At 33.5% G+C, this 113,146-nt stretch overlaps 6 protein-coding genes, 1 long non-coding RNA gene, 1 other non-coding gene and 2 pseudogenes across 16 annotated transcripts; 7 read left to right on the plus strand and 3 right to left on the minus strand.

Annotated features, from left to right (window-relative positions):
* The first annotated feature begins 391 nt into the window (after positions 1 to 391).
* On the plus strand, positions 392 to 1,357 carry LOC132281991 (agamous-like MADS-box protein FUL-L). The gene has a single exon (XM_059783635.1). The coding sequence runs from the start codon at positions 392 to 394 to the stop codon at positions 1,355 to 1,357; it is 966 nt and encodes a 321-aa protein (XP_059639618.1).
* A 194-nt stretch (positions 1,358 to 1,551) lies between these two features.
* Positions 1,552 to 7,201, minus strand: LOC132285584 (short-chain dehydrogenase RED1-like; annotated as a pseudogene).
* A 14,623-nt stretch (positions 7,202 to 21,824) lies between these two features.
* Positions 21,825 to 22,790, plus strand: LOC132281992 (MADS-box transcription factor 56-like). Its single transcript, XM_059783636.1, has one exon. The coding sequence runs from the start codon at positions 21,825 to 21,827 to the stop codon at positions 22,788 to 22,790; it is 966 nt and encodes a 321-aa protein (XP_059639619.1).
* Positions 22,791 to 22,984: 194 nt separating this feature from the next.
* On the minus strand, positions 22,985 to 28,008 carry LOC132285355 (short-chain dehydrogenase RED1-like; annotated as a pseudogene).
* Positions 28,009 to 44,839: 16,831 nt separating this feature from the next.
* Positions 44,840 to 48,739, minus strand: LOC132285211 (uncharacterized). 4 transcript variants are annotated; one of them, XR_009472474.1, is made up of 7 exons: positions 48,169 to 48,724; positions 47,967 to 48,059; positions 46,613 to 46,685; positions 46,360 to 46,446; positions 46,178 to 46,234; positions 45,380 to 45,465; positions 44,840 to 45,041 (listed from the first exon to the last, which is right to left on the minus strand). It is a non-coding gene; the product is annotated as an uncharacterized LOC132285211 (long non-coding RNA). The 4 variants fall into 4 exon arrangements; XR_009472473.1 differs by having other exon boundaries at positions 46,360 to 46,685; positions 48,169 to 48,730; XR_009472472.1 differs by having other exon boundaries at positions 46,360 to 48,059; positions 48,169 to 48,739.
* A 16,475-nt stretch (positions 48,740 to 65,214) lies between these two features.
* On the plus strand, positions 65,215 to 66,810 carry LOC132286787 (alkane hydroxylase MAH1-like). The gene has a single exon (XM_059789176.1). It carries the CDS (start codon positions 65,224 to 65,226, stop codon positions 66,745 to 66,747), a length of 1,524 nt encoding a protein of 507 aa, XP_059645159.1. The 5' UTR covers positions 65,215 to 65,223; the 3' UTR covers positions 66,748 to 66,810.
* A 3,974-nt stretch (positions 66,811 to 70,784) lies between these two features.
* Positions 70,785 to 84,635, plus strand: LOC132282616 (snRNA-activating protein complex subunit). Of its 3 annotated transcripts, none has more exons than XM_059784352.1 (12): positions 70,785 to 71,095; positions 71,202 to 71,257; positions 74,949 to 75,015; positions 75,088 to 75,143; positions 75,777 to 75,884; positions 78,481 to 78,670; positions 79,193 to 79,281; positions 79,500 to 79,578; positions 81,506 to 81,601; positions 83,253 to 83,378; positions 83,458 to 83,709; positions 84,334 to 84,486. In XM_059784352.1, exons 1-12 carry the CDS (start codon positions 70,958 to 70,960, stop codon positions 84,349 to 84,351), a joined length of 1,275 nt encoding a protein of 424 aa, XP_059640335.1. In that variant the 5' UTR covers positions 70,785 to 70,957; the 3' UTR covers positions 84,352 to 84,486. The 3 variants fall into 3 exon arrangements, with proteins under 3 accessions (XP_059640335.1, XP_059640334.1, XP_059640333.1); XM_059784350.1 differs by having other exon boundaries at positions 70,786 to 71,095; positions 84,323 to 84,635; XM_059784351.1 differs by lacking the exon at positions 81,506 to 81,601 and having other exon boundaries at positions 84,323 to 84,635.
* Positions 84,636 to 88,358: 3,723 nt separating this feature from the next.
* Positions 88,359 to 103,430, plus strand: LOC132283428 (DNA-directed RNA polymerase II subunit 4). 2 transcript variants are annotated; one of them, XM_059785371.1, is made up of 7 exons: positions 88,359 to 88,590; positions 89,017 to 89,085; positions 89,816 to 89,924; positions 90,930 to 91,007; positions 91,966 to 91,999; positions 92,089 to 92,157; positions 103,153 to 103,430. In XM_059785371.1, the coding sequence occupies exons 2-7, from the start codon at positions 89,037 to 89,039 to the stop codon at positions 103,228 to 103,230; spliced, it is 417 nt and encodes a 138-aa protein (XP_059641354.1). In that variant the 5' UTR covers positions 88,359 to 88,590; positions 89,017 to 89,036; the 3' UTR covers positions 103,231 to 103,430. The 2 variants fall into 2 exon arrangements, with proteins under 2 accessions (XP_059641354.1, XP_059641353.1); XM_059785370.1 differs by having other exon boundaries at positions 89,036 to 89,085.
* A 4,122-nt stretch (positions 103,431 to 107,552) lies between these two features.
* Positions 107,553 to 111,555, plus strand: LOC132286498 (uncharacterized). 3 transcript variants are annotated; one of them, XM_059788845.1, is made up of 4 exons: positions 107,553 to 107,678; positions 107,809 to 107,896; positions 108,768 to 108,995; positions 111,070 to 111,217. In XM_059788845.1, exons 2-4 carry the CDS (start codon positions 107,879 to 107,881, stop codon positions 111,163 to 111,165), a joined length of 342 nt encoding a protein of 113 aa, XP_059644828.1. In that variant the 5' UTR covers positions 107,553 to 107,678; positions 107,809 to 107,878; the 3' UTR covers positions 111,166 to 111,217. The 3 variants fall into 3 exon arrangements, with proteins under 3 accessions (XP_059644828.1, XP_059644830.1, XP_059644829.1); XM_059788847.1 differs by lacking the exons at positions 107,553 to 107,678; positions 111,070 to 111,217 and adding an exon at positions 111,246 to 111,555 and having other exon boundaries at positions 107,685 to 107,896; XM_059788846.1 differs by lacking the exon at positions 107,553 to 107,678 and having other exon boundaries at positions 107,685 to 107,896; positions 108,771 to 108,995; positions 111,070 to 111,219.
* Positions 111,556 to 111,999: 444 nt separating this feature from the next.
* Positions 112,000 to 112,195, plus strand: LOC132287228 (U2 spliceosomal RNA). Its single transcript, XR_009472960.1, has one exon. It is a non-coding gene; the product is annotated as a U2 spliceosomal RNA (small nuclear RNA).
* Positions 112,196 to 113,146: the final 951 nt, after the last annotated feature.

Genomic DNA, 113,146 nt, shown 5'->3' on the forward strand with positions numbered 1-113,146 from the left:
GAGAGAAAGAGAGGCGGTGTGAGAGAAAGATCAGAGCAAACGGAAGAGAAATTCAAGATTTCCTCTTATGCAGAGACGGCACAGCGGTGGTGTTGGTCGACGGAATTCACTCAAAACTTTGCTTTGCTATATCGGCGTACGAGGACTCTGCTGGTGGCGGCGAGCAAACCTCTGTAAACAAAGAGATTGGCTTAACTTCTGTAGAACATCATCCATAAGAGCGTCTTCCAGACCGAGAGAGAGAGAGAGGCGGTGCAAAGGCGCAGAGAGAAGCCAATATTGAAAGGTACGCGGCGGTGTCTGTGGCCCAGAAATTAATGATTGAGTTTCATATACATTTGTTTAGCCATTAAAGATTTATTTAGTCTAACTGAGATGGTATAATTTTCAGATGGCTCCTAAACCAAAAAAGGAACTTATAAAGAAGAAACTGATAAGAAACGAAAAAGATCGATATATTAGTTTTCGGAAGAGGAGAAATTGTTTGGAAAAAAAGGCCTTTGAATTATCCACTCTATGTGGTGTTGATGTTTGTATAGTTATTTACGGTCCCAAACCGAAGGATCACCGTCTGATTGACGATCAACAGCCCTACATGTGGCCTAAAGATCTTGATGCAATCCGACACATATTCACATCATATGAAGAACAATCTCTTGAAGATCGTAACAAGTGGACACTTGATTTGTCTCACTTCATGGAAGAAGACAATCCAAACAAGCAGAAGGAGGCGGCGGCTGATGATCATGAAACTGATTATCAGGGTACTAGTGCTTCTTCAGTACTTGCAAAAGCGGAGGACAAGAAAAATAATGACGATCACGATGAAGAGACCACCAAGAATATCAAGTACCCTACTTGGGATCATCGGTTTAACAATCTATCCAAGGAACAATTGAGAAACTTGGGTACTAAATTGGAGGAAAATCTTGACGCCTTCAAAACTAGACTTCAGGAATTGAAGTCTAATCACCAAAACGAAAACTATTCTGGTTATTTCATGCCGTCATCGGATCATATTATTGACAACCCAATTTCTTTCTTCAGTGATCTCGACGTGCCCGTTCCGTTGGATCTCTCAATGCCTGCAAATTCAATGGCTGCTTCTTCTTCTGGTAGCAATGTCACAAACACTACTCCAACTTTTTATGATCCAAATTTGTTGACGATGATGAATGAAGATCCAAATTTGATGATGATGATGAATGATGAAGATTGGATTGGATTTGATGCCACATACAATACTGCTACTGATCCTGTATTTGATGATCGAATGTTTGATATGGTAGAGAACGTGATTATGGACGATCCTATGCCTCCAATGTGCTACTATGTTGGTCCAGACATGGAATACTAAAGTTGGTCACTTTCTGGTGTTGGTACATGGTGTACTTTGGGTTAGGCATATGTTGTTGTATCTAGTATATTCAAATGTGTACGTTAATTAGCTCACTTTAATTGTTTTTTAGTTTTTCGGAAAGTCATTCTTTAATTGTTGATATATTAATAATGTGACAATTGTAGCTGCATGGATTATGAATTAATACTTGGTGGCACTAAAACATGAATTCTTTGTTCAATACTGTCATGATAAATGGAATCAAGTTACATATATGGTTGAGAAGCTGTCATAAATAAATTGTAAAACTTTAACAATTCATTGCCTGATAATGGAATCTCTGATAAATAGTGGAAGATGGTACAAGATCGCCATTATGGTGGAGTAACCGGCCAATGTGAACCAAGCCGGTGGATTCTTCTTCAGCACTGCAGCTACAGTCTTCTTTGCGAACTCTTCTGAAGGGGTAGCATTTGAGCCTTGTGAGACGTAGGCAGTATCTCGGATTGCTGTTGCAAATTTCTTGTATAACTTCCATTCAGGCATTCGATTATAGTACCAATTAACTTCCATTCAGTGCTATAGCAGAATTTGCTATGTTTGACTTAATAGCTCCAGGTACAACATTAATAACATCAATCCCAAAAGGTCTGAGCTCCAATCTGCATTCAGTGATGGATATAAACACCATGTCAAATCCCACAAACATAATGTGACCTGTCCCAGTTAATAAACAACATTTGGAGAGATATCAGAAAACAGCAATGCTAGTTTGGCGGCACTGATTTGGTTCTCCCAAACATAACATAAGGGTATAACCTGGCTTTAAATCAATTCATATTCTTTGTGCTGGTCCTAATATTCAAGTTTTAGGCCGACTGTCAAGCACACTTTAAATCAATAATAATCATAATTTTTGAATATCAAATAAGTTGACTCCATCCATATTCTGTTCCCCACTCATTTCGTATTACTATTTATCGATAAAACTTACAGAAGCCCGCATTTGCATACTTCCTAGGACAAAACTATTTGATCATTCAGACTCATCTCTGTCCCCAAATTTATTTGTTAGTTGGTTCCAACTAACATTTGATATACTAACTATAAATTGAACAAAATTTTGACTAGGACAAAATTCAGGAAATGGTCATTCACCTCATCGTAATCGAGGAATATACTAATTAACGCCTGGGTAACTGAATTGGATTAATCGTGCAGAGCGTCACAAAATGTATTCCGAGAAACACAATTATCCAATGAAGTCAAGACAAAGAAGAGCTCAATGGCACCCTAGAAGCCAAGAAAGTTTTTTCTATCACCCTTACTCTACGAAGGGGCACATTTTATTTTTTATTATTATTTTTTTTTTAAATCTACATATAAGAACAGATGGTATAAAAATATGTTTGCCTACGTTGTCCAAAACCCAAGGTATCTTTGAAACAATGTCGCACAGCTTTGGATGAAGTATTACAGCTTATGCACCCTGGACTGTGTTACTTATACATTAAATTTTTAATTCCCTTTTTTCATTCCTCTCTTCTATTGGGGGTGGGATAAGTAGGGGAAGCTGTGGGAAGGATGGTGGGTATCTGCATCTTAAGCAGATAAAAATTGGATTAACCATATGGAGATGGTTTAGGACCTCAGGTTAGGAGGGGAAGAGTTATAATCAACCAAACAAATTAAATTTCTGGGAAATAGCTAGCTTTATCTTGTTCATATTCACGTAAGTCTATTGATTTTGAGTGTTCTGATTAAAGGTTGAAAAATGACATTCTTTCCTTTTCTCTCCTTCCACTTTACCCAAACATAATTAAAAGGTTTTTCATCAGCTACCCAACCAAACCTTCTTCCTCCTACAGGTGACTTCACCTAGCTTTATCTTCTCCTTGATTAAAGAAAAAGAAAAGAAAAGAAAAGTTACTAATAATGTATGTGTGAGAGGGAGTGACATTATACATAGCAAAATAGATAATAATAATAATAATGAGAGAGAGAGAGAGATTTTAAGAACCACCAACCATTCTCCAAAATTTTTTTTTTTTTGACAAATGCCACCAATCATTCTCCATGACTGGCTTTGGAAAAACCAGTCCTATAGAATTTTTAAACCAGAGCTAAAATCGGACATTACTGAGAAAGAGCAACTTCATCATGGAAATGTGTGTGTGTGTGTATAAAATCACTACAGATTATTGACTTTATGGCTCTATAGGATGAAGCTTAGTCAAAATAAAAACATGTAACACAGAGAACACTAATCATATTTTATTACTCACTTAAGTAGGTCATAAATCATAATTACTCCAACAGTAAGAGTGAGAGTGATAAATTTATATCCAAACCCTCTTTTGCTCATCTAGTCTCTCATTCATGGTAAGCGCTAAAGTACTGTTGGTAGGACTGCTCTCTTTCTGAATCCTGGTTTTATATTTATTTATTCTGCTTGTGAGTGTTGGTTTGAGTGGGAGGTTGTCCCTCTGTTCTTCTGTATTGGTTTTCCTTTTGAAAGTTTTTTAATTTTAGCTTTCCTATTACCCAACTTCTGGAAGTGGGCTTTTTAATTGTATTGTTTCTGAAAGGTTTACCTCTCTGTTTGTTGTTTGGTTAGCTGTTTGTTTATAGAAGTTTGCTTAGGGAAAGAAAAAGAAATGGATTAACAATCTAATACTAACATGGGCAATATAGCACAAACCTCAGTGTATCAGTTAGGGAAGGCAGGGCAGCTTTAGATGCAGTGTAAGCACCAGCCTATGGTCCAGGGCTCAAAGCGGAAACACTTCCAATGTGGACAATCTTTCCCTTCTTCTTAGATATCATGTAAGGAACCACAGCTTGAATCAACCTCATGGAACCTACATATGTACAAACAATAGCATTATAAATATGAAATAGATTTGTTATCATGCAATCAGCAATAAATAGAACCTTCTCAAAGTGGACAAAGAAATAGGGGAAAATTATGCATGACAATTGGGATAAACACGTCACAGTCTGCCTCAAGTAATTATGAAAGTGTTGTGTATTTGATCAAAACGTAACTCCAAATAATAGGATTTGGTTAAAGACAAAAGAATAATCACGTGTTACTATTATCTTGAGATTACAGAATGTGGTAAGGTAAGGCCTGCTTCCAAGTGGCTGCATCATGTGAACAATGTACGCGACATATATCATCAAATCTCCATTTTTTAAATTACTATACAAGGAAGTTAGCATGTTATGAAATTATCATAAAAAGCTTAGTTAAGATGCAATAGATTTACAGGTGGTATTAACATATTGCAATTTACATAAAAAAAAAAAAAATAAAAAAAGAAGAGAAATCCACAGCAGTATCAATTTGCAAGCTTAGTTATGAACAAAATGTAAGTGCCTCAAAACCATTTATTTTGATTCACTACGTACCTGATGCACTGGATCCATCATGTCGGAGGCCATGTATGTTTCTTATCAAAGCATGAGATCTAAAATCTAAATCTTACATCAGTTCTATGCAGAATGAAGAATTTCATGGAATAAGCTTCAAGGTTGATGATTTTTGCTTTATATGGTGCACTTTGAATAGAGTGGTGGTAGACATAGGTTCTCAACCAATAACACCATAAAGACTGATATCAAGGTTTGAATTATTTCAATAGAAAACAAAATCATAGGCCTTTATCTTGATGGGGGATGCTATCGTGCTTTGATTATGATTCAAGTACTAAAAACTCAGAGATTGAACGAGTTTTTAACAGCCAGCCTCTTTCCACACCAAGTTGTATCAAAGAAGAATTAAGCTAAATTTGGTAGCAACTATGAGACACAATATCCACAACATATCATTTTTAGCAGCAAGCACAGTAAAAGTGTGGGTTTTATCAGATAGTTTCCATATTTACTTTTCCCTAATGCCAAAGCCAACCAAAATTTGATGCATCTCCAACAGTATTATGGAATGGTAAAATTTTGAGAAATTCTCAGTCAATTGTGATGAAAAATAAGGTTTCGGCGAGTGTTACTTAAGGACCCCAATCATGGTACTACAACATAGGTCTTTCACAAAATATACCAGGTCAGAGATGATCTGTTAAACCCAGTGGCGCACAGTGGGATATTCATCTAATCTAACAGGCACCTAGAGAACTGAAAAACCAACTTGGAGCCTGAGCTTTTGAGGCTCAAGTATCTGGAGAGAGGTGTTCTCTCCAAAACTATAATGCGTTTCAGGCCTAACTAGTTCAGCTGTGATTTTTGTGGATTTTTAGGCATCTTGCCTTAAGCATGCCGGCCTAGTTTCCAACATAAGTGTGCCCCAAGGAAAACCCTTATTTGAGGCATTTGTTGCATGGTAGTGGATCATTTCTTCAGCAAATGGTGTCTTAACCACATCAATGACATACTTCTTAAGTTGGTAAGAGATTCCATTTTGTTACAAATTGGTTGTGATCAACAGTCGGAGACAAAGTGACCTAATTGAGAGTAATTAGGATTGACTTTTAATTATTGAGGGTGTTGCACTAGTACTACAATGTACTTTGAATATGCAGTATCGACAAATAGTAATTAAAATATGGGCAGGTCTGACAAGACTTCAGTAAGAATTCATATATGTTGGTAGTATCATTCTTCCATTATGCTTCAGCCTTGTACATTTTTTAAACCCTTTTAGCTTTGATTTAATAGATTCAGAATCATCCCTTCATAACTCTATTTTAAATCCAATTTGCCACTTGTTTTGCTAATCAGCTCTATTGTTAAACTTAACACAACGTGAATCAGCTTCTCCATAACAAAATACAAAGAAATACTATTGGCTAAAAGCCAATCCAAGGTACAAGTCGATTGTGGCTAAAATTTCACTTCTCTCCCATTAGTTATCATGCAATTTATCGCTCCATAATCAATGTCCATGCTCCACTGTCCACCAACACATCAATTGGTTCCGCTTCGACTCAGAAACCCCCCTCCACACTATTGATTAAATATACTCTATAATTTTATCTTCCCATCTTAAATCTAATCTCATTTCCTGGTACACCCAATTAATGTCCTAGCCTTAGCTTTACTAACTTGAAAACTTTCTTGTGAGTTCCATACTAGTTAAAACATTCTTGTTTTCTAATCAACATAATTTTGACTTGACTTCAATAATAATTGAAGTAACTAATAATACTTGTGAAACGATAAAAATTAATCACAACCCGGGTATTCAATCATTTTTATTTTTATTTTTTTTCCTCAATCCTTTGCAGCATAACAATACAATAGATTCAATGAAGCTACTAAAATAGGTAAAAACAGATATCAAGACAAAAAGGGAAATTAAATGAACAAATAGTAAACGTAACTGTGTTGAATTATGTTGACATCAAATGAACAAATAACAAACATAACTGTGTTAAATTATGTTGAAATCGAATGAACAAATACTAAAACTGTGTTGATTGAGAAGTATACCCCAAACACTTGTATTGAAGGTATGCTCAACTGCAGATAAGGGGATTTCAGCAAGAGGGCCAACGGAAAGTACACCGGCATTGTTGACCACAATATCGATTTGACCTAGTTTTTCGAGCACATTGTCGATTACGTTTCGGACACTTTCATCGGACAACACGTCCAGTTCTTGAAGAAAGAACCTAGAATCGTGCTCCAGGTCCGCCATGGACGACAGTGACCGACTGGTCGCCACCACGACGCAGTTCTCAGTGGCGAAAGCGCGTGCCAGCGCGTGGCCTATGCTGCCGGCGGATCAGCCCGTTATCAGCACCACCTGTTGTTTATCGTAGAACTCCATTGGACTCTGTGGATGTGCTTTCAGAGCTTATGGGTTTTGGAAGGCAATCTGAAAATAATACTTTATTGTTAAGTGTGATTTTTCAAATTCATGTTTATAGCCCAAAAGAAAAGATATTTTGCAAATAAATCTAAATTGTGGTCATAAGAAAAGGTCAATCGGCCCCTCAAATTGCTTTCAAGCATTTATTTATGGTATTTATTGATCCTGTTTGAAAATAAATACTACAATTTGTGTCGCATGAAATTCATAAAATAATAATAATAAATCAGTTTAAACCTTTTTATCCTTACTTTTGAAGTCCAAATTTTGTAAACTCCACAATATGAGTTTCTAAGAGAGAAAAAAATAATCCATTTAGGTGATAGTGGGAGGTATTTGATGTAGTAAGGCTGCTAATTAAGAATTGTAGTTTGGCAGTATTCCGTGTACTTTTTAAAGTGAACGATGAGGATTTAAATTTTCGTAAAATCATGGCTCAATGTGTTTGTTACAAAAATAAATAAATAAATAAAAATCCATTTACACATGTAAACTCTTAATAATAACAAAAAGGAAAAATAATAATAATATTAATATCAACTATTTCACATAGGTTAAAGTTGAATCTTACATTCTTACCCATGCATTTCTCAAAAGATATCATTTCATTAAATATTAAAATCTTTAATAAAATATGATTGAAGTGTTTAGAGAATCTAATTTTTATTGTAATGGATTTTTTATATTTGTTTTTATGGACAATAGTTGCATTCTCATCCATTTTGTTTTTTTTTCTATATATATATATATATATATATATATATATATATATATATATATATATTGAGTAGATGAATTTTACTAATGGGTTAATGCGGTCCAATCACAAAATTAATAAATAAAAATAATAACTTTAGCGGTTTGGCCAGTTACTCGGAATTCTATATTATTCCATTTCCTGATGTTAGCAATGTACAGTGGTCAAATATGATCATTTTCTTCTCGGGATCTTTTGCTTTTTTTTTTTAATCATGTGAGAGTTAGAATTAATTTCTGTTTATATACTTTTATCCATGTGGGGAGGAAAATAGCGTCTCTATTCAGCTAAAAAATTTATTTTGTACACTGCGATGTGTTTTCCTTATTTATTATTTTCTCCATTTTGTAATTATAAGCAATGTGTGCATTTGTGATAAGAAAAAAACACCCACGGATAAAGATCACATACTAACCGGTGAGGCAGCAAACTTAGTGTACTTGTTTAATAAAAAAGATAATTTAGAAATATTAAAAAAAATAATACATTTATTTTTAAAATAAGACATATATTTTGGAACATCTCAAAATAGAAACATGGATAAAAGTTTTGAGAAGAGATATACATTTTATTAGTATTTTTAATTATCACTTGTTTAATGACAAATTTACCCCTTATAACCTTGGTGTGAAATTGAGGAAACTGAAAGCTGGAAGTCAAGTCAGTCAACTATGAACTGTTGGGTGGCTGCTATTAAAGTGTGTTTGTGTAAAGAAAATGATATTTTTGGTCATAAATTCCAAAAGCTCCAATTAGTTTAATGACAAATTCACCACATGGAGGAGAGACTTACGCTGGGATTCAAAAATCAATACATGGACCACGTTTTCACTGCCCCATTACTTTTTTTTTTTTAATCTTGTTTTGACTTTTAAGTAACCAGGAGGACCATTTCCACGTTAAAAACACCCACTCACGAGCAGTTAAAAACACCATATAAATCAGCTCTGTCTCTCACACGCGCGCGCGCGCACACTGACACAGAATGAGGCTTGTTGTTAGGGCTCTCCTTTAAGTGCTTGAAACCACCTCTGAGACTTCTCATAATCAAATCAGAGTTAACAAGAAATCAAAGCCACTGTAAGTCTCTCCACAAATATATATATATATATATATATATATATATATATATATATATTTCTTTGTTGGTTACTCGCTATGCATATATGTGGGATATTTAATTAATCACTTCAATGGGATTGCCCTAAAGATGTTTCGGAGCAAAGCACTAGCAAGCAACGCCTTCAAGGTCACCAATAAACTTTAAGGGACTGCGTGCTCAAATCAATCCATCGCCTCTCACAACATCGCCTCTAACACTATCAATAAACTCTACGAGAGGCGCTGGTCAAATAGCTAATTTATCAACTCTCACAGCAACGCCTCCAATAACGCCACCAATAAACTCTGGAGGAGGTGGTCAAACCAACTCATCCGCTCTCAAAGCAAAGCCCCCAACGCCACCCATAAACTCTAGGGGAGGCGGTCAAACCAACTCATTTGCTCTCAAAGCAAGACCTCCAACGCCACCTACAAACTCCAGGAGAGGTGGTAAAACCAATTAATCAGATCTCACAACAAATAAATTTATAAGAAGGTAGTCAAACCAGCTCATAAAACACATTGGTAGAGGTATTTGATGTATTAAGACCAGTAAGAATTATAAATTGATATACCTCATGTACTTCTTAAAGTGAATGGTAATAATTTAAATCTTTGTAATGTCAAATAACTGTGTGAGTCTGTTGTTAAAAAAAAATAAATTAATTAATTAAAATAACAATAATTTCAAGAAACTTATATTGATTATTAGTGCGTTTTAGACAGAGATTGAATTTATGGTGTATGACATCTTTTAATATATGTAGACGTGAATTTACTTCGGTTGTGATTTAAGCATTTAATTGCCCCCGTTATTTTTTCAATTGTTGTCCTTAACGCCTCTAAGTGCAAGCGCAGTGAATGTAAACAAAGTCTAAAACTCTCTACTTTTAACAAAATTATCCTTTCAAATGCCCAATTTACCCCTTATATATATATATATATAAAAGTTTCTCGTGAATCGACACACCTAATAAAGCATTACGTACTAGAGCGTGAATTTGTTTCTATTTCATCACTTTTTGCTAGTGGTATTGAACTAAATGAAAAATGTCGAACAATGACAGCCATTGTATGAAAACCCACCACCACAGTCACAGTCAAGATGCAAGTAACTCAGGTAAGGCCCACTTGAGTTCATTCAACAAAAGTAGGAGATTGTATCATTTATTCGTAACAGAATAAGGAAATACTAGGAATATATATACTTCTTAAGGCATAGTATCAGAGTTAGACATGTAAATGGGGGATTCAAACCAAATTAGTGTTGATTGGATCCGAATCTGATAAAGATATACTCATTATAATTGAACGAAGATTTTGTGAATAAATTCATATTTGATTTATTAATAAAAGAATATCCGATCCGGTTCGATAATTCGGTCCGATTCGATATGGGTGAGTGTGTACTTCTTTTTTTTTTTTTTAATTTGTAAAAAAAAAAAAAAAAAACTAATGTCAAAAGAGAATAAATTAAATAAATAGATAAAGATAAATAAAATATAAGAAAAAGATAATTAAATCTTTTACTCATTGTTAAAGAATAAAAACTTGGGAATAAGAAAAATAGAAAAAGGAGAGGAGAAAATAATGATAAGAATTTTTGATAATATAAAAAATATTTTGTATCATAAAATTATATTTATATGTTTTCATATATTAAATAATATATTATTTCGGATCGGATTGTTATCGAATTGGATCTACCATAATTCATATCCGATTTATTTAGCAAATGAATTATTGGATTCAAATCATTAACGAGTCATCGGATCAAATCTTCAATTCATATATATTTGAGTTATCGGATCTTATTTGAATCGAATTCGGATCAAATTCAATCCATTAACAGATCTAATCATAGCCAACTAAAAAAACCTTGTTCCTTTTTAGCCTTGATAGTCTCTTCCCACTGGGAAGTCATTGTGAAGCCATTCCGAAGGATAAAAGATAAAACCACATATCTTTTTTCGAAAGATTACTTTTCATATATAGGGTAGGCAATCGCTTGTAAAACATCATTCAGTTCAATGCAAATGGTAAATGGTCACAGAATTTGGATCCGCTCTTATGCACCAAATGTGGAAAGGTGGAGACCGTCCAATGCACCAAATTTTTTTTCAAATTTTACCAATTTCAATTTCAAAATTCCAATTTCATGCAGCTAAACACACCTTAAGGAAAAAAAAATTGATTTTTTGGCTCCGTTTGTTTAGACGTAAAATATTCTTTTTGGAAAATATTTTTTCTTTTCAGGTAAAATATTTTTTAATTTTTACTTTGTCGGTGTTTGGCAAAGGTCTTCGTCGAGATTGAGGTCGAGTTTATCAGGTTGGGCATGTAAAGTAACTTGCCGAAAATTTATAAATAAATTATTTTTGTTAAGTTTTAATATTTTTTGTCGTCGTAAATATTTTATGACAACCAAACATCAAAAAATAAAAATATTTTTTTAAAAATATTTTACGTCCAAACAAATGAAACTCATGTTTAATAAATTGTTTTCTTTTTCCTTATTATTCAACCTTTTTTTTTTTCATTTTTTTACTTTATCTTGCTATGTGCATAAAAGACAATATCCAAAATAAAAGTAACCCTTGACGTCAACTAATTGGAACACCCAGAACTTGGAAACTTTTTTATTTATATTTGAATAAAAATAATATTTGGAAAGGTTGACTGATTTATATTTGATTGTGCTTCATAAAGTCATTAGAATTGGTTCAACTAAATTGAAACTAGTAGATTTTATTGTATTGTTAATTATTTAGTTAACACTGTCTGACTTGTACACACCTAGATCTAGGAATGTCAATTTTTACCGTCCCGCCGGAGCCCCACCCCGTCCCGCTCCGTTAATAACGAATATGAGAACACTTTTTATACCGTTGGGGCGGGCATGGATACAAATTTTGTACCCGTCGCGGGTCACGGGACAGGTAAGGGTTCAGTATACATATCTTAGGGGCCTCGCCTCGCCCCGCCCCGCTAAGCATGTAACTATATATATATAATAGTAATAACTTATTTTAGCGGCTTACTTAGTTACCCATCTCTTACAATCTTAATTTGGGATGTAAATTTGGTATTAAATTTGCTTTTATTTTGGTTATTGTGAAAGTTGGAGCTTAGAACTTCTTGTAATTTGGTTGTATTAAACTTTTATTTTTGTTTATTATGTTATCTGAATTATATTATGTGTATGTTATTTTTTTTTATTTTTGATGGGATACATAATTTTTATTTATGTTGTGCCATTCTAAGGCTTTCTAAATTTAAATAGCAAGAGCTTAAGTTCCAAAAAGTGGAAAAAAAAAATTTTGTTAGCGTGGCGGGCACGGGGGCACAGTATTCCCCAACAGGGCGGGACTGGACATGAAAATCCAACCCGTCTCGGATCTCGAGGCGGGCATGAACTTGACAAAAATTAAAAGGGGCGGGGCAAGATTTAGAGAAACTCGCTCCAAACCCGCCCTGTTGCCATCCCTACCTAGACCTAGTCCATACAAAAAGACAATATCCAAGTAGTTAACTGTTGAACCTAGCTATGAGTTTCATGGATTTTGACTTTTTTTAAATAAATAAAATAAATTCATGAATGTTTGACCCATACAAATTATAAAATAAATAAAATAAACATTCTTAAACAAATTAAATTAAAAATATTCCAATATTAGGTGTGTCAACTATCTAGTCAGTCACACGCCTTCTTTTGTACATGCAGTATACATCTTAATAACACAGGCATGTAAATATACTTCAATATTGATTTTTATATTTTTGTATATATAATAGCTTTCCCGGGTAAAAACATTAACAACGGGAGGGCCATGACTTGATCGACATGGAGTTGAAGAAGAAAATAAGTGGTACATATATATGTACAAATTAATGTTGTCCATCTTCAGATGAGTCTAATCCAATATTGAGTTGACCACCGTGACACGGTTAATGGTGTGTTGTCCAGAATATATGATAATGATAGTTGTATCATACTGAACTGAAAATATTTAGTTGAGGATATATTATGTACATCACAAGAATTATAAATTACAGATTGTATGGGATGCATCCACATGGCACACCCAAACACTTACCCTGTCAAGCTCCACCCTAGCAAGTTTCACTCCTGCTTGAGATCCGCGCGCAAGTCGAGCCTGGGTGCTACCGCATGCCTTGAGGATAATCCTCGCATAGGATCACTCAACATTCTCACTAGCGTCTTGGTACGAGTTCAGGGGTTTCACAGACTACATACCCACCTAACCTATAAGTCCATCTGGTGAGGCGAGAAACCCGGTTTGTAGCACTAATAATCACATTAATGATTCCCAACTATCTTCGTTTTTGAAGAGATTTGCATTTAATGTGACAATGCCCATCCTCAAGCTAAAAGACCAAAACGACCCTATTAGACCCAATAGGTCGGTCATGATGACTACCCTACTAAGGTAGGCCTAAGCTCAGAGCCTTACCCTCGAGAGCCAAGCCAATGGATAGACTATAAATAAAGGCCCCCATGCATAGCAAAAGGATCGGTACTTTGGCTAATCTCCATCTCCTCTGTATAAGGCTTGTGTTCATCTTTCATCACATTCTATATTTAGATATCACCCTTATTACTTGTAATAATCATTGTAATAAAGAACTCTTACACATATTAGACACTAAAAGTGTATGAAGGAGTTAAAACATAATTAAGTACAGATTTCTAAGCAAATGTGCATGCATATGTGCATGGGCGGAGCTTTTAATAGGCTATAGCCCCGTCCAATTTTTTTTTATAAAAAAATTAGTACTACTATTCTTATCAGCCTAGTCCGTATGTAATCAATTTTTAATACTACTCTTTCTCTTCTTATCAGCCCAATCTATAGTACTACTCTTCCTTATCCTATCAGTTCAATTCATATGTGATATGTAATAAATTTTTACTGCTTTTCAGCCACTTACTTTCAACACGCGCTAGTATTTTTCCTCATATGATTTGGCCTGTTTGGGAGTTTAGCAAGGAAATTACAGAGACTTGACCTGGAGTTCAATTTTTCATCTTTTTGAACAAAAATGGATAAAAAATCAGTGAAGAGAATATGTAGAAAAGAAGAATCTCTCCGAGATCAGGAAACTCTATTTACAAGTGATTTTTAATTTTTATCCCTTGAAAACTTGATTGATATATAAGAATATCATCGGTTTATATATATATATATATATAACATGTTTTTATCATAAGAATTATTGTGTTAATCTTCAAATTTTCTTATTATCTTTAGCCCCCTTACTTTGCAATCCTAACTCCGCCCCTCCATACATGAGTGTGTAACGTGACTCTTAGTATGAATAAGTATGTGTGGAAGATTGTTTATGTATGGCCAATTTTGAATCTGAGTCATTTTCATATAATTTAGTGTTGTTTTATTAATATGGTTGCAAGGAATCTGTAATGAGTCATACCAAGTATATTTTGTTGGGGGTGGGTGAACGTGGAAGTTAGGCCATGACACTCTAACTTTGTTGTTTAGTGATTTCGTTGACCCGTAACTAGGGATGGCAACGGGGGCAAGTTTGGACGGGTGTACCTTTTCCTGCCCCCGCAACCGTTTAAAAACCCCGCTCCCGTTCCCGCCCAAAACCATAAAATGGGGAGACTTTCCACCCCATTCCCGCCCACGTTTAACATTTTTATCCCCACGGGTACCCACTCCGTCCCGTTTAAGATCATAATTTATTTATTATTGAAATAGATTTACTTTTTTTTTTTCCTCTATCTTTAGTTCTTCACCATTGCAACTTTTCTTCTAATAAAATTCATTTGTTACTTTAATATTGTTATATAGAGTACTTAATATATATACTGTGAAATATATATACTAATGAAATAAGAGTACTTAAGTAATTTGCCTATCTAAACGAGGCGGGATAGGGCGACCTCCCCCCGCCCCCGCACCAAACCCGCTCGAGTTTTTATTACATCAAATCATCCCCGCCCAAATAAGCTAAATGGTCTCCCAAAACCACCAAAAATGGGGTAGGGTGGGGCGGGTTCCCGCAGGGAGGGTCAAATTGCCATCCTTATTTGTAAAGGTAATACTATTAGGGATTATTACATATAAATGGTGCTAATAACCTATATTTACCATTTAATGGAGTCAAAGTCTCATAATTTCGAAAAAATAAAGTTGACCAAAATGCTGACATAGACATGAAAAAATACTATTTACCCTCACTGAGGTACCACTTTTAGGCACCTAGGGCATGGAGATACCACTTTTGTTTTGGGCATAGAGGTACCACTTTTATCACATAGGTACCACTTTTTTGTGCAGTACAAAAAGTGATACCTGATGACAAAAAATGGTACCTCAGTGAGGGTAAACAATGTTTTTTCATATTTTCATTAGCGCCATTTATATGTAATAATTTCATACTATTATTCAAATCAATTTTTGGGAGTTGAGAGTGCTAAAAATAAATAAATAAATAATAATAATAATAATAATAATAATAATAATAATAATAATAATAATAGATGATGTCATTTTATTTATTTATATGTAAGAAAGTGAAGTGACAAAATGGTGTCATGATCGAGTATTTGATTTTCAATATCCTGCGGTTGAGAGGACGCTTTGATGGTGAAATATTGGAGGCCCTCTTTTGACAAAATAAATGTCCATTTCTATTGGGTTGTTTCAGAATAAATATTCTTTTAAAAAATTAAAATACAAAAATTGAAACTTTCTCAAACTAGAATTCGCTAATTCAGCATAACCCGGTCTCTGGTTGAACTTGATAGCCTTGCTGCTTGTTCCTTTGAATTTTGAACTTGACTTCATCGTTAACAATCCAAGACCAATTCCAAACCCATTTTAATGATAATGTTTTATGCAGCTCAAATCAAATCAGAGTCTAAATTAATCAACCGAGTCCAGCCTCTAATATTCGTGTGTTTTTTTTTTTTTTTTTTGAAAGGTAAATTGAATTTATAGATAATAATGGTGCGACCCGAGCGTGTGCACAAAATAATGCACAACACTTTAGGTTTAGAAATAATGTCAAGTGGGCACCATATTTTAAAATTTATAAAACCACTAAACACTTATACTATGGAGTATGAAGTGAGCAAGGATCGTCCCAAGAGATCTAAACAATTATAGGTTTTCCAGAATTGAATTCTACTTTAGTGCTTATGTGATTGCCAAAGGGTTTTGTTTGTGATAAAAACTAATTTTAAACTAAATGATTGCAATAAAGAAATAGAGTTTAAGAGAGTGGAAAGAGACTTAGGGTGTAGGATTCACCACTAAGCACATTCCCTAACTCACTCACTTTTAACTAATTGGGGAAATAATACTATGTAATCTATATGTGGCTAACAAGTGCAATGAAAAGTGTAAACCATCAATTTCAAGCATGAATCAACTACCTAATGACAATTAAACTAAGTGTAGTGCAATTCACCCATTCAAAGCATGATTTATCAATCCAAGTTTCAAATTTAACACACATTAATCTAGAAGATAATGCAATTGTGACAAAAAGTATGGAATTCAAACATAAGTATGGATGGTCTACTTACCTAATAATTGAATTGCAATTAAATTAATTAAACTAATTAAACATGAATTTAAAACTAATTAGACAACAAATTAACCTAAACATGTAGTACCATCCATCAAATGGAAACATTTTTCATCAATTTGAAACATAATTACAACTAAGCAATACCATGCATAGCCATCACAAGAATCAATTAACAAAGATTCATGTGTAAAATTTGTTTATCAATCAACCACACATAAGACAATATGAGATTAATACAGATAATCAATTGGAAGAATTTAATTCATAATATTCAAGACTATACACTAATTACATAAATTAATCCCCAAAAAGTATGAAAAGAGAGAGAGAATAGGTTACATGCTTAGGGTTTATCCAACCCTAAGTAGAAGAATCAGCCACTCATGGTTGATGGAGTCGAAGACAGGACAATCCCCATCATCTGCTTCATCTTCTCTGAACTTTTTTTCCAAACCCTAGCCTGTTCTTGCTTTTTCTCTTTTTTCGCGTGTTTTTCCAGAGAGAAAATACGATACTACGATACAGAAAAAAAAATAAAAAAAATAAAACTTCCTTCCTTTTCTCTAATAATCTTTACCTAAATAAAAACTAAAACTAACCCTAATCTAATGGCTCACTGGGCCTTAAGTAACAATCTTATTAAAGCCCAACAGTTCCCAAAATGAGCCCAAAAATTAAATAAAAACTGTAATGTTGCTAAGTCCTGGGGGATCGATCCCCCACCCTGGGGATCGATCCCCCCAGAGTTGACAAATTCCTTTAAGCCTTATTCAGCTCCATTTTTGCCCCGGGCTATTTGGTTTGCTTCTCCATCTTTGGGAACATCATCAAAGGCCCGAAATTGACCGTTTTGCGCCATTGTCTGAAAATCTTTGCTTAACTCCAAAAAGGCTTAATTGGACCGTTTTTAACTCATTTTAACTTTATTGCCCTGAAATACACATAAACATAAATTATGACTAAAACATAAAATTAAGATAGATGCAAAGACTGAAATACCTTAGCTTAGGTGCTGAAATGTGCAACATTTAAGCACTTATCAAATAAGACTGTACAGCCCCAAAAAGAAGGCTCAAGAAAAGCCCAAAGGAAAAATACAAAGCAATCCAAAGGAGACAAGCCCAAAGGCGACAACCCAAACACAAATGGGAACAATCCGGTCAGCGCATGGAGGAAACCTCCACAGTTAGATGTCCGGCGGCTTTGCTGGTGGATGCAAAACAGAGCTCTACAGATTCCATTCTTCAACAATCTGTCTGCCAGCGGTAGAGTCCTTGATAGAGGTAGATTGGAGTTTAGCTCTTACTGAGTCCAATGTGAGATGAAGGAGTGAGTTCTGAGTCAATTTTCTCTCCGTGAAGATCCTCCGATTAAGCTCCACCCAAACATTGTAGACCAAGAAAGCCAATGCCAATCTCAAGATTGAGCTACTATGAGAAGAATATTAGTGTGTTGAAAAACCTACGCTGACGCGGACTTCCCTCTCAATAATAATTAATTAATTTGGTGCACTTTTAAGTAATTAAGCAGTTGAAAATAAATCAGCTTATACACACACACATTGTGCATGTATGTTAAGTAATTAAGCGGTTGAAAATAAATCAGCTCACACATTGTGCATGTACCCTATGTTAAGTAATTAAGCAGTTGAAAATAAATCAGCTTATATACACATTGTGCATGTACCCTGTGTTATTGTCTTCAGCTTGAAACCACATTCGAGAGTTCTTTGAATCAAATGAAAGTTAACAAGAAATCAAAACCACTGTAAGTCCCCCCCCTCCCCCTCCCCCCCCCCCCCCCCCCCCCACACACACACACACACACACTTGCTGATTACTCACCATGCATGCATAGGATATTAATTAATACTTCAATGGGTGTGGCGCTAAACAGGAAGATATTTCAGCGCAAAGCACTAAGTTGGGTCTCACAACTAGCAACGTGTTCCAGGTCACCAATAAACTCCGGGAGAGGTGGTCAGATAGCTAGCTCATCGACTCTCACCGGAACGCCTCCAGAGCCACTAATAAACTCCAAAGAAAGTGGCCAATCGGACTCATCGGATCTCACAGCAACACCTCCAAAACCACCAATAAACTTCGGTAGAGGTGGTCAAACCAACTCATCCACTCTCAGGAGGTGGTCAGACTAACTCAACGACTCCCAAAGCAACACCTCCCATAAACCTTGGGGGAGGTGGTAAAACCAACTAATGGCCATCAGTAAATTTCTAAGGAGGCCGCGGTGTAATACCCCGATATTTTAAAGGATTTATTAATTAGAATTAATTACTTTTATTTTATTTTTAAATGATATATTTGATTTAATTTGAATTAATTGCGTTTATTTTAATTTTTAATTGATTTGTTTTATTGAGTGCTTAGATTAATTGTTTTATTTTATTTATATTTCGTGAATTATTGATACAATGATTGTTGTGTGTGTGCTTAATTATTGATTGAATTGTTGGCGTGTTAATTTTATTAGTATGATGTGACTTAGTTGTACATTCTTGTTTGTTTATATGCTTTATGTAATTAGTTATTTTAATTTAAGTGTTTATTTAATTATTTTATTTATTTAAATTAATTGGATTGGGCTTAAGGGAAATTGGACCAAAGGATATGGTCTTGGGCTTGAACGAAGCTTTATTGGGTTAATTAATAAAGCCCATGGTTTTGTGAATTAAAATAATAATTTTTGTATAATTATAACTATATATTTAATTATATATAAATATAATTAATTAGTTAGTGTTATAGAAGGATATATATATAGATATATATATTTATGGATATATATAGGATATATGATTTAATTAACCAATAGTTAATTATGGAAGATATATATATATATATATATATATATATATATATATATATATAGGTAATATAATATATGTTTTTATATATATTATATTATTTAAAAGATAATTATTATTATTTTTAGTTGGTAATCCTGGTAGGAATAAGATTAGGGTAATTACCTGGTATGGTGTACTATTCTCATCCTCATCATTCCCAGTGACATTTATATAGACATTCCAAACAGTGCGGCAGTGTTGTTTGCAGAAACATTCTCTGGACAATTTTGAAAATTTGTCTGTGCAAATTGGGATTGCTTTTGATGATAGATATAAAGAGAGGTCCGATAATAATTATAACAATTTTGTTTATTTTTATTTGAAGACTTTGTTGTGTCTTTGTGGAATCTTCTCTTTTTCTATGGTGTGAATTGTGATGTCCATCTGTACCTGCTTTCTCTATTTTGGAGAAATATTTTTATTTTTTCACCTCGAGTACATATTTGTCAATAAGATGGGCAATTAGGGAAGGGTTGATAAGCAATTAAGCATTTACATCTATTTTGGTCTTATTTTATTTTATTTTTTATTTTTTGTTTTTATTATCGGCCGGTTTTAATGTTTTAAGTGCATTGGGCTTTGATCTAGTTTGTATCTTTTTTTAGTTGGGCTTAAATACCAATCTTAGGGTTGCGGGTCTATGTTGGCTCCCTTCCCTACTCTGTACATATTAAACTCACATTTATACCATTGTTAATTTCAGGATAATTACTAAATAAAATAAAAAAAAAATCCTCAATTCTCTTATCATTAAATAAGATGTAGATGAGGCATTACATTGATCTAGTTGGTAGAGTGCCGAGCGTGTCATCATGTTCCAGTCCTCTTTTCTCTTAATTTGTTGGAAAAAAAAAAAAAAGAAAAAAAGAAAAAAAAAGATACACATTCTAGTCCTCTCTTTCCCTAATTGATCGGGATAAAAAAAGAAAAAACATACATATGTGTGGATATAATTATGAATAAATACTTATTAGTCATATGGATAAATAAGAAACTTAAAATTAATTATTGAGAATATATAATTAAAACTAATCAGAACACATTTGACCTTTTTGACGTTGAGCTTAATTCTTCTACTATTTTATTTTTGTTAACAATGCACTTTTAAAGTTCCTTTACACGAGTTATATCTTTTAGAATATTTATTCTTTATTTTAAAAAATATTAATTATCCCAAAAAAAAATATTAAAATTATATTACTTACTCCCCAAAAAATATATATGTGAATAAATAGGAATTGGAGGTTGAGTTTAGTCTTGTGTTTGAAATTTTAGTTCTAAAATTTGAAGTAAATTAATTCCAGTGAAAAGTAAAGCAAATAAGGAAGTTAATAATGTAAATTTAGTACTTGGGACTAACCGTCCTAAAACAGGAGTATCTCAAACATAATCTTTTAGATTTTGTATTATTTTCGTATGTATGCCGTAAAGAAATCTACAATTAATTAGTGCCCAAGTAAAGGTTTCTATATATGTATATATGTATCACTCCACACCCAGTAAGCATTATTGAAAATAGAGAGAGAGAGAGAGAGAGAGAGATCGCAGAGTTGAGACCCAACCCCTCTCACTATAAATTAATGATAAGAGAATTTATAGTGAGAGAGATCGCAGTAAGCATTATTGAAGAAGGTTTAGTTCTTCACCTATTGCATTCTGAGATATTTTTAGAGAGAGACAGACAGAAAGAGGGGCGGTGTAGAGAGAGAGATCAGAGCAACGCGGAAGAGAAAATAGAGAGACAGATCGCAGAAAGAGTTAATCTACTATTAATTAGTGCCCAAGTAAAGGTTTCTATGTATGTGTGTGTATATATATATGTATCACTCCATACCCAGTAAGCATTCTTGAAAATAGAGAGAGAGATCGCAGAGTTGAGACCCAACCCTCTCATTATAAATTAGTTCTTCACCCATTGCATTATTGCAAATAGAGAGAGATATTTTTAGAGAGAGAGAGAGAAAGAGAGGCGGTGTGAGAGAAAGATCAGAGCAAACGGAAGAGAAATTCAAGATTTCCTCTTAAGCAGAGACGGCACAGCGGTGGTGTTGGTCGACGGAATTCACTCAAAACTTTGCTTTGCTATATCGGCGTACGAGGACTCTGCTGGTGGCGGCGAGCAAACCTCTGTAAACAAAGAGATTGGCTTAACTTCTGTAGAACATCATCCATAAGAGCGTCTTCCAGACCGAGAGAGAGAGAGAGGCGGTGCAAAGGCGCAGAGAGAAGCCAATATTGAAAGGTACGCGGCGGTGTCTGTGGCCCAGAAATTAATGATTGAGTTTCATATACATTTGTTTAGCCATTAAAGATTTATTTAGTCTAACTGAGATGGTATAATTTTCAGATGGCTCCTAAACCAAAAAAGGAACTTATAAAGAAGAAACTGATAAGAAACGAAAAAGATCGATATATTAGTTTTCGGAAGAGGAGAAATTGTTTGGAAAAAAAGGCCTTTGAATTATCCACTCTATGTGGTGTTGATGTTTGTATAGTTATTTGCGGTCCCAAACCGAAGGATCACCGTCCGATTGACGATCAACAGCCTTACATGTGGCCTAAAGATCTTGATGCAATCCGACACATGTTTACATCATACGAAGAACAATCTCTTGAAGATCGTAACAAGTGGACACTTGATTTGTCTCACTTCATGGAAGAAGACAATCCAAACAAGAAGAAGGAGGCGGCGGCTGATGATCATGAAACTGATTATCAGGGTACTAGTGCTTCTTCAGTACTTGCAAAAGCGGAGGACAAGAAAAATAATGACGAACATGATGAAGAGACCACCAAGAATATCAAGTACCCTACTTGGGATCATCGGTTTAACAATCTATCCAAGGAACAATTGAGAAACTTGGATACTAAATTGGAGGAAAATCTTGACGCCTTCAAAACTAGACTTCAGGAATTGAAGTCTAATCACCAAAACGAAAACTATTCTGGTTATTTCATGCCGTCATCGGATCATATTATTGACAACCCAATTTCTTTCTTCAGTGATCTCGACGTGCCCGTTCCGTTGGATCTCTCAATGCCTGCAAATTCAATGGCTGCTTCTTCTTCTGGTAGCAATGTCACAAACACTACTCCAACTTTTTATGATCCAAATTTGTTGATGATGATGAATGAAGATCCAAATTTGATGATGATGATGAATGATGAAGACTGGATTGGATTTCATGCCACATACAATACTGCTACTGATCCTGTATTTGATGATCGAATGTTTGATATGGTAGAGAATGTGATTATGGACGATCCTATGCCTCCAATGTGCTACTATGTTGGTCCAGACATGGAATACTAAAGTTGGTCACTTTCTGGTGTTGGTACATGGTATACTTTGGGTTAGGCATATGTTGTTGTATCTAGTATATTCAAATGTGTACGTTAATTAGCTCACTTTAATTGTTTTTTAGTTTTTCGGAAAGTCATTCTTTAATTGTTGATATATTAATAATGTGACAATTGTAGCTGCATGGATTATGAATTAATACTTGGTGGCACTAAAACATGAATTCTTTGTTCAATACTGTCATGATAAATGGAATCAAGTTACATATATGGTTGAGAAGCTGTCATAAATAAATTGTAAAACTTTAACAATTCATTGCCTGATAATGGAATCTCTGATAAATAGTGGAAGATGGTACAAGATCGCCATTATGGTGGAGTAACCGGCCAACGTGAACCAAGCCGGTGGATTCTTCTTCAGCACTGCAGCTACAGTCTTCTTCGCGAACTCTTCTGAAGGGGTAGCATTTGAGCCTTGTGAGACGTAGGCAGTATCTCGGATTGCTGTTGCAAATTTCTTGTATAACTTCCATTCAGGCATTCGATTATAGTACCAATTAACTTCCATTCAGTGCTATAGCAGAATTTGCTATGTTTGACTTAATAGCTCCAGGTACAACATTAATAACATCAATCCCAAAAGGTCTGAGCTCCAATCTGCATTCAGTGATGGATATATGGAATGAAAATCTAACATCAAGAAACTTTTTATATGAAATTAAACACCATGTCAAATCCCACAAACATAATGTGACCTGTCCCAGTGAATAAACAACATTTGGAGAGATATCAGAAAACAGCAATGCTAGTTTGGCGGCACTGATTTGGTTCTCCCAAACAAAACATAAGGGTATAACCTGCTTTAAATCAATTCATATTCTTCGTGCTGGTCCTAATATTCAAGTTTTAGGCCGACTGTCAAGCACACTTTAAATCAATAATAATCATAATTTTTGAATATCAAATAAGTTGACTCCATCGATATTCTGTTCCCCACTCATTTCGTATTACTATTTATCGATAAAACTTACAGAAGCCCGCATTTGTTGCATACTTCCTAGGACAAAACTATTTGATCATTCAGACTCATCTCTGTCCCCAAATTTATTTGTTAGTTGGTTCCAACTAACATTTGATATACTAACTATAAATTGAACAAAATTTTGACTAGGACAAAATTCAGGAAATGGTCATTCACCTCATCGTAATCGAGGAATATACTAATTAACGCCTGGGTAACTGAATTGGATTAATCGTGCAGAGCGTCACAAAATGTATTCCGAGAAACACAATTATCCAATGAAGTCAAGACAAAGAAGAGCTCAATGGCACCCTAGAAGCCAAGAAAGTTTTTTCTATCACCCTTACTCTACTAAGGGGCACATTTTATTTTTTATTATTATTATTTTTTTAAATCTACATATAAGAACAGATGGTATAAAAATATGTTTGCCACGTTGTCCAAAACCCAAGGTATCTTTGAAACAATGTCGCACAGCTTTGGATGAAGTATTACAGCTTATGCACCCTGGACTGTGTTACTTATACATTAAATTTTTAATTCCCTTTTTTCATTCCTCTCTTCTATTGGGGGTGGGATAAGTAGGGGAAGCTGTGGGAAGGATGGTGGGTATCTGCATCTTAAGCAGATAAAAATTGGATTAACCATATGGAGATGGTTTAGGACCTCAGGTTAGGAGGGGAAGAGTTATAATCAACCAAACAAATTAAATTTCTGGGAAATAGCTAGCTTTATCTTGTTCATATTCATGTAAGTCTATTGATTTTGAGTGTTCTGATTAAAGGTTGAAAAATGACATTCTTTCCTTTTCTCTCCTTCCACTTTACCCAAACATAATTAAAAGGTTTTTCATCAGCTACCCAACCAAACCTTCTTCCTCCTACAGGTGACTTTACCTAGCTTTATCTTCTCCTTGATTAAAGAAAAAGAAAAGAAAAGAAAAGTTACTAATAATGTATGTGTGAGAGGGAGTGACATTATACATAGCAAAATAGATAATAATAATAATAATGAGAGAGAGAGAGAGAGATTTTAAGAACCACCAACCATTCTCCAAAATTTTTTTTTTTTGACAAATGCCACCAATCATTATCCATGACTGGCATTGGAAAAACCAGTCCTATAGAATTTTTAAACCAGAGCTAAAATCGGACATTACTGTGAAAGAGCAACTTCATCATGGAAATGTGTGTGTGTGTGTGTGTGTGCGCGCGTGTATAAAATCACTACAGATTATTGACTTTATGGCTCTATAGGATGAAGCTTAGTCAAAATAAAAACATGTAACACAGAGAACACTAATCATATTTTATTACTCACTTAAGTAGGTCATAAATCATAATTACTCCAACAGTAAGAGTGAGAGTGATAAATTTATATCCAAACCCTCTTTTGCTCATCTAGTCTCTCATTCATGGTAAGCGCTAAAGTACTGTTGGTAGGACTGCTCTCTTTCTGAATCCTGGTTTTATATTTATTTATTCTGCTTGTGAGTGTTGGTTTGAGTGGGAGGTTGTCCCTCTGTTCTTCTGTATTGGTTTTCCTTTTGAAAGTTTTTTAATTTTAGCTTTCCTATTACCCAACTTCTGGAAGTGGGCTTTTTAATTGTATTGTTTCTGAAAGGTTTACCTCTCTGTTTGTTGTTTGGTTAGCTGTTTGTTTATAGAAGTTTGCTTAGGGAAAGAAAAAGAAATGGATTAACAATCTAATACTAACATGGGCAATATAGCACAAACCTCAGTGTACCAGTTAGGGAAGGCAGGGCAGCTTTAGATGCAGTGTAAGCACCAGCCTATGGTCCAGGGCTCAAAGCGGAAACACTTCCAATGTGGACAATCTTTCCCTTCTTCTTAGATATCATGTAAGGAACCACAGCTTGAATCAACCTCATGGAACCTACATATGTACAAACAATAGCATTATAAATATGAAATAGATTTGTTATCATGCAATCAGCAATAAATAGAACCTTCTCAAAGTGGACAAAGAAATAGGGGAAAATTATGCATGACAATTGGGATAAACACGTCACAGTCTGCCTCAAGTAATTATGAAAGTGTTGTGTATTTGATCAAAATGTAACTCCAAATAATAGGATTTGGTTAAAGACAAAAGAATAATCACGTGTCACTATTATCTTGAGATTACAGAATGTGGTAAGGTAAGGCCTGCTTCCAAGTGGCTGCATCATGTGAACAATGTACGCGACATATATCATCAAATCTCCATTTTTTAAATTACTATACAAGGAAGTTAGCATGTTATGAAATTATCATAAAAAGCTTAGTTAAGATGCAATAGATTTACAGGTGGTATTAACATATTGCAATTTACATAAAAAAATAAAAATAAAAAAAGAAGAGAAATCCACAGCAGTATCAATTTGCAAGCTTAGTTATGAACAAAATGTAAGTGCCTCAAAACCATTTATTTTGATTCACTACGTACCTGATGCACTGGATCCATCATGTCGGAGGCCATGTATGTTTCTTATCAAAGCATGAGATCTAAAATCTAAATCTTACATCAGTTCTATGCAGAATGAAGAATTTCATGGAATAAGCTTCAAGGTTGATGATTTTTGCTTTGCCTAGTTTCCAACATAAGTGTGCCCCAAGGAAAACCCTTATTTGAGGCATTTGTTGCATGGTAGTGGAGCATTTCTTCAGCAAATGGTGTCTTAACCACATCAATGACATACTTCTTAAGTTGGTAAGAGATTCCATTTTGTTACAAATTGGTTGTGATCAACAGTCGGAGACAAAGTGACCTAATTGAGAGTAATTAGGATTGACTTTTAATTATTGAGGGTGTTGCACTAGTACTACAATGTACTTTGAATATGCAGTATCGACAAATAGTAATTAAAATATGGGCAGGTCTGACAAGACTTCAGTAAGAATTCATATATGTTGGTAGTATCATTCTTCCATTATGCTTCAGCCTTGTACATTTTTTAAACCCTTTTAGCTTTGATTTAATAGATTCAGAATCATCCCTTCATAACTCTATTTTAAATCCAATTTGCCACTTGTTTTGCTAATCAGCTCTATTGTTAAACTTAACACAACGTGAATCAGCTTCTCCATAACAAAATACAAAGAAATACTATTGGCTAAAAGCCAATCCAAGGTACAAGTCGATTGTGGCTAAAATTTCACTTCTCTCCCATTAGTTATCATGCAATTTATCGCTCCATAATCAATGTCCATGCTCCACTGTCCACCAACACATCAATTGGTTCCGCTTCGACTCAGAAACCCCCCTCCACACTATTGATTAAATATACTCTATAATTTTATCTTCCCATCTTAAATCTAATCTCATTTCCTGGTACACCCAATTAATGTCCTAGCCTTAGCTTTACTAACTTGAAAACTTTCTTGTGAGTTCCATACTAGTTAAAACATTCTTGTTTTCTAATCAACATAATTTTGACTTGACTTCAATAATAATTGAAGTAACTAATAATACTTGTGAAACGATAAAAATTAATCACAACCCGGGTATTGAATGACTATTCCTCAATCATTTTTATTTTTATTTTTTTTCCTCAATCCTTTGCAGCATAACAATACAATAGATTCAATGAAGCTACTAAAATAGGTAAAAACAGATATCAAGACAAAAAGGGAAATTAAATGAACAAATAGTAAACGTAACTGTGTTGAATTATGTTGACATCAAATGAACAAATAACAAACATAACTGTGTTAAATTATGTTGGAATCGAATGAACAAATACTAAAACTGTGTTGATTGAGAAGTATACCCCAAACACTTGTATTGAAGGTATGCTCAACTGCAGATAAGGGGATTTCAGCAAGAGGGCCAACGGAAAGTACACCGGCATTGTTGACCACAATATCGATTTGACCTAGTTTTTCGAGCACATTGTCGATTACGTTTCGGACACTTTCATCGGACAACACGTCCAGTTCTTGAAGAAAGAACCTAGAATCGTGCTCCAGGTCCGCCATGGACGACAGTGACCGACTGGTCGCCACCACGACGCAGTTCTCAGTGGCGAAAGCGCGTGCCAGCGCGTGGCCTATGCTGCCGGCGGATCAGCCCGTTATCAGCACCACCTGTTGTTTATCGTAGAACTCCATTGGACTCTGTGGATGTGCTTTCAGAGCTTATGGGTTTTGGAAGGTAATCTGAAAATAATACTTTATTGTTAAGTGTGATTTTTCAAATTCATGTTTATAGCCCAAAAGAAAAGATATTTTGCAAATAAATCTAAATTGTGGTCATAAGAAAAGGTCAATCGGCCCCTCAAATTGCTTTCAAGCATTTATTTATGGTATTTATTGATCCTGTTTGAAAATAAATACTACAATTTGTGTCGCTTGAAATTCATAAAATAATAATAATAATAATAAATCGGTTTAAACCTTTTTATCCTTACTTTTGAAGTCCAAATTTTGTAAACTCCACAATATGAGTTTCTAAGAGAGAAAAAAATAATCCATTTACGTGATAGTGGGAGGTATTTGATGTATTAAGGCCACTAATTAACAATTGTAGTTTGGCAATATTCCGTGTAATTTTTAAAGTGATGTTTAAATTTTCGTAAAATCATGGCTCAATGTGTTTGTTACAAAAATAAATAAATAAATAAAAATCCATTTACACATGTAAACTCTTAATAATAACAAAAAGGGAAAAAAAAAATATTAATATTAACTAATTCACATGGGTTAAAGTTGAATCTTACATTCTTACACATGCATTTCTCAAAAGATATCATTTCATTAAATATTAAAATCTTTAATAAAATATGATTGGAGTGTTTAGAGAATCTAATTTTTATTGTAATGGATTTTTTATATTTATTTTTATGGACAATAGTTGCATTCTCATTCATTTTGTTTTTTTTCTATATATATATATATATATTGAGTAGATAAATTTTACTAATGGGTTAATGCGGTCCAATCACAAAATTAATAAATAAAAATAATAACTTTAGCGGCTTGGCCAGTTACTCGGGATTCTCGATTATTCTATTTCCTGATGTTAGCAACGTACAGTAGTCAAATAGGATCATTTTCTTACCGGAATCTTTTGCTTTTTTTTTTTCTTTTTTTTTTTTCATGTGGGAGTTAGACTTAATTTCTGTTTATATACTTTTACCCATGTGGGGAGGAAAAAAGCGTCTCTATTCAGCTACAAAATTTATTTTGTACACTGCGGGGTGTTTTCCTTATTTATTGTTTTCTCCAATTTGTAATTATAAGCAATGTGTGCATTTGTGATGAGAAAAAAACACCAGCGGATAAAGATCACATACTCACCGATGAGGCAGCAAATCTAGTGTACTTGTTTAATAAAAAAAATAATTTAGAAATATTACAAAAAATAATACATTTATTTTTAAAATAAGACATATATTTTGGAATATCCCAAAATAGAAACGTGAATAAAAGTTTTGAGAAGGAGATATACATTTTATAAGTATTTTTAATTCTCACTTGTTAAATGACAAATTTATCCTTATAACCTTGCTGTGAAATTGAGGAAACTGAAGCTGGAAGTCAAGTCAGTCAACTATGTACTGTTGGGTAGATGCTGTTAAAGCGTGTTTGTGTAAAGAAAATGATATTTTGGTCATAAATTCTAAAAGCTCCAATTAGTTTAATGACGAATTCACCACATGGAGGAGAGACTTGACGCTGGGATTCAACAATCAATACATGGACCACGTTTTCACTGCCCCATTACTTTTTTTTTTAATCTTGTTTTGACTTTTAAGTAACCAGGAGGACCACTTCCACGTTAAAAACACCTACTCACGAGCAGTTAAAAACACCATATAAATCAGCTCGCGCGCGCGCGCGCACACACACATGCATTGACACAGAGTGAGGCATTTCAAGAGAGAGAAGTAGTGCGAGCGTGATAATTGTGAAAGTAGCCCTTGCTACAGTCTTCAGCTTGTTAGTAGGTGTAATACTCCTAATTTTAAAAAGATACTTTCGGTATATTTTTATTTGTTTTAATTATATTTGTAATTATTTAATTGATTATATGACTAATTGTTTATGTGTTTAATTGAATTAGGTATTACTTGATTATTTGATTATGTGTCTATGTATTATTTGTATTTGTCTATGTGTTAATTGTTTAATTAGATTATGCGCTTAAATGGTGTTTTGATTAATTGTAAATTAAATGTTTTCTTTTCTTTTATTATTTTATTTTATTTTTGTTTTATGGTTATGGTTAGTAGTAATTGGCCAACCAATTGGGTCCCATGAACTACTTGGATAGGAAGTTGGATGTGTATGGATTATTACCCATGGATAGTTGTGTCTGTATACATATAGATTTATATTATATACATATATAAAAAGAAAAGTAATTTATTAATTACTTTTATTGTAACTTTTGTAGTAATATTTAATCTGATGTATATGTTTTATATTTAAATAATAAAAATATACGTAGATTTGATACGTGTTATACTTTAAGTTACTTTATAATATTATGATAACGTAAGTATTATTGGATAATCCATTAATAAATAATGAAATGTGTATAATTTATTTATTTAATAAAGATATATATAAATTATATACGTAACATATTTTACTTGGATTTTTAATATATATAAAAGGGAAAGTAATTGATTAATTACTTTTTTGGTAACCTGGGTAGTAATATTTTATCTGATGTATATATTTTATATTTAAATAATAAAAATATACATGAATTTGATACGTATTATGTTTTAAGTTACTTTATAATATTATGGTAACTTAAGTATTATTGGATAATCCATTAATAAATAAGGGAATGTGTATAATTTATTTATTTAATAAAGATATACATAAATTATGTAACGTAACATATTTTACTTACCTTTTTAATATTTTATTTTTTATTTTTTTTAAGTTGACTTGCATTGGGAAAAGGGTTAGGATTATTTTATTTAGCCTATAAATATATAGTTATAGGTTGTAAAAAAGGGTTAGAAATATTCATGTGATATATGCTAGAGAGAGAAAGAGAAAGAGTTAGAGAAGGAAGAATGAGAAAAACTATGTAGAAAGAAGATCAAGGAAGAAGAAGTTTAACTTTCGATTCGAAAGTTTAAGGCAAGTTCTTCTTCTATCTCTTTCCCTTTGATTCGTGTTTCTGTACATGCTTAAGAAATTCCAGGATTTGTTAAACACATAAAATTAAATAATTATGCATGTTTAATTGGATTAGAACATAGGTATTATGAAATTGGTTCATATCTGTTCTTGTGTTATGAATTGATAAATGCATGATTTTAATTTGATTTCTAGTGTGAATTTTTACATGTTTGAATTATATATTTTTCATATTTGTGGAATGATGGAACGTAAAAACATGCCTAGGATTCTTGAACATTAAATAGGGACTAGGTTTGAGTTTAAATAAATTTAAATAGACTCAATCATAATGATGTTTGCTATTTGAATGTTTTAAACAAACGAATGGATTTAATCTTTTAAAATGTTTTAGCAAATAAGATTAAATGTGTAGGATGAATTGGATATAGAGAATACTTATTTGACGGTATAATAAAATATCATCATGTATAAGATTCAGTTTGTGTAGGACATATGATATAGGAAGTTTAAATAAATAATAAGTCATTCCTATTTTATGATAATTTGATATCATATTATCATAGTTATTTCTAGATTATTTGATGCATTTCCTTAATCGTCACATCAATTGTTGGATTATGTGGTTTAATGCATCGGTATGGGACAGTGGCATTTTAGGGATGGATTAACTTATCAGTTAAGTCCTACCTATTTTATATAAGGGAATTGATTAACTAAAATGTTAAGTCCTACTTATATTCAAGTCAGGTCAGCTGAACAAGTTAAATGACTTATGGAGGATTAATTTATTATATAAGGGAATGGATTAACTAAAATATTAAGTCCTACTTATATTCAAATCAGGTCAGCTGAACAAGTTGAATGACTTATGGAGGATTAATTTATACTGAATAGGATGGTTACTAGATTTTATATATATAAGTATGGTGCCATGATATGAGCTTGAGCCTCAGAATCAGTGGTTAGGGTGCGTATATCACCAGGGATGTGTAGCTAGATATAATGTAGTTGTGTACCCTGGTAGGTCTAAGTACTCATGCCCACTATATGTGCGTTTTACATATTGCCTACTATTCAGGTTGAAACAACCCTATAGTCTAGTGAGGTTCCTTTAGTGTGTGTATATATATATACGGATTACTAGTTACTGTTGGATTGACTAGGATGTATACGTGTATTGGATCTCTGTTTTGACTGTAGTAGAGTAGAACTTGTTTGTGGGCCTGACCCACCATTATTTTTCAGGTGTTCGTCAGGAGTAGAGGTTGTTCGTGCAAAACGGGGATCAGTCTACTTCATTCTTCCGATGCTACATAGGAGTTCCTTTATAATTTAGTTTCCTGATTTAGACAGTTATTACTGTCATTTGTTTAGTTTGGATTTTCTAGGGGTCCACACAGTATGAATTCCCGAGTTGTATTTTGGAGGATCAGTTGTATCAGAAGAGTTTATTAATTAATGGAAATATATTCTGAGGTTTATTATTAGATTATCATTTTAGTTTCTTGTCAGCATTTTATTTATTCTTTTGTACTCTGTGTTCGTTTATTATCAATTTATTTTGATATCCCCGGGTATTCGGGCGTGGGCGTGGGCTTGGCCAACCCGCATTCGAAAATCCGGGGGTATCACATAGGGCTCTCTTTTAAGTGCTTAAAACCATCTCTGAGACTTCTCATAATCAAATCAGAGTTAACAAGAAATCAAAGCCACTGTAAGTTTATTTACCGAAAACAAAAAAAAAAGCCACTGTAAGTCTCTCCACAAATATATATATATATATATATATATATATATATATATATATATATATTTCTTTGTTGGTTACTCACTATGCATATATGTGGGATATTTAATTAATTACTTCAATGGGGTTGCCCTAAACAGGAAGATGTTTCAGAGCAAAGCAGTAAGTTGGCTCTCACAACAAGCAACGCCTTCAAGGTCACCACTAAACTTTAAGGGACTACGTGCTCAAATCAATCCATTGCCTCTCACAACATCGCCTCTAACACTATCTATAAACTCTACGAGAGGCGGTGGTCAGATAGCTAATTCATCAACTCTCACAGCAACGCCTCCAACAACGCCACCAATAAATCCCGAAGGAGGTGGTCAAACCCAGGGGTGGCTCAATCTAATTTGGAGTCTTAGGCGAAAAATAAAAAGTGGTCTTTTTAATCATATAAATAAAATTAATCACAACTAAAAAACAAAATATACAAGCATATATACACACAAATTTATAATAACAAAAGCTAATAAAATTAAAAAATAATTAAAGAAAAAGAACCATTGAACCTGATTTAGAAAAAAAAAAAATTAAAAAATAATTAAACAAAAAGAACCATTGAACCTGATTTAGGAAACCCAAATCCAATATTTTTATAAATTTTTCAATAAAACTGTAAACTTGTTGAAAAGAGAGTAGGATGAGAAGACTTGTTGAAAAGAAGAAGGTAAAACATATGGAAAGTTTTCGCCATTTTTTCAAACAAAAACGTATAATATTTTACTGTTGGTGTAACTTACCCTAAAAATATTTTTAGTGCTGGTGTAAAAAAGTGATGAGAGAGACAGAAAGAGGGATATTTTTTTTTTTTATGATACAAATTTTTGGGCCTAATATTAAATTTTTATATTGGTTAGGTGAGAGTAGAAAAAGAGAGCGAAAAAAAGTCATATAATGATGTAAATCTTAGAGGACCAATATTAAATTTATGTATCAATTGGAGTTCAACGGAACCAGGAAAGAGAGAGAAAAGTGGAAAAAAAAATTTTATTTTAGGATATAAATACTTGAGGCCTAATATAAATCGGAATGAATGAGGGGAGAGAGAAAAGAGAAAAAATAAGTTATTTTAGTATATAAATATTTGACAACTAATATAAAATCGAAACGAGTGTGGAATGACCAAAAAAAAAAGTAATTTTTGGATATAAATCTTTGAGGTCTAATATAAATATTTTATATTTAAGAGTTTAACAATATTAGGAAATAATTATAGTATAACTTAATATAAGGAAATTTTAAAATTTTGGGGTTTTCCTATTGGCTGGGGCCTCAAGCCGACCCTGGTCAAACCAACTCGATCATCCCGCTCTCAAAGCAAACTCCAAGAGAGACGGTCAAACCAACTCATTTGCTCTCTAAGCAAAGCCTCCAACGCCAACTACAAAACCCGGGAGAGGTGGTAAAACCAATTAATCAGATCTCACAACAAATAAATTTATAGGGGGTAGTCAAACCAACTCATAAAACACGTTAGTGGATTTTAACATTTTGGAGTCTTCTTATTGGTTGGGGCCTCAAGTCCGCCATGGTCAAACCAACTCGATCATCCGCTCTCAAAGCAAAGCCCCCAACGCCACCCATAAACTCCGGGGGAGGCAGTAAAACCAACTCATTTGCTCTCCAAGCAAAGCCTCCAACGCCAACTACAAACCTCGGGAGAGGTGATAAAACCAATTAATCAGATCTCACAACAAATAAATTTATAGGGAGGTAGTCAAACCAACTCATGAAACACTTTAGTGGAAGTATATGATGTATCAAGCCCAGTAAGAATTATATATAAATTGGTGTATCTCGTGCAATTCTTAAAATGGATTGTGAGAATTCAAATCTTTGTAATGTCAAGTGGCTGCATGAGTTTGTTGTCATAAAAAAAAATAAAAAATAATAATAATAATAATAAAAATAAAAAACAATAATTTCAAGAACTTGTATTAATTATTAGTGTGTTTTAGAAAGAGATCGAATTTATGGTGTATGACATCTTTTAATATATATAGACGTGAATTTACTTCGGTTTAAGCATTTACTTGAACCCATTATTTTTTCAAGAACTTGTATTAATTATTTGTGTGTTTAAGAGAGAGTTCGAATTTATGGTGTATGACATCTTTTAATATATATAGACGTGAATTTACTTCGGTTTAAGCATTTACTTGACCCCGTTATTTTTTCAATTGTTGTCCTTAACCCCTCCAAGGGCATGTGTAGTGAATGTAACTTATTTTTAATTTCTTTCTTTGCCTAGTGCCAATAAAACTCTCTAACCCTTTAACAAAATTATCCTTTCAAACCAAAAGGTCAGGTGGCCCAATGATACCAAGATCCAACTTTTCAAAAGAAGATTATGAATTTGAGCCTCTACAGTGGAGACATGTGTGTGAATTTGCTTTATCATTCAAAAAAAAATAAAAATAAAAAATATCCTTTCAAATGCCGAATATACCCTTTTATATATATATATATATATATATATATATATATATCAAGGTTTCTCATGAATCGACAGCACAGCCAATAAAGCATTATGTACTAGAGCATGGATTTTTCGTGATGGACTGGAAACGTAAGTGGTGGTTTTGAAATATGGGGTCTCTAGTGGTATTGAACTAAATGAAAAATGTCAACAATGACAGCCATTGTATGCAAACCCACCACCACAATCACATTCAAGATGCAAGTAACTCAGGTAAGGTTCACTTGAGTTCATTCAACGAAAAAGTAGGAGATAGTATCATTTATTCGTAACAAAATAAGGAAATACAAAGAATATATATAGTTCTTAAAGCATGGCATCACAGTTAGACCTGCAATAGGGTTGGATTCGAACTTAATTAGTGTTGATTCGATTCGAATTCAATAAGGATATACTAGATTCGATAATTTGATAAATATTTAGTGAATAAATTTATATCCAATTTGTTAATTAACGGATATCCGATCTGATTCGATAATTCGGTCCGATCCAATATGGGTGAATGTGTACTTTTTTTTTTTTTTTTTTTTTTGTAAAAAAAAACTAATGTCAAAAGAGAATTTAAAAAATAAATAGATAGAGATAAATAAAATATAAAAAAAGAAAATTAAAACTTTTACTCATTGTTAAAGAATAAAAACTTGGGAATAAGAAAAAATAGAAAAAGTAAAGATGGGGAGGAGAAAGTAAAAAAAAAAAAAAAAACTAATGGCAAAAGAGAATAAAATAAATAAATAGACAAAGATAAATAAAATAAAATAAAATAAAAAGAAAATTAAATCTTTTACTCATTGTTATAAGAAAAAATAGAAAAAGTAAAGATGGAGAGGAGAAAATAATGATAAGAATTTTTGATAATATAAAAAATATTATATATCATAAAATTATATTATATATTTTCATATATTATATAATATATTATTTCGGCTTGAATTGTTATCGGATCGGATCTACCATAATCCATATCCGATTTGTTTAGCTAACGGATTATCGGATTTGAATCGTTAACGAGTTATCGGATTAAATCTTCAATCTATATTTGAGTTTATCGAATTTGATTTGGATTGAATTCGGATCAAAATCCAATCCATTGAGAGGTCTAATCACAGCCAATTAAGAAACCTTATTCTTTTTTAGCCTTAATAGTCTCTTCCCACATAGAAGTCACTGTGAAGCCATTCCCAGAGATAAAAGACAAAATCACCGTATCAAGTGATAAATGGCCATGGAATTTGGATCCGCTCTTGTGCACCGGATGAGAAAAGGTGGAGACCATTCAATACACTAAAATTTTCTCAAATTTTACTAATTTTAATTTCAAAACTTCAATTTTATTCAACCGAACACACCTTAATTAAGGAGAAATAATTTGATTTTATATTTGATAAATTATTTTCTTTTTCCTTATTATTCAACTATTTTTAAAAAAATTTATTTAATTTATCTTGCTATATGCATAAGATGATGTAAATTTTAGGGGAGGTCAAGAATTCATGATTTTTTTTGGTAGATTTTATATTGTTAATTATTTAGTTGACACTGTCATTATACACACCTAGTCCATACAAAAAGACAATATCCAAGTAGTTAAGTGTTGAACGTAGCTTTGAGCCTTTGACCATGAGTCATGGATTTTGATTGTTTTAAATAAATAAACCTGCGAATGGTTGGGTTTAAATCTTTGTAGGGTGAAATGGATGAATGTGTTTCAATATATATATTTAATTCCATTTTTCTTTCCTCTCTTCTATTGGGGGTGGGAGAGGTTGGGGAAGCGGTGTAAAAGGATGGTGGGTATATGGAGATGGTTTAGGACCCCCTGTTAGGAGATGAAGAGTTGTTTGTCATAAGTCCTAAAGAGGCGGACCAAAATTTACAAGGCCGAGATAATTTAAAATAAATTTTAAAAACTAAAATCATTTTTGTTGGGCGAGAGATGATTTATAAGTTAAAAGTAACTTGCATGAAACTCAACTTTTTACACTTTTTATGCGGAGAAATATAATAATATATATTTTTTTGTTCACGTAATGTCTATTTGATTGGTAATTTACTGATTGTGGTGGACCCTTGTCAATCTATGTTATAGGGTTTACTAATTTTTTATTTTTTTCTTTGCAATGACTTTCAATGGATAAGTTTTTATGGATTGCTGTTTGATTTTAACGTGTGCGCCTTCCGTTGCTGTTTGATTTTAACGTGTGCGCCTTCCGTGGCAATGTATGTTGATTCCCTTTAGGCTATTTTGAGAGAAGTTTTTTTAATAATTGTATAGTACATATGGAACGAAAGGTTATATATATCCTATAGCGAATTATAAAATGCTTGTTAGAGATTATAATCATCCGAAAAAAAAATGGTATTTGCATTCAATGGCTTTTGTCATTATGTCAATTGCAAGAAAAATATTTTTTATATCAAATACTACCTATAGCAATCATTGTGCGGTGGAATTAAAAATTTTTAAAACCCCATTTGACTTTCACCCGTTAACAAATAATCTTTATGATTTTATTTTTATTCTTTTTTTTTGCAAAAACACCCCATGAGGGGTATTTTAACGGTTGTCTGATTGAGAAGTTATGTATTAGATGAAAATACCCTTAAATAGTTAAACGAAGCCAACCAGACCCAACTCTGCCCAAATCGTCATTCCTGATTTTTCCGACTAAACACCGGCGGCAACTCCATCATCGCCATCCAAAGACTCGCTGCCACAAGCAGCCTCCATGAAAAAAAAAAAAAAACACACCCATGAGAAATTGATTTACAGAACATAATACTTCATCGGAGTAAAATGACACAACTACGGCAAACTAAATCGAACATAATCTGAACTTGAATTTTGAACCACTCCTGACAGATTTTCTAGTGTTCCCTCTAACAAGAACTAATCGGACCAGTTACAATCTCCATCTATCTAGCGAAACAAACTCAGAGAGGCCATATTTTCAAAAATTAACTGGAACAAACGTGGAGTAGTTATTCTTACTATTCTTACACCTTTTCTCTGAAACATTGTGTATTAGTATAATCGCATCATTGTTACAATGAGAGGCTCATTGCATTAGATTAAGAGGATTGCTACAGTTACCAATTGGGAACAATAGAGAATTTAAACTCCTGTCGGACCCAAAATTTTTAGGCTTAGCCCTCTCCCAGTCATGCAAACCAAATTGATTAATATCACTCACATTGCAATTGTTGGTAGTGGTCTGATCCCCAAACTCAAATTCATAAAATACTAAATAATGACCTTACAATATACGAGTATATGTATGGATTGGACAGTAATTTTTTACAGTCAATTTCACACACATAAACCCAGCAAAGACAGGCTAATTGCAGCGATAGAAATAGCAAAGATAGAGTTTGGTGACAAATCCGGAGAGCTCTACGCCGGTGTACGTCAGTTCCGGTGACGACAACAAGCTCCGACAGCACTCTAGCAAGACGACCCACCACAACAATTGGATCTTAAGCCACCTGAATTTGCTCGAATCCTGTCCAGTGTGCCGAAAGCGTCCTCTGGATAGAGCGAAGACACCCATTTTCTGAGTTTTCCGTACCGGCTATGGTGGTGGTCATGGCCATTTTAGTGGTCGGCGAGGGTAGTTTCCGGGGACTGAAGGATGGTTGGAGAAGACGACATGGTAAAGACGAGGCGCGTGAGAGCGCGTTGATGGTGGTGGTGACCAATTGGCTGTGAGTGGATGAAATATCTGACATGTGAGGGAGTTTCCGATGGTATGGTGCTGCCCAATCTGCGCTGGAGCTGATACTTGCTGGTCCATATTGGATCTTGGTGCTTCCCATTTGGCGACTATGAGATGTGAACAGAAAAGGCTATGGCTGTAAGCAGAGTCCAACGCGAGGGAGCGTGTAATTAAGGGTAATTTCATCTGAAAATTTGCCTCAAAAAATAACTCGGAGGGAGATTAGTTAAAATAACCCCTCGTGATAATTGAGAGAGATTTTTTGCTAAAAAAGTTTGTAAGATAGGTTATTTGCTAACAGGTAAAAGTTGAGGGAATTTTTTTTTTAACAATTTGCCCTTGTAAAAATACTTATATATATGTATATGTGTGTACATAATTATTAATAAATACTTATTAGTTACATTAATAAATAAGAAACTTAAAGTAAATTGATTCTATGTGTAGACCAGAGTGTTTAAAGAAGAAAATTAATAATGTAAATTAGTGATTGGGACGAAATAACCAACACACCAATGTGTCCTAATTTTCTTAAAAGTACTAAAATAGTGTATCTAATATAATCTTTTAGCATCTTAGAGTATTTTGTATAGTTTTCATAAAAAAAGTCAAAAAAAAATTTAAGCATATATTATATTATTGAATGAATTAATATGCAAGTAAATATCTCCTCTACTCTCCACTTTAGGGTCTCTAATCTCACCCCAAGATGCATTAGGATTTTCCTATAATGGAAACCAAACCCTCACTATAAAATAGTTCTTTCCAACCCATTGCATTCTTTAAATCTAGAGTGAGAACAGGGTGCATGATTCAGAGATATATATTGTTAGAGAGAAAGAAGGGCGGTGTGCTGGTGTTGATCCTCCGCGCATTGAGAAGCCAACATTGAATCTTAGGTAACCAATTAAATTTCATAACTATATATATATATATAATATATTTAGGGATTTTTATTGGACTCATATCCACCATAAAGGCTCAAAGCATGAAAGTTTCGAAAAAAATTGACCGCTGTTTACTATAATTTATTGCCTAAAATTACCTTTACTTTTGAACCAAATTACCTTACTCTCCCCTAACCCTTTTACCCCCAAAACATCACCATCCCACCAAACCAAACATACGCTCCCTCTCCAAAAATGGACTTACCGGCGAGAGGCGGCGATGACGGAGTAAAGCGGCGAGCAAGGAACAGAAATTGGCAAGAATCTGACAGACGGCGAGCACTGTTCTGCGGTAATGAGCAAGGATCGGAACTGGCGGTGCAGTGGAAAGTTGGGCGCGACGCTGAACGGACGTGCTTGCGGCAAACACGGATGACGGCGGAGCGGTTGTGACTCGTCTTCGAATCGGCGAACAAGAATTCTGGTGGCGGTAGGCTCGGTGACTGTTCCTGCAATCAAGCCTGGCCGCCGTCGCCGCAAGACTTTTACCCCCAAAACATCACCATCCCACCAAACCAAACATACGCTCCCTCTCCAAAAATGGACTTACCGGCGAGAGGAGGCAATGACGGAGTAAAGCGGCGAGCAAGGAACAGAAACTGGCAAGAATCTGACAGACGGCGAGCACTGTTCTGCGGTAATGAGCAAGGATCGGAACTGGCGGTGCAGTGGAAAGGTGGGCGCGACGCTGAACGGACGTGCTTGCGGCAAACACGGATGACGGCGGAGCGGTTGTGACTCGTCTTCGAATCGGCGAACAAGAATTCTGGTGGCGGTAGGCTCGGTGACTGTTCCTGCAATCAAGCCTGGCCGCCGTCGCCGCAAGACTTTTACCCCCAAAACATCACCATCCCACCAAACCAAACATACGCTCCCTCTCCAAAAATGGACTTACCGGCGAGAGGCGGCAATGACGGAGTAAAGCGGCGAGCAAGGAACAGAAACTGGCAAGAATCTGACAGACGGCGAGCACTGTTCTGCGGTAATGAGCAAGGATCGGAACTGGCGGTGCAGTGGAAAGGTGGGCGCGACGCTGAACGGACGTGCTTGCGGCAAACACGGATGACGGCGGAGCGGTTGTGACTCGTCTTCGAATCGGCGAACAAGAATTCTGGTGGCGGTAGGCTCGGTGACTGTTCCTGCAATCAAGCCTGGCCGCCGTCGCCGCAAGACTTGTATGTGCTTCGCCGCGGTCACTGCAGCTCGTCCGTTAGGTTTTGAAAGAGACGGGGGCTGTTTGGCTACTGGAATTGCGTAGCCCAAACCAGTTTTACTTAAACCCATACTTGTGTGGGTGAATAAAAGAAAAAGGGGGCAGTAAGGTAATTTGCTTCAAAATAATATTGAAACTCAATGTCCACGTCACAATTGGGTCAACTTTAATTTGATGGTGAATATGAATCCATAATGCTATTTGTAAAAATTCCTATATTTTTATTTGTTTAAAAATTTCCTATATTTTTATTTGTTTGGCCTTAAAAGATAAAATTGCGATATATATATATGGTATCAAATCTAACTGTCATTGTATAATTTCAGATGGCTCCGAAGCTAACGAAGGAATTTATAAACAAAAAAAAGACTCGATATCTAAAAGAGGAATTTACAAGAAACGAAACAAAGACAAGAAAGTGTTTAGAAAAGATGGCTTTTGAATTATTTACTTTCTGTGATGTTGATGTTTGTCTCATTATTTACGGTCCCAAACTGAAGTACTACCATCCGATTGATCATTGTGATGATCGACAGCCCTACATGTGGCCTAAAAATTTTGATGTAATTTGGTAAACAACAATATGAGGGCATAAAGATCTTGATGTAATCTCATAAACAACAATCTGATGAAAATCGTAAGAAGTGAACTCTTAATTTGTCTCACTTCTTAGAAGAAGACAATCCAAAGAAAAAGAAGGCAGATGAACTGATCATATAGTACTTGTAAAAGTAGAGGACAAGAAAAGTGATGATGAATGAAACCACCAAGAATATCAAACACCCTACTTGGGATGATCAGTACTTCAACAATATCTCATATGAACAATTAAGAGAATTTGGTACCAAATTGGAGAAAAAGCTTGAAGCCGTGAAAACTAGACTTCAATCCTTGAAGTCTAATTACCAAAACTTGGAAAATATCTTTCTTGCTACACAAGGAACACAAGAAAATTATTCTATTTACTTCATGTCATTGGACCCTATAATTCATCATGAGCAGCGGCCAATTTCTTTCTTCAGTAATGTCGATGTGCCGGGTCATTACCCACCGTTGGATCTCTCAATGTCAAATTCGATGATGAAGGTGAACATGGACGATAAACACCCCATTGGACTTGGTGTTGCTTCTTCTGATAGTAATAATATGATCACATACAGTGTTACTCCTCCTACAAACAGTGGTCCAATTTTTCCGGGGAGGTTTGGGGTAGTGGAGAATAATAATGTGGTTACAAACAATTCTAGGGCTCAGATGTGCTACTACACTCCAACCATGCAACCCATGTTACCATCAACATCAAATTTGATGAAGATGAATATTGATGAAGATTGCAATCTTGGACTTGGGGTTGATTTCGGCAGCAATGTCACATGCAATACCGGTCTTATTTATGATGATCCTATGTTTGGTATAGTGGAGAATGCGATCATGGATGACCTTCCCATGCCGCCTCTGGTGTGCTACTATGGTGGTCCGATGATGTTCTCAAGTGTTCCATCTTATATGCCTGCTAGCTTTTGATCAGATTAAGTTGGTGATTTTCGGATGTGTAACAAGAAATTTATTTTAATTAAGGTAATATATATGACATGAATTTTTAGTTTTTGGTGTTGGAGATATAATTTGGGTTATGAATTGTTATCTATATTGATCCTATGTTATAATATTAGACAGTTACCTTTAATTTTTCATATTAGACAATTATATGTATTTGCATGAATTTTAAATTTCTCTGCTTATTGCTTAGAATTTCTACGTGGATTCTTTTATATGCTGAGATTTAAAGGTTGTTTCTTTTTAGTACTTTAAAAATAACTTTCTTAAGGGATATTTTGAGAGAATTGTCTGGTACACGTAAGATATGGGATTGTATACTAATTCCGTAGTGAATTATGGAATGTTCTTAAATGTACAATACTATTATCGTCGAAAAAATAAAAATAAAAAGATATTTACATTAAATGGCATTTGTCATTATGTCAATTGTAAGAAGAAAAAAAAATTTATGTCAAATACTACCTATATAGGCTATAGCGATCATTGTTTGGTGGAAGCATGTAAAAGACTTGAGTAAGTATGGAAATTAAGGAACTTTTCCCGATATTTTGGTTGACACAAAATAAGTCATAGCAAATTTATTACAGAATATTATTATGTTGTGTTTGGAAATATCAAATTGGTGTTTGAATTTAGTTACTCAAATTCACAAATATGGCATTATGTTAATTTGTTGTTTTTTATTTCTTTATTTAATAACCTTATAGGGCTTAAGTACATTGTACTTCGATTCTTAATTTGTATCTAATTTAATTGGGTTTAAATGGCAATCTTGAGGTTGCGGTTCCATCTTGGGTCCCTTTCCTACTCGGTATACATTAAGCCCACATCTATACAACCGTTAATTTCAGAAAAATAATAAAATAAAAAATCCTTAATTCTCTTATATAAATAAATACGAGTTTATATATAGTGTGTGTGTGTGTGTGTATAAGTATTAATAAATGCCTATTAGGTATAAGGATAAATAAGAAACTTAAAAATAAAATAATTCCTCCTTTAAAACGACGGAAAATGGAATCTCCTTGTACATGATTTTATTCTTTATTTAAAAATTTATTAATTAACCAAAAAAAAAAAAATTGTAGGTTAGTAATTGCATTGGGACCAAGTAACCAACCCGGTGTGTGTCCTAATTTTCTTAAAAAGTAGTAAAATAGTATATCTAACACAATCTTTTAGCATCTAAAAGTATTTTGATTTTCATAAAAGAACTCAAAAAGAAATTTAAGCATATAATGTATCTAACACAATCTTTGTATTTAAGCATATACTGTATTATTGAATGACTTAGTATGCAAGAAAATATCTTCTCTACTTCACACCTTATGATTTTTAATCTCACTCCAAGACTCATTAGGATTTTAGAATTTCTCTACAACGGAGGACCAACCTTCACTATAAAATAGCTCTTCTCATCCATTGCATTCTTCAAATGTAGAGTAAGAGCACAGTAATTTAGAGAGAGATATATTTTGAGAAAGAGATATATTTCATGACGGCATCGGACCCTATTGTTGAGCACCCAATTTCTTTCTTCATCGATTTCGACGTGCCAGTTCCGTTCAATCTCTCAATGCCTGCAAATTCGATGATGATGGTGAACATGGACGATAATGGACTTGGTGGTGCTTCTTCTTCTTCTGGTAGCAATGTCACATACACTACTCCAATTTTTTATGATCCAAATTTGATGGTGATGAATGATGAAGATTGTATTAAATTTGATGTCACATACAATAATACTGCTACTGATCCTGTATGATGATCCAACGTTAGATATGCTGGATAATGTGATTTTGGACGATCCTATGATGGTCCGACAACCATGCAATTGACGTCACCGTACATGGAATACCCTTCCATTGTTCCTTTTATGTAAAATTGGTCACTTTCTGATTTTGGTACATGTGTGTATGTTAATTAGCTCTCAATTGGATTGTTTTTTTGTTTTTCGGATGGTCATTCTTTAATTGTTAATATATTAGTAATGTGACAATTGTAGGTGTATTGATTATGAATTAATTTTAAAATTTTCCGGATACTTGGTGGCACTTCTGCATGAATTCTTTGTTCAATACCGTCTTGATTTAGATGAGATACACAGTGACTGGTAAATTTTTATTTATTTTTGTATGATGCTCCAAATTTAAAGTACTATAATCAGTTCAGCTAAAGGACAAGTACATTCAATCCGAACTTTTCAATGTTCTAATAGCTCAACAAGATTTGTAAAGAAACAATATCAGCTGCGCATATTAAAGAATATATAGTGTATAAGTAGTTTCATTTCTACAACATAGAAACGGTTTCATTCAAGTTTTACCATACATTTTCATATTATTCTTCCGAACAAAAACAACACAGAAATGAGCTAAAATATTTCCCAATGCTTCATGCTGCTTTATGTTCTACCATCACCCTTTTTGCCTGCAATAATAATAAAATATTAGACCATGAAACTCTAATATTAGAACATGAACTAGAACATTACTTTGTTTCCAAGCATAAACTAGAACATAACTCTAAACTGTTTCAAAGCATTTATGTCATCTACAGTTTTTGTTGCCATTGTGTTTCCATATGTTTTTCTAAAAAATTCCTGTTTCCAAGTCAACCAAGATTGCCACTCCAAAATATGAAAACAAGAACTCACATCGGTTTCCCTCCTCTATTTCACTTCAGAGTAAATAAGTCAAACTTTCCACCCAACTTACAGTAAACAAGAAACTTTCCTCCCAACGGAAAATTGAATGAGAAAAATTGACCTGACAGATGATGATAAATGACATGCTTCTTTTTCTTCCTCTGCTTCTGTTTCCTCTCTCTTGAAAAGGTTTCAAAACATCAGGTCCTGTAGGGATGATTGAAAAAATTATATTAAACCCGAGGTTATGTTTTTTCCACAATAACATAATCTGAGCATAAAGTTTTCTATCTCCATAACATCATCATTTCTATATTCCAAATGGATTGAAACGACAAAGCTATCTATGCTAAAATAGATAATCAATAAATTTAAGGATTTAAAAAATAACTACATCTAATCACAATGTTTCTGATTCAGTAAAATTTAGTCCAGAGGGGTCCATATCATTGAAGAAGCTTTAATAGAGCACTGGGGGCCAATGTGAACATCACTGGGATCCTAATATAGCATATAATTGCCCACTTGGATCTCAATGCAAGTATAGTAATATGCATTATTCAAGCTCTGCTTGAAAAATTAATGAGTTGTACAAGACACCTCTGGTTAATTCTTTACTTTGTGTCCAACATATCTCACAACCTTTTCTTCCTTACTATAACAATAGCCCCACATTTTATGCCCCAATATCATGATACCAGCTACCAAAATGCTTTCTGTAACAACCATGAATATTGCAACACCCACTGCCAAACGAGCTGCTTGAGGTTGCCCCGCACCCAATTCATTTGAAACTCTTACGCTAAGGTTTATTTTAAAAAGTTTATTTTAACAACAACAACAACAACAACAACAACTCTGTATTAAATAAAACAGTAGAAATTTGTATCAGGAAAAAGAAGGGTACCATACAACTCACCTTACTGCACCACTGAGTCCAAGGGGTATCATGAAAACCATAGCACATGTATTAAGGCTGATACATGTACATTAATCGATTAGTACTGATATTGTGTTACAGACATTTTGTTTCTTTTAATTTCCTACCAAGCATGTGTTTGTGTATGTGTGTGTGTTTGTGTGAAATTATGTAAATATTACCTGATGGACAAAACTGATGTTCCAAGGTTTGGATTCAGAAGGAGACCAGACAAGAGAACCATCATTTCAAATGACCAGTTCTCCAAGCTGTTTGTTATAAGTAACAAGATATGAAACAGGTTAAATTAGGGTACTAACATTTCGAGCAAACAAAACATATATGGATATATATTAATTAGTTGTTATATAGTATATAAGAGTGAAATTAAGATATAAATATATATAGAGAGAGAGACAGAGAGCTAAGAATTACCAGACCATAATAGCTGAAGAACTTGCAAGTCTTACAAACTTTGGAACATCATGGAAGGCCTTGTTGGAGAAGCCTATCCAAGTTTTGTTGCAGGAAGGAGATAAGTAGACATAAAGAGCCAGTAATAGCACATTGATTCAATAAGATATAGCATTAGCCAAAGCAGTGCCTCAATTTCCAAGGCCAGATTTAAAGACCATAATCCAACAAATGAGTATGTGGAGTAGTGTTGTGATTCCTGAGCTTAACATCATTAGGACGACATTATTTTGGGTTTGGAGGAATCAAACATGACATTACGGGAGGGCGAAAGCAAAAATGCTAGGTATCATGAAACATCTCTCCTAATTATTCATAATACAGAGGTTAAAAAGTTGTTTGATTTGATATGCTGTTTTGTTTCCACCCTTCCTGTTCACTTTCTGCAACCTTTTCATCCACTTTTTCTCAAATACCAAACAGTGCCTCTCTCTTCTGTTCACACATAATCTCTCTGACACTATTGGAGGACCCCTAAAAGAGGTTGACCCCATGAGTCACAAACCATACTACTACTATCAAATTCTTAATGGGGCAACCCTACATAGTATTGAGTTTTCATGAAGCTGTATCATTTATATATATATATATATATATATATATATATATATATATATAATTTGATTGGACACTACCTTTACATTGACCGTCACATTCGAGTTGTCTAAATTTTAAGAGTTGAAATGAGAAGTTTATTCAGTTGAGTTGAGTTATACATACATATATGTAGTAGTACACTAGCAATAGAAATGTAGTTCAATTACTTCCAGGGGAGGTTAAGGGGGTTGCGGGTAGAGACGACTTTGATACGCTTGCTAAATTATTGCACATAAGTGTTAAAATTGATTTGGATTCAGGTTAATGGTCCAAATTACACCCTTAATGTCATTCCTCCTATCTGTTATTTAGATAAAGACCAAAACATAACCCCAAGACCATCATTTTTGTATGCACAATAACATGAAAAATTCTAAAGGCTTATCCAAATGTATTATACATATATAAATACACACACACATATTGGCTGACCTGGAGGAAAATTATACACAGAGAAACAAACAAACAGACAAACAAAAACAAGAGAAATCCTGAAAAATTCTTCATGTCCTAAAATCTTTACCAAACAAGATTACTGGAAGCTTATCTTTGAGTTTTCCCTCCAAACCTATCTCACTCTATAGACATGATGACACAGGAAAGAGAGTAAAATTAAATAGATTGATCAAATAAGCAAATATTCAACTTTGCAATGTACATATATAACTTCATTGCATAGACTATAGAGGAATTTTTACACCCAAGCATCAGTACTTACTCTTGGTGTGCAATTGATAAAAATTCCATAAAAGGCTTGATCCAATTTCCTTCCTTTTATCAGCAACCAAGAGGCTGGATCCAATTTACTGATCTGGGATCGAAATTTTTGAAAACCATGATCAACGTCAAATTCCACATATATCACCAAAATCAACCAAACTTGGACCATAATTTATCAAAAAAGTAGACAAAAGGCGAACCTCCTTCTCGATGAGCTCGGTGAGAATTTCTCGGCCTGAACAGTTGATACATCGCAACGGTAGTCGCGCCACACCAGAACACGGCCTTTGATGTCAAGAAGGAAGAGAGCATAGGCCGCCCCTGCCATGGATTCTAGGGTTTCCGATTGCGAGATCAAATCAGCGTTGGGAGAGACTATGAAATCTGGTGATGGAGTGGATTTGCTAAATTCAATTGAATTGGATTGGGGATAAAATGATGATGATATTCTAGGGTTTGAGATCTGGTCATTCTTCGGCATTGAAGAAGCGATAAAAGTGGTGTATATGAAACTGTGAATTGCTTTGAGATGTTTTGCGACTTCGTAAATATGTGCGCGAAGGAGAGGAGACACAGAGATAGTGGAGGAGAGAGAAGGAGTGAACTGGTATAGCGCGAAGGAGAGGAGACAGAGAGAGAGTGTGGAGGAGAGAGGAGGAGCGAACTGGTATATAAGGGAGTCTCAGTGAGTGAGTGAGTTGACATACTAGTGAGGGAGTGAATTAAGCTGGTACAGAGTGAGGGACAGTCGATACGTGATTTAAAATGGTGACAGACACGACTGCAATTTTCTGTGACGGAATTCCGTCATACAATTATTATTATTATTTTTCAAACAAAAGCTATATTCAATTGTCAACTAAGATTAAAAAATTAAAATTAAATTAAAAAATTAAGTGATTTGTGACAATTAATAAATATTGTTACAAATAATTAGTCATTTGTGAGACATGAAAAGAAACTGCTACAAATAACTAATCATCTGTGATATATAAAAATAAACTGTCATTTATAACATATTATAGTAGTTGTTATAAATAATTGATAAATTATGACCGATTATAATAGCTCTTACAAATAATTGGTCAGTTGTGACGGATAAATAAAATTTGTTACAAATAATTAGTCATTTGTGACTGATGACTGGAACTGGTATAAATAATTTGTGACACTTTTTACAAAGAGTAACAGAAAGTCTTTTTTTTTTGTGACAGTTTCGCAAATACCCGTCACAAATACCCTTACTTGTTGTAGTGATTTTAGAATTGACATCAATTCTCAATAAACAGTTTTCGGAACTTGGGAGCAGATAAATCAATTCTCAATAAAAAGTTTTCTGAACTTGGGAGCAGATAAATTTTCAATACCTTTTTTCCAGAACAAAAGTGTATGATTTTGCAGCGAATAGAGCCCCAACAAAACAAGGGAAGGCCCAAAAGAGGCTCATGGAAAAGGGCCAGTGGGGTCAAACAAAAACAACCCGGCCCAAAGGCCCAGCAGGAAGAAACAAAAATTCAAACTGCAAAACGCTTCACAGCCAACGGTAAACCATATACTAGTTCAAATTCTTTGTCTCTGTGTGTGTGTGTGTGTGTGAATTGTGTAACTCACCATCATTGAAAAGCGTTTGGCTCAAGAGACACTGTTCAATTGGTTACATGAAAATTTTCAATTAGTCAATTATTCATTCAGGTTTTTTTATTTTATTTTATTTTATTTTATCGGGGTGTTTGGACACCACTTAATTCACCGGACCTATTTGCACCTAAAAGATACCTAACCCAAGTCTTTTTTAAGTTAAGCCAATCCTTTATGATTAATTATTTAGCTAGTTCTTGAGCAATTATTTGTTTCAATGGTTTAATTTTTCATTGTTAATAATGAAGAGGTAAGAAATTAATTGATAATTTGTTAGAACATCCACATCAAACAGAATTTGCAATCACACACCTGAAGACGTAAACTCGTGGACATGGACACATGGTGAGTAATTTAGAAAATGAAGCACATCGATGCAGTTGAGGTTTGGTCTATCACCAAACCCGTGGACACGTAGAGAAAGCGACTCTGTAACTAATACGATAAATGTTAGTGGGCTTTTATTTATTCAACAAACTAAAAATGTTTAAAACGTATGGCATAGGTAACTTCAATTGAAGTTTTATTAGAGGAGAGTTGGAATTATATATATTTTTTCTTCTCCCGTTTTAGATTTTTACTGGATTCTCTTATATATTACTGGATTCTCTTATATAAGAGCAGACTCGGAACATTATGTAAGAGAGAATGTCCATTAATAACAAAGATAAAAATTTCAAATCATTAAGTGAGGACAATAGTGGAGTTTTTCTGTAATTTCATTTGAAACAGTATTAAAATTTTATAAGTATCTAATAAAAAAAGAGAGAAAAAAAATAGTAGACATATAATACTAAAAAATAAATTAAAAAATCAGTGGGGGCAATTTGAATAGGTTCGTGCATGTTCTTATATTAGTAGATTAATATACGGAATAGTTATTTATATATACTAGGAAAAGGTACGTGCGATACACGTGATGAATGTTTTGTAATTTATAAAATTTTTGATTTCATATATATTTTTTTTTTCTAATTTTTTATTTCAAGCTTGTAACAATAAACCTTACAAAAAACCTTGAAATTTTTGGTAACTCTTTTTTATATTAATTATTAAATACTTTTTTATATTAATAAATAAATACTGAAATATTTTGAAATTGGTGGTAAAGTTTGAGTTTTGTAAAATAATAAATTTTTTTAAGTTTTTATATTTGTACTTAAATATTTATAGTGTGATAGAACTTTATTGAAAATAAAATAGGTATAGAGTTTTATAGAAATTATCTTATTTTCATTAAATATATCATTTTCTAATTAGATTTCTTTTTAATAATAAACTCATAATAAATAGATAAATACAGATTATATGTGATAAAGTTTTAAAGAAAATAAAATAGTTAATTTGTGGTAGAGTTTAAGTAATTTGTGTTAGAGTTTTATAAAAACTCTTTAAATATATACTTGTCTAATGTGATAAAGTTTCATTGAAAAAAAAAAAATAGGTAATTTGTGGTAGAATTTTATATAAATTATTTATTTTCTTTAAATATATATATATCCTTGTCTAATTAGATTTTCTTTTATTAAAAAAAACTCATAATAAAAGTGTCACAACTTGAAAATTCTAATAAAATCCTCAATTTATACAAATACATCAAAATACACCAAAGATACTCTCATTAAAAAAAAAAATGTCCTCTTTCATACAAAATTCAATTTCCTCAAATATACACAAAATTTCTTCAAATAAATAAAATAAATCCTGCAACACCGACTTTTCCACCTAAGCCCAAATCTAGCAATCCACATTCATCTTCGGTACCTGAAACTAGAGGGTGGTAAGACAGAAAATCCTAGTAGGAAAAACCATAACAACAATTTCATGGAGGTTTAATAAAACAGCTTCACAAAATATACATAAACAGGTGAATATATACAAAATACATATGCATTTAATTAAAGTATTTAATAAAATCATTTGAAACAAAACCACTCCAAACCATTCAAGGTATAGAGAACCATACCATGAAAAATAAATCATTCCACAAATGAACACCAAGTCACCATGTCTCGGCCTCCTCTGCAACTCTCGGACCTCTCTCTGTCCTCAAACTCTCTATGTCTTAGCTCTCGGCTTACTCACTGTATCTAATTTTTCTTTAGGGTTGCTTCCCAAAGTCACAAAACTAATACAATTATATATAGGCAAACCCACCGCAAGTAACAAAACTCACGTGCAAAAATCAAAGCCAAAAAGTAATGCCCAAAAATATCAGTCTGGGCCCCACTAGTACACACTATCATCATCACAATTTTCTCTTCTCTCTTCTCCCACCTTCCGCCGACTTCCACTCTTTTCCTTCTTTTCTTTCTTGTCCTTTCTCATTATTTCACCAACCTACTCCTTCTTTCTTTTCTTCTTTCAGACCAAAACCCACTTGAACAAAGCTAAGCCAAAAGAAAATTTGACCAAAAATCCAAGTGGGTCCCACGCCATCATCACTTACTTTTTCTTTCTCGCTCTGATGTCAGCAGCCACCTTTCCTTATACCAGATATCACAAATATATATATATATACACACACACACACACGCTCAATGCAACAAAACTAAAAAATCAAACCCATCAAAATTTTGTGGGACCCGCGCCAACATCATCACCATTTCAATCTTTCCTCCTTCCACTTTGGCTGCCATCTTGCTTCTTCAGACCATATATATATATATATATATATGACTAAAAAAACCAAAACACCCATTAAACCTCTGGACCCGCCACTTATAACATTTCAATTTCTTTCCTTACCCACTACTTTCGTTGCTACTTCCATCAGGTCAAAAAAAACAATATAACTTCAATTGTAACAAAAATAAATCAAATAGCTTAATCGTGAATATCCAATTTAAAATTAAATAAGACAACTAAAAATCATGAAATAAATATAATTTAAAATCCTAAAAATTCAGGTTGCCACAATCTCCACCACTTAAAAAGAATTTCGTCCCCGAAATTCAGATCCAACAGTCTTCGTATACCCGAAAACACCAATAACCACGAAACAAAATCCATAAATCCTTACCTCAAGCGATGTGAGATGCCGTGATATGTAGGACGTTGTGGTAGCTGCCAGTGCTAGTCACCCGCCCACACACTCCGTAACTGTTGTGGTAACTAGTCGATGCGTCACCCTCCCACTAAAAAAAATAATAATAACAAAACCGGGCTACCTGCCCAATCACACTAACCAACTATCCCAGTAACTGCCGGTGAACGCCTTCCGCCCACATACACCCGGCTATGAGTGGTAACTAACCAGTACCACGCACTCATCCACTCACACCCGTCTACATCATCACTACACTCACACTTCCGGCTGGGTAAGGGCTCTGATACCATTTTGTCATGACTAGAAAATTCTAATAAAATTCTCAATTTATACAAATACATCAAAATACACCCAGGATACTCTCATTAAAAAAAATGCCTTATTTATACAAAAATCAATTTCCTCAAATATACACAAAAATTCTGCAAATAAATAAAATAAATCATACAATACCGACTTTTCCACCTAAGCCCGAATCTAGCAATCCACGTTCACTTCGGTACCTGAAACTGGAGGGTGGTGAGACAAAAAGTCCCAGTAGTAAAACCATAAAAAGAATTTCATGGAGGTTTAATAGAACAACTTCACAAAATATACATAGACAGGTGAATATATACAAAATACATATGCATTTAATTAAAGTATTTAATAAAACTATTTGAAGCAAAACTACTTCGAGCCATTCAAGGTATAGAGAACCCTACCATGAAAAATAAATCATTTCACAAATGAACACCAAGTCACCATGTCTTGGCCTCTTCTGCAACTCTCGGACCTCTCTTTGTCTTAGCTCTCGGCTCACTCACTCTTTCTAATTTTTCTTTCTGTTTGCTTCCCAAAGTCACAAAACTGATACACTTATATATAGGCAAATCCACCGTTAGTAACAAAACCCACGTGCAAAAATCAAAGCCAAAAAGTAATGCCCAAAAATATCAGTGTGGGCCCCACTAGTACACACCATCATCATCACAATTTTCTCTCCCCTCCCATCTTCAACTAACCTCCACTCTTTTCCTTATTTTCTTTCTTTTCCTTTCTCATCATTTCACTAACCTACTTTTTCTTTCTTTACTTCTTTCAGACCAAAACCCACGTGAACAAAGCTAAGCCAAAAGAAAATTTGGCCAAAAGTCCAAGTAGATCTCACGCCATCATTTCTTACTTTTTCATTCTCTCTCTAATGTCGGCTGCCATTTTTCCTTATACCAAATATCACAAATATATATACACACACACACACACACATACACACACTCAATGCAACAAAACTAAAAAATCAAACCCATCAAAATCTTATGGGACCCGCGCCAACATCATCACCATTTTAATCTTTCCTCCTTCCACTTCAGCTGCCATCTTGCTTGTTCAAACCATATATATATATATATATATATATATATATATATATATATATATGACTACAAAAACCAAAACACCCATTAAACTTCTGGGACCTGCCACTTATATCATGTCAATTTCTTTCCTTACCCACTAATTTCGCTACTCCTTCCATTAGGTCAAGAAAAACAATATAATTTCAACTGCAACAAAAATAAATCAAATAGCTTAATCATGAATATCCAATTTAAAATTAAATAAGACAACTAAAAATCATGAAATAAATATAATTTAAAATCCTAAAAATTTGGGTTTCACAAACTCCACCACTTAAAAAGAATTTCATCATCGAAATTCAGATCCAACAGTCTTCGTATACCCGAAAATACCAATAACCACAAAACAAAATCCATAAATCCTTACCCTAGGCGATGTGAGATGCCGTGATATGTAGAACGTTGTGGTATCTGCCAGTGCTAGTCACCCGCCCACACACTCCATAACCATTGTGGTAGCTATCGATGTATCACCCACCCGCTAAAAAAAAATAATAACAAATCGGGGCTACCTGCCCAATCACAATAACCAACCATCCCAGTAGCTGCCGATGAACGCCATCCGCCCACACACACCCGGTTACAAGTGATAGCTAACCAGTACTACGCGCTCACCTATTCACACCCGCCTACATCATCATTACACTCACACTTTCGGTTGGGTATAGGCTCTGATACCATTTTCTCACGACCCAAAAATTTTAATAAAATCCTTAATTTATACAAACACATCAAAATACACCCAGAATACTCTCATTTTAAAAAAATACCCTCTTTTATACAAAAATCAATTTCCTTAAATGTACACAAAAATTCTGTAAATAAATAAAAGAAATCCTGCAACACCGACTTTTCCACCTAAGCCCGAGTCTAGCAATCCACATTCATCTTCGGTACCTGAAACTAGAGGATGGTGAGACAAAAAGTCCCAGTAAGAAAAACCATAACAAGAATTTCATGGAGGTTTAATAAAATAACTTCACAAAATATACATAGACATGTGAATATATACAAAATACATATGTATTTAATTAAAGCATTTAATAAAACCATTTGAAGCAAAACCACTCCGAGCCATACAAGGTATAAAGAACCCAAATAAATCATTCCACAAATGAACACCAAGTCACTATGTCTCGGCCTCCTCTGCAATTCTCAAACCTCTCTTTGTCCTCAAACTATCTTTGTCTTAACTCTTGGCTCACCACTTTTTCTAATTTTTCTTTCTGTTTGTTTTCCAAAGTCACAAAACTGATATAATTATATATAGGCAAATCCACCGTCAGTAACAAGACCCACATGTAAAAATCAAAGCCAAAAAGTAATGCCCAAAAATATCAGTGTGGGCCCCGCCAGTACACACCATCATCATCACAATTTTCTCTCTCCTCCCACCTTCGACCGACCTTCACTCTTTTCCTTCCTTTCTTTCTTTTCTTTTTTCATCATTTCACCAACCTACTCCTTCTTTCTTTTCTTCCTTCAATCCAAAACCCACGTGAACAAAGCTAAACCAAAAGAAAATTTGGCCAAAAGTCCAAGTGGGTCCTACGCCATCATCACTTACTTTTTCATTCTCTCTCTAATGTCGACTGCCACTTTTCCTTATACAAAATATCACAAATATATATATATATATACACACACACACACACACACATACACTCACTCAATGCAACAAAACTAAAAAACCAAACCCTTCAAAATCTTATGGGACCTGTGCCAACATCATCATCATTTCAATCTTTCCTCCTTCCACTTTGGCTGCCATCTTGCTTCTTCAGACCTTAAGCTATTTGATTTATTTTTGTTGCAATTGAAATTATATTATTTTTCTTGACCCGCCACTTATACCAGTTCAATTTCTTTCGTTACCCACTGATTTCGTTACTCTTTCCACCAGGTCAAGAAAAATAATATAATTTCAATTGCAACAAAAATAAATCAAATAGCTTAATCATGAATATCCAATTAAAATTAAATAAGACAACTAAAAATCATGAAATAAATATAATTTAAAATCCTAAAAATTCGAGTTGTCACAATCTCCACCACTTAAAAAAAATTCCGTTCCCAAAATTCATATCCAACAGTCTTCGTATGCTCGAAAACACCAATAACTACAAAACAAAATCCATAAATCCTTGCCCCAGGCGATGTGAGATACCGTGATATATAGGACGTTATGGTAGCTGCCAATGCTAGTCACCCACCCACACACTTCATAACTGTTGTGGTAGCTAATCAATGCGTCACCCGCCTACTAAAAAAAAATAATAACAAACCCAGGCTACCTGCCCAATCACACTAACCAACCATCCTAATAACTGCCGGTGAATGTCATCTGCCCACACACACCCGATTACGAGTGGTAGCTAATCAGTACTACACACTCGCCCACTCACACCCGTCTACATCATTACTACACTCACACTTCCGGCTGGGTACAGGCTCTGATACCATTTTGTCACAACCACAAAATTTTAACAAAATCCTCAATTTATACGAATACATCAAAATACACTCATGTGATACCCCTCGGATCCGAGACACGGGTTGATCAGGCCCAAGCCCAAACCTGAGGGATACCAAACAATTAATATGTAACCGAACACAAAATACAAGATAACATAAGAAATAAAAATAATAAGCTGAAAGAATCTAGAAATAAAATCCTTTATAATTAAATACTTAAAACCTGATAATCTAAAACTCCATAAGTTTACAACTCGGGAATCCATCCATTGGACCCCTTATTAAAATTCTCCAAAAGATACTGAAATAATAAAATAAAACCCAAAGCTAACATAGAGAAGATTCCTACATAATCAAAGGAATGAATAGCTGTATCTGCTCTGCACGTCCAAACTCTAATCCTGAAACTGACGAGTACCTGAAAAATAAAGAAGTGGGTCAGGCCCAAATGCAAGTCCTGATCTACTATAATCCAAACAGTAATCCGATACGCAGATACATCCTAGGAAGACTCAACAATATCTAGAGTAGTCCATATAAGTATATAGTATACACTATAGGACGCTTGCTAGTCCAGTAGGTCTGTCTCAGCCTGAATAGAAGGCAACATGCGAATACGCACCCTAAGGTGGGCATAAGTACCTAGACCTACCAGGGAACAACACATATGTCCAGTTATCCATCCTAGGCAATATACGCGCCCTAACCATGGTCATGAGACTCAAGCTCATACCACGGCACCATATAATATATATATAAAGTCCGTACTCCTCCTAATACAAAATACCATCCATCTGTGTAGTGGTCTGATATATGTATAACAAATTCATCCTGAAACCATAGTAGGTCATTCAATTCTCAATTGATATGACACAAGTAGGTGATGGACTAAACCAATATAATTAATCCATACCTTAATCCAAGTTAGGTAGAACTTAGTGTTTGAACAAGTCCATACCTAGTACGTCACCGTCCCATACCGGTACATACAATCCTCCAGTTAACGAAGTTAACAAAAACAGGAATACGTATTTATCAACCATACTTCAGAATTAGCATAAATATAGTTTAACATGTATATAACCAACTTATGCATTCAATATAAGATTTAGAATCCCAATTACAGTCCGTTAAATTGATAAAGTATTGTTACACAGTCCACCTCTCCAAACAGTACCATAACTGATGCAATATAAAACAGATTTTAACACCAGTTGATCCCAACTAAGCATACATATAACTATACCACAGTATGCTTATAACACAGCTGCAAAACATGATTTATAAATCCAAGTCATGCAGAGAAATAAAATTCCAAAAATAGTAGACAACAGAAATTAACTTTCAAATCATCCACCCACAGGTTCATTGTTTTAATCTTAGATTACTTCCGTCCTTAATTTCTACTGTAATCATGTTTCCCAACATTTTTACAAGTCTTAAACATTAAATTACAATATCCAATAGCCTTTAAATAATTTTAGAAAATCCAATTTCAGCCAAAAGTCCCTAAAACTTCAATTCTGTGCGTTTTAAGATAGAGCAGGCTCTAAAATTTGGAGCCTGCTCTATTTTTCTTTTGGAGCCGGCTCTAAACCACTTAGAGCCGGCTCAAAGACACTTGGAGCCACCTCCAAATAATTTTGGAGCCGGCTCTAAGGTATTTGAGAGCCCGCTCTCTTTTCCCCTAACCGCCGTTGCCCGTTCCAGCTTCGTCTTCTCCAACTCCGGTGATTACAGAGCCTCTATGGTATGTTCTAATTCTTATTCTAGGTTCAATCTTAGTCCTAAATAAGTTTAAACCACTGAGATCCAATCCTAACATGTGTAGGAACACAAGTTTTAAAGCAACAATCATAACTCCTCTGTTAACCAATTTTAAGCAAGCTGCGACAGATTTAATTCAGATTAATTTGATGCAATTAAATACTGTTCCTAGCACCTGTTCTAGAGGTCAAACTTAGTCCTAGATTAATTACTAGGCAACCATATAAATCGTTGATCTTAATTAAACAAGAAAAATAAACATGTCACAGGAGAAACCAACTAACAGAAACCTAAAGAATTTTAGTATAACAGTTCTATTCAACGAAGTTAATTATCAGTTTAAACATGCAAAATAAATTGTTTAAGCATCAGTTTAATTCCTGGAGTCTTCCTAAACACGCACAGAACACAGATTAAAGAGATAGAGAAGAACAAGACTTGCCTCTGAGAGTTTGAATAAAAAACTCTTACTATCGTCTCTATGAATTCCGGCAACGTCAACTTGTTGTTATCAACTTCTGCCACTCCTATGCCCTCTCTGTAAATTACTCCTTCTCTGTTTCTCTGCCCTCACAACTCTCTGTATTACTATGTACGTGACTATGGTGAATAGGGTTTACAAAAACCCTTAGCAGATGTATACATATGTATTTATAGGCTTAAGTTGAAACCCTAACCTTAATCCTAAACCACCTATAGGTCGGCTCAAACTAAAACACGATGAAATTAAACAAAATCCTAATAATTTAAAACAGTTAAGTTGCCTTTAAAATAATTAAACCAATTACAAATAAATCAATTAAAAATCAACAAAATTAAATAAAACAATTAAAGCAGTATTAACCATTAAACAGATAATAAATCCAGTTACAAAAATGTAGCATTTAATGTAAGTTAAATCAGTATAAGAATTCAACAATTTATTAAATCAAAGAAAACAAGTAAACCAAATAATTAATTCAAATAATACAAATAAGTCAAATAAGTAAAAAGTCAATTAAAACATAAATTAAATACCAGAACTATCCTTTTGAAATTAGGGGTATTACAACTCAGAATACTCTCATTAAAAAAAATGCCTTCTTATACAAAAATTAATTTTCTCAAATGTACACAAAAATTCTGCAAAGAAATAAAATAAATCCTGCAACGCCGACTTTTCTACCTAAGCCTAAATCTAGTAATCCACATTCATCTTCGGTACTTGAAACTGGAGGCTGGTGAGACAAAAAATCCAAGTAGGAAAAACCATAACAAAAATTTCATAGAGTTTTAACAAAACAACTTCACAAAATATACATGGACATGTGAATATATACAAAATACATATGCATTTAATAAAACCATTTGAAGCAAAACTACTCCGACCCATTCAAGGTACAGAGAACCCTACCATGAAAAGTAAATCATTCCATAAATGAACACCAAGTCACCATGTCTCGGCCTCCTCTGCAACTCTCGGACCTCTCTTTGTCCTCAAACTCTCTCTGTCTTAGCTTTCGGCTCGCTCACTCTTTCTAATTTTTCTCTTTTTGCTTTCCAAAATCACAAAACTGATACAATTATATATAGGCAAATCCACCGTTAATAACAAAACCCACGTGCAAAAATCAAAACCAAAAAGTAATGCCCAAAAATATCAGTGTGGGCCCCGCTAGTACACAGCATCATCATCACAATTTTCTCTCTCCTCCCACCTTCGGCAGACCTCCACTCTTTTTCTTCTTTTCTTTCTTTTCCTTTCTCATCATTTCATCAACCTACTCCTTCTTTCTTTTCTTCTTTCAGACCAAAACCCCTGTGAACAAAGCTAAGCCAAAAGAAAATTTGGCCAAAAGTCGAAGTGGGTCCCACGCCATCATCTCTTACTTTTTCATTCTTTCTCTAATGTCGGCTGCCACTTTTCCTTATACCAAATATCACAAATATATATATATATATATACACACACACACACACACTCAATGCAACAAAACTAAAAAATCAAACCCATCAAAATCTTGTGGGGCCCGCGCCAACATCATCACCATTTCAATCTTGCCTCCTTCCACTTCGGTTGTCATCTTACTTCTTCAAGCCAAAACACCCATTATATATATATATGACTACAAAAACCAAAACACCTATTAAACCTCTGGGACCCGCCACTTATACCATTTCAATTTCTTTCCTTACCCACTAATTTCGCTACTCCTTCCATCAGGTCAAGAAAAACAATATAATTTCAATGAGCAATACTTAGGTCCTCACTAGTAAGGATCTATACCATCCTCACAATGATGTGGGCTAATAATAAATAAACATGCCATCACAGAGATGGTGATTTATTATGATGGGTAAATACACACTTACCAAATCACAACCAATTCACATAGATGGTGATTTATTATTGATCCACATCACTAGTGAGGATGATGTAAATCCTCACTAGTGAGGACCTAAGTATCATTCAATTTCAATTGCAACAAAAATAAATCAAATAGCTTAATCATGAATATCCAATTTAAAATTAAATAAGACAACTAAAAATCATGAAATAAATATAATTTAAAATTCTAAAAATTTGGGTTGTCACAAAAAGGTAAATTGTGGTAGAGTTTTAGAAAAATTATTTTATTTTTTTATATCAATTATTAAATTTTTTTATTAATAATTTTTGTCTAGTTTTATATATTTTCTTTTATTAAAAAACTAATAATAAAAAGATAAATAGATAATTTGTGTTAGAGTTTAATAAAAACTCTTTAAACATATCTTTGTCTAATGTGATAGAGTTTTATAAATATATCTTTTCATATCAATTAATAAATATTTTTTTATATAAATAAATAAATACTTAAATACTTAAATTCTTTGCACATTTAATAATAGTATAGATAAAAAGTCTCGTTATATCAATTAATAAATATTTTTCATATAAATAAATAAATATTCAAACTCTTTGATAGAGTTTTTCTATTTTATAGATAAATACTCTTTTTATATTAATTAATAAATATTTTTTAATATAATAAATAAATAAATACTTCTGTATTTTACTCTGAAAGTCTGTATTTCTAGAATTCTCAATTTTAATACCCCTTCCTCCTTCCTTCATACCTTTATTTATAGGACTATTGGATTAATAGGATGATGACATGTGCCTCTCCGGATAATGACATAATCATAACTGGGCCGGGCTCGTTATATCATGATAATTATCCCCAAAAAATAACTATTTTTTTTATATCAATTAATAAGATTTTACTCTGATTGATTTTATTAGGTAATTTTTAGAATTTTATATAAACTATTTTTATAAATATCTTTTTATGTAATTTAATAAATATTTTATAATAAATAAATAAATAGATAACACAAATTTTCAATATTTTTAATAAATAAATAAATAGATAAATATCAAACTATTTTTATAGATAATAACATTCTATATTTGTAATTTTCCTTTTTCATTTTTTTTTTAATTTTCAACAATTTATTAAATAAAACATTAAATTATATCTATATCAATTCATAAATATTTTTTTATTAAAAAACTCATAATAAATAGATAAATAGGTAATTTGTGTTAGAGTGTTATAGAAACTCTTTTAAAACCTTTTTTTTATATCAATTAATAAATAATTTTATATATTAATAATTCTTGTCTAATTAGATTTTATTTTATTAAAAAACTTATAATAAATAGATAAATAGGTAATTTGTGTTAGAATTTTATAAAAACTCTTTAAATATATCTTTGTCTAGTGTGATAGAATTTTATTGAAAATAAAATAGGTAATTTGTGATAAAGTTTTATAGAAATTATTTTATTTTATTTAAATATATCCTTGTCTAATTAGATTTAATTTTATTTAGAAACTCATAATAAAAGCTAATTCGAGGTAGAGTTTTAGAAAAATTATTTTATTTTATATATCAATTAATAAATATTTTTTATATTAATAATCCTTCTCTAATTAGATTTCCTTTTACCAAAAAATTCATTAAATAAATTGACAAATATTTTAATTTAAATTTTATTAGTTAGATTTTAGATTTTTTTTTTTCAACATAAAACTCTTTTCATATCAATTAAAATACAGAAACTCTTTACACATTTAATAATTGTATAGATAAAAATTCTTTTTATATCAATTAATAAATATTTTTTTATATAAATAAATAAATATTGTAATTTTTTTTTGAATTTTTCAAAAATTCATTAAATAAAACATCGAATTATATCCGTATCAATTAAGAAATATTTTTTGTTAAAAAATTCATATTAAATAGAAAAATAGATTTTCTTTTATTAAAAAACTCATAATAAATAGATAAATACGTAATTTGTATAAAAGTTTTATAGAAATTCTCTAAATATATCTTTGTCTAGTGTGGTAACATTTTTTTGAAAATAAAATAGGTAATTTATGATATAGTTTTCTATAAATTATTTTATTTTTTATAAATATATCCTTGTATAATTAGATTTAATTTTATTAAGAAACTTATAATAAAAGCTAATTTGTGGTAGAGTTTAAGAAAAATTATTTTATTTTACATATCAATTAATAAATATTTTTTATATTAAGAATTCTTGTCTAATTAGATATTTTTTAATTAAAAATTCGTAAGAATAAATAAATAATTAGGTTAATTTAAAATTTATTAGTTAGATTTTAGAGTTTATAGAGTTTTTTTTTTTAATTTATAAAAACTATTTTTTTTATTAAAAAACTCATAATAAATAGATAAATAGATTTCATTTTATTAAAAAAGTCATAATAAATACATAAATAGGTAATTTGTATTAGACTTTTATATAAATTCTTTTAAAACCTCTTTTTATATCAATTAATAAAAAATAGTTTATATTAATAATACTTGTGTAATTAGATTTCCTGTTATTAAAAAACTCATAATAAATAAATTAATATGTAATTTGTATTATAGTTTTATAGAAATCTTTAAGTATATCTTTGTATACTGTGATAGAGTTTTATTGAAAATAAAATAGCTAATTTGTGATAGATTAGTTAGATTTTAGAGTTTTATAGATTTTTTTTTTTTTATAAAAACTTTTTTCATTTCAATTAATAAATATTTTTTTAATATAAATAAATAAATACTAAAAATATTTTTTTTTTATAAATAAATAAATACAGACAATCTTTGGCAAGCTTGTGTATTTTACTCTGCAATTCTGAATTTCTAGAATTATCAATTTTTGTACCATTCTTCCTTCCTCCATATCTCTATTTATAAGTTTCTTGGATTAATAGGAAGATGACATGTGTCTTCTCCTGATAATGACATAATCATAATTAGGCCGGGTTGGTTATATTGTGATAATTATCCATAAAAAATAACTATTCTTTTTATATCTATTTTGTAATATAAATAAATAAATACTGAAAAAAAAAACTCATAATAAATAGATAAATAGATTTCCTTTTATTTAAAAAGTCATAATAAATAGATAAATAGATAATTTGTGTTAGAATTTTATATAAACTCTTTTAAAACCTCTTTTGATATCAATTAATAAATAATAGTTTATATTAATAATACCTGTCTAATTAAAAATTTGTGTTAGAGTTTTGTAAAAACTTTTTAAATATATCTTTATCTACTGTGATAGAGTTTTATTGAAAATAAAATTGGTAATTTGTGATGGATTAGTTAGATTTTAGAGTTTTATATAATTTTATTTATTTATTTATTATTATAAAAACTTTTTTCATATCAATTAATAAATATTTTTTTATATAAATAAATAAATACTGAAACACTTTGCATATTTAATAATTGTATAAGTAAAAACTCTTTTTATATCAATTAATAAATATTTTTTTATATAAATAAATAACTACTGAAATTCTGTATTTTACTCTGAAATTCTGGATTTCTAGAATTCACAATTTCTATACCCCTTTCTCCTTCCCCCATATCTTTATTTATAGGCTTCTTGGATTAATAGGACCCCCATACCTCTATTTATAGGCTTCTTGGATTAATAGGATGATAACATATGTACTCTCTTAATAATGACATAATCATAATTGGGGCAGACTGGTTATATTGTGATAATTATCCTAAAAAATAACTATTCTTTTTATATCTATTTTTTAATATAATTAAATAAATATTAAAATACTAAAACACTAAATTATTTGCACATTTAATAATAGTATATATATATATATATATACATGAGGACCTCCCAAGGCTCTCTTTGGTAAATGATATTGTGATTTCTGAACGTTTAGTCTCTGTCACTGCCCTCGGATTTTTTGCTTTAACATCATTTGCTATAGTAGTGTTGTAATTTGTCGCATTTCACTTAGATATGACACAATTATTTTTAAAAGGTAGTTTTCAAAAGCCAAAATTTTTTTAAAACAAAATTTATGGTTAAGCATGCAACTTTTTAATTAGAAAATGCTTTTCAAAACAAAAATTTAAACCAAATCACCAACCAAATCATCAAAATTATTGAAAGGAGAGCAATGTTATTGAAAGCAAATAGTCAAGTCAATAATTTAAATTAATTGAACCTGACTATTAACTTAAAAAATTATTTTTTTCAAAAGAAATATGGTCAATAAATCTTGATCAGATAACATCGTTTTCAATATACAGTAAGTTGAGAATAGTTACCAAAAGCCTGAAAGAGATATAAAGTGAATAAATCTATTCATTTTTGGTATTATTGAGCTGGCTTAGCATTTTTGTTTAAGCAGCATTACTCTTTTACTAGTATTGTATGAAAAGTATGGATTTCATCATTAATTATGGATAACCTATAAATCAATACAGGATAAGAGTCTTTTACGCTGAATTTAACCTCTAAAATTTACCTCGGTCACAGCTATATATATATATATATATATATATGCACTATACATACAAACTTAGCAATCCATTCACAATTTCACAGCATAGACATGGCTTCACTAGGCTATCTTGAAGTGTTCTTAGCAGTCGTATGCTTCACCTATTTCTGGATTTTAGGCCACAACGATGGTTCCCCCTTATGGAACTGGCCGGTGTTCGGAATGTTACCCGGTATTCTCCTCCAAATTCACCGGATTCACGAATGGTGCGCCGAGATCCTAGATCCATCCAAGGCTACCTTTTACTTCAAAGGGCCTTGGTTTGCTAACATGGACATGGTGGGCACTGTTGATCCTGCCAATGTGCACTATATCATGAGTGCCAACTTCTCAAACTTCCCAAAAGGCCCCGAGTTCATGAAGATTTTCGATGTTTTGGGAGATGGGATTTTCAATGCTGACTCCGATTTGTGGAGGAACCAGAGGAAGCTTGCTCGGATGATGATCAATCACCACCGGTTCAACCGGTTCTTGGTGAAAACCAGCCGGGATAAGGTGGCCAACGGACTTATCCCTGTCCTTGAACATGCCTCCAAGCAAGGCCTAACTGTGGACTTGCAGGACTTGCTACAGAGGCTCACATTTGACACCACTTGCACCTTTGTCACCGGCTATGATCCCGGTTGCCTCTCCCTCGACCTCCCTCATGTTCCTTTCTCCAAAGCCTTGGATGATGCCGAGGAGGTCATACTTATTCGACATGTTGTCCCTGAATTCATACGGAAGCTGGAAAAATGGCTCGGAATTGGACAAGAGAAGAAGCTCATTAAGGCCTGGGAAACTCTAGACAATGTCATAGCCAAGTACATATCAATGAAGCGCGAAGAGCTTAGCGGAAAAGTAACCAAATCGAAAGAAGACGAAGAGGGTGTTGATCTCTTGACATCCTACATCAATGAAGATCGTGAAGACATGGGACTTAACCGCGACGACAAGTTCTTGAGAGACACCATTCTGAATTTCATGATCGCAGGACGTGACACAACTAGCTCAGCCCTCACTTGGTTCTTTTGGGTTGTGTCAAAAAACCCAAGTGTGGAGTCCAAAATCAGAGAGGAACTCAATAGCACCATACCAGAAAATGAGGCTGAAAAATGGAGGCTTTTCGACGCTGAAGAGACCAACAAGTTGGTTTATCTTCATGCTGCATTGTCTGAAGCTTTGAGGCTGTATCCACCAGTTCCATTCCAGCACAAGGAGCCACTTGAGCCAGACATCCTACCTAGTGGCCACAAAGTTCATCCAGGGATGAAGATAGTGTTTTCGCTGTACGCGATGGGAAGGGCTAAATCGATTTGGGGGGATGATTGCTTGGAGTTTAAGCCGGAGAGATGGATCACAGGCCGCGGAACGATCAAGCACGAGCCATCATACAAGTTCCTGTCATTCAATGCAGGGCCTAGGACTTGTATTGGGAAGGAAGTGGCATTCACTCAGATGAAGGTTGTTGCAGCCACTGTGATCCACAATTACCATGTTCAAGTGGTCAAAGGACACCCTGTGTCTCCTAATGTTTCCATCATTCTGTACATGAAGCATGGCTTGAAGGTTAAGGTCATCAAGAGATGGTCCTGAAGTACTGACTCTACTTGGTTGCCACTATGGTGTTTTGGTCTTTGCTTGTGACCAATTTCTCATTTTCTTGTATGAAACAGAGCAACCTTTTGTCACATATCATATAATATAAATAATATAGATATAATGGGTTGCTTTAAATTAAATGCATCATAAATTGTCGATTGGGTTGGTGTGGATCAATATTTGTTTGCTGCAACATTTTTCAATTTGCTAATACTTTGATAAGAATATTGCTTCTTAATATGACGAAATAAACCAACTAATCAAAGCAAGGGAAAATAACTAGGAAATAGAAGTCAGATTTGAAAAATCATATAGTTTTTGAAAGTTTGACGTATTTGATTGCATTTTTTCACTTACATACAATGTTGTTGGGTTAAGTTATATTGCAACTCTTCAAATTAATGTATTTATCTGTTGATTATTTTTACTTGCCTAAATTTTAAGATTGGATAACAGTACTATTCTTTTGAGACACACATGTAAATCTTGTCAAAGCTAGTAACTAAGAAGTTAACAGACTATGTAGGAAAATCATTTTAATTGATCATCTATACAATAAATTAGGAAGTGTACCCCTTTACTTGCTTGTATTTTGTATAAATAATTAATCAAAAGTAATTCTTAAAAATTTACAGCAACTTTTTGTGAGTATCTTGGAATATAAATGAGATAATATTAAACATGGTAAAAGTGTACCCCATTGTTAGGATCACAATTTATTCCAACCCGTGGGAAACCGCCCCGTTCCCGCCCCGTTTAAAGCGGATTTGGAGAACCGTTTATTTAAATGAGGGTTGGGAAAAAAAATTGGTCAAATTTGAAAAGGGAAATCCCCGCCCTAAGTACATATGGAATTACTCCTATTAGCCCCTGCCTTATTATTGTACTTACCAATTTAACATATTATATCATATTATATATATATCATATTATATATACACTTCTAAATAAACCCTACTCATTCCTATCTTCTAAAACGGGACGGGACGAGGGAGTGTCAAATTTAGACGAAAATAAAGATGGAGAATGATAAATCCACCACTTCCCGCCCCAACCCCATCCCTAATTGTTAGACATGGAAACATTATCAATTGGACCCGCCCGTGTAATCTCATTCATTACTCTGATATGCATAGCAGCATGCGATATCACTGTAATACATTATCATTTAATATACAAATGATATGCATTTAATGTATTAATTTTTGTTTGCCAACTTTATGTGTTGATCGAACGAGTATGAAAAAATATATCGGTACTTAATTGATTACTATGCATTTGACAAAATGTAAACAACAACTAAAAGGCCGTTACCCATGTTGACTAGTTTGCATGTGGTTGTTACAACGTTTGTCCGAAGTGACCCAAATTTTCAGGTTTATTAGATTGGTTTTTACCGTTATTACACCAAATAATTATGACCCCTAATTATTAAGAACGATGTTGAAGAATATCAGTATTATCATTAATTTTTGCATTGTTTTGTCATGTGTGTGCTTAATTACATCTATTACGTTACTCTTTCATTTACACAATGAATTATTTTCACATCTGTCACCAAACTTATCTAGGCTCCCAATAATTGTTATACCCATTTGGTTTTAAAATTGACTTGTGCAGTCTCTACAGTTTTTGGAAAACGATCAACAAAAATAGAACACGATTTATGTGCCACCACCCTGCACATTGGCTTTAATGCTCCTAATTAATCCATGTGTAATGACTTGATCTAATGAGCGAAAATTTTAAAATATCTTGAAATATTATAATTATTAAGTTTTCAATTATTGAATGTGGTGGAAGTATGAAATAAAATTGCAGAGGTCTTTTAAACTTCTAGTGTAATGAGATGCTAATTATGGTCTCTAACGTCATTTCAGTCCCCTGCTAGAGTGGCATGCTACTCTCTGCTAGTCTCAAATTGCAAACAATTCAAAAGTCATACTACTATTTATTTTTGTGTCATAGTCCACAGTTTTCATTTGGTATTGTTTTATTTGATGCGAGTGGAGGACTTGGGCTCCTTTGACGTGCGTGACGATGTGGGCTCAATTTATCATTGACATAGTTAGTGGAGCCACCCCCTCACCCGCAACTCTCTCGGTCACAATCCAAAATTTAGAGTCTGTTTGAAATGTGTAATGATATTGTTTTTTTAATATTGATGTTTAAATTTCGACCTAAATCATGTTTGGAATGATTAATATTAATTTGAAATAATTCATAACATATCATATATTTTTTTGGCCCAAAATTATATCACCAAATTAGTGATATTGTGTGTTTTGGTACTATAGTAAATGAACTAAAACAAATTTTTGTTACCAAATATGATTCTGATTTCTACCCAAAAAAGTTCTACAACAAAACGATTGTTTTAATATCGAACAAAAATAAAATCCCAAATCATATCGCATGCCAAAAGAGTCCTTATATATTGACACTAAACTCTATCAAGTGATCTCTACCTAATTTAAAAAATGCAACAAACTCAAAATGTGATGGGCGAGTTCATGCAAAAAAGAAGGAAATAAAAGATGTGTCCGGAGCATAAGTTTGAGTGTCTCTCAAGTTGTGCTATAAGTGAGTTTTGCATGTTTGTGTATGAGTTTCATGTCTAAAGGGACATGGAAGATAGCACACAACGAAATCATTTGGATAGCGGGCAATGCATGGATGGACTAAACATGTATATGTGGATGTATAGAGGATTTGTCTACGCATGTTGATGGCAAAAGATGTGTGATCTTTGTTGAATATGGAGTTATTGGATACGCATGTTCATGGCAAAAGATGTGTGATTCTTAATAGAAATGAGGTTTCGTATCCAAGGACTTTGGTTCTATCTCCATAAATCAATAAATTAAATTTGAGTTTAAATAAAATATTGTTTATTGAAGCTGCATTCCAAATCTCGAAACTAGAGTTCCTCGTGCATTCATTTTATTATAATTATATTTGTTGTGACGGTTGTGCGAGTGCTCTTCTTATAGTTAGAATACTCGTATGTATAAACTTCAAATAACTTTTCCAATTTTGTTATCTTTTTTAAGGAAATTCAAGCAAGTTGTATATGTATAAAAATTATGTATGTACAGTAAGAAATGGGGTTAGACCACAAAAGCCCAACCAAGCCCATTGAGGGAAAAAGAGTAGTATAACTATGACTATACAAACTGGGCCACCAAACTGGGCCGCGTGTTCGTATCTTTGTTTGGTCCATGCCCAAAACTGAAAGACAAACTAGCCGGTTGTTAGAAACGGGCTAATTGAACATTCCGGTATGAAGCCTATTCCCGCCCAGAGGATTCCTTTGGTTCGGATATTGGATCAAATTTGTGGTATTGGCCGAATGCTCTTCTGGTGCAAAATTGGCCCGGCCCGGTCCCAACCCGATCATCTTTCAGGTACTTTTGTTTTTTGTTAGATAAGTATGCACTCATTGTGACAGAGAGACTTTGAAAACGGTTTATAACCAATAAGGACTCGATTTTTAAGTGCGGACCTACCCACCTTTTTATTTTCCTCTCCAAATTTTATTCCATGCCATTTTTTGTGCACAATTTTTTACATACCTATTATCAAAACTTAAATCTAAATTATTTGCATTAAATTTGTGATATAACCCTTTAAATGGATTGAGTATTAATCAATTATTTTTAAATTCGTTAATTCAAAGTGAAACCTGGCTTTATTGTTGATTTTTATTCTCAAATTTAATTTTCCACTAAAAACACTCAATTACAAAATTAAAAAAATAATAAATAAAAAAAATAAATTCCGATTCACCCTACTTCCATTTTTTTTTTCTTTTGCACTTTTAAAATTATTAATTAAATATTATATATCAATATAATTATATAAAATTAGATCACATCAATATTAACAATTCGAGTAACTCATTACTCGTAACACAACAAAACTTATTTAATAACTTATTTAATCTTGTTTAATTAAATGGATATTATTAACTTGTTTTAAACTATAAAATATGATACAGTGTGAAATGTGAATATCCTTTCTAGTTTCTAACCCGATTCAGAAAATTAGGTATAAACACAAGAATCAAGATCCTCCCTAACTCGATCGACCCTATCACACCAAAGGCTATAAAAAACCGAATTAGGTGCGGGTTGATCCGGCCAAGTACCACCCACATGGCAACTCTGCAATAAGAAACCCTAATTGAGGGGAAGACACAGAGATGATGGAGTCTTGCGTTGAAGATGGAGAAGGCACCTACGTTACAATTCCTCGCGGCGGTCCTATATATGTCCCTGACATGGTCGGTCCACTCACTAGGGTTTCCGATTTCGAGGCTTCTGTTCTCCAAGAACTCGAGGTACACAGCGTATATTATGGTCCGCTATAAATGTGTGTATATGAATATGATTCTTTGTTTTTCATAGTCTCTTTGAATTTTGATCTCTGTTTTTGGTTATCTGCAGAATCTTTGGGCAGAGATACGATCAGACTCTCTTGAAGTTTGTGACGATGATATTTTGTAAGTTGTTTGCATTTTGAAATTTATCTTTTGCTCATTCAAATACTTTATTATATATTTGTTCGGTTGTGTTTAGTAGATGTGTTTGTGATTGCTAATTTGTGAGATGATACGACTAATGGATAAGACACTGTTAAATAAGCAACGGACAATTTTGATGCTATGACTATTTGGTTGTTTTTCAAAAGGTGGAGGGAAAAGCAGAAGAAAGTAGAGGCCATTTTGTTTTGAAGGAAACATAATGTTTGAGAATAAGTCTGTCAATGCCCTTTGGGCAAACCTTAATTCCAATTGTCATGTTGGTTCACACTTGCATTTAATATGTGAATATAATGATATGGATGAAAAATCAATTTATTTCGTGCAAAGAGGACTTTGGAAATGCTGGCGCCACAGGCCCACAACCTTGTGTTACCCAACTGAATATATCAAAAAAGAAACTTATAAAAAAAATAAATAAATAATTAAATAACTATATATATAAAGCTGCGTTCCATTATTTTGAAGGATCTGTTAAATTCATTTTCAATTTTCTGGAAATTGTCAACTGCATTTTGCTATCAAGATGATGTAGGACAGAATTATCGACAAACCTGCTTTAACTCAAGGAGACCCATTCTTGATTGGAAACGACCCATTGAGCATAACCCTCTAGCTTTAGCTTGTGGGGCCATAACGTTTTTTTGCTGAAAATCTTTGATTAGGACTCCAAAATCCCCTTTTTTAGTCTTGTAGAGAGACTACTGAATATATCGGGCTTGGTTGGGGGTCTAAACGAAGTCAATTTGTTCTGAAATTTGGTAGTTATCTTAGTTTGATGATTAGGATGTTATCTTTTTTTTTTTCCATAATTTTTAGAGATGGTTTCAAATAACTATTTTTAGGATTCCTTCTGTTTTAGGATTTGTCTACTATAAATACAATGAATGGTAACAACAGAGAGATAATCAATAACCAATTCGATTGTGAATAATATATCAGATTTCTCTGCAAATTTCTTTTAACTTTGTGGATTCAAAGTTGTTCTTGTTCATTGTTGAACATTCACAGCTTCCGTTCCATCACAAGGTCATGGTAGCATGAGTTTGAGAAGACATCCTGTTGCTTTTGTTTTCCTTAAAATCATGGGATGGTTCAATTGCTTATTGAAGTAGTGAAGGGAGTGGCTGTTAATTTTTTGCCTGTGAAAATACTGTGGATTATGTTGATGTCTGCAGTTCTGAATCTTCTGATGCTCTCATTATTAATAATATATGAAGGAACAGGAAGAGAGCACTGCAGTGGTTTTTTGCTGTGTTCTAGGAGATAAAGATATCATAATATTGGTATGTCTTTTGAGCATTGGAACTTACTAGGGTACATTGATACTAGGCTGAAGTTGGTGTTATTGATTATACACGAGATCAATATTAATCAAATACTTCAGTTGACTCGCACTTATTAGTTTCATATTTACAATGAGAATGATGTTGTTGGTAGATGTATTTGTTTCAAATGTGAACAAGTTACTGAACAAGGCAGCAGAACTCTCATTCCATGTGATATCTTTTTTGTTCATAAGTAGATATAGTATAGTGCAAGTGTTCAAAATTTGTGAATGATGTCATGTTTTATGATTATCTTATAATGACTAGCTTAATCACTACTAAACTGCATCCTTTGTCATTGTCTCATCATTAGAAGTAATTCACTTTCAGTTCTTTGTCCTGTGCGCATTAGTCTCTCATTAGAATACATTTGACTCATCTTACCGTGTAGTCTCACCTTATTGATTATCAAAAATTTGTACGCATTATCTTTATGTCTTTTTTTCCTTTTCTAATAATACCTTAGTCACCCCTTTTAATACATGCATCAAGACAGAACTTATCTATGGATCTTTTTTGTTACTTGCACAATGTGTCATAAATAATGTATATCGTAATGACTTTCATTGTCAATGTCTTTCAATAGTTGGGTTTTACTGAATATAGATGATGAATGTTCACAACAGAATTGTTTGAACTCCTCTTAACTGAACAAATATATGATCCCAACTATTTGGAGTTGGATACATGAACCGTTTTTCTGTATCTAGTGCTATCTAGAGGCATATATCCATATTAGAATTTTGTGTGAGAGAATCTCAGCAGTGGTATTTCCAAGACTCTTCGTGAATTTTATTGCATTCTGTTGATAGTAGAAATTATTTTTGGGAATTGGCTATCACTTTTTAAAAATGATTTTCTTCTTTTGGTATCACATAAGGTGATTGAAGATTTTTTTTTGGAAGTTGAACAAAATAGTAATATTTAAAATTACATCACTTCTTATGTTGATAATATTATATATATAACGCATCTAAATCTTATTTGGTAGTCTGATAGACCAACTCAATGGTGCATGTGCTTTCTTATCTTAATCTTTCTGTGTGCACATCTTGTCATTATTTTATTCTTGATAGCAATCAATACCAGTAAACACCTCCAAAATCATGGGCATTTGACATATGCTCAGTCATTTCTTGAAATATACACTCGTTGTCTCCTTTTATTCTTGCTGCCAACTAGTTTATGGTTTTTGTTGGATTTCATGTATAGAGATTGAATTTCAGATGTTCCTTCAAAAGTGTTGTAGGTTTTCCTAGACCTTGACTTGAGAGATTCATCCAATTGAACCCACACTAAAAGGTGTGGGCTCGACAAAAGAGAAAGTGTCAGCATTAAGAAACTGCTTGGGGTTAGCAGTGAAAGAACGAGCCTTGTCATGGTGATTAGAGGAGACTTTTGTTTGTTCATCCCTAATGTGATATGTTCCCTCCCAATTATATGATCAACAAGATCAGTCGGCTAGAGGGCTGGGCTATTCTTCTTCCTGGGAGACAAAGTCGTTCCTGAAGAGGGAATTGTGTTTTACTTTGATGCTTGCTCCTTTGGTATCTGAGCTGGATAGGCATTGGGTTGTGTCTCGAAATACCTTGATGGTTTCATCATTTTGTTTTCTTTAGGCACACGAATAATGGAGAGAAAGGCGGTTGGTCGCTATTTTCTAATGTCTAGGTTGATGGGCCTTCTTTTGTGGTCATTTGTTGGGTTAGATAACCTAATTGGGTTCTTGGCAATATGGGTATTGTATTCATAAGATCTGGGATTTGTGTTTCGGATTGTGAGGTCAGTTGGATCCTTAGATATGACCATCTAGAGGGCAATTTACCTTCCATGATCATGTTGTGAGGTGGTGGGCCCCTTGATTTTGGTGTTTTCTTTTCTTTCCTTGTAACTTTCCTTTTGCAAGGAAATCTCATATTTATCTTTTCTCCTTTTCGTTTAGTTCATTAATGAAAATGTTGTTTATTATTAAAAAAGAAAAAGAACTATTTAAATTACGATGACCATTGATTTCAATTATTTGATTTTCTGACAGTTGATACTGTACTCAACTCAACAAAGCCTTTTCCCAACTATTTAGGCTCAGCTACATGGATCTTGTTGACCTATTTTGTTCTATTAGGGCCATATTTTCAATTGAACTACATGCTATTATATCTTTCCTTATGATCTCAGTCATATTAGTCTTGATATGTAAATATACATACATTCATATTTATATACACTCAGATCTGTAAACATGTATGTTTCTCTTTGTAACTACTAGCTATATACTTTCCATCTTCTTTGGTGGTGTCTTGACTTATTGCACTAATGCTTCGTAGGGTTGACGAACTTAAAATTATTACTGAGGAAGAGCTGGCAAATAAGGCTTTTGAGGAAGCATTCAAGGCATGCAGCTTATTATCTTGTTATGAAAACCTCTCTATATATGTTCTATAAATTCTTGTCAATTGATTGCAGGATGGTGAGGTGTTTGGAAATCCGTCACAAGTTTCAGAAGAGAACTATACTGCAGGGTTAGTGACTATAAAATTCATTTTAAGCTATTTATTAGCATTATATGATTTGTAACCCATTATTACATTGAAATTTGTAATATTTCCCCCTTCTTTTGAAGGTTATTCCATTGAAGGGGTTATTTTTCTTTCCTGTATTTAAATTCTCTATAACCAATAAAAATTGAAACTGATACGGACAAGATTAGTTAGCTGTTGATTCTCATGAATGTACTTCTTTGCCATCATCCATCCCCTGGTCTCATTTGAATGGGGTCGGTTAGTCACATGAATTTTCTTTTTCCATTATTTTCTGTCATAAGCCATATCGTTTGTTATATAGGGGTGGCAATTTGCCCCGCCCCGCCCCCTCCCCTAATGGGACAGGGATGATATACCCCGTTTAGGGGTAGGTGCGGATATGGTATTAGCTCTTGTAACCTGACTCGGTTTGGCCCCCCGGTGGGGGGGTGCGGGTGTGTAGTAAAACCCGCCCCGATTATATAATATTATTACATTAATAGTTTAATACACTTACCCTTTTAAAAAATTGCAAAGGATACCCCATATATATACATAAGATCTGTTAGGGTTCCCTTCCTAACCCACCGCTCGCCTCAGTCCTAATGATCTCTAATCTCTCTCTCACCTCAGCCATCACCGCCGGCAGCCCCCAACCCCACTCCGTCGCAGTCTACGACTATCAAGAGGAGTGACTTCCAAGAGCCGGGGACCTCCGACAACTGGCGTTCTCTCTCTTCGGTAAACTCTCTTTCCTTCTCTTTGTTTATTTATCTCATTCGTTGTTTCTATACCTCTCTCTCGCTCTTTATTTCTCTCTTTCTTGGTTGCATGTTCATAGATTAAAGCACCATGTGTGTTTTTTTTTCAGTAAGTACTGAACACCATGTGTGGTTGTGTTCTTATTGCTACAGAGTATACATTCTTATTGGGGCAGTGCGGAGCGAGCACGGGATAGTAGGATACTGAATTTCTTACCCGGGGGGGAATGGTATTGTTATCAAAAACTGGGATGAGAGACGTTTCAACGGGGCGGGGTAGGGTTTACCCACGCCCCGTTGCCATCCCCACTATTATATCTACTTTCGTAAGGGATTTTTAATTATTTCATCCTAAGTTGATTTTGTCTCTCTTTCCCTCTTACCTTCTATTTTAACTAATAATGCTTTTGTAATTGGTGCATTTTCAGGTTTACATTATATATGTCCATACCATCAATTCCTACTTTTTCTTATTTTTATTACTAATGGGTGCGACACCTATTTTTTTTCTAACATTTTCATTACCAGTATTGTCCCTTCTAGTTATCCCTATCATCAATCTCAACATTCTAATTTTAGCAACATGGATACGTTTTTCTTGTTTCTTTTTCAATGGCCAACATTCTGCTTCACATATAAAATGAATGATCTGATAATCGTCCTATAAAGTTTCTCTTTCAATCGCTTCACTATTCTTTGTGATAAGATATAACTAGTTTGTCTCCACTTTATCCAACACACTCCTATTCTACTTATTACAATCTCATCTATCTCTCGGTCACTTAGTATTATTGAACCTAAATATCCAAAAAGGCTAGTTTGAGTGATTCATTGATCTTGAATGTTATTGTTACATTATCATCATCTATATTATTGTTACATACCATGTGTTCTGTTTTAGTCCTACTATTTTTTAAACCCTTTGACTCTCTTGCATTTTTCTATGTTTCCATTTTTATTTCTCCATGACTCTAATGCACTTCTTTGTCCTCAAATCTTTATCAATCTACATTTGCGGCCTGGTTTTTAGCATTAGCTTTTCTTTTTTTTTTAATAAGTAAAAATATATTAGAAAAGCGTTCAAAAGGGGAACGCATCCCTAATACAAGAAGAAAAAAGACCTAAGGACCAATAGCATCCAAAAGATCAAAGAAATCATCAATCGAGGAGCATGCACTTCCTCTTAAATAACAGAACAAAGAACGAAGAATATGAATTTTCAGATTAGCTAAAGACGATTCTTTTCCTTCAAAAGTTCTGTTATTCCTCTCACGCCATAGACACCACCAAACACAATGTGGAACAATCCTCCAATAATCACGAGCATGTTCTTTAACAGGACATGTTCTCCAAGCATTAGCTTTTTATTACTATGTGGATGGAACTTAATTTGTAATTGGATCGTCTTTATTAGGAAATTTGTAGCAAGAGTGGCTATTAGTTGACTATTAAAACCTTTGGAGTAAACATACCTAAAAAGTGAAATTATATTTGAAAATTTTAGATTCAAATCTCATGTATGTTGAAACATGAAACATGTATTATGTTGATTAACTCAGGAATACCCATGAAAATCTGGTGGTTGGTGGCAGGGAAATTTGTTTTAAGACCAAAATCTGAATCGGCTTCTGATCTCTGCTTCAGATTCACTTTAAACCAATCATATTTGTTATGACACATGCTTAATTCTGGTTGAATGAATTTTCTTTAGCCTAAATAATTTCATGGTAATCAGTGATAGGGACTAGGTTTGCTTCTGTGGTGAAACGGGATCAAAATAGCTTTCAAAAGTTTTTTTTTTTTTTTTTTGTTAAAATATCTTTGAAAAGTTGTTGAGGGGGTTTTCCTACAATACTTAAGGCAGACATCTACAAGTTTGGGCAGCATTGGTAGGACTATATTGTCATGTGAAACATAAACGAACGGCAGTAACTGAGCACATATTGAAGTTATAATACTGTTGTTTCTACTTTGAATCGTTGCTTATCGACACATTTTCTTTTCGTTGGTTTGTAAAAGATACTGAGTTATGTAATGCCCGTGTTTGTTTTAAGACCAACTGATTTCTCCTGATTCTGCTAGAGCAGTGGAATCTCTAAGGTAGTGCTTTTGGTTGTGATTCCCCTAATCTACGGTTTTTAATTTACTAAAGTTAGGTGGTCATGAAGTATTCCTTCCAAGGAAAATGTTGATTTATCTAAATTTTGATGAATATCTGTTATGCAGATTGAGGTCTTGTTAGGAACTCCCATGTATAAAGTAGTTAATGCTGAGACAAACACTGCCCCAGGCCTCCCCTGCCCCCAGCGGAAAATAATAGGGAAAGAAAAGAAGGATGATACCAAGATAATTTCTGCTTCTTCTTTATTTTTTTTAAACTTTTTTTTGGTTTTCGTATTTGGTCCTTTGTATATGGTAATGTTCTTCGGCACACCAATTGTTTACTTATGATATCCAATTTTTTGTAAGAAGGAACAATTGGCCGATAATAATTGTTTGGATTAACGTAGCATGAGTTAGGCTGCTTTGCATGTTTCAAAAGATATCTGATTTTATGTTCTCTATATAATTAACAGGAGAGAAGACGATGAGAGAATATCAAGCATTGAAATTGCTTGTTTAGAAAAGTCAGGAAGAGAAAAGAATGCTTCAGCTTCCTATGAGTCCTCAAACACCTCTCCTCTCAGAACGGGTGACAATGGAAAAGTGCGTGAAAATACTCAAAAGAAGAAGAGGAAGAGAAATCGGAAGAATCATTCTCTTGAAGTATGCTACTACTTCAGTAACATTCATTTCTATATTATATTTTTGTGCTTCTGATTTATGTTATTTGCTTATCTAAAAACCATTTAATATAGTCAACCTTCCTCTAGCTTTGATATGGATCCATTGAATTTATGTTTTCTAGTTACTAGGACTTGGTAAAGATGACGGGACGGTTATATATCTTGTTAATCTGGAACTTCTAATATTGAGATGTGGGGCTATTGAAAATATATAGATTGCTTGGTGTTTGTGACAATTAAGATGTTGCTTTGGCTCTAGAATTTGAACATGGGCTGGTTATGTGTAAGTTGCTTCGTGAGTTTGGTTTGTCGAATGCTCCTTGTATCAGATATGTTGGCTGTAACTATGCAGTGAGTTTGGTTTATTGAATGATACTTGTATAAATAAAAAAAAACAAGTCTGCTAAGAGCAGCCTATATTTTAGTCATTGGCTTCGTTTATGTTGAATGCAGTGTTTATTCCCCCTTGTATTTAATGATATATTTTGTGCTGCATATTCAGGAAACTTATATTGCAAAAGTGGAGCAACTTGCGAGAATTAAGCAAAAACAAGATGAAGACAAAGCAGCAGCACGGCTGCATTCATTCAAGTATGCATCTAATGTAATTGTGCCAATGTTGTTAAAAATACCATCAAGACATCTAAACAAAAATGGGATAAAGGGTTTGGTTTTTATTATTGGCCATATATATATATATATATATATATATATGTATTTGATATTCTTGGTAGAAAAGTTATTGGTATTCCTACCCAACTTTCCGTTCTAATACTGAATTTAGTATTTTGTATTTTATTTTGGTCCAGTGGTAGTTGCAGTGGAATTATATCCTCAGAGAAAAGTGAAAGGATGACGTCCCTGAGGTCGATAAGTTCTACAACAAAGGTTTGCTCCAGAAACACCCAAACTAGTTAATTGCTCATGCTTGTTATTGAGCTGCATTTTGATCTGTGACTTCTATTATCCAACTTTCATGATTTTGGTTTTCTTTTTCTTTTTTTTAATATTGCAACCTCCTAACTTATTTGTTATTCAAACTTTCTTTTACTCTAGTCCGTTCTAATATTGGGGCAGCTCCAAAAGGTTGTTAGATCAATGACTTTTCCTCTCTAGTTTTATAACAAACGTTAAATGTTTAGTGCTATTATACAATTAAAGAGTATATATGTCACACCCCATAATTTAAATATTGTAACTTCTTGTCCTACTCAAATTTGGTGCATGGACTAGATACATAATCACTAAAACACATCCATTCCTAATCCGTTAATATTCACCACCAATTACAACTATAACTAGAACTCAATTAAGCCTTTTTCCAACTACTTGGAGTTGGCTACATGAATTATATTTTTTCATTTCACTTATAACTAAGTTCTATAAAACGCAATCCAGGGTAAAAATTTATAATAATGATTCAAACATTATCCAGAGGTGCTAAAAGCCATAGTTTCCAACTCCATAACCACTACAAGGCAATTTTTACTACAAAGTTCTCTCATAACTAAATATAATTCATCATAATAAAGTGACAAATTTTTTTTTTTATGACACACCTCTACCACATACCATGTTAGCGAGTACCTCTAAGATAGTGAAGGTGTGAGCTTACAAGTTTAGTAAGATTATAGCACAATAAGCTGATCAATAAAAGTTTCCAAGATGCAATAATAAAGTCACTTTAGTTGTACTTGGTTCAGCTGCGGCAAAAACCAGAGACAACCTCACAACACGTTCTACACACCTAGTGTCTACCTATCGCAACAAAATAAGCACCAAACAACACCCAAAAAGCAAAGAAAAAAGAACTGTCTTGATTTTATGAAAATGACTCTGTTACACCCACCAACATCAATCACTAGGGCTGTTGCTGAATTTTACACTGCATGAATAAGAAAAACCAACTAAAGTAGAACAAGATGGACAGTGAAACTTGCAAATGGATTTATTCTACCACTTCTCCTGTCAGACTGTCATTCTTCCCATTCCTTTTTACTTACAAATGAACTTGAACACTCAAGCAAACAATATCTGAACAGCAAGCAATCCATCTAACACCGTGTGCCAAATCATGAAACCAAATCACTTACAGATTACAGCTACAACTGCTTCCATAAAGGAAATTAACCAAATAACCGGAAACTATGGACATAGAAGGCTAGAACATGAACAGGGACCAACACAGAACATGCAAAATTGGGGCTTCTGGCACAGATGGTCACTTCAAAACCCCAAGCCAACTAAACTAACAGTAGGAAGTGCACCCAAGATGTTCAGTTAATATATATATGGATACAGATCTCCCCCGTCTTTTACTAATACACCATTTATAAGAAATTTGAAGGGAAATAAGAGAAGAAATAGTACGAAAAAGGGAAGGAAAATAAACGTGCAAAATAAGCTAAGTGTTATGCTTTAAATTGTGTTAGGGAGGGTTTATAGTAATAGAAACTCAATTTTAAAATCACCCCTCTTCTAAAGTACCTCTATTTACAAAAATGTACTACCCCATGCATTTTTGTTTGTGATGGCATTTGCCTTATGTCAATACAGCACAAAGCCCAACTCAGATTGCGCAACTGTGTGAATCAAATTTTATAATGTGGATGCATGTGCTCTCTCTCTGTAGTTTAAAAATATATGAAATAATTGAGGAACATAATGTAACATTGAAAAGGTGCAAGAACTGACCATAGTAGTTTGCACCTAAAATGAAGACAAATTGTTGTTTTGTACATTTATCTTACCACTTCTTCTTCCCTGCGAAAGTTATTTGATTGAACACGTCATACTTCTTTTAAATGCAAATCAGGTCAGGTCATCAAGTGCATGTGGACATGCACCAGTGCTTTATCCAGAAGTAGTTCTTTGTGTTGAGGTTTACCATAACAAACGAACATGGATAAAGGTAAGCCATATAACATCTTTGAAAAGTCATACAGGTAGTACTTATCAAAAAAAAAAAATAGTCATACAGGTAGTGAAAGAGGTGGAATCCTTTTGTTGATCATTTTTGCCAACTGTTAATGTATATTAGATATTATTTTTCTTTAGTAGGAGAAAAATGTGTATTTATTTTGTGTGAAAGATATGTATGTCATTTTCCTTGTTATCTTCTTTTAGCATATGAAATTTGTCCTTTTTCCTGTCAATCTCAGAGTAAGGTTTAAATTGTCCTATCTCCTGTCATACAGGCAGCAATAGTGTTGGATTTATTTGGGCCTTCTAATTGACTATTTATCACATAAAGCCTAAGGGTTATAAATCACTATTGAACCTAAAAGTGTGTGATCAAAGTAGCCCGAAGGAAATTTTCTTGCAAGAACTCAGCTTTAATCTTTGATCACCATGTCAATCACAAAATCAACCCATGAATGTAGGTTGCAACTTTAATTGACTTTTTGTTACAGAATGTCTCAACACGGGTACATATGCTCAACAATCTCTACATCAATTCCGTGACTTATTAAAATTTGACATAATCTGAACTGACCACGGAAATCAAATTACAATCTTACATGTCAAAGCCTCTGAAAAAAAATATTTACGTTTGATTCCGATTACTTTAAATGACAAAAAGTCATATTTCCAAACATCCTAAAAGTACATATTAAATGCCTGCACCTGCACAGTATGCAAACAAGAAATGCTGGTGCAATATCGTCCAATAAAAAATATAAAAATTAGCCTGTGAATTATAATTGTGCAAAAATAAAAATAAGAGAAGCATTCAGTCGTAAAGAACTTGAAAACTCAATTACTGCACCCTACTTTACTCTATTACCCCATAATTCTATCTCCCCTCCTTCCCATTTTGTCACGAGTTAACAAAGATTAAACAAGAACAGAGATAAAGGTAATAAAAAGGATTAAGCCTAAGATAAAGGGATTAGTTAAGATATACGGAGTATCTTGAACATGAATATAAATATTTTACTAAAGCTTCAATGCTCAAGTTCATGTATAAAGACATTAACAAGAAGAATAATCATGGAACTGGGAATAACTGGAAAGAAATTAAATGGGAAATTCACACAGTTCTAGATACCTGAGCAAACCTATTGGATTACTTGGATCATGAAGGAAAAGCAGATTCAAGAGCTGAATGAAAAAGGGTGTTGTAGCACCAGTGGATCACCCAGGTTTTATCAATCTATTCCTACCTTGGACTGGTCAAGCAATTGGCAAATTGTCTGAAGACTTTATTTCTAAATGTCAATCAATCCAGAGACTATAGTTTTCTTTACACCTAGTAAATCTTTATTTTGTTTTAATTTTTTATAGCTAAGGGACAAATGATGTTCCGTGCAGTTCCCAAATAAGAAACCTAGGGTTTTCAGAATAATTGAAGTCACCAGACTAGATTTTTCACACAATAATTATTTGAGAGTTGATCACCTTTTCTAGTCTATATGAACATTCTGAGTTAGTAAATTAGAGAAACTATTGCATCAGTAGTGTTAAATTTATAAAGATTCATCTTGTTTTATTAAATTATTTCAGTTGTGTATCCTCTCATACCCTCCTGCTGCATCTTATAAGTCTGAAATTGTTTGTAGACCAAAGAATTCTTGGTTTTAGGACGGCAACCCTTGAGTGAACTGCGGGACAAGATATATTGCTTGACGGATAAAGTTATGAAAAAAGCAGGGCAGTATGATGCATCTGGATATTTCCTTATAGAAGTAAGTGGCCAAATTTATGCTTTTGTTATGTTTAAAAATATACACTCTCTGTATGTAATTGAATGCTACTTCCCTTTAGGATGTATTTTGCAATGACTTGAGGGATCCTTCTGCCATAGACTACAGTGAACCTATATTTGATTGGCTTAGAAATTCCAAGATTGAGGCACTTGAAAAGTGGGAATGTATCATTTCTGGTGAATTACAGCAGGAGCAGAAAGATCTTTTGGGCAGTGTGGCAATGCCTCCCTTTAAAAAAGTTGACATGCACAGGACACGTTTTTGTGACTTAAAATTTCGACTTGGTGCTGGTTATCTTTACTGTCACCAGGTATGGTCTCCAATCAACTTGCTCTCATTTTCTTTGTGCATAACAATTATATATGCATGTAACTCATATAATTGATTGTGCTTTTGTATGGCTCCACAAGCGTATGGCATCTTTATTCCCATACTAGTCCTAGTTTCAGTGGTGGAGCCAGGAATTTACTCCAGGGGGGGCAACCATTGACAATAAATATAACAAGAAATTTTGAACTAAAAATAATAAATAGAAAATGACGGGTCTTTTTTGAATTTTGTGAGACCCACTTGAGGAGCAAATAAATTCTTTTTCGAATTTTGAAAATTTTGTTGGGATAGAAAATGATGGCTTTTTAAAAAAAAATTGAAAGTTTTCTTAAAGGCTTTTGTGAATTTTTTAGGACTTCAATGGGAGCTCTCTCTGTGTCTGTATATATATGTATATGTATATGTATATATATTCACATGCTAAAATAGCCCCTTTTCATTGATCAAGTTTTGCAATAGATGTGTGATGATTGTTCTTTCCTTTATGCTGAACTGCCCCGCCTTTGAACTCTCGAGCATACTAATCGTTGTGTCTCTCTCTTTTTTTTTTTTTTTGTTCCTCGTCCTCCTCGATGGGACATTACTTGGTATAGGGTGATTGCAGACATGTAATTGTAATTAGAGACATGAGGTTGATTCATCCAGAGGATGTACAGAATCAAGCAGCTTATCCAATTGTCACATTTCAACATAAATTTAGTGCACATAAATGCTCCGTATGTAGGATTTCCAGAGCAGAAAAGGTGACCTTGGACGATAAGTGGGCCCCGAAGAATCCCTGCTATTTCTGTAATGCTTGCTATTACCTGCTTCACTATGAAAATGTATCACTGCTATATGACGACTTCTCAGTGTATGATTATTTTTATGAATAAATTGTCGCAGTTTCGGCACAGGTTATGCTAATGACGTGGCTTCTTACCAGGGTGATTGTGGTCTTATAAAGACACCTGCTATGTTAAAACACACGCGCGCACAAAAAAAGAACATGATTTGGTTTTTCTTTGTTTTCCCTTTTATGCCAAACTAACTTCAGCAGCCGTCTAACAAAATATGGCATACATGCTTGGTATTGATTGCAGTTTGTGAATAAACTTCTAGTGGTGTAGTGGTTTTGACTGCCTCAACTTGGATGGGCCATGGTCGTTTTTGTCAAATCAACAAATTTACTGTTTAAATGGATAGGACAAAACACTCGATTGTATGTGAAGCCTCTATTTGCTTTCCACACCTGGCCCATTTCAAACCTTGAAACACTTAAGCTTCTTTATTCCCTGTTTTGTTTAAAAACATTTGTGGTCTTTTGAATGGTAATAGGAGGTATGTTTAGTAACATTCATTTGTTAGAAGATTTTTAAAAGTAAAAATATGAAAACATAAAAGTGTTGCAAGTTTTTAAAGTATAATGGTTAGTTTTAAAATGTCATTTAATTGTTTTAAAAAATATATATATATTGTTCATTACTACATTACCAAACGATGTGGAACATACTAAAGCACTAAATTAATGTATCAATTTTTGGTCACTATTTACGAAATGTTTTGTACAAAATAAAATAATTTTTACAAAGCGCATTTTTTCACTGTTTAATACCCGACAAAAATAAAATAATTACTAAACAGGCCTTAGCTTCCATCATGTCTATTGTATCTTTCATGGTATAACAAGTAGCTCTAATTTGTCCACCACACCCTTTAAACCTGTGTTCATAATGTAATCTTATAGATCATGGCTAGTTCAGGCTGCATTCTGCATTCAGTAACAAGAAACGTTTCTTATTTTCTGTTGTCAACTCCTAAAAAGGCAAAATGAAAACAAAAATCACGTTCAATAAAATATTTTTGTTTTTCTATAATATAAAACGTTTTCAATTTTTGTGAAAAAAAGAGGAAACATAAAAAAAAATATTTCTTATGTTTTCGGCACTGTAGCGCAAAAGCGTTTTCACTATTATTACTACATAGGCACTATTCTTTTCAAATAAAATTCATATTATTTGTGTTATATACTAAGTTGCATTTTAAATGTTAATAAAAATATACATTTTTTAATTGATAAAAATGTATTTTAATATATAATAATATAAATTATTATATAAAATAATAATATAAAATAATTTACATTAAATAATAATGTAAATTATTTTTTGTGGCAAAATAATTTTTAATATAGAATATAATGTTATTAAATTGTTATGCAGTGAACATTTTATATTATTATATACCATATTATATTATATTATATGTAAATATTAAATTATAATTAATTTACAATATTATGACACAGTATATATTTTATTACATATAAGATATATTATTTAATATTTTTTATTCATGATAAATTATCATATGCTAAATATATTATATATCACATAATAAATGTATACATCATGCATATACATGTATTTATATACATAATCGGTGAGAATATTTTTTTTGGTATATATAATTTTGTACTTATGATGTATTGGGTATTATTAAGATTTGTAAATTTAAAGATTTATGACTTTTTGATACTAATGGAAGCAAGTGCCGTGCCTGAGTGGTTGGGTTGTGTCCCAGAGTTCGTGTTCAAGTCATCTACCCTCCCCCTCCCCTTTAGTCACTAGCTTTTAAAATTCTTGCCATGAAAAAAATAAAAATTTTAAAAAATATTATGTACATTCTGTAACAAATTAATATGTATTAATAAACACCGTCATTGTTTTATGTTTTCAAATTTGTGGCAACAACAAGTGTTAATAAACATAATTTTTGCTTTCTATTTTCACTCAAGAAAGCAAAATCATGTTTTTGTTATCTTAAGACTATAAAAACGGAAAACGAAAATGTTACTAAACACGCCTTAACATTTCAGCTATGAAGGTTGTAACTCTTTGGTCGGTTTCGTATTAATAAAGAGAATGCAGACATTTTGCTTGCTCAACAGGTATCTATTTGTTATTTATTTATTTATTTTTTATTGCTCACCACACGCATTCCATTTAGATCAACTCATATCGAGATTCATGCTCTTCACAATCCTACTTTAATATTATGGTTTGCAGCACTAAATCCGCATCTCAGATTTAGAACTGAAGATGATTTAGTACAAAATTTGAACTACATTTTCTCTAATTCAGTACTCCAAAACATTACATAAGAATATTTAGTGTGAGCTTAGCCAACAAAAACATAAATTATTAATGATTTTAGCCTGCCCACACTAGTAGAAAGACGAGAATATTTTTATAATATACTTATAGGGGTGCTAGTCACCGTCGCCCCCGACTGTAGAATTTTAGTCGCTACTTTAGCGATAATCAATTACTATTTTTCTGCTAACTTTATTTTGGGTCTTTCATTATATACAATTATTATACTAGCCTCCACCCTTAGAAAGAAATCGAGAAACCATTCGTGGAAATTATCTCTTCAAAAACCTCCACGGTTCCATCTCACTTTTAAATTTTATTTTTTACAAAATTTCATATCTAAATGTTTGAAGTTCCAACTCTAAATTTTTTTCAATTATACTTTTTTTTTTTTTATTTTTTATTTGAAAAACAACCGAATATTTCGAAACAGATAATAGGGATATGAAAAAAATTAGATAATTTTAGAGAGAGAATCAGATTATAGTACTTTTTTCACAATTTTTTTTACATTTTTTTAATCTAAAAAATCAGAACAATACTTCGAATACAAAGAATATGGATCTGAAAATATTTAGATTTGAACTTCAAACATTTAGATATGGACTTTTGTAAAAAAGAAAATTTTAGAGTTATCGTGTAGAAATCTCAAGTCCAGGCCTTCCTAGCATGCTTACGTTAGGAACTTCAAACATTTAGATATGGAATTTTGTAAAAATAAAATTTAAAAGTGAGATGTAACCATGGGGGTTTCTGAAGAGATAATTTATGTAAATGGTTTCTCACTTTTTTTCTAAAGAGTAAGAGGCTAGTATAGTAATTATATATAATGAGAGACCCAAAAAGAAATTAGCAGAAAAATAATAATTAATTATCAAAAAAGGAAATACACGCGTCAACTATTAAAGTAGCAAATAATATTCTAGTCGTCAGGGTGAATTGTGATTAGCACCCTCGTATACTCAAGCCAAACCACCCTATTTGAAGAGACAAATCATATATATATATATATCCCTGAATGATCTACTGAAATCTCACCAAAAACGAAAAAAAAAAAAAAAAAAAAACTCACAAAAAAAATAATAAATTATTTCGATTGGAAAATTAATTTTTTGTTGGAGTGACGGAGTTGGTAATAATTAGAAGTTTTAAACATTAACCAATAATAGCTCAACATGCCTTAGGCTTACGTATGCTTTAGCCCACACAATCACTACTCTTTAAATAAAGTGATTATTTCTCTATTACTGAAAAATACTTTCATTTTTAAAAATTGTGCTCTTATAGATGGTAAAGATTATATATTTAAAAAATGTGTTTAAGTAAAATTACGAATCATAATTTCTAAAATTGCATTACAGGGATCCATATTTTTAGATAACTAACTTTTTTTTTAGACAATTTAATTTTTAGTTTTTAATTTTTATAAATACAATTTTATAAAAAATATAAATAGTAAAAAATATTTCTTTATTTATTTTGGACTCCTGAGCCGCCATCCAATCTCATAGTGTTGGGACTCTCCAGCCGCCATCTAATCTCATTAGTGCGCATCACCATAATTTGTATCGCATCACGTATGAGCCCCTGAAGTTAGGTTTAGGTTAAAAAAGAATTCACTCAAGCTTCCCTGAAGGCCTGAACTTTCTTCCCGTTACTTTCATCGACTCTGAATAGAGAGTCATACTAGACGAACAAACCCTAACTTCTTTTCATCGCGTGTTTAGGTAAATTCGGTCTCTCTCTTTCTATTCTTTTATACGATATATATATATATATATATTGTATATTTAGATTTATATACGTCCACGTACATTTTTACGCAAAATATAGTGTGTAACTTTACTGCAATTCATTAAATTATCTCTCCATACATTATCTTTCAATCTCTGCTAAGTTCCTTACCATCCATGTTTTTTCTTTACTCAATTCAATATGATTAATTTCACAAGAACCCTTTTGAAAATTTGGTTCTCTCTATAAAGTTCTTTTTTATTTCTCCTACTTTGGAGTAATGTTTTTTTGTTTTGTTTTGTTTTTTTTGGTATAGAAGTGCATTCAAACAGATTTTTTTGGCAATCCATAATAATATTTATAATTATTTGTATTCACTATATTATACAACGAATTCTTTAACCCATGTTTTCTAAAAGGTTTCTCCTGTGCTCTCAGCATGTCGGGAGAAGAGGATGAAAATGCTGCTGAGCTGAAAATTGGAGATGGTAATCGTTTTTCTTTTATTTGCATCGATGTGCACATTTGTGTATACACATCCTAACTTTCTTCTTCAATGATATTTTCCGTCTATGGTTTCAGTTTTGGTTTAATTTCCCGAAATTATGGTAAAGAGTCGTCAGTTTGACATGTTTTGATCCATATGTGTATGTGAATGGTCTGACCTCACACATAAACTAATACAGCAGTCTCTCTCTTCATTATGTATAAGAATGATCCAATCTACATGTCTTCTTTTTTTTTTTTTTTCTTTTTTTCTTTTTTTCTTTTCTTTTTTGGAATAGATATGATTACTAGGAGAACTTTGGAAAATTATGTTATCAATAACACTGGTGACATTAAAGCATTCACAACATACAAACTCAGACAAATGTAATTTTATAGTCAAATGTTGAGAAATTTGTTTGAAAATATTTAGTCTTTATCCTATTGATAATTGATTCATATTGCGCAATTGTTGAGAAATTAAATTGTGTAGTCAGTGTTTGTCTAATGCAACGAATGGGATTAGAGTTGTTTTTTAGAGGTGCTTGTTTTTCCCTTTACATTTTATACATGACAAGGTTTACCTTGAGGTGCCTTCTAAAATTTTGCATTGAAGGTTTGGTTTATCTTCTCAGAGGTTTTAAAGGCTAAATGTGTAATGAATTGTGAACTTGCCTTAATTCTTGAACATAATTATGATCAGATTATTGATGGTTTGGTTTGTTTTCTCAGAGTTTTTGAAGGCTAAATGTCTAATGAACTGTGAAGTTGCCTTAATTCTTGAACATAAGTATGAGCAGCTTCAGCAGAGGTCTGAGGATCCAATGAATCAAGTTTCTCAGTGAGTATTAGATTGTGTCCTTTCATTTCCATTCTTTCAATGTACAATTCTTTGTATTTATGATTTTGAGATTGACGGTGTCTCTGATTTCGAGATTGACGCTGTACCACCATTTAAGTTATGTCTAAGTATCAATTAATTTGCTGAAACTGATCCACTGTCCTTTGTCTCACTCCCTTAAGTGCTTAAGAAAAGTTACTGAAACTTCTTTCTCCAAACTGTAAGAACGTATTAGCATCTCTCCACTGGTGGAAGTATTTACATCTTTTTCCTAGACAAAATCTAGCTTTTTGCTTATGCCAATTTGGGTTTTCTAGACTTTTTATTTAAAGGATTTTTACAGTATCTTAGCAATCTTTAGTTTTTGGGTTTTATTCAATGTTCTGTTCTGTTTCAGTTGCCCATATTATCTTCTTCCACTCTATATTTTTTTTGATAACTTAATGAATAAATTTAATTTTTGAATTAAATATATAAAACCAATAAGTTCGTGTTCGATTATTTTTGTCTTGTGCGTGTGCAAGATACTACTGTTCGAATCCATGACCTCTCCTAGTTAGGAAGGATTTAAACATTGGGTTATTGAACCATGTGGTAGATTATTTTCTCTTTCTTTGAAAATTTGATATTAAGTCAACATGGATCAGGTGCTTTACTTTGAAAGAATCAATGATTGAGAAATGATGTATAATCTTTAAGTTCTTTAATAAGTGCATTTCAGTGCTAATCTTGTTGGAATAATGTACATTCACATGAGTTGCATACCATAAAATTCATGAGATTTCAAGTTATATGTAAAGTTTTTGTTGATTAATTTCATTTTGCAGGAATAACATTTTCTGCAGTGCATTTTTTTTCTTATTTTCTTAAATTTTTCTATACCAACTCCAGATTTGTGAATCTTATTTAGCCAACTGCTCACCATTCAGCAGAAGACAGTTTGTATTTGTACAAGTTCAAATTTTTAGTCCTTTCACCGGGAGTTTGGTTATCTTCCTTTTTCAGAGTATTTGAGAAGTCACTGCAGTATGTGAAGCGCTTTAGCCGTTATAAAAATCCTGATGCTGTCAGACAAGTTCGAGAGTATCCTTCTATTTAATGAAAATGATGGAATTTGGTTTCTGTATTTTTTCGTTCATACACGTGTATGCATATATATGGACAATCACCCACATTTTTTAATGTTTATGCATCTCATTGTCAAACTTGTATAAAATTTAAACACTTAATGTGATAATAATTATTTTTTTGATAAGTAAGTAATGTGATAATAAATTTATCAAAAAATTGTCACCCATTATTTATGTTATATAGAAGGTGATGGGAGTCCCCATCGTATTATCTATCCTATCTTATTATCTATTAGGTAGTGGACCACAGGCTGGGTTCCCATCTTTGCACATGCTTGACTATATATATATATTTTTTTTCTTTTTGCTGTTTTGGCTGTGGTCTTGATTTTGAACCTGGAGATTTCTAGTATTTCTAGTAATTCAAGAAGACACTTCTTTTGTCCTACAAACATTATTTCCCAAGGATGATCCAATCCAGATTTTCTGATGCTTTTAGACAGCAAATTTCCACCTTGCAATGTAGTGGTTTTCTTCAATTGTTAATATATTACATGATATATTATCATTACTTCTCTGAATTTTACCCACACCATGCTTGGTCTATGATAAGTGGGATCTGCGTCAGCAAGAATGATGTCAATTACCAGCTTTTTCTACAGCGGTTAAGAGAGTTTTTCTTTCTGCTGTTTTCTGTTGTCAGTTCATCTAGATAGTGTTTTTTGGTAGGTTTAATAAAATAGTGAGTCGATTTTGGACTCTTATTTAGAATATCTCTGTATCGAACTTATTTACTGAATCTGTACAACTTAAATCAATAATATCTTACGCTTCTTTGGAATGGTTCATTTTGGCAGTGTTGGAATTTTATTCCTGAAGGAAAAACGTGTGTTGTAATTACTGTTTTTATTTTCCCTTTTAAATTAATTAATTCTTTTATCAGCAGCAGTACGTACTTAACCGACATTCAGAATTCTTAGTAGATACCAGTTGGCTGAATTTGAGGTAATATAATTATATTCCAACCATTTTGTAAGTTAAAAGTTGGGGTTTATATATGAAATCTATAAATGTTTATTCCTTGTATTGTGCAGCTTTGTGTTCTTGGAAACCTTTGCCCTGAAACTGTGGAGGAAGCTATTGCTATGGTCCCATCTATCAAGGTATTCTTGATTTGATGCGTCTATTTCTTTCTCCATGCAAGTACTCTTGTTACTTTCATTCATGGTTTTATTAAAGTAGCCACGTGAATGTGATTATATGGAAATAGCAGGACATGTTCATTTCTTTTCCCTAGATGACATGTTACACGCATCACGCATGCATGGAAAGCAGTTAAGTGTTGGGGGACACAATAACAAAGAGTTAGATATTTATAAAGTAAACATTATAATATACAACAACAATAATCCTTGTTAAGTAAATTTAATATTTTGAATTGCACTAAATTTGTTAACTATGAATCATAAAAATCAGTGATCTTTTCTAGCGCTTTGATAAAGAGGTAGTGAGGACACAACATGTGTATGTGGATATGTATATGTACGTACATGTTTATGATGACTTCTATCTCTCTCTTTTTTAGGGGATAAGGATGTTGACTTCTCTCTTACTTCTATTTCAATTCTTCTATCTTCAGTTTTCTAGTATGAATGGATATTTTTTAAAGTTTTTGGAGAGAAACTTTAAAAACAACAGTTTCTATTCTTAATAGGGTGTCATGTAAAGTACCTCTTGAAATATCCTTTTAAGCTTTGGATGGGTCATAGACCTAGTCTCAAGCATTAGCTTGTGTGGGGATGCCTTGCAGAGGCAAGGTTATATAATGCAGATATCAAGTAGCTTGATCGTCACACCGTTACTTGTTATTTTATTAGGTATTCTGAGAGAGTAAAGGGCTACAAATTTTATTATCCCCCTCAACCAATGGAGATTGTGGAGATATGTTCTGCCAAATTTATTGAGGGTTGCGAATATAGTGGGAGCCTAGAGCATCGTAGTGTCTTTTTGCAGAGGAGCGATATTCGGTACCTATTCCATTTACTTCAGACTCCGTTCCACCTTTTTCAGTGCTTTCAGTTTGAGATCTTATCATCTTATTCCCACTCCTTCAATTTTTTCACCTTCGCAGCCTCCTCCTTCAGTTTCCAATCCAGATCCTAAGCCTATTCAGCTTAGGAGATCTAGAGCTCGGAGTTTTGTTATAATTGATGGTTTGAGTTGTATGTCAACGAGGTTGACATTGATAAGGACTTCATTTATGGGGCAATGGAGAGATGTAAGATTTGACACCACATAGGTAAATCCAAACCATAATTATGAAAGTTTGCATGTGGGGGTGTTTCACACTCCATGAGGATAGCTTTGACTAGATATGAGATTTGACTCCATATTGGTAAACCTTCACACTGGATAGGAGGTTGGCGCTGTAATATGTTTAGGTGACATACCATGATGATATGAAGTAGGACGATTAGTGAAGTGTGCGTTTAGACCACATGCAATTTGCACATCTCATGAAACGCTGTAAAAAAACGTACACTATATTTGCTTGAATCCTAGATGGAATGGTTTTGAGATCATGGAATTGTTTAGACGCATTCACGATCCACTATTGATGAAGTCTATCTATGGAGGAGTGTTCTAAAATATAAATCCATCTATTTCAATAATTATATTTTTTCTAAAATAAAATGAGTGGCCACTTAGACTTTTTTAAAGTGTTGCAATCCCATTGTTATTTTTTAATAAAACTTAATGTACATTGACCAAGTGACAGATTATTGCGAATTTTTTAAAATAAAAATATTTTTTGGTTCTATATTGATGTAGGACAAGGGTGCAGCCTTAAATAGTTAAACAGTTAGGAACTTAAAGAAATCAAAGGTTGAAAGTTCAAAGAATTAGGGCTGAAATTTTGAGGTTTGATAGTAGAAATGTAGAAAAATAAGGAGAATATAATAAAAGCTGCAATAAGGGATTTGAAAAAAAGAAAAAGCCTATTGGCATCACACCAACACAAAACAAAAACCTATTGGAATCACTCGAACAGGGCCTAGGTATCACACCTAGAGAAGGCCTCACACCCTCAGAATTTGTGAATCACTCACAAAAAAATCTCAAAGGATATTTTTATTCATTTTTTTGACTAAGTAATCAGAATTACATTGTATCCTTTTTATAATAAAGGATGACCCTTGGATTACCCTATAATGGAGACAATCAAAAGTTGACTCTAGCTTTATAAAGTAACAAAAAAACTTAATTGATGCAATTTAATCTAATTGATGTAATTTACCAAAACAATGTAATTTCACCATAATTAATACAATTACCAAAATAATGCATTTTGACCAAACCCCCTAATTATGCAAGACTCCAAGTGGACCCCTCGTCGTCTATTATCTGCCAAATCAAGGTTTAAGCTCTAGAATCCTCTTTCCCACGTCTTTTATACATTTTAAAACGCTGCCACTGTCCTCTACTTGCTGCCACTGTACTCTACCATATGCACTATGTTTTCCTAGAAAAATATTGCAATGTAATTTTTGATACTTGATGGATTGAGTCATACTTTCCAATTTTGTGATCTAATTGGCAGTATGGTTTTATACCGTTGGATTGCGGTTTTTAAACTTTATTTGGTGGGATTTAATTCTAACCGTTGGTATCTAAATTTCCATGATGGGAAGGGAGGCTTAAGTATGTTTGTTTACAAAAAAGTCTTCCCCCTCCGCGCGTCATATATATATACATATATATGAGGGTTTCAAAATCCTTATTCAGCCCCATTATACGACAACTCTCAGATTATGTGCAAAGCACTCTAAGCATTTACCATAACAAATTCAAATTACTCTCATGTTTAATCTCCAATCAAGTACGATTTCTAAACTCTTCGCTTTATTTTTTGCACTATTCCTGATTTCTACAATCTTACACAACTTGTAGAAAGGAAAAAAAAGAAAAACTGCAATCAAAATTTAGAAAACAAACATACCTAATTGAACAAAGTGGGAAATTAGAGTGCTCTACCCCCGATTTGAGAGTTGTCGTATGATGGTGATAAATATGGTTATGAAATCCTTATGTATAAGAACAACAACAAGGGAGGACAGTTTCTCTAGAAACAAACATACATAAGCCTCCCTTCCCATCATGGAATTTTAGATACTAATAGCCAATATTAAATCCCTCCAAATAAAGTTGAAAAAACACAATCCAACGGTATAAAACCATACTCCATATTAAACCACAAAATTGAAAAATACAACCCAATCCATCAAGTATTTTTAATTACATTGCAATCATATTTTAGAAAAGTAGTGCATAAGTCCACAAAATAATTTTTATTTTCAAAATTTTCCAACAATCTTTTACTTGGTCTATATACCTTAAGTTTAATAAAAAAATGACACTGTGGATTGTAACACTTCAAAAAAGTCAAATGGCCACTCATTTTATTTATAAAAAAAAAAATATACAATTATCGAAATAGATGGATTGATACTTTAGGAACACTCTTCTTCATATAGATTGGATTGTGGTTTACCAACTTTATTTTGTTTTGTGGGATTTAATCTTGGCCATTGGAATCTAAGTTTCCATCATGGGAAGGGAGACTTGGGTATGTTTGTTTGTAAAAAAGTCGTTTCCCCGGCGTTTATCATATATAAGGGTTTCAAAATCCTTATTTAGCTACAACAACTCTAAGATTGAGAGTAAAACACTTTAAGGGTTTACCATAAGAAATTCAAAGTACTCTAATGTTTAATCTCCAATTAGGTATGATTGCTAAACTCTCCTTATTTTTTGCACTATTCTTGATTTCTACAATCATACACAACTTGTAGAAATTAATATATATATATATATTAATGGTGCTAAATAGGGTTATTAAACCCTTGTATATGATAACAACAAGGGGGACGATTTCTCTAGAAACAAACATACCTAAGTCTCCCTTCCCATAATGGAATTTTAGATACCAATTGCCAGGATTTTATCCAACCAAATAAAGTTGAAAAACCATAATCCAACGGTATAAAATCATACTCCCTATTAGACCACAAAATTGAAAGTACAAGCCAATCCGTCAAATATCTATTATTACATTGCAATCCTATTTTAGAAAAAGTTGCGTACAGGACCACAAAATATTTTTGATTTAAAAAGTTTCCAACAATCTTTCACTTGGTCCATACACCTTTTATAAAAAATGACACTGTGGATTGCAACACTTCAAAAAAGTCGAGTGGCCACTCATTTTTTTTTTTTTTATAAAAAAAAAAATACAATTATCTAAATAGATGGATTAATACTTTAGAACACTCTCCTTCATAGATTGGGTTGTGATTTTTCAACTTTATTTGGTGGGATTTAATCATGGCCATTGATATCTAAGTTTTCATGATGGGAAGGGAAACTTAGGTATCTAAGTTTTCATGATAGGAAGGGAAACTTAGGTATGTTTGTTTATAGAAAAATCGTCCCCCCAAATAGATACTAATGACCATGATTAAATCCTATAAAATAAAGTTGAAAAGCCACAATCCAAAGGTGTGAAACCATACTCCCTATTAGACCACAAAATTGAAAAGTACAAACCAGTCCATCAAAAATCTATAATTACATTGCAATCCTAATTTAGAAAACGTTGTGTACAAGACCACAAAATATTTTTTATTTTAAAATGTTTCCAACAATCTCCAATCAGGTACGATTGCGAAACTCTCCTCTTTATTTTTTGCACTATTCTTGTTTTCTACAATCTTACACAACTAGTAGAAATAAATAAAAAATTGCAATCAAAATTAAAGAGAGAAATTCAACAATCGTACCTGATTGAAGATTAGACCTTAGAATACCTTTTAGAATCTGCTGAAGATCCTTAGACTGTACTACCCCGATCTGAGAGTTGTCATATGATGGTGCTAAATAGGGTTTAGAAACCCGTATATATGATAACAACTGGGGAGACGACTTTTCTAGAAACAAACGTACCTAAGTCTTCTTTCCCATCATGGAAACTTTAGATACTAATGGCTAGGTTGAAAAACCATAATCCTACTGGATAAAACTATACTTCCTATTAGATCACAAAATTGAAAATTACAACCCAATTTATCAAGTATCTATAATTACATTGCAATCCTATTTTAGAAAAACGTAGTGCATAGGACCACAAAATAATTTTTATTTTAAAATATATGTAATGAGATGTGCATACTGCCTATGGTTTAAACCAGGGGTACACAAAAAAACTGTGGAACCGTGAGAACCGAACCGTAGGCTTCGGTTCCGGTTTCGGTTCCAGCCTGTGGGAACCGGTAAGAACCGGAACCGTATATATATATAATTATATACTAAAACTAAAGTAACTAAACAAGTAAACAGAGACTAAAAGTAACTAAACACTTATACAATTACAACTTACAATTTACACTTCACAGGCAACCACCACGTGGTCCACACTAAACCACAAAACATACTTTGCCCTAAGCTAACCCTCATCGATTCAGTCCTTGCCTCCTCTCATCTATACCTAAACGTCGCCTCCTCTCAATCTCTCATCAAACTCATCGCCCTCGCCAGAGTCGCCTCCTCTCAAGTCTCATCTCAAGCTTCCTCGTCGATTCAGTCCTCACTCCTCATCCTCTCATCTTCAGATCTCAGTCACCATCACCATCTTCAGATCTCAGTCACCATCACAGATTGGCTTGCAAACAGTTAACAGTCGGTTCTCATGGAACCGAACCGGTATTCACGGTTCGGTTCCATACCTATACGAATCGTTGTGAATGGTTCCGGTTCCAACCGGAATCGTTAGGAACCGAACCGTGTGCACCCCTAGTCTAAACCACAACTCACTATCCGTCTTGTTTCATACCATCACAATATGTCACCTGAAGATATTACAACAAATCGCCAACCTCTTGTTGAGTGTGAGGATTTACCAATATAGAGTCACTCCCATATCTAACCCAAGCTATCCTCGGGGAGTTTGAAGACTTGCAACTAGTCCAAACAACCTTATGAGTGTAATACCACTCCCAGGCAAACATAATAACACATGCATAAACTAAATATATCAAGATAATAATAATAATGCATCACAACTTTATTTTTCATGCAAATAAATATCACTACTAGGCATAAATAAACTGAAAACTAACTGCAATGTAGCATGATATAAAAGAAATATCAGACATCATAATAATATAATGATTCTCGAACACCCATCCGGATCAGGTGCTCCTTAAATGACCTTTAGTGTGAGGATTTCTTTATCTATATGGGAAATCTCAATAGCACCTACCTTAACCTTCTCACATACGAAAATGTACTTTTATGTCTATGTGCTTATTACACTTGGTCAACTTTTCATTTTTCAAATACTTTGTGAAAACTTCAATATCACAAAAAAGAACCAAAGGCTTGTGGATAATGTCCACAACCTTCAAAACTGCAATAAAGTTTCAACCACATGGCATGTTTGGTTGCTTTATAACAACTAACCAACTCTACATACATAGTGGAATATTTGATAATAGACTGCTTAGAGCTACACAATTATCTACTCATTGTGATAATTGTCTACTCTTTGTTGGAACCTATGATAATGTTTATGATAAAGATATTATCAATAATGTTTTAATGATCATTATCATAGGTTCCCATATTTTATTCAATTCTCTCAATAGTGTTGGCGTCTTGCAGATACTTGAAAATATCATAGTAATTGAGAGACGAAGTAAGTGTGAAGATTAAAACTACTTTAGTATTTAAAAATTCAAAATATACATAACTAAAGTATTTAAAAATTCAAAATATTTATATAAATTGGAAAAAAAGTTTTAGTATGTTATAATACTTAATAGATTCTCTTAAAAATAATTTTTGTATATCTGAGACACCTATAGTGATGAAATCGCATAATGGATGAGTTTGAATAGTGAGAACTCTACAATGGATAAATGTGAAGACAATACTATATATAATGAATAATAAGTGACCAAAAAACAAAAAAACAAAAAAATATTTAAAATGTTATAGAAAAATTAAATTATAATTGTTTTTGTTCTTCAGCAATTTTTTTTTATTAGAAGTGATATAGAATTTTTAGGAATTTATTAGTTACATAAATATATAAATATAAAGTAATAAAAACTAAACTCTATTAGTAGTTGATATAGTGAGAAATAGAAGGAAAAAAGAATTATAATTCAACTAATTGATTTGAAACACGTTAGACATTTAATAATAGTATAGATATAGATATAGATATAGATTGATAAGGAAAATTAGTTGTTTAGTGCATATAGAATTCATAGGAGTCTATTAGTAGTTGATAGATTGAGGAAATAGAATGAGAAATGAATTCTGATACTAACTAATTGATTTGGAAATTAGTTATTTACTTCATATGGAATTCATATGAGTTTATTAATAGTTGACAGAGTGGAGAAATAGAATGAGAAAGTGGATCCACTCTGGTTTGTAGGGGTCTTGTGCACCAAATGACGTCGTTTTGGTGCACAGGCACGAAGCCCAATGTAGTCCCGTGTTGGGGCTCAGCCCACTTTGGGCTCCGTGCTGTGCACCAAAACGACGTATTGGTGTAAAGCACCATGCAGTTTGGAGGGGGACCAGGCTGCACAAAAGGAGTTTTCGTAATTTCTTTATAATGAGTAAGAGTAAACTGATGAAATAAGGGCGAGAGTTAATTGATCTAGTCTCGAGCCTATCTTTCATCACTCCTTTGATCGTATAGCAGCCGAAACAGCAACAACATATGCTCAAAGAGGATTAGGAACCTTTCCCCTGCGTGGACACGAACTATTACGCATATTTGGAATCTCTAAAATAGTCCTTGCTTGTTACACCAAGTTGGAGAACTTTTTGTAGAATGCAAATCCATTAAGCCAGAATCTGATAAACAATCATGAAACTCATCAAGAACAGCTTGAGGAAAGCGCAACTCGCTTGTTTTGAAGCTTTGCATCCTAATGAATAAAGAGACTTGCCCTACCTAGAGGCTTACGTTTTGATAAGGTTAGATTTGTTGCTAGATTGTTTGTAAGCGCCTTAATGCAGGGGTTCTTGGGAGGGTGGGGGGGCTCTTATTTCGGTGCCGCCGTTGACCTATCCACTGTACAGATAGACAAAAGATCATTGGGCCATGCGATCTTTCCATAAAATTATTACCCCATTTACCATAGAACAGCTTTCGGTTGATGGATAAGACAGGAATGTAATAGAAGGCTTCAAAGGTCATCCAGCTAGATCTTCTATTCAAAGCAATTAGTCCTCCTTCCTGTGCCCGGAGTTCCCCAAGTTCAAGGGATAAAGTGCTTAACAAATTAAGAAGACTTCCCTCTTTCTCTTATCTAGCTATGAACTTGTCTTGCATTTCATTCATAAGACTTTCTTGGCATATAATAAAATATTTAACAACTATAATTATAAATTTTGTAACTTAATGATTATGAATCCAAAATTTCACGTAAAGAACCCAAAAAAAAAATAATAATAAAATATCTATTTTTATATATTTACACATTTGTAAAACTAAACGGTGTTGGTTCAGAGTAGAAAGGGGTTTGTCTCTCATTCTCAACCCCGGTCCTAACCGGATTAGATGATAATCAAACTGTCCATTAAAAGTGGGCCGAGTAAAACTGACATCCCTACCATGTTCTGATTCAGGCAAGGAAAAATGTTGACCATAAACTCATATAATGGTATAGATTACCTTTTCTAGTACAACTCGTATTTTTTCCCCCTTCCCAAAAGCCCTTAATGTATAATGTTATTTGAACTTTCTTCCCAAATTAGCGAGTGGGGTTATTTTTAGTACTACCAACCATGAGAGTTGAGACAGCCATTGACAGCTTCCTTTTCTTGAGCGTCACGACAAATGTAGGGACCCCCTCCCCACAAAACAACACACAAAAAAGTGTATATATATATATATATTTCACTGACAGCTCATATGAGGTTAGAGCTCTACACACGGGTGAATAATTGGGAGAAAGCTACACTTACTCCTCCTGAGGATTGGCTCATGATTTTTAACAGCTTCCAACCGCCATCCAGTCGTTAGGAAAGTACACTGACAGCATAACAACATGCAAAAAGTCATTTTTACCCCTCCACTGACCAAAAAGGCATTGTTGACATCAATTAACAAGTTTTTTTTGGTTTGAGTAATAATTGTATTAAGAATGTTCAAAGGGGAAAAGCCTTTTTCATTTGGACGAAGTTGCCCATTTTTTCTCTTTTAACCTATGGTACATGGACTCGGGTACAGGTGTCGGACACGGGTATGCATTCATGTGTCGGACATGTCAAATCTCCAAATAGAATGACACACGGACACGGCTAAATATTCATTTTATTAATTATTTTATTTTATTTTCTAGAGTAAAATAATGTTTTTATCTAATATAATGTTTAACTCTTTTTAAAGTAATAATATAATGTAATTGACTAATTGGATATGTTTTTTTAAGTACATGTATAACCAAAAGTGTCGGATGTGTCCGACACGGGTACTTCACTACTTTTGAAGAGTCCATCTAACAGAGCTTTTAACATATAAGCCACACTAGTGTGTGTGTGTGTGTGTGTAAGCCACACATACACACGTGTGTATATATATATATATATTTCACTACACTCCTCTCTCCTTTCCAAGTACACAACTCATCTCCTCCTCTTATCTTTCCTTTGTTATTCTCCCCAAAGAACAGATTCTCAAAAATGAACACCAACAAGATGAAAACCAACAAACCCATGAACAATCTCCATTGCTAGCAGTAAGAGGATCCACCCCGCCCTTTGCTTCGTACCCTGCAAGCTCTTCGCCTCCTCGGCAGCAACGAATCGACGAGTGGATGTGATTCACTTACTGTAATAAACCAAGTACTCGAATTGTACAAAACACGGATGTTTGAGCTTGACAACGAAGGTTGTGTCGGAGGACAGAGTATGATTTAACCGCCCATACCTTGAAACCAAGGCAAAAGATCATCACATTCATCAATATTTTATCATCCCATTTTTAATAGAAATTTTTTGAAAGAAGCGTTTTAAATACACTGCACCAACGTGAAATATCAGTATGAAAACTTAAGCAATTCTTAGTCTCATTAACAACAGGGGTCATTGAAGAATAGTTCAATCCATAAAAGATTAAGCTGAATTAACATGACCCAGTTAACATCATAAAAAATAACAAACAAACAAACAAAAAAAAGCAACCGTTTCTGATTCTCACGGTATTAAAAGGATAAAGGAACACTTCATATAAAAATTAGCCAGATGAGGAAATCAAAAGAATAACTTGAAGCTGTGTGTAACCCAACTCACTGAAATGTGGGACAGATAATTTGCTTAGCCAAGTATAGATAGCAAAATGAACAGAGAGAGAAAGGTTCATAGCATACCATAGATTTGTACTGTATGGTACAAATCTGGGAGAGAAATGTAAGTGGAAGTCCGACCAGCTCTTGAGGTGTGACTGAAGCAGTCTTCTTTTTAATACCGAGGGGCTATAGACATTAGGTAGGAGAAGGAGAGAGAGAAGGGGGCTCAAGAATCTAATTGTTTAATCCAACTACTGCATGGGGTTTCTTTTGGTCATTTAACCTGAATAGATTTTCTTAATAAAATATGGTCATTTGATTGATGGGCAAGACTGTAGTTTCATGCACGAAGTTAGCATCTGTTACTGTCATAACTCTTATCAACCCTGACGGGTGTGTGTAGGTTTCTCCAAATTGTGCACCTGTGGATAATCAGGTCTAACCTCAGGGAGTGTTAGTGTAATTTACCCTATATGTGTGTGTGTGTGTCTTGCATTCCTTTGGATGTTGAGAAGAATTTGGTAAAGCGCGCGCACGCGTCTTGGATTCCTTTGGATGTTGAGAAGAATTTGGTAAAGCAGGGAAATGCTCAAAAAGTTGCTTTGGAAATGAATTATTATGTATTTTCTTTTCCTCCCCTGGCTAGATCCAACTGAAGCCTTGAAATTCATTCTGAGGGTTCCCGCTAGTTAAACCAGCCCATGTAATTGTTCATCCATATGGCATTCCTTTGTTTTGTATCTCATTTACTATGATTAATTTCAATAAATGGGGCCTTTTGTTTTGCAGAGCCGAGGACGTGCCCATGAAGACGAGGCAATTGAGAAAATGTTGAATGACCTATCCCTAATTAAGAAATTTGAGTAGCAGCAGCATTTTATGCCGAATGTATGTGAATCATGCAGTGATTAATATGTATAAATTGCTGTTTTATACTAAAAACTATACTGAGTAAGAGTCTGGCACATTTCTTTGTAATGATTTTGCATGGAGCTTATTTCATGGTACCCTAATATAGTAGCTACTACTAAAGTGAATATATTATAGTAGATTTGAGTTTGCAGTTAGATTTGATTCACCCTCCCCTCTCTCTATCTCAATCTCTCTCTTATAACTTGGGGAAAATATATAGAAATCTGTCAGATTTGATTCACCCTCCCCTCTCTCTATCTCAATCTCTCTCTTATATCTCTACATATGTGTATGTTCATGTACGCCTTTTGAGGGTGTTTTCATGTTACTGGTCTCGGTTTTATGGTGAGATCCTTTCATGAGCCACAAATGGCCAGAATATAAATACAAGCCCAAATGATTATCAGGTTTTTTTGTTTTTTTGGTCCTGAAAATAAGAACAGGCATACGGCATCTACACAACACATCCATTAAGGACAGTACAGATGTAATAAAGGCAAGCTATAAAATGGCAAACAAAACTTGAAGCCAAAAAAAAAACAAAAGAATACCAGGCTGCAGATTTGCTGAAAAGAACAACGGAAGTCACCACATGAGACGAGCATCAACGGGAGTGACACAAATGTTAGGTCATCAGCAAGGCGATTGCTCTAAACTTCCATTCACAAGGCGCCTCTGACGGGTGGAAAAACCATCCAAACCCCGCACAAGTCGGGGAATACAAAAACCGACATAGATCTGAGACAACAAGAAGAACATAGATCTGAGATCTAACCAGAGAAAGAAACACAAATCTACCCAGTCTGACCCACAGAACGTATGATTTTATTTAGCCTATAGAAGATAGAAAATATCACCTCTCTACTCCCATGGAAAGAAGCAGGGATAAAAAAGAGAAGACAAAGTGAGAGGTTGAAAGAGGGGGTCGGTTTATATTTATGCGGAAAATCATTTCAGTGGTGACCATACAAGACACCATTTTTAGTGGTGTGGACACAAGTTTGCTTCCTTGAATTATTTATTTATTTATTTTCATACAAAAAGGTTGAAGTATTAATTGCACCTACCCTTTTAGTGCAATTTTTTTTTTTTTTTTTTTGGATAAGTGCAATTCTTAAAGTTCTACAATTGTAGTTTGGTCATTATTTATAGTACCATGTTGAAAAAAAAAAAAAAAATACATATATACATATATATATATATATATATAGTAGGAGTACATAATTATACCTAATATACCTTGTAAATTGTTATAAGGGTAATTTGGTCATCACATTTAAATTAAACGGCTTATTTCACATAATTGTAGAATTTTTTACACAATATTTTCACATAAAAGGTTGGATATTATTTTTATAATATAAACGTGGCAGAGTGTCCAACCTCCCGTCCATAATCATTTTAAATGGGGTGGATCAAGTTATTTGGTTAACCCTTATTATTAATCATAGAAAAACTTGGCTAAAAAAAAAATCATAAGGCCTTCTTATAATTTTGTTATTTAAGGTGAAAGAAGGATATTCGCATAGTACTCTCCTCTCCAACTTTTTTCAACTAGCAAACACCAATGCGGTGAATTAACCTATTGAACAACCAAAAAGTTGCCACTTATTCCAATCTTTTATTTATTTATTTATTTTTTTTTAAAGTTAAAGCAATTACCCACACACTCCCTCCATCAAAGCTCGAACCCTCGACCTTTCCTTTGGGGAGAAAGAGGTGATACCACTAGGCCATTTGGTCATTCAGTTATTCCAATCTGTGTTGATCTGCATGTTTATTTAGCATTTCACTCGAGTAAATTTTATGATCTTTAAAGTTTTATTAATGTACATTGACCTCTTTTTTTATTTGTCAAATTATATTTACCTCTTTAGATTTGTATGTAAGAGTACATACAAATCTTAAATTTTAATTCTACCTTCTTCTTTTGTCCTCGCACAACTTAGGAGAGTGTCTCTACCAACTTGACTACCCAGCTAACCTGAATTCTAATTCTACGGCTGAAAGCCATATTTATTACAATCAAATAAAATATATATAATGACATAAACATAATTATAAACTTGATAAATCTTACTATAGAGTTAGTGTAATATACCTTAATAATTTACCTTTATACATATAACTTTATTTTGTGCCAAAACCAAGGCTCAAAGAAAATGCTTAGTTTGTAGTTTTGAAAACAGTAAACTCATAAAATAGAGAACAGTTTTCAGAAAAGTATAAAAAAACTGTTCTCTAAAAATAAATCTTTTTATAACTGCATATTTACAAAATAATTTTTAAAAAATTTAACCAATCAGAATTTTTTTGAACAATTTTCTATTTTCAGTAACTGATGGATGTATAATTTAAATACCCGCAGATAGGCGAAAGTTGTTAAATTAACGCACTATCTCACAATTACGTAGGTAAAGTGCAAAAAACCTCCTTCAACTATTGGTCATTTTGTAGAAAACCCCCCTAATTTATTAATTTGACATATAACTCCCCTAAACTAACCAATTTGGTGCAATTAACCCCATCCGGTGATAAGCCGGTTGAATTTGACCGTGAAGGCGCACATGATAGTCATGTGACAATCCAAATTTCTTTAAATGACCACACAACCTTTTACCTTTATACCCAAAACCACTTACCCAAACACGCCCTTATGCTAAATACACACTGTTCATCGTCAATACACACGCCCTTTACCTTCGATGGCGGCTTTGCCCAGCGATTCTAATCAGGTCCTTCGTGAATGAAATTATGGTATCTCTCTTGTCGTCGTCCTCTTGAAATGCGTCGAGCTAAGCCCGGTTGTCTGCGCAGTGGTGAGTTCAGAGCGAGTGGGTGAGTTCCAGTTTGGGGACCCGGGTCGTTGTGTTGATCTCGATGAGAAGCTCACAACCGAACCACCATGGCCATCGTCAAACAAAATCATAGACAATATACATTAGAAACGAATGATGAGTAAGCTCAAAAATTATCCCCAAACTTTGAAGGAAGAAACTGTACCCTACACACCGTTTACATGCGTGTGTGTGTGTGTGTGTGTGTGTGTGTGTGTAGAGAGAGAGGGACAGGCCTTTTGCTAGCATCCTGGATTTGACTTTCATAAGCAAAATCTGAAAATCGAAGTCCATTAGCAGACAAAGAAGATAAAAAAAAACTAACAAAATTTAATTGAGGCAGCACCACTCTAAGTCACAGCCGCCATCGCAGGTGAGCCCTCGCCGTTCCAGTTCACCGTTCTCCAAATTCGCCCATTTGACGGCAAACCAAGCAATCGTCGAAGCGACCTACAGAGCGATGAAGATTCACATCGTCGATTTTGGGATCGGGCGATGGCGGAGCTAGACTACGAAGCCAATGATCGGCGTTGAACAGAGATCGGCGTTGGTGACAATAGGGGAAGACTCCAGTGAAGGCGACGATAGCAGCGAGAACATCGGGGGGCGATGGCGGAGCTAGACTACGAAGCCAATGATCGACGTTGAACAGAGATCGGCGTTGGTGACAATAGGGGAAGATTCCAGTGAAGACGACGATGGTAGCGGGAACATTGGGCGGAGGATAATGGAGTGCTCGTCATTTCGTTCCGACAGCCGGAATAACCATGACCAACTCCAAACTGCCGTCGATGAGGCGCTACATTCTCGAGCTCTCTGCCACGATTCTGCCGCCGCCGACGACGTCCATGGTGGTTCGGCTATGAGCTTCTCGGAGCTTGGGTTTGATGGAGCGACGGCAGCGACAACAAGAATGCTCTGTCTTTTACTGAAACGGCGTAGTTTTATGTAAGGGGTAAAATTGTCTTTTATTATTTTTGTTTACAGTAATTGGCCGGAGATGTCACATTAGGGGTTAATTGCACCTAATTCAATAGTTTAAGGGGGCAAATTGTAATTCAGGGGGTTAATTGCACATGGCCAATAGTTGAAGGGAGTTTTTTTGCACTTTACCCTAATTACGATAAGGATTAAGCCTACATATTACAATAAGGATTAAACCTACAGATTGCATCCTAGTTAACCTAAGCCGTAAAAATAAAGGGGCTAATCGACGTTTTAAAGCATGCAATAGATCATAACTCAATTTTTTGATAATTCCAGAGAGATTACTTTGTATACTGACTTATTTGCCGGAGTAGACCGGAGCCTACTCCAACAGTAACACACCGGTGCATGTAGGATCACCTTTTCCCGTGGGTTGCACGGAATTCTGCATCAACGGTAACCAAACATGCTTCGAGGAATCTTTCATTTGCAATTCAGCTAAAAGTAAAAACAAAAAAAGATGGGGAGGGAGTGGGTATTTCGGTGGCGATACTTACAAGAAAGAAGAGAACAGAGGGCGATGAAGAGGAGCCAAACAAAGCCAACACCATTCTCATTGTCTGCCGCTGTCATCATGCTGTAAGCTCTCTCTGTCTTTCTCCTCGCCACTTTCTCTATCTGAAACCCTGTTTACGTATATATCTATATCTATATCTATCTATATATCACCTCCATATATTTTGACACTTTAATATACGCTTCTTTCTAGAATGTTATAACCATTGAATCACCAGACGCAAAACATTTCTCTCTCCGTTACAAACCCAATATCTCATCACATGGAAGCTAGCAAGGAGGTAACTCTCTCTCTCTCTCTAAAACATCATCATCATCTTTCTCTAAAACCTTATTGTTAAAACTCTTATTACTCTTTTATCTGCCCTGTTTCATCTTTGATGATGATATTTGTGTAATGAGAAGTAAATCATTCTTGTTTTCTCTCTATTAGTTTGTATTAACTTCATATCAAGAGAAAAATAAAATTTGATATTGTTACTACTTTAACCGAATTTAATTTTTCAATTTTACGTTTTTGAAAGTCAAATCATATACTATGTCTTTGCCGGAATTTTAGTTTTGTGTCTTCAGGCCTCTGCTTTTGTGTGCGTGCAATAGTAATTTTTGTTTGATTGTAGAGCAAAATACTGTGATTTTATTTAGATCTATTTATTATTTTCTGCTTGAAATTTTGGGCTGTGTAGGAGTTGGTTTTACTCCCATTTTTTGAGGAGTTATTCTTTGGAATTTATTTGATCAACCAACTTGTGTGAAGTTGAGAATCAAACAAACAAAATATGTTTTTTATTTTTTTTTATTATTATTTTTTTTCTTCCTGAAATTTCAAATTTTTGAAAAGGGGAAAAATATTAAATATCCCAAGGATGACAAGTTTTAAAAGTTGAAAACACAGAAAATTTTGTTATTATTTAAGTTTTTCAAGAAAGTGCTTTTTTTTATTATTTATTTATTTTCTACTTTGAGAAAATTTTAGGACCAAGTATATGTTATTGAGAATATCTGAGCTTAATCTATCGGAATTGGTTTTTCAGAACCCTTCAACACTACAGTTTATTGAGATTTTTTTACTGTGTATTTTTAACTTGTCCAGAATTGGAAGTAGTGTTCATTCTTTTGTTGTGATCAATTACAAATTTATGTTTGGAGAAGAAGAATGCGCCGTGGCTATCGGTGCCCCAATTTGGGAATTGGGACCAAAAGGGAGAATTGCCAGACTACTCTATGGATTTCACGAAAGTAAGAGCAATGAGGAAACAGAACAAGAGGGATGTCTCTAGAGCTAGCCTTGGAAATGAACAGGAGCTCATGTCAACCACTACCAAGTTGAAAACCGGCCATCGTGTTCTTCAGCATTACCATCAGAACCACTGTCCAGCTGTAAGATTTCTTGTCTTGCTTTGCTATCTTTACTTTATAATTGTGTTCTATATAGTATATAAATGGGTAGTTGTTGTTTGTTGCCATGACATTGATACTGTATTGAATACATGTATAAGGGCAGTAGTTGTTAGTTATTAATAAGGATATTGCATATTAATTAATACTTGTGACCACAAAACATATGTAGTGTGCTTATTTATGGAATTTTTTTTGAATAATGCTATTTTTAGAGCTCTGTCATGATGAGCTCTTCTTAATGAACATGAAAGGGCTCTCATGATATGTCTGCTGGGGGGCCCAAAATAGTTGAGAAGGGACACATACCCTTGTGTATCGGTCTTAGTTGACATCGGCGTGGAATGGCATTGCTCCTTATTTATCAAACATAGTCTACCGTGCTAGCAGCTAGAATCACCTGGCTATTTGAAAGGACACTCATTTCTCTATGTAATTTATCAATAAGTTGTAAAGAATTGTTTCATTCTATTATCTGTTGGGATATAAAAACCTTCATTATAATGATTTTGAAGCAAAAATTGATTGGAATTGCTTTGAAAAATTTAACAGCCAAAATTATAGAAATTGAAAGATATAGGTGAGTTCATTTGTGAAGAGTCGAAAAAGTGATTTTATATGTAATAAATGTGTTTTAAGTTATTCAAAAAATATCCTTTTATTGCATCTCATGTAGTTATTTTATAGGTAAATTATACCGACCTCCCCTAAAGATAGGCTAAATAATAATTTCCCCTATGTGTTTTAAAAACACTAGCCTCCTCTGCGGGTAATCTCAAAGTAACATTGACTTCCTTGTCATAACGCCGTTAGTTGGGATTGACGGAATTGACGATGTCAAGGTTTTAAAAAAAAAAACCCGGTTTTGCCCTTAGGACACTTAAAAATATATTTATGTTATTGTGTTGTAACGGTATAATGACTAAAATGCTCCCATTTACATAAAATAATTGGACAAAAGTGCCATTTGGTCAATCTTTACAAAATCCCCTCTCCCACACCCATTTCACCTCATGTCCAACTCTCCCTCTGTCACTGCATACTTCCATTTTTTCTCTCTCCCACACACATATTTTCACTACAAAATATCTGGGAGTCCTTGTGAACCATCTTATCACCTGTTGATGTTACTCCATTTACCAATATTTTCCCATTAGGATCAACATTACAACTAAATTCATCCGTAAGTAGAAGTCAATCATTATACCAATGTGTAGCAGTGATATATAATATTTATGAAAATTTGGTGACAAAATTACAAGTCAAATAATAATGATTGGGCGTCCAAACTTATATAAGATTAAATATAGTTTCAATCTAAAATCAGAAGACTCAATCATGAATTTTAAGGAACTAATTCTTGATAGTTCTTGATCAATTCTGAAAGCTTGAATTAAGCACTTTGAAACTGAATATTAAGTACATAGTTATTTCATAAACAAATAGACTTGTTTGAAATGTTATATTATAAAAACGTACAAGGATTTATCTTTTTATTCCAATTTAAGCACAATATTTTCTCCAACGCTGTGACGGCATAAAGAAACATAATTTGTCTAAAGGCCATAGTAAAGCTTTGAAAGGCAATTAAGAATTTTGTAATTGGTGGTATTTCAGTTCAGTCCAACTTACTCTCCTTTTCTGCACCAGGGAGAGAGGTGTAGCTTGAAACCAGTCTTAATAGTTCTGAAAGGTACATGCAACACGATGAGCTAACGATTTAGTGTTTGTAGCCAAAGCCTGCATACTTCATTCAAACCTTTGATCAAACCATAACTTGATGTGGAAAAGATGGAACAAACGCTGTGATCGATCATATATTTCTCTAATAGGTTTCCATTATATATATTTCCAGTAATTGGTTCTCTCTACGTTGATCATCATGGAGATTATGAAAAAACGTTGTGAAAAGATGAAAATGAAGACGACTTGACAAATAGTGAAAATGCATAGTAAAATGTGAAAATCCCAGGATTTATTTGGTTAAATAATTATATGTAAAAGTACATAGATAGTTTGGTCATTTCACACTTTCTATTAATCACATTACTGTCAGGGGAGGTTAATATTATATTTAAAAACTAAGGGGAAGTCGTCATTATTTAGCCTATTTTCAGGGGAGGTTAGTGTAAATCATCCTTATTTTATTTAATCTTCTAAACTGTGAAAAGTCAATATCATGTTCTCCTTAACCAGGTTCTAATAAGATGTATTGTTGATTTCCTTTGACAGACACGGAAGAGCATTCTCAGCTACTTCAATTGTTGCGCGAAAGCCTGAGATATATGAATCAATTTCACATATATTTCACACTTTTCTGTAATGATGCTGTGTATTGCTATGGCTTTCTTTCTAACATGTTTCGTCACCCTTTTTTTCAAGTGGGAATGATAATGTGTTTGTAAATTTGATGTCTCCCGTCTTTAATTTGCTGCCTTATTATGCATTGAATATGTTGATTAGCTAATTGAAGGACAAATAAATTATGGTTTTCATAGATGAGCCATTTATTGAGTGTTGTCGAGTTTTTGAGAGAAATGAAATTGAGATTTTTCTTAGTTTATTTTTGTTGATTTGAACCACACATGTTCACGGTTGAGTTCTCTTTATGATTGTTGGTTGCGTAAGCTTTGCTTGGGAGTACATTCAAATTGGTCGAAGCAGCAAATTTCATTATGTGGAAGAAAGGGAAAGGGAAAGGGTCATTGCAAGAAGAGGATCATTGTAAAGTGATTGCATTGGTATGTATGTATTTGCATGTAGGTGTACATACAACCTGAAGCTATAACTAAAAAACCAGATCTGCACAGATCATATGATGGTAATTCACTTTGTCTTTGAGTACTCCTACTTCCATAGATTAGAAGGAATTTGAGGCCAAGAAGATCTCAAGCTTGACAGTTTCTTGAGTCCCACATCGGTTGCGAGTGAAAAGGGTGAGAGAGAAGATGGGCTATAAAAGAGAAGGCCTAAGATTACAATAATCATACCTTTCTCGGCCTTTTGGCTAAGATCAAGTGTAGTATCTGTTCTTATCAGTTTAATATCTGATACGTGAGCCAATGGCTCACACGATATTAAATTTATTTTTTGAGGGGAAGGATCCATCACAGTAGCTTGCTGCTGGGGTCCTTGCGCGTCGCCTTGGTGTTGCACTATTACCTTGGCCTGGCGCACCCCACCCAAATTAAGTTTTAAATTTTATTCTTCAGTTGAAATGGGCTATGAAATATTTGATTTAGGAATAGGCCCATTAAGGACATAGTAACAGAAAATGATTATTAAAATTGGGTTCAACTAAATATACATATTTTTTTTATTAAATAGAGAATCAAAAAACACGCTGGCGGGGTCATAATCACTCGTGCTTTACCTAAAAAAGCCAGACGAGCATGGGAAAATGTAGTTCGTCCTGCAAATATTTTTCCTTGCTTGTGCTGCTGTCAGAGAATCAAAGAGAATGTATGCTGAACCTCTTCAAAATTTCAGGGGAACTTGTTTCCGAAAACAAGGAATGTCAAAAAATGTTGATCCCCAACTCCCTATCTTAATTGAGCGAGGTCAGACTTGGTCTTTTAACATTGTTGTGATAGTCTTAAACTGTAAACTCAGCAATCTCACGCTTGGCGGCCCGAATTTTAAAGCCATCTCTACATTACTTGAGTGTCATTTTCGTGCGTTCATTTTGCAGAAAGTCTCCAGTACCAGCTACCCATGCTGGCTACAATTGCTCAAACTGGAGACGGGGATTTCCATCATCAGTTTGGATGGTTGGGAGCTTCACAAATCAAAGTTAGAAATACAATTACCACCAATGAATGTTAACATAACCCCTTTTCTAAAAACTTGAATGCTCTCTCTCTGCATGTAAATCTCAAAGTCCAAGATCACTGAGATAAGCTGTGGGATTCAGATTAATCCAGGGGTCAAAAACCATGGATTTCAATTGATATTATTTTGCCATTACAAATCATGGTCTTATTGTTGTCTTTTTGTGTGTGTGTTGGTTAATTGTGTGCTAAAATTTGTTAAAATTGAGAAGAAAATTTAAAATTAATTAAACGAGCAAGGCTAGAAGACCTATTCAACCCCCCTAGTTCTTACTGACATTGCGGGATGGTTTGCTGGATGAC

This window comes from Cornus florida, unplaced genomic scaffold (genome assembly GCF_030987335.1).
Source record: "Cornus florida cultivar Cherokee Brave unplaced genomic scaffold, ASM3098733v1 CherokeeBrave_3.0.0_Hap2_Chr11, whole genome shotgun sequence".
NCBI classification, from domain to species: domain Eukaryota; kingdom Viridiplantae; phylum Streptophyta; class Magnoliopsida; order Cornales; family Cornaceae; genus Cornus; species Cornus florida.

Bases quoted from the DNA above. Each gene is read 5' to 3' on its own strand.
- LOC132281992 (XM_059783636.1), top strand. From the start codon at position 21,825: ATGGCTCCTAAACCAAAAAAGGAACTTATAAAGAAGAAACTGATAAGA.
- LOC132282616 (XM_059784350.1), top strand. From the start codon at position 70,958: ATGATGGAGTCTTGCGTTGAAGATGGAGAAGGCACCTACGTTACAATT. The intron at 71,258-74,948 runs GTAAGTTGTTTG...AATGCTTCGTAG, and splicing joins GTTTGTGACGATGATATTTT to GGTTGACGAACTTAAAATTA. The intron at 79,579-81,505 runs GTTTGCTCCAGA...AATGCAAATCAG, and splicing joins CGATAAGTTCTACAACAAAG to GTCAGGTCATCAAGTGCATG.
- LOC132286498 (XM_059788845.1), top strand. The intron at 108,996-111,069 runs GTAAGATTTCTT...CATTACTGTCAG, and splicing joins ATCAGAACCACTGTCCAGCT to GGGAGGTTAATATTATATTT.
- LOC132286787 (XM_059789176.1), top strand. From the start codon at position 65,224: ATGGCTTCACTAGGCTATCTTGAAGTGTTCTTAGCAGTCGTATGCTTC.
- LOC132283428 (XM_059785371.1), top strand. From the start codon at position 89,037: ATGTCGGGAGAAGAGGATGAAAATGCTGCTGAGCTGAAAATTGGAGAT. The intron at 89,086-89,815 runs GTAATCGTTTTT...TTGTTTTCTCAG, and splicing joins TGAGCTGAAAATTGGAGATG to AGTTTTTGAAGGCTAAATGT. The intron at 92,158-103,152 runs GTATTCTTGATT...TTTGTTTTGCAG, and splicing joins CTATGGTCCCATCTATCAAG to AGCCGAGGACGTGCCCATGA.
- LOC132281991 (XM_059783635.1), top strand. From the start codon at position 392: ATGGCTCCTAAACCAAAAAAGGAACTTATAAAGAAGAAACTGATAAGA.